The sequence below is a fragment of the Apodemus sylvaticus genome, chromosome 9, assembly GCF_947179515.1.
Source record: "Apodemus sylvaticus chromosome 9, mApoSyl1.1, whole genome shotgun sequence".
Taxonomy (NCBI): domain Eukaryota; kingdom Metazoa; phylum Chordata; class Mammalia; order Rodentia; family Muridae; genus Apodemus; species Apodemus sylvaticus.
In genome coordinates, this window is record NC_067480.1 from 66,160,406 (window position 1) to 66,304,584 (window position 144,179).

Genomic DNA, 144,179 nt, shown 5'->3' on the forward strand with positions numbered 1-144,179 from the left:
TATTATGCACTATGTGCCCAAGGCAGGAATATGTGCCATCAAGCAGAGTTCCTCTGTGGTCTCTGCTTCCTTTGAAGCCAGGGAAGGAACTATGCATAAACTGTAAGCTAAAGTAAACCCTTTCCTCTCCAAGTTTCTTTTGGTCACAGTCTATCATAGTAATAGAATGCAAGCTAGGTTAGATATGGTATCCTTATGGAATAATGAAAATATTATACATTCAGTAGTGATGTTGAGGGTAGGATTGATTTCTTAATGTACAAAGTGAAAATACATGGTCCATTTTTAGGAAATTAATCAGGGCTATCAAGATAGTTCACTGGGTAAAGGCACTGCCTCTAAGCCTGACAACCTGAGTTTATCCCTGAGACTCACATGGTAGGAGGAAAGAACCAATTCCTACGAGTTGTCCCCTGACCTCTGCATCTAAACCATGGAACTTGAATGGGTATAGATACACACAATAAAATAATAAACACATAAAAGTTTCAGTGGCAGAGAATTAGATCAAATAGGGCCCCTCTAAACGTGAAGGCTGTGAGGCACAGGCCCCTTTCACATGAAGTCAGGAAAAGGGTGATTTGGCCCGAGCTACAATAGAAAAGCTCATCTTTCCAGAAACATACGCTGGATGGGCTAACAGATTCATTCCTTTCCTGAACAAATAGGACACGATGCCTTTTGACTGTGAAGCCAAATGGCGACCACTTGTACCTATTCAAGGACTAAATGCAGGTCAAAAATTCTTTGTGTCTGGTGTCTTCCACTTGTATGGTGTCTGTTGACTTTCTCTGTCCTCTAGCCATAATTATATTTGATCTAGGACAGAAAGATCATTTCTGATCAAGTATCTTATAATATGCCAAAGATTAACTTCTTTATGGTCAGGGTATACTTCAGTGGATGACACACACCCCTTTAATTTCCCGCTCTGAAACTCTTCACAGAATTCCTCATTCATTATTAGTATGCCAACATGTTTTTGTTGATGAAATGCTTACAGCTAGATATCTGTATGAGTCTAGAAGAAACTCAAGTAGCAGGTGTTTTGGTTAGGGTTTTACTGCTGTGATTAGACACTATGACCAAGGCAGCTCTTATAGGACAGCATTCAATTGGGGCTGATTTACAGGTTCAGAGGTTCAGTCCATTATCATCAAGGTGGGAGTATGGAAACGTCCAGGCAGGCATGGTGCAGGAGGAGCTGAAAGTTCAATATCTTGTTTGGAAGACTGTCTTCTAGGCATCTAGGACAAGGGTGTCAAAGCCCAACCCACAAGGACACAGTTCCTCCAACAAGGCCACACCTACTCCAACAAGGCCACCCCTCCAAATAGTGCCACTCCCTGGGCCAAGTATATTCAAATCATCACAATGGACAGTTAAATATGGGTTTTATTTAATAAGCTGCTTTCCAGAGCAGGCATATGCTTTTGCTGATACTTCTAGTTTCTGAACATTCTCTTAATCAGATATTTTATCTGTTAGAGGAAGAGTGAGAGATCTGTCACTTTCCCCAAGATAATTAGCAATGTTTCAAAGCAAATTCAGCTATGTAGAGTACTACACTGAGCTCACCTTGGTATCAAATACATATCATTTGTTTCCATCTCAAAGAACATTTAATGTACTTATTTTTCCTAGACAGGGTCTCACTGTGTAGACCAGGTGACCATTCTGTTTCAGGTTTTCTGAGTGCTGGAATTACAGGAGTGTGACATCAGGTCTGTTTTAAATTTACCTTTTCATTTAAAAATTATTAAAATTGTACAAAACTCCTTCAGATCAATCAATGCCTGCTGGTTAAACTTAAAAACCAAGCATAAATAACCAACTGGGATTTCCCAAGACAGCCTAGTCTAGGGAGCAAACTCCTTTTCTTTTTTTTTTTTTTTTAAGCAAAAAATATTACCTTATTTACTGTTTCTCAGTATTACAAAGAAAAGACAATACAATCGTTTCACATTAAATGTGGGAGTAAAAAATGATATTTAAAGGTTTTACTTTTTTTGAAAAATTTTTATTAGGCATTTTCTTTATTTACATTTCAAATGTTATCCCTTTTCCTGGTTTCCCCTCCAGAAACTCCCTATCCCCTCCCTCCTATCCCCGCTTCTATGACAATTTCCTCACCAACCTACCCTCTCTGGCTTCCCTCTATACTGGGGCATTGAGCCTTCCCAGGACCAAGGGCCTCTCCTGCCATTGATGTCCATCAAGGCCATCCTCTGCTACACATGGGGATGGAGCCATGGGTCCCTCCATGGGTACTCTTTGGTTAGCAGTTTAGTCCCTGGGAGCTGGTGAGGGTGGGGGGCTCTGGTTGGTTGATATTGTTTTTCTTCCTATGGGGTTGCAAACCCCTTCAGCTCCTTCAGTCCTTTCTCTAACTCCTCCATTGGGGACCCTATGCTCAATCCAATGGTTGGATGTGGCAGAGCCTGTCAGGAGACAGCTATATCAGGCTCCTGTCAACAAACACTTCTTGGCATCCACAATCGTGTCTGGGTTTGGTGACTGCATATGGGATGGATCTCCAGGTAGGGCAGTCTCTGGATAGCCTTTCCTTCATTCTCTGCTTTATACTTTGTATCTCCTCCCTGGAAATTTTGTTACCCCTTCTAAAAAGGACCAAGTATCCACATTCTGATCTTCCTTCTCCTTGAGCTTCATGTGGTCTGTGAATTGTATCTTGGGTATTCCTAGCTCCTGGGTTAATATCCACTTATCAGTGAGTGCATCCCATGTGTGTTCTTTTGTGATTGGATCACCTTACTGAGGACATTTTCTAGTTCCATCCATTTGCCTAAGAATTTCATGAAGTCATTGTTTTTAGTAGCTGAGTAGTACTCCATTATATAAATGTACTACATTTTCTGTATACGTTCTGCTGTTGAAGGACATCTGGGTTCTTTCCAGCTTTTGCCTATTATAAATAAGGTTTTCTCCTTTTCTATTTGCTTTGGTTACCCACCTCTCTGCTTTTGCCTTGGCTCCTCCTCTCCCTCCTCCTCTCATCTAGTTATGCCCCTAGCCAGGCCCAGGCCCCTCCTCACCTATACCCGGATCCTAGCCCCGCCCCTGGCCCTGCCCCCTGCGGGTACCCTTTCGGGTTTCTTCTTGCTCCTGTTTTGCCCCGCCCAGAGCATAGCTTAGCGGAAGTGCAGGAGGTTGGCCGCTCTGGCCCTCTGGAGGACTTGTCGTCAGTGACCCCAGCTCTCCTCTGCTCTTGTTGGCTGTGAGCTAGCGAGTGACTACAAGAGCCGGTCCAGCTGCCACGCTCTGCTTCTTCAGCTCTGGGTTTTTAGGCCATGGGGCAGCAGTATGTGTGGCCGCTCCTGTCCGGGTGAGTTGGAGAGCGAGCCAGAGCTAAGGGCTGGCTCTCCGGGGGAGGCTTCGCAGATTTAGTCGCCTTTGTACGGCAGCCCCCTGCTTCGCTGCCCCGTGGTCTCAGCGGCATGCGTCCTGACTTTGCTCTTCTTTTGCAACAGCACCTTCTATTCGGCCTTGACGTCCCACGACTCCCCCCTTCCCCACCGTTTGTCTCCTGTTTATTTTCTTTCTTGGAACCGGGTGTAGTGTGGGGATGTGCCACCGTATTTACTGTGTAGGGTATTTTCTCAAGTCACACAGAAGTGACAGTTTTTGTATCTGGGCTCCGGGTAGCTTTTCAGCCAGCTTTAGTAGCATGACCGGAGCATAAGTGCAAATAGTAACTTTTTAAGAGTGCCTTTCACTGCAATTGTACCTCGGTAGAAAGAAATGTGGTAGCACCCATATTATGAACTTTGGCTTATGTAATTCCTTTCCCCAGTACCATACACAAAACTTCAATTGCCTTCTCCCTCCCCCATGAAATGCTTCACTGAAGTACTTTTTGGGCGATGAAATGTTTACTGTTAAGACATCTGTGTGGTCTAGAAGCCCCTCCGCAGTGGAACGCACCCTTGTTCCATCTGCAAGTTCCTTATGCCTTACAGTCTGTTGTAGAAGGTTCCTGCAAAGGCATAGAATGTTTTTGTTCTAAATGAATAGTTACCGTTGGAGCTAGAGCGATGGCTCCACAGTTTTAAGAACCTATACTGCTCTTAAAGGACTGTCTGAGAGGACAAAGTTCTGCTTCCTGGGTGGCTCATAATTAACTTCGGCTCCAAGGAATCTGATAGTTTCTTCTGGATTCACTGGACACTTATACTTACGTGGGCATACATAGATACGTAATTAAAAATACATCTTAAAAAGAATAGTGCCTTTTCTGCAGAAATCGCCAACATTGTATCCAACGATTTGATTTTCAGGTATTTTTGTTACACATTGAAGTTGCCTTGTTTCTCTTTTTTCTTTTGTGGTAAATTCTAGCATCTGCTCACATATTCATTGTTGTTGCTTTTTAATGATGGCAAATTCTAAATTATAGGCGTGTATATTAACAAAGATAATTTGATCTTGGGAGATTCTGTAATTACTGACCTTTGGCTTGTCCCTATTTCACTCCACATTTCAACATGTAAACTGCCAGGACCAAAGTGGACAGGACTGATCTGAGGTCTCCCGTTTCTAGATCCAGTCCCGGATGGATATTACCATAGTGAAAGGGATCGGAGCCAAGGTCATGCACAAGTGTGGAAAGAGATCTGAGACTGTTTGTGGAAGGAAAGGGGCGGGTGTGCCTTGGTTGATGTGATTGGGCCATGTCCAGTCCCTTTGCTCCTCTAGTGTTGTCCTGTGTTCCTACTACTGCAGTGCCAATTTAGCAGTTGGGTGGTTTTCTCTGTCTCAACATCATTTCTTTAAAAAGAGAGCTTTCAAAGGTATTGTATACTTGATTATTCCGAGTCCTACGCTGAATGTTTCAATTTTGTGCACTTCAAATGTGTGCACTTATGTGTACACTAGATTTCTAAATGATCTCTATCACTCATTTTTGTCTTCTCTTTTGGATAAGCTGACTAAGTTATGAGCTTCATTATGGCAGTTGTGTACCACTGGTTCTGTTGTTGGTTCTAGCCCCACGCTCCTCCCCTGGCTTAGTGTGCTGGTCAGCGCCTCTCCTCCACTCCCGGCTCTTCTGCTTCATGGCACTGTGGTCTGTTACTGTCGTTCCCTCTCTGCCGTCCTGCAGCCTTTCCTTAACTGCTTTTTTCCCTTTTTTTCCTCTTAACCCTTTTCTGCTCTCACGGTCCTGTTTTAGTTTAATGACCTACACTTATGTACATGTAAATGTAAATGTACATGTACATATATATGTATATATACACACATATATATGTGTGTATATATACATACACACACACACACACATAAATCTAGCATCCACAAACATGCTGTATTTGTCTGAGCCTGGAATACATTGCTTAGCATGGTGTGCTGACTAGTTTTTATGTCAACTTGATACTAGCTGGAATCATCTCAGAGGAGGGAATCTCAATTCAGAAAATGCCTCAGTCAGATGGGGATTTAGGTAATCCTGTAGGGCATTTTCTTAACTAGTGGGGGGGCCTGGCTCATTACTGGGTGGTAACATCCCTGGACCAGTGGTTCTGGGTGTTAGAAGAAAGCAGGCTGAATAAGCCATGACAAGCTAGCCCATAAGCGGCACTCCTGCCCCGCCCTTTCATCAGCTCTTGCCCCCAGGTTCCTGTCCAGTTTGAGTTCCTACTCTGTCTTCCTTCAGTAATGAATAGTGATAGGAAAGTGTAAGCTAAATAAACCCTTTGTTCCCCAAGTTGCTTTTGGTCATGATGTTTCATCACAGCAATAGAAACCCTAACTAAGACATAGTAACTGCTAGTTCCTGGTTTCCCACAAATGTCAGAGCTTTCCTGTTATAGGTTTCTGTGTGTCCGTGTGCCACGGTTTCCTCTATCTGAGTTATTGGTGTCTGTCTAGGCTGCTTCCATTTGCTTGCTGGTATGAATGGTGCAGCAGGGAACATGAGTGTCTATGCATCTTTTTGGTAGGGCCTAGGGCCTTCTACTGTTACCTATTTCTCCCACCTCCCAAAACTTATCTCTTCTCATAGACTCAAAGTTATTTATCACCCTCAATTTAGCACTTGTACATTTTGCAGAAACTAGGTGGGCTTACTTTTTCCAGCTTGAGAAAGTCCTATATGTGAATGCTACATAAATCTTACTGAGTTTTACTTCAGTGCCTGCTCTCCTTGGCTTAGAAGCTCTCACAAGTACTTTCCAGGTAATGGAATTAAATACAAGTTTACTAGCCTGGATCTCAAGGATTTGAATCTAAGTTTACTTTATGAGTAAAATAATCTGTTGCTGTTACTGGGAAGCACTGTTCTGGGCACTGGTTATCCTGTAGGCAGTGTGGGTCAGGTATTCGTACCAATCCTTAAGTAAATACTTAAGACAAAGTGATATTGAGGCCTACTATGCATTTTTAAATTTCTGTGCCAGAGACACAAACCCAACCAGACCAAGCAGAAGTGTTTAGTGATGGTCCCTACATGATAGCAGTGGTGGCCAGGAGGGGACTGCTGGGTGAAGGAGAAGGCTCTTTGCCTCAGAGACAGCTTCTCAGCCCTGGCATTGATGCTGTTGGTAAAATATAGACCCACTGATCCTGCAACCATCAGGGTGGCTTTTAAAAAGTTCGTCCCTCCTCCTTTGGAAAATGGCAGCTGAGGCAAAATCTCTTGATTTAAACAAAATGTTGTAAAATAAATGTTGACTACATAGGAACAAAGTAATAACAAAAGACACTCACAAAGCAGGCATAAGTTCTTCTTAGCATTTATTGTGAGCTACAGTGTTTATCTCTTTCAGATAGGTACAGGTTCTGGTGCCTCTGTGGTGGTCTGTGCCTGTCACTTCCTGATGTGTCCTCAAGTCCTCACCTCTCTGTTAAGCTTCGGGTCTTTTCTTCATTTGTTACTTAATGTTTCCGCTTTATGTCACAGCATATGCAACCTAAAAATCAATTCGTATTTATCCTATAAAGTTATTCTTGCTGAAAGTCCTCTTTGTTTCCAGAGTTTTCACTTCACAACCCAGTAAACCAAGTGGCTGTTTTCCATCAGTTCACCTGAGCTGCTTATTTGCCTTTTGACCTAATCACCCTGAGGGCTGCTGGGGCAATCTCTTATCACCTACATTGCTTGCACACTTTCCAATACAGCTGTGTGACTTTGTAAACTTGTATTTGCTTTATTGGATAATTTGTAAGGAAGTTTCTGACATTTTTATTTTTCTAAGATTGTGGTGTTTTGTTTTTGTTATTGTTTGTTTGTTTGTTTGTTTGAGACTCTGTAGACTGGTCTAGCCTTGAACCTGCCTCTGCTTCCCCAGTGCTGGAACTAAAGGCATGCACCTTAGTGTATATTGTATGATTTCCATGTCCTGCCTTCAGTTTCTTCTATAATAGGACTCTGATGAAGCAAATATTCTGCATTTTGAGCCAGGTTCTAGTGTACACATGATTCTTATACAGGCCGCCATTGAAAAACTAATTTCACATCACCTTACATAGTCTTGATGATAACTGAACAAGGACTTCTGAACTCCCTGAGATGTGTGGAGCCTTCCCCTGTTCCCTAAGGGCAGCTTTGGAGGTAGCAGAAAAGGGAGAGATGATAAATTTGGAATTATTTGTAGCTTGAACTCTCAAATATCATACTTCATTTTGGTTGTAATAGGGATTGAGCCAAATGCTGCATCATTGAGCTCAAGCCCCAAGGTCCCAGCCCTAAGATCAGTTTTTAAATAATAAGTTTAGTATGCATAGCACTACATGGAAACAATATGGTTACTATAGACAATGGCGGAGGACGTAGTTCCATTTAACTTTTCTTCCCTTGTGATCCCTCTGGTATCTTTGTGCCTGCAAGTGCCTTGTGCTTTGCACTTGGATGTGGTAGGTGTGGCCTATCTTATTTTGAGGCCAGCAGACCTGATTCTCAAATTAAACTGGGATTTGAAGCTAGGCCCACATTTTTCATGCCCCCGTGTGTCTCAGGTAGTGCTTAAATTGTGACTTGATTTTTCCTGTCTTGCAGCACCCTCCGAGGCTTTGAGCTGGCATTTAGGCACTGGCCTAGTTAAGAACTCCATAATATTTTGGACAACTTGGCTTGTACTTTGTAGTAGTCATTTTGTGACACTTTAAATAAAATCCCATGCCTGTGCCTCACTTCCATAATTTAAACTTAACTGGGGTTGTTATGACCAGAGTTTTGTTTATTTGCTGGAGTCTTCAGCAGATTCTAGTGTACCCACATGGGGGACACTTGAGTCTTTAGCAGATTCTAGTGTACACACACAGGACACTGGGGCTTTCAGTAGTGTACACACATGGGACACTGGGGTTTTCAGTAGTGTACACACACAGGGACACTGGGGTTTTCAGTAGATTCTAGTGCACACACACGGGACACTGGGATCTTTAGCAGATTTTGGTGTACACACACAGGGACACTGGGGTTTTCAGTATTGTACACACATGGGGCACTGGGGTTTTCAGTAGATTCTAGTGTACACACACATGGGACACTGGGATCTTTAGCAGATTCTGGTGTACTCATACAAGGGACACTGTTGTTTTCAGTAGATTCTAGCTGACAGACACATGGGAAACACTGGAGTCTTCAGCAGAGAGTATTGTATTGTATCCTTAACAAATTAGTAGGAAAAATTATAGATTCCATATCTTCACACACAAAATAAATAATTAAAATGCAAATTAAAATTTTACAGACTTTGATTTGTAAAATATATTTAGATTACAGAAAATTAAATGGAAATTTTGTACAAAAAATTTAATAAATATCTAATGGCATGTACAGTGTTGTACAGATTAGTTTGAACAAATCTCCACTATTCATTCCTCTCTCCTCCTAAATCTCTGACAGCTGTTTATCTTTCTGTGAATTTCAGAATTCTGCTATTTTCAAAATATCCTACAGTTGAAATCTCACAGTGTTAGTCTCTTCAGATTAACTTCCTAGGAGTACACATTATTTAATTTTCATTCTATTATTTGTGGGATGTTTATGTCCGTAGCTCATTTATTTTTATGGCTTATATTCTTGTGTGCATTTATTTAAGGACACCTTGGTTATGCCTGTGTTTTGGATTTATACATGAGGCTAATAAAATGCATATGTAAGTTTGGAAGTTTTCTTGTAAGTATCCGGCTCATTTAAATCAAACTCAGAGTAGGACTATTGGATTATATGGTATTATAGAGAGCTATCCTCAATTCATCATCTTTACACACACACACCACACACCACACACACACACACACACACACACACGGTGCATTCCGAGCCTGGGGTTGTTGACTGTTGACAATCTTCTGTAGAGAGTTCGAGAGACCTCCTGCACCTCCTAGCCTTTGTCTATAATTCTGTGCTAATTGCACATGACCTTACAGTCTTGGAAGGTGCTAGAGAGGATAGATCATGGAAGGCTAACAGAAGCAGGGACTTCATCCATGCAACTATGGGAAAGTTGACATTTTTGTTGGGACAAAACATTCTGGTGGTGTGGCTGCTTAAGGTTACCCACACCTAAGCACTCTGTAAATAACCCCTCATATATGTTCTGTAAGTAACCTCTCATACGTGTACTATAGGTAACCCCTCATACATGCTCTGTAAGTAACCCCAACACAAATTTTGTTTCCCCAGGTTGCACTAATGGAATTATTTTGGTTAATCTTTGATGTCCTTTAACTAGGAGGTTGGTATTTGTTTCCATCCCCAAGAAAGTTCCCAAAACACATGGGAGGAGGGTGTTTAGTTTTGAAAGAAACTGCCAAAGTCCTTTCAAACGGATGCATCCGTTCATTGCTGTGCCCGCCAACAGTAAATGAGTTTTAAATCTGTTTTTCAAGTTTTTGTTCCAGTAACCTTTAGAAGAGGCTTTAAGGCTTTATAGAGTTTGTACATTGAGACATAACAACCTGTTATCACGCTCCTCTACATTTGTTCCAGGTTCAGCTCATTCAGAAGAGCCAGTGTTATTCTGCAACATCTGGTAAGTTTGGAGTTTCTTTTGTTGGGATTGATAGTTTATAATGCAGCTTAAGAATGCCACTCTTAGGTAAATATACAGCACTGGGTTGGCAGGTTTCTCTGGTCCCCTAACTACTGTTGACCATCTCCTAATCACTTGTCACCTCCTACACACTCTTAGTGTGATAAGGCTTCTATAATGAATGTGGGTAAATCCTACTGTCCCAGTTTTAAATATTGAGTGTGCAACTTAATCTTGAATAAATTCTTGGTTTCTGATAACTTGCCTTTTGATATATATGATATTGATATATATCATACCTATATCTATCTATATCTATATATCTGCAAATATGATGAGGATAGTATTTATTATGTAGAGTTCCTAAATGTTAATTCTAAAAAATTAGCATGTGGGTTGGAGAAATAGCTTGGCAGTGGTTAAGATACTGGCTGCTCTTACAGAGGACCTAGGTTCATTTCCTAGGATGGATGGGTCACAACAGTATGTAAATTCAGTTCCAGTGTATCTGATGCCCTCTTACGGCCTCTGTAGGTACTGTAAGAATTTGGTACAAAGACATACATGCAGACAAAGCGCCCCAACACATAAAAATCTTAAGCTGTTATAGTGTATAGTGTATAAATGACATCATACTTTAGCAGTTATTATGCCTATTGTACCTTGCAAAGTTAAACATTCATTGTTTATCAGATTATAGGAAGATAATTTTTATTCAGTTTTGTATCTTTTGAAGAACCTGATGAACACACCTTAGTATGAATAAGCCACCTGCTATAGTACTATATGAGGTGCTATGCTAAGTACTTCATATATGTGATAGCTCATTTAATTCTCATCATAGTCCTATGAAAGCCTATAGCTCTCATGTAGTTCTAAAGCCTTCAGTAAAGTATTTTGTTGTTAATTTGTGGTAAGCGCTTTGTGACAAGATCTGATCAGAACATAGATGCAGCTCCTTTTGTCTTTAGTCTGGCACTTGACTGTGCCAAGGGCAGCACCGTCTTAAAAGAAGTTTCACAGTGTTTTCTTCAGCTATGCTATGTAGGAGTTTGTGTCCATGGTATGCATTTACTCACAGATGGGACTCAGTCAGAAAACAGAATGGCTCATATTTGTCGAGTTGATGAAGAAGCCTATTTTCTTCTGTACTAAGTTACAGGGACAATTGTGAACTAGATTTTTCTGGTGGAAAATTCAAATTGAAAGGATGCATGCTTTTCTTTATTCAATAGGCTTTCTTAAAACTCTCCTAAGTGTTTATCATTTTTATCTGGTAATGAATTGTCATAAGAATTATATACACATGATTTCACAAAGGAAAATGTAAATATGTTTAATGCTGTCAAAGTATAGTTCTCTAGGTATTAAGCATATGTGAGCTATATGATTTTAATTGGCATATTCCAGATAAAAATTTAAATTTACTTATTTTTAAATTTTTGCCATCTTGAGGATTGAATTGAGGAATTCACATATGCTAGGCAAGCACTTCACTGAGCTGCAGTTTTAAAATTTAAACTGACTTCCAATTTTAGTTTATGTTTAGGATCCATTTTACTATTTTTAATTATGTCTCTGTGTTGGGTCTCTGTATATGTCTGTGGATGTGAATGCAGATGTTCATAGTGGCAGATTCTTCTGGAGTTGGAGTTATAGGCACTTATGAGGAATTGAACTCAGGTCCTGTGTAAGAACAGTACACATTCTTAACCACTGAGCCATTTCACCATGCCCATGCTCTATGACTTCCAATTTTATATGATACCCTGTTCTTATGTATTGCAACTCTTTTTGGTGGGGTGAACCTGGGAGAGTGGAGCTTAAAAATAGCCAACTGTATTCAGAGCGTCAGACAGTTTATATTCTGAGGGCAATTTTTAAGTGGTATGCAAAGGTCATATGAATAAAGTTTACTTGAGTTTAAGTTGTAAACAAGAAGACAACTGGTTTGGAAATGTCATTCTGAGTAATAAAGGGTGTCTTATTCAGGGTTTCTATTACTGCACAAATATGCAAGTTAGGGAGGAAAGGGTTTACTCAGCTTACGCATTCACATTGCTGTTCATCACCAAAGGATGTCAGGACTGGAACTCAAGCAGATCAGGAAGCAGGAGCTGATGCAGAGGCCATGGAGGGATGTTACTTACTGGCTTGCTTCCCCTGCCTTGCTCAGTTTGCTTTCTTATAGAACACAGGACACCAGCCCACAAGGGGCCATGTCCCCTTGATCACTAATTGAGAAAATGCCTTACAGCAGGAGCTCATGGAGGCATTTCCTCAAATGAAACTCCTTTCTCTGTGATAACTCTAGCTTGTGTCAAGTTCTAGCTTGTGTCAAGTTGACGCACAAAACCAGCCAGTACAAAGGGTAAGATGATGGCTGTCTAAAGTAAAAAGTGGCTGAAGGCCAGCTTTGATTGGTCAGGTTTATTGAGGAGGGGCTTGGAGGAGTCAATCACTCAGCAGACTTTTCTCTAAGGGAGTAAAACTTAATCCTCTGGGGCTGGTGACAAACTCTCTGGGGCCAGTGCAGAGCAAGGGAGCAAAACTTAGTTCTCTGGGGCTGGTGAAAGGGGGGAAACATACACACACACACACACACACACGCACACGCACACGCACACGCACACACACACACACACGCGCGCGCGCGCACACACACGCACGCACACACGCACACACACACACACGCACACGCACACGCACACACACACACACACACGCGCGCGCGCGCACACACACGCACGCACACACGCACACACGCACACACGCACACACACAGTGGATGAGGCAATGCTTCAACAAGCTCCAACAACTTTATTTTTTCTCCTACAACTTAAATATACTAGCAAAATCTTTCAAGCAATATAAAAAATACAATGTGTTACATTCTATTTTTCTTTTATGTGAATGATTACAATGATTATATGTATGTATGTATGTATACACACACACTTATCACATTCCCCATTTCCCTTACATGATTAAACATTTTCCATATTACAAGTAAAAAACTAATATTTCCAAGAACTTACATACATTCATTTCTAAGCGACTTGTTACAGATTCACAAAGTGTAAGCAAGCAACATTATTTTTCTCAGCCAGCTTCTTCTACTGGCAGGCAGCAATTTGTGGTTACAAAGAAAGGGTGATTCATCTTATTTATCTTAAAAAGTAATCTTATAAGTAATTCTTTAAAGATCATAAATCTAAACTTTTCTATTAAAAAACCGAGTCATTTCCATTTTAAATCCCCAGATTGCACACATACAACATTTTTGAAAAAAACATATCAGGAAGCTAAGGGCAAAAATTGGTACAAGAAATGATCCCTTCATCATCAGCCATCTGCTAGTACTGTTCGGGTGTCCATTGTCCTTATCCCCTGTCCTCAGAAGTCCTTCACTCAGTTATCAAAAGTGTGCCTTTTAAATTGTTCCCCAAGGTTTTCTATATCAAAACCATTAAAGAAAACCTATTGACCTAACTTTACTAGCAATCTACATCTCTAAATTCTTTTCAAAGGGTAGTGGTTGAATCATTAATCTGCTCCAGCAGCAGTACTTGGAAAATATCAATCACTATTATTGTAAGTGCCAAGAATACTACCCAGTGAGGAGATGGAAACCCTTTAGAGTTTTCATACAGCTCATAGATTGTGAAGGATCTGATGACCAGGAAGGCAACAAGCAGAGAAAAACTCCACAAGGGCAAGAAGTCCTTAGGACATAAAGCACTTAGGGCTCTGCCTCTCCAAGGCACACACATCATGATTGTGCTAACCAGTGGGCAGCATTCCATGAGTTCTAATGCTGTTTTGCTGTTCCTCTTGCACAGCATTCAATAAAACCCACTTTTATTATTATATGAAGTAGGCACAAAAGCACATTCTAAGAATAATTCAAGTCATGGAGGAACAGAGATTACAACTCTTGTTTGCTTGGCGTTTTATCACAAGGTCTCAGAAATCTCACAGTTTCATTTGTGGACTGTGAGGTTTAAAATATTGTCTGTAGATAAAAGAAGGTGTTAAGATGGTGGTGCTGTAAGCCCTGGCAGTTGTGTATGTGTGTCTGAATCATACAAAGCTGCTGTGTAGTTAGACTCGTGTTCTTACAGCTACAGTGCTTACTTCACATAGCATAGCTCTTTTGTTTTTAAGATTTATTTATTTATTTATTTATTATATATGTATACTGTAACTGTCTTCAGACACAAGAGAAGAGGGAATCAGATCTTATTATAGATGGTTCTGAGCCACCATGTGGTTGCTGGGAATTGAACTCAGGATCTCTGGAAGAACAGACCATGCTCTCAACCACTGAGCCATCTCTCCAGCCCCTCAGTAACTTTTTTAAGCAGTGATGCTGAAGCTCTTAGAACATTAGTGTACCATTCATACAGATATACATCAGTGTATCTAATCTGCTTCTATATGACAGTGTATAGACTGAAGACTGCTCTGTCAATCCTCTAGTTACATGAATGGTTGTGCCCAGAGACTGAGTTACCATTGTTTCTGAACTAAGTTTGGTTGCATTTTCCTTTACTCGGTGGCTCATCTGGGTTCAAGAGAGAAAGGTATGGTGGCCAAGTGTGAGTTTGCCTGAGGTGCTCCACAAAGGCCATGTGGGATTTGGTGTGGTAGTAACCTGCCACCACTGGGAACCTAGCGAGCTGGGTAGAGATGTTTCGGGAGCTCCAGGCCAGTGGATCTCCACGAGATAAAATCAGGTTGGCCATTGCTCACCAGTGCATGGCTGCCCAGGCTGCAGGGGCAGAGAGTTAGAGGCACAAGCGCAGGAACATGCCGGGTCTACTTTTTTAATACTTCCCGCAATAGTAGTCCTGTGTGAGGCCCTAAGCCAGTGTGTAGACAGCATCTTTCCAATACAGAACATGCACATCTGAAGCTCTGTGACCTGGCCTTGCTGCCTGTCTGTCTGTACTCCCATTGCACATTTTCTTGTCCAGCCTTGGTTGCACTCATGTTTACCATCTTAGTATTTCCAGACACTTATGTTTATGGTTAGTACTTGCCATTGTCCTACCTAGACTTCTCACCTCCCTCTACGTCTGTCACAGCTCAGGCCAGATGCTATTTTATTCAAGTTATCAATAGCTACTATATAGTAAGATTATTTGCTCTCTCCATTTTCTAAGCACTTAATGTAGAATTTGAGATTTGTAACAAGCTACAAGATTTCAGGTTATTTCATAGTTCAGGAAGCTCTAGGAAAGGCTCTATTGCAGATTAGAGGATTCAATCCACTTACAAATAAAATATTAGGAATTTAGGAGGTGTGCATGATTTGCTTGGAGACTCCTCCATCTGTTTAATCTGAGAACCTTTGTTAGGTGTCTCTAGGTAGCCATTCCTCTAGTTATTGCTTGAAAGACATGCACTTGGTGTGTGTTTTGCTGTGGGCGTATGATGAAACTTAATGAAGTTATTCTTTGTTCACTTAGAGAATGTCCGTGCACACCGAAGCTGCAGACGTGCTGCTAGAGAGGAGAGGCTGTGCAGGGGTCATAACGCTCAACAGACCCAGGTTCCTCAACGCCCTGAGTCTGAATATGATCCGGCAGATCTATCCACAGCTAAAGGTCCGTAATAGTCTGAATGTGTCATGTCAAGCCTTCTGAAGTCCTTTGTAGGAGAACATCCCTGGTATTTCACTGTAAGACTCTGCTGCATAAGCACCGATGATATTTCCCTGTGGAACCTGTTCCACTTACTGTCTTGGGAGACACCTCCTTCACAGAGCTCTTACATGGTTCTCTCTGTGTTCTGCCCCTTCTTCATCTCACTGACCCTTTAGACAGTGATGCTGACAGTTCCTAGAGATCAGTGTACTGAATGAAAAGGAGAAAGAAAAAGGAAGGACATGACTGCCCCTAGGAATGGTGGACACAGAGGTTTACTCTAGATAAATGGGATATCAGAGTCAGAGGCAGGATATTAGGGAGAGTTCAGGAGACTAGCAGAGTAAAGGGGAGACAGAAATGGGCAGAGTAACCAAAATGGCTGCATTATATGGGAAAGGGCAGCTGGAGGAAGGGCAGTCCAGGGCCTAGCCTGGAGAAGCTTAGGTTAGGGACAGTCTGCCAGCCACTCCCTGTAACAGGACTGAAGGATGCTGGGAGAACCTGGCAGCCAGGTCCTCATTCATAAGTTAAAATAGGCACCTCAGTTAGCCATTTGTCCTGGGTTTGAGACCTAACATACCAGTCTGATCTGCTTCTTCGGGGCAGCCTTTTGGATTGAAGACAACTTTGTCTTTCTGTTTTTGAGACAGAGACTAGCTAGAAAGCCCAGGCTGAAATCTTGCTGTGTCTCCTCCTTGCTGGGACTGGACTGTGCACCGCCATGCTCCAGAAGTCAGCTGTTTTACATTGCTTGGCCAGCTCCTCCTTCCTCTGCTGCGTCAGATCCCTTATTCCCCCCAGCCTCTTGTTCTTTAAACTTCTTAGCCATCCTTAGATCCTTAGGTAGGTTTTTAATGCTTGGGATATTAGAAAAGTATTAAAAACCTGGATCTCTGAATATTACTCTGTAGGCTGGGCATGGTAATCTCTGTACCCCAACATTCCTCAGTTGGGAGAAAATGAGAATGACGGTCTACCTCTCTGCCACTGATCTGCACCCCACACTCTTACTGTGCTGATTTTATTACTTGATCTCACAAAACTCTCATCATCCTCAAATTTAAAAGAACTTTGTAAGAACTTGCTTGTGTAAAAACTTTTTTTGTTATAACAGAGTCCTGTTTTGCATGGGAGGAAGGTTATTGATGCACAACATACCCACATTCTTTGGGTTGATTTGTTCTGTAGACTCATAAATGTATATGACACAGTGCCATTAGGCACTTATTTGTTTATCTTATCTTACAACTCTGGTGGACATTTCTGGGATGTGTACCAGACTGTACTTAGAAAATGAAATGAAATGAAATTGGTGGGACCTATTCCTCTGCATGTAATTTATGAAGGCTACTTATGTGCACACAGATGTATATGAATGTATCTTAAGTGATCTTGTAGTTACTATGCTCTCAAAAGCCGTTATCATCTTTCATGTTTGGGTAGAAGTGGGAGCAAGACCCTGACACGTTCCTGATCATCATAAAGGGAGTCGGAGGAAAGGCCTTCTGTGCTGGAGGGGACATCAAAGGTAGAATGCCTGCCCGCACTTTCGGGGAGTGGGGGACTAGAAAAGGGGAAATCATTTGAAATGTAAATAAAAAATATATCGAATAAAAAAAAAAGAAAAAAGAATGCCTGCCCGCTATAAACTGTTACCTTTCTGCAACTAATAACTATGGAAATGCTTGAGATAATTTTTGTGTGGTTTGCTTTTTAGAATTGTTTGGTGTATGTTAACAGGTTTTTGCAAGTTAAAGTTTAAAATATGGAGAATTTGTTACCATTCGAATGGAGATTTTATTTTACTACAAATATCTAGTGCTGAAGTTTAGATCTTTTGTTCTTCTCTTGTGGCATGTGTCCCGCTCCTAATATCACCAATGTCACCGCCATGTAAAAGACTTACTGTTTTCCAAACCTGCTAGGTGCTGACTCAATTACTTTCCTACCTTGTGTGAACAGAGTTAGGGTTAGAATCTATTGTGTAATACTGCTATGTGCTTAAACACACATACATGAAAATTTGCTTTTTTTTAAATATTGCTCAAATCAGTTTACATATTTAACTAAGATAATAAATATTTGTTCTGTGATGAGAGTTATAAGCTCATCGCTGTCACTGCTGGTTGTCCCCGCTAAAAGGCATTTTTACAGTATGTCGCTTCTTATGGAGTTATGGCTTAGGGATTTTCCCTTGTGTTTGTTCTAATTTTACATAATTTTAAAATCATTTATGAATCAGTTTAATTATTAAAAGATGAATTTCACAAAATTTGCAAGTTTATGTAAACCATTGCATTATGAGTAGGAAGGAAAACCACATAGCTTCAGGATCAGATTCACATGCTCTCTCCGTTTAAAGGAACTGAAAGTTAAAATGGCTTCATAATGGAAAACTGAACTGCTTAAAGGGATGTGTTAACTGAATTGTGGTTTTGCCTACAACATGAATTCTCTGGGTGTGTATGCATGATGCATCTGTGCCTGTGTGTGCATGTGTGTATCTGTATGTATGTGTGAATGTCTATGTGCTTATGAATGTGTATATGAATGCTGGAATACCTGTGACTGCATAAACATGTGATATAAAATGTGTGTGTGTGTGTGTGTGTGTGTGCACCTGTATGTCTATAACTGTATGTGTGTGAGTCTGTGTGTATGCATGTTCCTATGTACCTGTATGTGTGTGTACGAGATACTGTGTGTGTGAGACTTTGTGTGAACGTGTGACTATGTACTTGTATGTGTGGCACATGTGTGTCTGTGTGCCTGTGACTGTGAGTATATTCCTGTATGCCATTTGTGTGTACCAAATACTTGTACCTGTGTGTGTTATACTTGTGTGTAGTGTGTTCATGGTATGTGTGTGTATGTGTATACACGTGTACAACTGTATGCACACTAAGAGTCAAACCTGGGTCTCATACATGCCTGTGCTCTACCTCTTAATGGGTGTACCATGAATATTGTAAAATCATTGTTCATTTCCCCCAGGGGGCCTTTTCTTTAGAGGGGGGCTACGATCTTGTCAGTCTCCACATTGGAACACCTAATGAGGTTAGCTGCTTTAACCTCATTTTTTGTAGTTGTTTTGTTTTTTCCATTTTTAATTGAATATGTTCATTTACATTCCAAATGTTATACCCTTTCCCAGAAAACCCCCAACCCATCCTCCCACCCCCTACCTCCAAGAAGATGCTCCTCCGCCCAACCCACTCCCACTTACCCTCCCCACCCCCCTTGATTTCCCTACGCTGGAGTAGCTGGGGCATCTATGGAGCCTTCATAGAACCAAGGACTGCTCCCCCCACCTATGCCCGAAAAGATGCCATATGTCATAATTTTGGCTGGAACCCCTTGGTTGATGGCTTAGTCCCGGGGGGGGGGGGGAGTGTCTGGGTGGCTGACATTGTTGTTCTTTCCATGGGACTGCAAACCCCTTCAGCTCCTCCAGTCCTCCCTCCAACTCCTCCATTGGGGACCCTGTGCTCAGTCCAATGGTTGGCTGCTAGCATCTGCCTCTGGATCTGTAAGGCTTTAACTAGCAGAGCCCTTCAGGAGACAGTTATAACAGGCTCCTTTTGGTAAGCACTTCTTGTCATCCATAATAGTGTCGGGGTGACTATTTATAGGATGAATCCCCAGGTAGGACAGTCTCTGGGTGGCCTTTCTGAAAATAAGTTGTTCTAGTTTGAGTCACTGTTCTGTGATGAAACCCTGTTACCAAAACAATTTACAAGAGGAAGGGTTTATTTTAGCCTAGGGTTCCAGGAGAAAGTCTGAGATAGGGGAGGAATGCAGGGTACTGAGAGAGCTGGGGTTATCTTCATCTTTAAGTGGAGTGAGCCTAGGAACCCTCAACACTTGCCCCAGTGACATAGTGTGTGTGTGTGTGTGTGTGTGTGTGTGTGTGTGTGTACCCGTACTTACAATAAGTAAAAGAATTTTTCTTTGAAAATTTGACATTGGGTCATGGGTTTCTGCCAAAGGATTATGTGCCACCAACATGGGTAACTTAAAACATTAAAGCCATCCGAAAGTTCCCTACTTTCAGCACTCAATGATTACAAGGTTTTCAACATCTGAGACTGTATTGACTAGAAGCCATCTTTATGATTTATAATTGCTCTTGCCTTCATTTTCTTCTCTTTCCTTCCTTCCTTAGCAATCTCAGAAGCTAAAAAAGCGGGGCAGAATTTGAGTAAAGATTTTTTCAGAGAAGAATACATCCTGAACAATGCTATTGGTATGTACGTGATCTGCTCTGAGCTCTGAAATGGAATCCAGAGATGGGACGGCACTGTAGTCTGTTAAAATGCAATCAATAGGCCATCCTCTACACCTCTCTCTCTCTCTCTCTCTCTCTCTCTCTCTCTCTCTCTCTCTCTCTCTCCCTCTCTCTCTCTCTCTCTGCCTTTCTCTGTCTCTTCTCCTTCAACGACCCTATCCATGCCCTGGATTAAAAAAAAAAAAGCAACCAAAGGACACTCTTTATGGAAACATTCATACTGATCATACTGATAAAATTACTTTCTTTGTTATAGAATAATTATATTCTATTTGTCTAAAATCAATGTGAAAATAGGGATTCTTGATCCTTTAGTTAGCTTTTTCAGAAGACAAGAAAACCTGGATCCCAGGTTTCTAAACAAAAATAAAGTACCATTTTCTATTTCTTTGGGAACTCTGGAGTGGAAATTTCTAGAGTCAGAGTTCTAGGTTTCTATGTAAGTGAAATGACATTTACTTTAGCCAAACATGTTTTTAAAAGTTAAATTAATATAATATTTGTATCCATAAGTCTAGACATAGTAGCAATATTCTGATTTTGCATAATGTTACAAGAACAATACATTTCTAAAGTTCAGCCCCCTTTGTGGTTTTCCAGCTTAGGATCACAGTTCACTGTTGAGGACTGGTGTTGATTCCTGTACTTCTGTACTGTCCATTATTGTCAGCATTCCCACGCTATCTAGTCTACATTTATGCATAAGAGGCACTTTCTAGTTTTTACTGATAGAGATGTTTGAGCCCTTGTATTTTGTATGTTAGTGACCAATTGTTGGTTTATTTAGAAATAAATATTGCATGGATATGTTATATAACTTTTTTCCAAAATTTTCCAGAAGACTCTTTTTTTATGCACATCTTTTGTTGTGACTATCCTTGGATTTTCTCTTTTAACTTAAGAATTGTTTTGCCTAGTTATATAAAATTTTCTACAGAAACCTGGAAATATGTAATCCAGATGTCTCAAGTTCAATCCCTAGGCTTGAGATGACAGGCAGGTAGGCAGGCAGGCAGGCAGACAGACAGACAGACAGGTGTCCAGAAGAGGACTGATTATACAAGAATGAGTGACTATGAGAAAGCAAGTGAGCATAGCGGGTTAGCAGCTGCGCGAGCTCAGACTGGAAAGACAGCAGCTTGTTCCACACTGCCAAGGAGAACTGACAGCTTTCATAGGCGTCTTTGCATGAATCTTCGTGGAGTTATAATTTATAGGGTAATACCATAAATGTGCAATAGTTTTTAGAAGATTAACAAGTTGTACAGCTGCATGTGTGCTGTCCACTTCAAGAGCCAGTGAACTTTTGAAGTGTGGCAAATGTATCCAAGAAACTGAATTTTAAATGTGGATAAGTTGTGTGAAGTTTCGGCTCCTCCATTTTATGCTCCTGTCTGGTTGTGCTTCCAGCCACCCGCCCAGCAACTCTTTGGATCCGTGAATGAAACACACACACACACACACACACACACACACACACACACCTCAGTTAATCTTAATATGCCGTGACTGGCTCAAGGCTGGGCAGCTTTAATCCTCTGCCCAGCTACCATAGCTTTCCCTCTGGTATTCATGATTCAACTCATTATAAATCTATGATCTATCTTTGCTGTCTTGATCCTTCTGCATGACCCCTATCTTTGCTGCCTAAGATGCTTCTGAGCAGCCCTTCTGGGCTGCATTTCTTCTTACCTACATTTTGGATGGTTTCCCCTCTACAGCTCTAAATCTGATCTATCTTCCCCAACTCCACACTCAGTCAAGGAGATCTCATCTCCTTCTTTCTGCTGTCCTAGTCCCCACAACTCTAAGGGCCCAGCACCATCTTCCTTTGCCCAGCTATTGGCCACTGGAATCTTTATTGATCAATCAAAAACCAGTTGGGGACAAGAGCCTTCAGCCTTTGTACACCCAGATTCATGATTGAATCAAAGCATTAGAACCAATCTCCAACATTGATAAAATATAGTTTTAATAGAAATGGTTTCATGTGGCCAATAAATACTCATTTTTTTCATGAAATAAAAAGAAAATAGAAAACATTTAGGTAATATGAAGATAGTATTTGGTAAAATATTAAAAGTATATATATAGGAAAGGTATATATAGAGAAAGTTAAAAGGTAAAAATTCCATATATTGTGATATTATAGTCAACAAGGAATTTGTCAGACTGGCTTAGTGTCCTGCATTAGTTATTGTCTAATGGTTTATCTTTAAAATATGCATGTCTGTAGTAGCTGATGTAGGGTGAGTGTCTATATCTCTACCACAATCAATAATTTCTTATGTAGCTTCTAAAGAACTTCACATATAGACCTTGTGAGTGTGAAGTCTGAGCTGTGGCTTGTGAGTGCTTTGCCTGTGAATACTTTGGGAATTTCCAGATGGGTCAGAATTCAGGTTCATCTTGGTCTTCACCAGTAGAAGTTAGGACTGATTCTTCCTCCTAGCCCTATACTCCCAGAAATAAGACTCAGTCTCAAAATATAGTTACAAATACCTTGGCCATATAGCTAGACTCTTCTCTGATTATATCATAAATTTAAAAAGCTCATATTCTACTCTACATTCTGCCCTGCGGCTGGTTGCCAGTGCCCAGGTACCATATGTTCATCTCATGACATAATTCCAGGAAGTCTCCTGTGCTGGGCACTCTCCCAGAATTCTTTCTGCCTCCCAGATGTCCCGCCTCCTATTTCCTGCTTAAGCCATAGGCCATCAGCTTTATTATTACCAGGTGCCATATCCATACAGACACAAGATATTCTCTCTCTATTTATCGGGTGTAGTATTGTTAGTAAACTATGACAAAAACCTTGTCCTTTATGTTTTTTATTATGTCCTGTCACCTCTCTGAGGAGAAACCCTATAAAAGGAAATAGAGACAGTAAATGTTTATGTAATAGAATTTCAAGCAGGGCTATCTGAGGGCATATATTATCTTATAGATGAAGACACATTTATGTATGACATATATGAAACACTTATCTAATATGTGTGTGTCATATATAACATACATGTCTATCACTCAGGGCTTGTTGCCTCTTCATTTAATAGTAAAGTGAATCTGAACCTGGGTCTCATCCCTCCCACTCTGCCTTTGTTCTTCTACTGTGTAATTCTCTGTGTGTCTCCAGATGCTATCATTGTATAGAAAGCAGACATGTTCTTTTAAGGGTCTGTGGCCTATAAGGTAGATGTTAGTTATTTTTCTTAGTTGCCAAATAATACAAAACTTGCATTTGTTTCTGACGCAAGACTGAGTTGTTAAATGATGAGTATTTTTACCATGATTGTATGTGACTTGGTGTTTAAATATCATTTACATTACAAACCATGTACTAGTCTTGATATTTCTTTAAGCATTATCTAAGGAAACTAAAGTACGCATAGTATGACTTTTGGAAAGAGCTATGTTTTAGATATTCTAACCAAATCTCTCTTCCAGCATCTTGTCAGAAGCCATATGTTGCCCTTATTGATGGAATCACAATGGGTGGGGTAAGTGGACCTTTTGTTATTTTCATTGTATGAATGAGTTGTATTAAAATAATGATTATTTCATAAAAATGAGACAGTGAGTGTAATATGATACAGCTCACTGGAACATATGTTCATTTCAGTTTCAGATTTTGGGAGATTTGGGATATAAAATATATTGGAGCACTTTAGACTCTTTTTTTTAATGAAACATGTTATATGAAAATATTCAGTTTTTTTCTTTTTCTTTTTTATTCGATATATTTTTTATTTACATCCCAAATGATTTCCCCTTTTCTACCCCCCCTGAAAGTCCCATAAGCCCCCTTCCCTCCCCCTGTTCTCCCACACACCCCTTCCCACTTCCCTGTTCTGGTTTTGCCCTATACTGCTACACTGAGTCTTTCCAGAACAAGGGGCCACTCCTCTGTTCTTCTTGTACCTCATTTGATGTGTGGATTATGTTTTGGGTATTCCACTTTTCTAGGTTAATATCCACTTATTAGTGAGTGAATACCATGATTGATTTTTTGAGACTGGGTTACCTCACTTAGTATGATGTTCTCCAGCCCCATCCATTTGCCTAAGAATTTCGTGAATTCATTGTTTCTAATGGCTGAATAGTACTCCATTTGGCCAGTTGTGGTGGTGCACGCCGGTAGGATTTGCTGAAGGAGGCAGAGGCAGGAGGATCACGAGTTCGAGGCCAGCCTGGACTGCACTTTAGACTCTTTAACCGAAAAGAATATTTTTTTTTTTGTATTCTTAACAATGCTATCATCTATTTTAATCTTTGTAGTTAGCAAACTTTCTTAAGCAACAGAAACGTATTTGTGTGTGTGTGTGTGTGTGTGTGTGTGTGTGTGTGTGTGTGTGTGTGTATGTGGTGTATGGGGGGGGAACTATAAGAGAGTATATGGGCATGCGTGTACCATGGTGCATGGGCAGAGGTCAGAGGTCAGCCTTGTTTGTCAGCCTTCACCTCTGCCTTCTTTGAGCCAAACTTCTTGTTGTCTTTCTGTTGTGCATGTCAGGCCACTGGGCCTCCAAATTTCAGAGATTCTCCTGGTTTTGCTCCTGTTTCCACTTAGGTTGCTTTCTGTGAGTTTTGGGGATTCTTACATATTGTCGCCATGCCTGCATGTGAAGACTTTGCCCACTGAGCCTTCTCCCCAATTCTGCTTGCACTGTTTTGTTTACCTGTGAAACTTTCCCCTCACTTTCATGGAAGTGCTGGAATGTTATTTTCTTTTGTGAGACAGAGTCTTGCTCTGCACCTTAGGTGTCTAGGTCTCTCAGTTCACTTCCTTTTAACTTCACCAGACCCAGTTTGGTGGTTCCTTAAAAAGGGGGGTGGGGAGTTCCTATCAGTTGACATATGTACAATTTGGTGTTTATGCTTTATAATAATAACTAAGATATGCTTTGAATAACTTGCTGTGAAACTGGACAAAACATGAAATAATCACAGAACAAGTGACTGCTGCTGACTATAACAATTCGAGTCTGCCGAAAGAGGGGTCAGAATGGAGCTGCAGGGCAAAGAAGGGGCTGAGTGGAAAACACAGTGGATTGAACTGACCGTGGAAAGGTATTGTGGGTACGACAAGGCTACCTATTAAAACACCTATTTATGTTTTGGGAGAGGGGTGAGGGTACCATGGTGAGCAGGGGAGGCCAGACGACAGCATATGGGTCGTGTGTGGTTCTCTCCTTCTACCATGTGGACCCTGGCCCTGAGCTCAGGTCCTTAGACTTCCGTAGTCAGGGTCTTTACCCACTGAGGTATCTCTCAGCAACTACTTTTTATGACTGTTTGCATTGACAACCCCACATGGCAGCACATAGGCATCTATAACTCCAGTCCCAGTGGATTTGACCCCTTCTGACTTCCATAGGCATCAGGCACACATGTAGTATACATACATACATGTAGGCAACACACACACACACACACACACAAATCTAAACAAATTTTTTAGAAGACATTATATTAATATCAAAGCATGTTTGGTTGTACTTGTCAAGACAGAATTAACCTGGGAACTTAAAAGCCTTATTAGTGCTGGTGGCACAGGCTTGTAACTCCAGCAACCAGGTGACTGAGGTAGGGGGATTATGAAAAAGAAAGACAGAAAGACAGACTGGACTGGGCTGTGTGGTATGGTCATGTTATAAAAAAAAGAAAGGAAGGGGAGAAAAACACCTGTAACAGTTATCGGAGGTGTCAAGAACTGCCCCGTAATGTAAAGAGAACTGGGAGAAACCAGAGAACAAAAGCAGCAGACATGCTCAAAGCATACAGGACAATGGGGCCTCCCGGAAGGAAACCCATCCGTAGACAGGCAGACAGGCAGGCAGACAGGCAGGCAGACAGGCAGGCAGACAGGCAGGCAGCACAGGCAGGCAGACAGGCAGGCAGACAGGCACGCAGACAGGCAGGCAGACAGGCAGCAGGCTCAGATGAAAGGGTGGGAAGGGCAGAGACCTTTAAGGAAGGATGACTAGTGACTCAATAATAATGCAGTAGAGCTGACTTCCATTCTGAGAGCAATACCAATTGAGTGTGGGGATCAGGAGGTGACTCGCTGGGTAAAGGTGCCTGCTGCACAGGCATGTGTACCCGAGTTCACAACCCACGGAAACTCAACAGGGTAGTTTACATCTGTAGTCCAAGTGCTCTGGGTGGGATGAGAAGCCATAGAAGTTCCAAGGAAGGCCAGGTAACCTGGAATCTGCAGTGGCAGTCAGCAAAGAGACTGCCTCAAACTAGGTAAAAGGTGAGGACCAATGCCTACGCTTGACCTTTGACCTCGACATGTAGGCCATGGTGTGCATCAGTCCACTGCTGTGCACACAAACATGCATACACTGTAAACTTTCAATCTCTTGTTTCAGCCTCCTGAATGTTGTTGGGGTTCCATATATGAGCCAGCACTGGCTAAAAATCTTACATGTATCGGTGTGTTTGTCTGCATGAATACTGTGAATCACATGCATGCCTTGTGCTTATGGAGACCAGAAGAGGGTATCAGATTCCCTCTTAAGCTGCCAGTCTGTGAGTGGCAGAAGAGGCTGAGAGATCTGAAGGCAGCTTCAGCAGCCAGCATTGCTAGGCTGAACAAGGAGCAAAGAAACTGCATCACTCCAGGTTGGTCTTCTCAGCTGAACACACGTGGTGGCTACAGCTCACCTGTTAGTCACAGAAGTATTTTCCTAAGTTAGATTGAGGTTCAGTGCTACCATTGTGTTTTGTTAGTTATATGAGATCTCAGAACACAGCCTAGGCCAGTGGCCTTTTTTTTAAAAAAAAAAATTAGATATTTTCTTAATTTACATTTTAAATGTTATCCCCTTTTCTGATTTCCCCTCCAAAAATACCCTATCCAATCCCTCCTCCCCCTATTCACCAACCCACCTATTCCCTCTTCCCTGCCCTGGTATTCCCCTACACTGGGGCATTCAGGTTCTCAGGACCAAGGCCCTCTCCTCCCTTTGATGAACAACAAGGCCATCCTCTACTTGAGTGTCTTTGGTCTGTGAATTGTATCTTGGGTATACCAAGCTTCTGGGTTAATATCCACTTATCAGTGAGTGCATACCATATGTATTATTTTGTGATTGGGTTACCTCACTTGGGGTGATATTTCCTAGTTCTATCCATTTGCCTAAGAATTTCATTTAGTCATCATTTTTAATAGCTGAGTAGTACTCCATTGTGTAAATGTACCACATTTTCTCAATCCATTCCTCTGTTGAGGGACATCTGGGTTTTTTTCCAGCTACTGGCTATTATAAATAAGGCTGCTATGAACATAGTGGAACATGTGTCTTTATAACATGTTTGAGAATCTTCTGGGTATATGCCCAGGAGTGATATAGCTGGGTACTCCAGTAGTACAGTGTCCAGTTTGCTGAGGAACTGCCAAACTGATTTCCGGAGTGGTTGTACCAGCTTGCAATCCCACCACCAGTGGAGGAGTGTTCCTCTTTCTCCACATCCTTCCAGCACCTGCTATTGCCTGAGTTTTTTTTATCTTAGCCATTCTGACTGGTGTGAGGTGGAATCTCAGGGTTGTTTTGATTTGCATTTCCCTGAAGATTAAGGATGTTGAACATTTCTTTAGGTGCTTCTTAGCCATTCAGTATTCCTCAGTTGAGAATTCTTTGTTTAGCTCTGTATCTCATTTTTTAATACGGCTATTTGGTTCTCTGGAGTTTAACTTCTTGAGTTCTTTGTATATATTGGATATTAACCTTCTGTCAGATGTACTGTTGGTAAAGATCTTTTCCCAATTTGTTGGTTGCCATTTTGTCCTATTGACAGTGTCTTTTGCTTTACAGAACTTTGTAATTTTATGAGGTCCCATTTATCAATTCTTGATCTTATATCATAAGCTATTGGTGTTCTATTCAGGAATTTTCCCCCTTTGTCCATGCACTCGAAGCTCTTCTCCACTTTATTTTATGTTACTTTCAGTGTGTCTGGTTTTATGTGGAGGTCCTTGATCCACTTGGACTTGAGCTTTGTACGAGGAAATGAGAATGGATCGATTTGTATTCTTCTGCATGTTAGCCACCAGTTGAACCAGCACCATTTGTTGAAAAGGCTATCTTTTTTTGACTGGATGGTTTTAGCTTTTTTGTCAAAGATTAAGTGACCAGAGGTGTGTGGGTTCATTTCTGGGTCTTCAATTCTATTCCATTAATCTACCTACCTCTCACTGTACCAATACCATGCAGGGTTTTTTTTTTGTTTGTTTGGTTGGTTGGTTTTTTTTTTTTTTAATCACTATTGCTCTGTAATACAGCTTGACGTCTGGGATGCTGATTTCCTGCAGAAGTTCTTTTATTGTTGAGAATAGTTTTAGCTGTCCTGGGTTTTATGTTATTCCAGATGAATTTGATAATTGTTCTTTCTAACTTTATGAAGAATTGAGTTAGAATTTTGATGGGGAGTACATTGAATCTGTAAATTGCTTTTGGAAAGATGGCCATTTTTACTATATTAATTCTGTATGAGATCTCCCATGAGTATGGGAGATCTTTCTATCTACTGAGGTCTTCTTTGATTTTTTTTCTTCAGAGACTTGAAGTGTTCTTCCATGCCTTTTTTTATGACTTGGTTGAAAGTTGATTTTATCTGATAATTCGATTTTATCTGATAATTTGAATGGCTACTCCAGCTTGTTTCCTGGGACCATTTGCTTGGAAAATTGTTTTCCAGTCCTTTACTCTGAGATAGTGTTTGTCTTTGACACTGAGGTACATTTCCTGAATGCAGCAAAATGCTGGGTCCTGCTTATATATCCAGCCTTTTAGTCCATGTCTTTTTATTTGGGAATTGAGTCAATTGATGTTAAGAGATATTAAGGAATAGTTATTGTTGCTTCCTGTTATTTTTGATGTTATTTTTATGTTTGTGTGGTTATCTTTTGGGTTTGCTGAAAGTTTACTTTCTTGCTTTTTTTTTTTAGGGTATAGTTTCTCTCCTTGTGTTAGAGTTTTCCATCTATTATCCTTTGTAGAGCTGGATTTGTGGAAAGATATTGTGTATATTTGTTTTTGTCATAGAAATGATCTCCATCTATTGTAATCGAGAGTTTTGCTGCATATAGTAGTCTGGACTGGCATTTGTGTTCTCTTAGGGTCTGTAGGAGATCTGCCCAGGATCTTCTAGCTTTCATAGTCTCTGGTGATTAGTCTGGTGTAATTTTGATAGGTTTGCCTTTCAAATGTTTTATATGTTACTTGACCTTTTTCCTTTACTGCTTTTAATATTCTTTCTTTGTTTAATGCATTTGCTATTTTGATTGTTACGTGACAGGAGGAATTTCTTTTCTGGTCCAATCTATTTGGAGTTCTGTAGGCTTCTTGTATATTCATGGGCATCTCTTTCTTTAGGTTAGGGAAGTTTTCTTCTATAATTTTGTTAAAGATATTTACTGGCCCTTTAAGCTGGAAATCTTCATTCTCTTCTACACCTATAATCCTTAGGTGTAGGATTGTCATTGTGTCCTGGATTTCCTGGACTTTTTTTTTTTGTTAGAAGTGTTGTTGCATTTTGCATTTTCTTTGACTGTTGAGTCAATATTTTTGTTTGTTTGTTTGTTTTTGTTTTCTTTTTTGGTTTTTTGTTTGTGTGTTTGTTTGTTTTTTTGAGACAGGGTTTCTCTGTGCAGTCCAGGCTGTCCTGGATCTCACTCTATAGACCAGGCTGGCCTCCAACTCAGAAATTCGCCTGCCTCTGCCTCCCAAGTGCTGGGATTAAAGGCATGTGCCACCACTGCCTGGCTGAGTCAATATTTTCTATGGTATCTTCTGCACCGAGATTCTCTCTTCTATCTCTTGTATTCTGTTGTTGATGCTTGCATCTATGATCTCTGATTTCTTTCCTAGGTTTTCTGTGTCCAAGGTTGTCTCCCTTTGTGATTTCTTTATTGTTTCTAGTTCTATGTTTAGTTCCTGGATGGTTTTGTTCAGTTCTTTCACTTGTTTGTTTGTGTTTTCCTGTAATTATTTATAGTATTTTTGTGTTTCCTCTTTATGGGCTTCTACCTGTTTTACGTGTGTTCTCCTGTATTTCTTTTAAGGGAGTTATTTATGTCCTTCTTGAAGCCCACTATCAGCATCATGAGATGTGATTTTAAATCCAAATCTTGCTTTTCCAGTGTGTTGGGGTATCCAAAACTTGATGTTGTGGGAGAACTGGTTTCGGATGCTACCATGTTGCTGTGGTTTATGTTCTTACATTTGCCTTTCGCCATCTGGTTATCTCTGGTGTTAGCTGGTCTTGCTGTCTCTGACTGTGGCTTGTTCATCCTTCAACCCTGTGTAGCAGTAGTCCTGGAAGACCAGTTCTCTGTGTGTATGCAGGTGTGTAGGCACCGCTGGGAGAACAGCTCCCTTATGGTGATATTTGTGCATGTATCTCTGTGGCCCAGGATCATCTCTGGGCACAGATGGAAATCAGAAGACTCCTGTCCCTGGCTGCCCCTGAGCTCTTGTGTCCTGAGGGTTTCAGGCCTGTTCCTCTGAGTGGCAGGGGTGGTCTTACCTGCACTCTCAGGCTTGTCTGAACTCCTGAAGGGCTAGCTATCTCCCTGAGCCACCTGGGTATGCAGCCCTGTGGCTGAGTCTCCAGCAGCAAACAGACACCTTGCCAGTGGCCTATTTAATTTTACCAATCCAGTTGAAAACTGAGAATGATTTGAGGCAGTTAAGACTTAAGAAGAGTGTATGGTTAATGATTCTTTGTTTTGATTTTGGTCATTAGGATTTTTTGGTGGTGGTGGTTTTTTGTTTTTTTGTTGTTGTTGTTTTGTTTTGTTTTTAATTTAATCTCAGTTTCACAAGACTTGCTGGTTTTCTTTTCTTTTTCTTTCTTTCTCTCTCTCTTTCTTTCTTTCTTTCTTTCTTTCTTTCTTTCTTTCTTTTTTTTTTTTTTTTGGTTTTTTTTGGATTTGGTTTTTTTGAGACAGGGTGTCTCTTTATAGCTGTATAGCCCTGGTTATCCTTGAACTCTGTAGACCAGGCTGGCCTCGAACTCAGAAATCCAGAGTGCTGGTTTTAAAGGTGTGTGCCACCACGCCTGGCTGACTTGCTGTTTTTCAAGACTGAAGACCTAGGCTTGCTTAGTTTTTGGAACACACGTCATGTGGGGAGTTCCTGTCATGTTGTGTCAGCTTTTGTTCTTACTTCTTATACTTGTATATGCAGGATTGTCTGCAGGGGACGAGAGTTTTAAAAAGTAGATTCTATAAGATTAAACTGAAGCCATCCTAACATTTTTTATAAAAAATTCCTTTAAAACACGAAGATATATCTTAGAAGAATTCTATGACTAAGGAATCAGCCTGACATCTCAGCACTTCAGATTGCAAAGTTAACAATAAGTTATGTTACATTTTAGCACATGGTATTCCAACCTGTTGAAATAACCCTGCCGTACCACAGTATCACATGTAGAAAGGAATTTATCTTTCTCTTAGTTTTCATGGCACAAAAATCAACAAAAAAATCTTTGAACATGTGAGTCTTGTGGTGAAGCTCGGTCTGTTTCCATTCATGACTTGTCAGCATCTCCTTCCAGGGCTGGGATTTCTTCCTTTACAACAGCACTGTATCATCTACAATGGGATCATCTTCATCAAAACCTAGAGCAAGCTTGATCATCCTGTAGATCCTGTTAGCAGCTATCTGGGGATCTTCCAGGCTGAAGCCAGAAGGCAGGAGTGCTGCAAGATAACCGGACCCTTGGCAGATGCCATGCTTGACAGCCTCTGCCTCGCGCGTGCCTTAGGGTTTCAGTAATGGAGTGGTCAGGGCTTATCTCCAGGTGTTTCTTTGCTGCCACAGAGCCCGTCCTTGAGTTGCCTCTGAGGGCCCCAGCTTTCTTGATTCTTTCCATGTTTGCAGTCCACTCATGCACTGTGATGATACAACATGGGGATGTCACCAATCAGTTTGACACTTCACTTTTTCGACCATTTTTTCCAAGGAGTCTTTCATAATTTGGTTGAGGTTTTCAAACCTTTTCCTTCTCTCTTCCTGTTCCATTTTCTCCTCCTCATCACTGTAAGTTCCAATCTCTTTTGTAACTGTCACTAAGACTTGCCCTCACAACCCTTCAGCTGTTGCACACAATACTCAACAATGCTCTCAGGCCTACAGATCACTCCTCAGCTGTGCTTTCAGAGACTCGCCATAGCGGCTGAGTTAGTGATCTGCTCCCTGGCCTCAGCTCTGATAGAACAGCAGTGCTTCCAGTTTTCCTTCGTTCTGAGAGAAACCATCACACCCCCAAGGAGATGTGTCGTGTCACAACAGCTCTGAAAGCTGCTTCTGACTGTCAGAGTCTTTATGAATTCTAAGCTTTATATGTTTTTTTGAGAACTGCTTATAGAACTTTTTGTAGTTCTCTTTATTTCTGTCAGTTCGGTGAATACTTCTAAGAATTTCTTTACCAAATTCTTTCTGACAACTTTCAAAGTTTTGCTTTGCTGCAATATCCCACAGGAAATATTTAGAAGAAAATCCTTAGAATCCAGAATGCCTCTAATAACTTCCATTTGTTACAAATTTGAGCAATCCACAGGGTGGTGCCATGAGCATGATCTCTCCTCCCCCTACACAGACAGACAGACAGACACACACACACACACACACACACACACACACTGCTGTAGGAAGTATTTTTTCCCAGTATGGAAAATGACGGTTTCACTCTGATGTTACCTACCATGAAGAGTAACAGCCTTTTGAAGAGGAAATGGCTAAATTCCATTATGTTTCAGATTTCTGAACTTCTGTAATTTCATATTTTAGTATGCAATAAAATAAAAATCAGTATTACTGAGGTTCTTCATACAGTTGACCACATCATATAAAATTACTGTTTTTCTGGTATTCATGAGAAGAAACATTTATGAATAGATTCCTGAAATAAAAGTTCATACTTGCACTGAGAAACAACATTTAAAATCTGATTTGCCCTTTCAGCTTCTGATATCTCATTTTTCCCAAGTAGTATATAACAGGGAAGTGAGTTGCTTAAGAGTTAAAACTCACATAAGTATGCAAAAGGGGACCCATAAGTCTGAGACCCGTCTGTACATGTGGTGCCACTCCTACTCCTGTCAGCTGAGCTGGACTTTGCCATCCCTGCATGTTACAGTAGGAAAATTGTTTCCTGCAAGCCAGCTTAAATTACTTGTGCAGTATGGCATTGCTTTTATATTTCTCGAGGTGTCTTTAAGACAGGTTTACCAGAAGACTTTGTGGTTGTAGGAGACCAGATGTGCTTGCCCATGAGGGCCTCTCTACCATGCAGATTGTTGTTAGAAACAGCAGAAACCTGAACAGTTTCTTCTAAGAAAAGCAAGATGCCTGTTGTATGCCAGGAAGCTAAGGATGAGTCAGTCACCAGAAATTCTAACGAAGGGGAAGGCTCCGATATTTAACCTGTGAAGCAAACTATTGTTGCCATGTTCTGGTCAGCTCCCATGGCTTGCCACCACCACATCTTTTAGTCCAAAAGGCTACATGAGCCACATCTTGGAGATTTCTGACTTTTCCTGGGGTAGCTTCCATATGTACACATTTTTCTCTTGTCTGGCTTTTCATTGTGGTGGTGGTGGTGGTGGTTTTTGTTAGACCTCCAACTTAGAAGGGTTACTATATGATCAAAATGGAAAATTACAAGTTTTTAAGTCTGTCTCAGGAAGGCTCTGTTACTGAGTTTGTGGCAAACTACTGCCTTTGGCCCTCAATCAGCTGCGCTGCCAGCCCCCACCCAGCATACCTTTTGCTCCACCTTCTTTCAGCTCCGGAAGTGACTGCACTACCACTCTCCCAGCTTCCCTGAACCCAAAGAGAAAAGACACACACAGTTTGTTCCTTTATAGTGTACCTTTTTGTTATAATTGCTGGGTACAGGTAACTCCTGCCTGGAAAAGTGTGCCCTTACCAATTTATTATCTCTGTCTCTCCACCTGCCTTAAATTTAGTGGCTAGTCCCACCTAGCCCCTGCCAAACATCCTTGGCTGCCCAGCTTTCTTTACTAACAAATCAAGAACCAATTGGGGAACAAGAAGATAGCATTAGAACCGCCCCCTTCACTTGTGTGTGTGTGAAAGGCAGGTAATGGCATGCTTAAGTGGCCTTAGGGTACAGACCATCCACAGGGAATTATGACTCTGCTCAGTCAAGTGTAAATGAGTTGGTTGCAACTGATGTCAAGTGAGACTTCATCCTGATGTATGAAGAAAACGAACAGTCCTAAAGTCACATTAATGCCTTACAAAGGTCTGTCAGCTGTTGTGATGGTTTGTATGTGCTCAGCCCAGGAAGTGGCACCCTGGGTGCTCTGATGTCGCTCTGATGGAGTAGGTGTGTCACTGTGGGTGTGGGCTTCCTCCTAGGTTTCTGGAAGCCAGTCTTCCACTAGCAGCCTTCAGATGAAGATGAACTCTCAGTTCTGCCTGCACCATGCCTGCCTAGATGCTGCTATACTCCCACCTTGATGATAATGGACTGAACCTCTGACCCTGTAAGCCAGCACCAATTAAATGTTGTTCTTTCTAAGACTTGCCTTAGTCAAGGTGTCTGCTCACAGCAATAAAACCCTTACTGAGACAGCTGTAATAGCAGCCTTTTTCAGTTGTAAAAGGTGCTCTGGTTTAGCTACTGTTAATTGTTACTGACAATTGAGAAGATGACATGTTAAGAGCCCCTTTCTTATTATAATAAAGATCCAAAGTTTCTTAACATCAGTTAGTGGGAACTGGAGGCTTAATGGAACTTGAAAAATGAAATAATTGTATTAACTACATTGAACTTTTTTTTTTAGAAGCTTTTGGATCCTGCCTTTGCTACAGTTCTTCCCACTCTCTGAATTTTAAGTTTCCAGTGATCTTTTTCTTTTTCCAATCATTTTAAGACTTTAGGAACAGAATCAAGCCCCTCTTAAGGCTGTAATTTTAGTCTTGTGTGTACTGGCTCACTTTGATGGCCTCTGCCATGTGATGGATGACACAGCAGGAAGGACCAAATGTGGCTCTTCAGTTTTATACATTTCTCTTTCTTCCTTTCTTTCTCTTTCTTTCTTTCTTTCTTTCTTTCTTTCTTTCTTTCTTTCTTTCTTTCTTTCTTTCTTTCTTTCTTTCTTTCTTTCTTTCTTTCTTTTACTTAATTCTTATCTCTGTAGTTCTCAGCTCCAGAGCTTTAGGAGTTTGTGCATTTTCTCTTCCCCTCTATATATTCTTTATTTACCCTTTCCTGGACCCCCGCTCCCTGAAAGTCCCTAAGCCCTCTTCCCTCCCCCTGTTCTCCAATCCACCTCTTCCCATTTCCCTATCCTGGTATTCCCCTACACTGCTGCAATGAGCCTTTCCAGGACCAGGGGCCTCTCCTTCCTTCCTTCTTGGGCATCATTTGATATGTGAATTGTGTCTTGGGTATTCCAAGCTTCTAGGCTAATATCCACTTATCAGTGAGTGCATACCAAGAGTGTTCTTTTGTGATTGGGTTACCTTAGGATGATATTCTCTAGTTCCATCCATTTGTCTAAGAATTTCATGAATTCATTGTTTTTAATGGCTCAATAGTACTCCATTGTGTATATATACCACATTTTCTGTATCCATTCCTCCATTGAGGGAGGGACATCTTAGTTCTTTCCAACTTCTGGCTATTATAAATAGGGCTGTGATGAACATAGTGGAGCATGTATCCTTATTACATGCTGGGGAATCCTCTGGGTATATGCCCAGGAGTGGTATAGTGGGGTCCTCTGGCAGTATCATGCCTAGTTTTCTGAGGAAGCAGCAGACTGATTTCTAGAGTGGTTGTACCAGCTTGCAACCCCACCAGCAGTGGAGGAATGTTCCTCTTTTCCACATCCTTGTCAGTACCTGTTTTCTCCTGAGTTTTTGTTCTTAGCCATTCTGACTGGTGTGAGGTGAAATCGCAGGGTTGTTTTGATTTGCATTTCCCTGATGACTAAGGATGTTGAACATTTCTTTAGGTGTTTCTCAGCCATTCGATATTCCTCAGGTGAAAATTCTTTGTTTAGCTCTGTATCTCATTTTTTAATGCGGTTATTTGGCTCTCTGGAGTCTAACTTCTTAAGTTCTTTGTATATCTTGGATATAAGCCCTCTGTCGGATGTAGGGTTGGTGAAGATCTTTTCCCAATTTGTTGGTTTCTATTTTGTCCTTTTGACAATGTCCTTTGCCTTACGGAAACTCAGTAATTTTATGAGGTCCCATTTGTCAATAGTTTTGTACATTTTAATCTTTGAGACATGAGGTTTTTTCCTTTGTACAGGGTAACTTCTTCTTTGTATATATGTGGAAATATACATACATATATGTTCATATTTATATATGTGTAACTGGTATAATAGCAGGAGCAGGGAAACTCTTGGATTTCTAAGAAAATAATATGTGCGCAGGGCAAGAGAGGGAGGATGCTGCAGGAAACTGCAGTGTGTCCATTTGGCATGGGAAGCAGGTAGGGGTTAGGTTCTGAAGTCATAGCTTCCTCTTGCAGAAAGACAAGCTGAATAATTTATCCTGCTGTCAGTCTGGAAAGCCATTTAAGTACTCAGCAGGGGCTTGACTAGAGCATCTTTGCATTTTAGAAAGAGCTCTCTTGTGAAAAGAACAGATTGGAGGGGAGTAGGGTTGAAAGAAAAGAGATTATTTAGGGTTCTGGTGAACCCCTAAGATGGGCACACTGAGGCACCTCCTCCCCCCATATCTTTCCAACATCTCTTTATCTTTTTATGTTCACAACACTTATCACTAGTGTCTACATTAAAAAAAAAAAAAAGATTGGATATTGTCTAGTAGCAACTTAACAGCATACCTGAAAGCACTAGAACAAAAATAAGCAATCACATTCAAAAAGGTGTAAACACTAAAATAATCAAACTCAGGGCTAAAGTCAATAATATAGAAACAAACAAACAAACAAAAACAATACAAAGAATCAATGAAATGAAAGACTTAGTTCTTTGAGGACATTAGTAAGGACAAACCTTTATCCAAATTAACTAAAGGTGGGGAGATAATATCCAAATTAACAAAATTTAAGGGCTAGAGAGATGGCTGAGCGGTTAAAAGCACTGACTGCTCTTCCAAAGGTCCTAAGTTCAATTCCCAGCAACCACATGGTGGCTCATAACCATCTGTAATGATATCTGATGCCCTCTTCTGGTGTGTCTGAAAGACAGCTACAGTGTACTCATATAAATAAAATAAATCTTTTTAAAAGAAACAATAAAATTTAAGATGAAAAGGACATAACAACAGATACTAAGGGAATCCAGCAAATTGGAAAATCTAAACAAAATGGATACATACCACTTACCAAACTTAAGCCAAGATCAGATAAATTTAAATTGACCTATAACCCCTAGTGAAGTAGAAACAGTAGTTAAAAGTCTCCCAAACAAAAAAAGTACAGGGTTAGATAGTTTTAGTGCAGAATTTTACCAGATGTTCAAAGAAAAGTCAATGCTAATACTCAAATTATTTCACAAAATAGAAACAGAAGGGACATTGCCCAATTTGTTTCACAAACTTTTGGTTACTCTGACATTCAGATGATATAAAGGCCCAACAAAGAAAAAGAATTATAGACTAATTAATCTTATGATCATAGATATAAAAATACTTGCATAAGATTCAAGAACCCATCAAAAAAACTCATCTACCCTGAATAAAGTAGAGATTATTCCAGAGATGCAGGGGTGGTTTAACATATGTAAGTTGATAAAAGTAATTTACTTTGGTGGTTTGACTGGGAACTGCTCCCATAGTCTCAGATATTTCAATGCTTAGACATTAGGAAGTGACATTATTTGGCAACGATTGGGAGCTATGATCTTGTTGGAGTGTGTAGGGTTTTGTAGGAAGAGGTGTCACTGAGGATGGGCTTTGAGGTTTCAGTGGCTCAAGCCGGGCCCAGTGGCTTTCTTTCTTCCTGCTGCCTGTGGATCCAGATGTGGCGCTCTCAGCTCCTCACCAGCACACGTCTGCCTGTATGTTGCTATGCTTCCCACTGTGCTGAGAATGAACTAAGCATCTGAATCTATAAGCAAGCCCCAATTAAATGTTTTCCTTTAAAAGAGTTTGCAGTGTATCTTGACAGCTTAGGTTAAGACAGTGGATCTAAATCTTCCTAATGCTTGAACTGTTAGTGCATTTCTTCATGTTATAGTTTCCCAAACCAGAAAATTATTTTTATTGCAACTTTGTAACTGTAGTTTTGCTACTGTTATCAATCATAGTGTAAGTATCTGATATGCAGGATATCTGATATGTGACCTCTATGAAAGGGTTGTTTGACCCCCAAAGATGGGTTGAGATCATAGTTTGAGAAATGCTGGACCAAGACATCTACCATACAAACACACTGAAAGACAAAAACTACATGATCATCTCATTAGATGCATCATTTGCAAAATCCAACACCTCTTAGAGCATCTCTTATTCAACAATAAGTGCAACCTCATGACACTGAGAAGCTTTTACATGGCAAAGGACACTGTCATTTTGGACAAAGAGGCAGCCTGCAGAATGGGAAAAGATATTTTTACCAGCTACATGTCTGGTAGAATACTAATATACAAAATATGCAAAGAACTCAGGAAACTAGATAGATACCAGTAAAACAGATTGCCCATTTAAAAATGGGGTACAGTTCTAAATAGAATTCTCAACAGAGGAAACTCAAATGGCTAAGAAACCCTTACATGTTCAGTTCAGGGTAATGCAAATCAAAATTACTTTGAGATCCCATCAGAATGACTAAGATCAAAACCCAAGTGGTAGCTCATACTGGTAAAGAGATGGAGCCAGGGGAACACTTCATTGCTGGCGAGAATGCAAACTTATATGGACATTATGAAATCAGAGTGATTCCTCAGGAAAATGAGAAGTGGTCTACCTCAAGTTCTGTGTATGCCATCCCTGGGTGTATACTCAAAGGATGCCATCCCTGGGCGTATACTCAAAGGATGCCATCCCTGGGCGTATACTCAAAGGATGCCATCCCTGGGCGTATACTCAAAGGATGCTCCATCATACCCCAGAGGCACTTGCTCAACTTCGTTCACTGCTGCTCTCGTCATAACAGCTAGAAATTGGAAGCAACCTGGATGTCTCTCAACAGGAGAATGGATAAAGAAAATGTGGTACATTTATACAATAGAGTCTTATTCAGTCATCAAAAAATGTCATCACAAAATTTGCAGGCAAATTGATAGAGTTAGGGGAGGAATCCTGAGGGAGGTATCTGAGATGCAGATAGATATGTATTTATTTATGTGATAGATATGTATTTATTTATGTGTGGATATTAGTTGTGAAGTCATTGATAACCACACTAGCATCTAGAGAGTGTAGGTATAGAGAAAGGGACTGGGCAAGAAGAAATAGATCTCATTAGGAAAGGGAAATAGAATAGACAGGCATGGATGTGGGTGCTTGAGAGGGTCAATCAAGTGGAGATGGAGAAGCGAGAAGGGGATATGGAAGAGAATACAAGGACAGCTAGCACTAAGGGGCATTTAAATGGTAGTATGGTAACCTAATACAATAGAAACTTCTTAAAATATATGCATATATGATGTTGATCTAAAGGAAATAACCAAATAATGGGAGAGAGTCACAACTGACTCTCTCTCTTCTCTCTCTCTCTCTCTCTCTCTCTCTCTCTCTCTCTCTCTCTCTCTCTCTCTCTCTCTCATATTACATCTCAAATGACATCCCACTTCCCAGTTACCCCTCCCCATCCCCCATCCCACAACTGCTCTTTCCATCCCCTTTGCCTGTATGAGGGTACTGCTCCACCCACCCACATTCTCTTGTCCCACCACTCAAGCATCCCCCTACGCTGGGGCATCAAGCCTCCCTGGGACCCAGGGACTTCCCTCCCATTGCTGTCAGGCAAGGCCATTCATTCATCCTCTGATACATGTGTACACTCCTTGGTTGGTGGTCTAGACTCTGGGAGCACTGGTCAGGCCAGACTATGTTGTTCTTCCAATGGGGTTACATTTCCCCTCTACTCCTCCAGTCCTTCCTCCAGCTCCCCTACCAGGTTCCTTGAGCTCAGTCTGATGATTAGCTCCAAGCATCCACATCTGTGTTGGTCAGTTGCTGGCGGGACCTCCCAGGGAACTGTCAAAATAGGTTCCTGTCAGCAAGTGCTTCTTGACCACAGAAACAGTGTTGGTTTGGTGTCTGCAGACATGATGGATCCCCAGGTGGGGCAGTCCCTGGAGGGCCCTTCCTTCAGTCTCTGTTCTATTTTTTTGTCCCTGTTCTTCCTTTGGAAAAGGAACATTCCTGGGCTAAAAACTTTGAGATGGGTGGGTGGCCCCATCCCTTGACCAGGGGCTGTGCCTGTCTACTGGAGGTGGTCTCTATAGGTTCTAGCTCCTCCTTCTCTGTTCAGTTAAACTAAAGTCATCCCCAGTGAGTCCTAGGTTTCCCTGATTTCTGTGACCCTCCAGTGGCAATCCCCAGTTCCTCATCCCCCTGCTACATACTTTTGTTCTATTTCCTGACTCTCTGTGCCCCTCTCACATCTCCTCCAGTTCCATCTGGGGACCTAGAGTAAAACCAAATAATACTTCTGGTCTAATGTAGAAATAAAATGACTCCTAACGATATTCTGGTATACAGTCTCACAGCAAACCCTCTGATCCTCTGACTCCTGCCTGCATTTGCCCCTTCCACTTTTCACGACCTGATTCTTTCCAAGTGTTTGCTTTGTTCTCTGAAACATACTGCTTGGCCTTCTCAGATTATGGCCTCTAACTCTAATATCAACCCTTTCTTAGCTGCAATGTGATCTTCAACTCAAACTTCAGATGACCTTTAAACTTACTTGCCTGTCATCATTGCCCAGCTGATTGTGGTTTAGTTTAAATATCTCAATAGTAACTTTATTTAAGCCCTCACAGCCTTTGCTCCCTAGGTCAGTCACAGCTGGTTGCTCTAGGGTCCATTGTCTAGCCACTGCTGGGAAAGATGAGCTTCTCTGGTTAGGGCATATTCAGTATAGAAAAGACAGAATCCTTTTCTTCTAGCACTTCCTCATTTGAGAATTACATGTTTACTGAATTTGTGTGTGTGGTACTCACATTTATGTACATATGTATATGTGTGTATACATAGATACATGCACATACTTTTTTTAATGAGTGACATAAAAGCAGAAGAGGGATTAGGGAAAAAAGGGTCCAACAAGTGGGGGGGCGGGGCGTGGATAGAGGTTTCTCTTGCTGCAACAAAACACTATGACCAAAAAAGCAAAGGGAAATGATTTGGCTTACACTTTCACGTTGCTGTTCATCGTCAGAGGGAGTTAGGACAGGAACCCAAACATGGAGGGACCCGGAGGCAGGAGCTTATGCAGAAGCCTTGGAGTGGTGCTGCTTGCTGGCTCGCTTCCATGGCTAACTCAGCCTGCTTCCATGGCTAACTCAGCCTGCTTGCATGGCTAACTCAGCCTGCTTTCTCAAGTGCCCAGGACCATTAGCCCAGGGACGGCCCCACCCACAATGAGCTGGCCCCGCCTCATGGATCACTTATTCAGAAAATACACAATGGAGCTTTCTCAGCTGAAGTTTCCTCTTTTCTTGTTGCTGTGTCAGGTTGACATAAAATTATCCAGAGGTGGAATGAAGTAAATATGACTGATAGAATGATCTTTGTATCAAATGTCATCATACAAGCCATTACTTAGTAATGCAAAGTAATTTTTTAATTAGACCATCAGTTGAAGGTATAAAAGGTTAAACTTTAGAGGAATGGCCTGAAGCAGTGGCTGATGGGGTGAGCACAGGAAGAAGGTGAAGTCCCCTGGGTAGGCTAGGCTGGAGTGCCTGGCCCTGTGCAGGCCATGGAATGGAGTTTTAAAAATATATGCCGAATACGTTGTTAGAACATATAAAATATATGCCATATAGGTGTGTGTGTGTGTGTGTGTGTGTGTGTGTGTCATGATACACAGGGAAACTTGAAGAGTTTTGATAATCACTGTGTATCTTTTGGCAGAAAATGATAGGGCTTAGACTGAAAAGTATAGTCAGATTTTAGCTTGATATGTAAATAATAAAAGTTATAATTATATACTGCTTGTGGAATTATGCTAGCTAGTTGAAAGACTAAGGGCAATAATTAGAGGAGAACTGATGCAGGGTCTGTGAGTTGAGAACTGAAGTCATCTATGTCCAGGGCTCAACAGAAGCCTGACTTAAAGCTACAAATTCTACCTGATATTTTCTTTTTGAATTCATAGCAATATGTTCCAGAATAATTCTGAGTTCTTGGATATAATATGACAAACTAGAAGTACAGAATAAGGGAAAGACTCTTAAAACAACAGAGGAAATCATCTGTATAACATGTTTTATTCTCATCAGAATTGTAGAGTTCATGGCTGTCTTGAAGTGTATGGTTGGTCTGATTTGGGCAATGGTGTCAGCTGACCGTGTCCTAATGCAGTGGTGAGAACAAACACATGTGCCTACATAGAGTGAATGTAGTGTAACTTGCAAGTGTTGACCACAAAGGACATAGGTACAGACTAAAGGATGTCCTTGATTGGCATATTTATGGCCATGATTATGAGATTTTAGACTTTATGTAGAGTACAAAACTTTATAAGAAATTATATAGGTGTTTAAGTGTTTTCTTTTTTCTTTTTTTTTCCCCAAAGATTTATTTATTATTACATGTAACTATACTGTAGCTGTCTTCAGACATACCAGAAGAGGGCGTCAGACCTCATTACAGATGATTGTGAGCCACTATGTGGTTGTTAAACTCAGGACCTTCAGAAGAGTCTTCTCTCCAGCCCTCTTAAGTGTTTTCTTAATGAGAGGCTTAAAGGTTTTAATAATGTACAAGTGACTGAACTAAGTGGCCAACCATGGAGAAATTTAGGAAATTTTAATGAAAATGAAAAGATTCAAATATTGAACCCTACTTAGCTAACATATAGCACAGAGAGCCTGCCATTGTAAATGCTTTGCATATGTCACTGGTTAAGATGAGAATGGGAATGGGAGGTTGGGAACAGCATGGACAGAGCAGAGCAAGGGGAAGGACAGTGACAACAGTCAGCACACACAGTGACAACAGTCGGCACACACAGTGACAACAGTCGGCACACACAGTGACAACAGTCAGCACACACAGTGACAACAGTCGGCACACACAGTGACAACAGTTGGCACACACAGTGACAACAGTCAGCATACACAGTGACAACAGTCAGCAACACAGTGACAACAGTCAGCACACACAGTAACAGCATTCAGCACACACAGTGACAACAGTCAGCATACACAGTGACAACAGTCAGCACACACAGTGACAACAGTCAGCATTCACAGTGACAACAGTTAGCATACACAGGGACAGCAGGCAGCTTGCACAGGCAGCTTGCACAGAGACAGTTGGTCTTCATGTATACTAGCATTTGCTGTATGCAGTGTCTGCCCTTTTCAGTGTCACTCGTCAAGTCTGAGGTAGACTTTCAACCAAATCTCATAGTAGCCAATTTGGAGGAGTTTTAAAACTGGTCTCATTAAATGCCACATGTGAAAATAATGGTATTGCCTATTTTATTTGATGAAGTAGGTAAGTAAAGAAATATGTTAGATATTCTTTTCAAAATTACTAAATTCTCTGTAATAACTTGATCATGCTCTCTTGGTTATTAGTGCCAGTAGTAAGTAGTACTCAGCTTCCCTGGAGAGTCAGTGTCTTGTAATGCCGGGAAGGACCAGAGCACAGTACAAATTGCTGACAGAAACTACCCACTTAGAGCAGGCCAGCCTCACATGTCAGAGATGCAAATTCTTCTGAAATTGTGAGACTTGGGGCTCCGTGCAGCCCACATGCTGAAACAAATTGCTGTAGAATATAAAAATTATGTAAAAGCTACTTGCTTTGTAATATTTGTTGTTAATGCTTTTAATTTTTTTTTAACCACATTTTAAAGCATTTTTTTTCTTATTTCCCTAGGGAGTTGGTCTTTCAGTCCATGGTCAATTCCGAGTGGCTACAGAAAGATCTCTCTTTGCTATGCCAGAAACGGGAATAGGTAAAAATACCAGAAAGTTTTTGTAATTACTTTCGAATTACATTCCTTTACTACATTTCAGATATTTTATACATATACACATGAAGCCAAAGGACTCCATGTGAGATACCAGAACTTAAAAACAGAAAACAAGACACTTCATGTTAGCTTGGGATGTATGTCAAATGTAAGAATGTGCACCATGTAGTTAATCTTAGATAAAGGAAAATTTCTTCACATTTCCATCTGTGACACATTGAGAGTTTTATTGATCAACATTTCTATTTTGTGTTAAAAAGAATTATTCCAGCAGGATTTGTTGAAAGAACTCTTGTTTGCTCGCCGAATCGCCTTTTTCTCTGTCAGGTATCTATGTTGCCTGTGTTGATATTCTGTCAGCATCCTGCCATCTTGATTGCTATTGCCTTACAGTAACTCTTGAAATCAGGTAGTGATAACCTTCCAACTTTATCCCTTCTGCCCAAGTTGTTTCAGTTATATAGCTCATTGGTGTTTCTGTATAAAAATTAGTTTGTAAGTTTCAACAAAAAAAAATTCCTTCTGTTATGTATTTGTGAAGCTTATAATCTATCAATTCAGGTAGAATTGACTTCTTTGGTGTGTGTGCCCTATCTGTATGTGTTTGTGCGAGTGAGGTCTATGTGCACATGCATACTGTGTGCCTGTGCTTGTGGAGAAGAGGTCCGACTTAGGTGTCTTTCTCTGTGGCTCTCTGCCTTAATTTGTGAGACAGGGTCTTCCATTGATTCTGAAGCTGGTCCATGTGACTAGACTGTCTGACAAACAAGCCTCATGGGTTCTCTTGTATCCAGCCTCCGAGAGTTAAGATTTTAGGCATGTGCCACACCATACCTAACTCTGTACATGGGTGCTACATACCTAAACTCTGGTACTCACACTTACATGACAAATACTTATGGAGTGAATCAGCCTCTCAGCCCAAGAATTCATAACTTAATAAGATGGTGTCTTTAGACCCATGAGTAAGTAAATTTTTAAGTTTTAAATATAGTTTTCAGTGTGTAGGTCTCACACATATTTTACAAGAATTGTGTCTATCTCCTATTCTTTATATTGTATATAATGTTTTCATTTTTAATTGAAAATCGTTTTTCATACATTACATTTTGATCATGTTTTTCACTCTCCCAACTCCTTCTAGATCCTAGAATACTTACCACCTAACTTTGTGTTCTCTCTTTCTTTCATGCAAAATGAAAAAAATAAAAAATAAAAAATTTAAACAAAACATGACAAATAATCTCTCCACCCAAGAACACAAAGCCAATAATCAAAACACACAAGTAAAATACCAATAAGGGGAGAAACAAAGAGTAAAACAAAAGAAAATGAAACAAAAGTCTACAAAAACAACACTGAGTTCATTGTGTGATGACCAACTTCTAAGCCCAGGGCCTACTGTGGAGTGTAGTTGATATATCCAGTGAAACGCCATTGTAGCAAGCTGACATTCCCTTACCCAGGAGGTTTCAGTTGCAGTTAGCTTTTGGTTAGGGTTGGGTCCACTTGCCCCTCTCAGCGCTGAAACCCCCATATAGCTTGAACCTGCATGGTGCATGAATTCATATGTGCATTAGTCCTATAGTGCTTTCTTGGAGTCATCTGCCTCTTCTGCTCTTAAAGTCTTTCTGCCTTCTCTTTCTTACAGATCTCTGAGCCTTGAGGGAGAGGGGTTCCAAAATTTCTCTCACTTTGCACATTATCTTCTTCCTTGGGAAATCCTCTCCTCCTCTCTTGTCGTTTATTAGGTACCCAGCCTCTGTAGTTGTTCAGATTATAGTCCAGACATTGAATGCTTAAAAGCTAACATACACATATAAGAGAAAACATAGAATTTGTCTTTTTGGCTCTGGGTTGCCTCATTGAAGAAGATTATTTTCCAGCTTCATTGTGTAAATGTACCACATTTTTATTATGTATTCATCCATTGATGGATATATAGGTTTTTCCAGTTTCTTGCTCTCATGAACAGCAGAAAGGAACATGTTGAGCTAGTGTCCTTGTGGGAGGATGAAGCAGTCTTTGGGTCTATGCTCAAGAGTAGCATACCTAGATCTTGAGGTAGATTGAGTCCAGTCTTCCTCAGGAACTGCCATACAGATTTACACAGTGGCTGTTCCAAGTTTGCACTTTGACCAGCAAGGAGTAAGTGTTCTCTCTTCCCTATATCCTTGCCAGAATGAACTGTCATTTGTTTTATTGTTCTTGGTCATTCTGACAGGTGTAAGATGAAAACTCAAAGTAGTTTTAATTTGAATTTCCGAATGACAGAGGATGTTGAACATTTCTTAAGAGATTCTCAGCCATTTGGGTTTCACCTTTTAAGGGCTCTATACTTAGTTTTGTACCATACTTTTTTTTTCTTTTTTTTTTTATTCGATATAATTTATTTACATTTCAAATGATTTCCCCTTTTCTAGTCCCCCCACTCCCCGATAGTCCCGTAAGCCCCCTTCTCTTCCCCTGTCCTCCCTCCTACCCCTTCCCACTTCCCCGTTCTGGTTTTGCCAAATACTGTTTCACTGAGTCTTTCCAGAACCAGGGGCCACTCCTCCTTTCTTCTTGTATCTCATTTGATGTGTGGATTATGTTTTGGGTATTCCAGTTTTCTAGGTTAATAACCACTTATTAGTGAGTGCATACCATGATTCACCTTTTGAGTCTGGGTTACCTCACTTAGTATGATGTTCTCTAGCTCCATCCATTTGCCTAAGAATTTCATGAATTCATTGTTTCTAATGGCTGAATAGTACTCCATTGTGTAGATATATCACATTTTTTGCATCCACTCTTCTGTTGAGGGATACCTGGGTTCTTTCCAGCATCTGGCAATTATAAATAGGGCTGCTATGTACCATACTTTTTACATTGGATTATTAGTTTTGTTGGTGTTAAGATCTTTTGTGTGTTCATTTGCTTTTTGTAGTTCTTTATACATTCTAGATACTAACTCTGTGTTAGATATTTAATTGATAATGGTTTCTTTCCATTTTGTTGGCTGATACCTTGCCTGAATAATGGTGTCCTTTGCATTACAAAAGATTTTCAGTTTCACAAGGTCTCATTTATGAATTTCTCATCTTAGTGTCTATGCTATCCGTGTCCTGTTTAGAAAGTCCTTTCTGGTGTAAGTGAGTTAAAGGCTCCTTCCCACTTCCTGTTGTAACAATCGGAGTATCTGGCTTTATGCTGATATCCTTGATATATTTGGATTTGAGTCTTGTGCAGAGTGATGCAGATCTATCAGTTGGTGAGAGTGAGGTGTTGAAGTATCCCACTATTAATGTGTGGGGTTCAATGTGTGATTTAAGCTTTAGCAATGTTTCTTTTACAAATGTGGGTGCCCTTGTGTTGGAGGCATAGATGTTCAGAATTGAGATATCATTGTAGATTTTTTTCTTTGATGAGTATAAAGTCTCTTGATTAATTTTGGTTGAAGGCTATTTTATTAGATATTAGATGGCTATTCCAACTTTCTTCTTGGGACCATTTTCTTGGAAAACTTTTTTTTCAGCCCTTTACTCCAAGGTAATATCTATCTTTATTGCTGAGGTATGTTTCTTGTATGCAGCAGAATAATGGATACCGCTTTTGCATCCATTCTGTTAGCCTGTGTCTTTTTATTGGGGAATTGAGTCCATTGATATTGACAGATATTAATGACCAGTGATTGCTATTTCCTGTTATTTTGATGTTGATGTTGATGTTGATGGTGTGTGTGTGTGTGTGTGTGTGTGTGTGTGTGTCCTTCCCTTGTTTTTGCTCATATGGAGTTATTTCCTGTGTTTTCTTGGACATAGTTGTCTTCCTTGGGTTGGAGCTTTCCTTCTAATATTTTCTGCAGGGCTGAATTTATGTATAGATGTTGTTTAAATTTGGATTTGTTTGAGATTTCTTGTTTTCTCTATCTATGATGATTGAGATTTTTTTCTGGGTATGGTAATCTAGGTTGGCATTTGTAGTTTTCTAGAAGTTGCAAGGTATCTGTCCAGGCCCTTCTAGCTTTTGGAGTGTCTTTTGAGGAGTTAGGTGTAATTCTGATAGGTCTGCCTTTGTATGTTACCTTGCCTTTTCCCCTTGCTGCTTTTAATGTTCTTTCTTTGTTCTGTATATTTAGTGACTTGATTATTATATGGTGGGAGGATTTTCTTTTCTTGTCTAGTCTGATTGGTGTTCTCTAAGCTTCTTGTATGTTTATAGGCATCTCTTTCTTTAGGTTGGGAAAGTTTTCTTCTATGACTTTGTTGAGAATATTATCTGGGCCTGGGAGCTGGGAATCTTCACCTTCTATTATTCTTAGGTTATGTCTTTTCTGGGTATCCCAGATTTTCTGAATGTTTTGTGTCAGAAATTTTTTATGTTTAACAGTCTTTTGACTGTTTAACAGTTCTTCTATTGTATCTTCTATGTCTGACATTCTCTCTTCCATTCTGTATTCTGTCAGTGATGCTTGTATCTGTTGTTCCTGTTCTCTTCCCTAGGTTTTCCATCTCCAGGATTCCCCCAATTTGTGTTGTCTTCATTGCTTCTATTTCCATTTTCAGGTCTTGAACAGTTTTATTTCTTTCACCTGTTTAATTGTATTTCCCTGTATTTCTTTAAGGGATTTATTAATTTTCTCTTTAAAGGCCTCTATCATCTTTATCAGATTGGATTTAAGGTCATTTTCTTGTGCTTCAGTTATTTGAGGATATCCAGGGTTTGCTGTATGTAATAGGGCAGCTGTGCTCTAAAGGTGTCATATTGCCAGGTTTTGTTGATTGTGTCCCCCACTCCACCCCGGGGCCTGTATGAAGGTATTTAGAGGGGGGATGAACCTTGATGGTGCTAGTGTGGCAGGCTCTGATGTGTATCCTCTGGCTATATGGTTCAGCATCTATAGGTCTCTATGGTTCAGGAGTCTCCGGTCTGATGAAGGTGGGCAGAGAGGTTGCAGGAGAATGGAGGGCCTCCAGTGATAGCAGACTGTTCAGAGTCACTGGGCATGCCCCAGAGGGCTGCAAGCCAGGAAGATGGGTGGGGGAAGGGAAGCTAACCTGTATGGTTCAGGCTCCACAGATCTGATAAAGGTGAGCAGAGAGGCGGCAGGGGAATCTGTTTGGAGATTTTAACTTATTGCTTCTATTTTGCTTGGGTTATAGGTCTTTTTAAATTGTTTATTTTGTCTTGACTTAATTTTGGTAGTTTGTTTATATCCAGAAATTAATCCACTAATTTTAGATTTTCCAGCTGGATAAAATACAGATATTTTTAAATTGTCTTTATGATTGTTTGATTTCCTTGGTGTCTTGTTATATTCTCCTTTTCATATCGAGTTTTATTCCATTAGATCTTCCTTCTTTGTCTTTTAGTTGCTTTGGTATGGGCTTGGCCTTCTTGTTGATTTTTCACAAAGAACAAATCGTTTAATTGATTCTTTGTATAATTATGTTCTTATTTGTTTCTGTTTTATTGATTTCAACCCTGAGTTTATTTCTTTCCATCTACTGTTTTGGATGTATTATTTATTCTTTTTCCAGAGCTTTCCGATGTGTTGTAAGGTTACTAATATGAGAACTCTCTACTCTTATGTAAGTGTGAAAAACATTCTTTCTATGCAGCTGAGAATAGACTTTGGATTTTGTCAGATATTTTTTATCTATCTATTGTGATGAATATTGACTTTTAAAAAATTTGTTAGTGGTAAACTACTTGGCTTTTAAGTCTAGATTTACCCTATGTTACATCTTCATCTCATATAGTAATCCTTTTAATATGTTGTGGAATTTGATATGCTGACACTTTATTTGTAATTTTTGCAGCTATGATTATGAGGGTTTGCAGTCTAATTTATAATGACCTTTCTTTGCATGTGTATTGGTAACACTGTTTCCCGTTTATGGAATAGCTTGTGTATAATTATTATCATTTTCTCTGTGTTCTCAATGTTTTGTAGAATGTATCAGTAAAGCCAGGGAGACTGGTAGTTCTCTTTTTGAAAACATTTATAATCATAGATTTGAAACCTCTGGAACATACTTAGCCAGCCAAGTGATCCTGAACAAACATTGACAGGTTGAGTCTCTGAAGGAATTTGTACAATACGTTAGTATAAAGCTGCCTGGGGTAGTCTTTTTTTTTTCTTTTTTTCTTTTTTTCTTTTTTTCTTTTTTTCTTCTTTTCTTTTTTTCTTTTTTTCGGTTTTTTCGAGACAGGGTTTCTCTGTATAGCCCTGGCTGACCTGGAACTCACTCTGTAGACCAGGCTGCCTCGAACTCAGAAATCCGCCTGCCTCTGCCTCCCACTGCTGGGATTAAAGGCGTGCGCCACCACTGCCCCGACTCTGGGGTAGTCTTATATGTGTTGAGTTCATAGTGTTTTTTATCTCTCTCATCCTTGATTAATTATTAGTCTATTTCTCTCTCCGCCCCAGATCATTCTAATTTGAAGCTTGTCATCTGTATTGATCTTCAATATTAGAGTTTGGTATTGTGTGATGTTTATTACTTTTTTCATCTACCTTAGCTTTCGTTTGCAGCTCTTTGTTCCTTGTCAGGTAAGAGCAGGCTAATTGGCATTTTTAAAAATTGCTTTTTATCTACACATTTGTTAGAAACTGTACTCCAAATTTTAAATTCTGCTTTACTCCCTGGTGAGTACTACGAGGTGAGACATGCCTGTGCCTCTGGGCTGCAGCTCCTGGTCGGCCACATGGTCAGAAGGAGGCACAGGCGTGGTGCAGAGTGCTATGCGGCTAAGTGATGGTGCCCAGTGGGTTATAAGTTTGTTAAGTGCATTTCAACTTAGTTATTTTGTTCTTGAGTAAAATGTTCCCCATTACATGGTAGAGCTGATTTGAATGTGTTCTATCAGACTTGGTAGGTAGCTATGATTCAAGCCAATGAACTCCTGCACTTTGAAGAAGTTATGATACCACCTTGTAGTTTACATTGTTTCCTATGGAAACATTCATTTTTATCCCTATTTTTTGTTTCTATGTTAATATATGTCTGCACGTCTCAGGATGTTCTTAAGACTTTCTCCTAACCAATGGCTTTAGGCTATTTGATAACAAGTTTTCTTGGTGTGGGTCTCTTCATCTTTCATGTGTATGTATTTATTTGGCTATTTGGATTCATTCTCTCAAAACTGGAATTTTTGTTTCAATTATCTCTTCAAATATTTTTCTCTCCTTCCCTTTTCAAATACATCTTTTACACCTAACGTTAGATGCACTCTTCCTGTGTGTGTGCACATGCATGTCCATCTATTTGTGTGTGTGTGTGTGTGTGTGTTGCAACAGATTGAACTCAAGGCCTCACAGTCCTAGGCAAGTGCTCTACCACTGAGCAATAGGCCCCCACCTTTTATTTCTTTATATAAATGTTGAGACGGTATTGTAAGTGACTCAGGCCAGCCTGGTGCCCATTCTGTCGCTTTTGAGCCTGTGGCCACTCTATGCCTGCCCAACAGCTGGAACTATAGACCTAGGCACCAAGTCCTGCTCTATGTTCATTTTAAATTATTTTTGTCTAGTTTGTATTTCTACATTTTAAACTTTTTCCTCTCTGAAAAGTCTAATCTGTTAGTATTTCTAGTGTTTTTCAGTATAAGCTTTTATCTCAGTTTCATCTATGGAAATAGGATTTGAGTTGCTAAAAATATAACTTCTCTGTCTCTCTATTTTTTTAACATATGAGTGAATTCTTACATTTATGTCAGTTTTAATTGATTAAGCCTCACTGTGCATTGTGTTTTCCTGCCGCGTTAGATATCTAGGTTTTGTTTTGTTTTGTATCTTTGAGATAGGGTCTATGTGGACTACAGAGGCATTGAACTCAGAAATCTACCTATCTCTGCCTCCTAAGTGCTGGGACTAAAGATTTGCACTACTAGATGGCTAGTGTGTTAGGTAGTTTTATGTCAACATGATACAAGCTAAAGTCATCTGAGAAGAAGGAGCCTCAATTGAGAAAATACTTCTTATAGATGGGACTGTAGCAGGCCTATAGGGTATTTTCTTATTTAGTGATTGATATGGAAGGGTCCGGCCTATTGTGGGTGGTACCATCCCTGGGCTGGTGGTCCTGGGTTCTAAAAGCAGGCAAAGTAAGCTATGAAGAGCAACCCAGTAAGCAGCACCCTTCATGGCCTCTTTATCAGCTCCTGCCTTCAAGTTCCTGACATGTTTGAGTTCCTGTTCTGACTTCCTTCAGTGATGAACAGTGCTGTGGAAGTATAAGCCAAATAAACCCTTTCCTCCACGACTTGATTTTGGTCAAGGTGTTTCATCCTAGTAGAGAACCTAACAAAGACAGCTAGTAAATTTTTATTAGGTCTTAAGTGCAACTCTTCTTTTGTAGCATGTTGTATACTTTTGAAGAGTTTCTGTAGTTCTATTTTGTTTTTCTTTTTCCTTCCTCTCTAGCTTGTTCTGCATCTACACCACCCTTTGTTTCTGTTGATAGTATGTATCCCTGACTGGTTCTGGCTGGCCTTAAATTTAGAGACCTGCCTGCCTGCCTGTACTTGGTGGCTAGGATTAAAAGTATGCACTGTCACACCTGGTTTTTGAGTTTTTCAGTTCTTACAAATGTTCCTGCACTTCCTTCTAGGATGAATGTAAGTTACTTGGAACCTCTTTGATCTAGTTAGATGTTTTGGGTTTGGTTGGTTTTGTTTCCATGCAGGATGAGGACAATGAGTAAAGCTACTGTTGAATATTTCTGAGTACAGAGACAAGACCTTCCTCTGTGTCCGCTGGGGCCCAGACCCTTGCCCTTCATCTAGTTGGTGGATCTGGTGTTGTCAGGCCTCTCTGCTTCCCACTTAGCTCTTTTATCCCTTCTCTAGGCTTAGATCCTCTCTTCATACAGTACAAGGAGTTCTAAAGTGAGTCCCAGATGGGGAGACATAGTATAACTAGGGAAAGCACCAAGCTTTCCAGTGTGTGCTGTGTGATAGAGGCTGATCAGGGAAGAAACATACTTGAAGGGATTCAAGTCCAGAGCCTTAAAGGACAAGGAAATGTTTCAGGATGTTTCTGAATACAGGAGGGTTTTCCTGTATTCCGAATGCTATTGACACACTGGTGAGGAGGTGTGTGTTCGATAGGTGAAGACACAGAATGGCTGTTGTTTAGAGGGCGAGCATGAGAGATGAGACTAAAAAGTGTGTGGACATTTAAAACTTGGTTAAGGTGGATTTTTTTTTGTTTGTTTGTTTTTGTTTTTTGTTTTTTTGTTGTTGTTGTTTTTTGTTGTTGTTGTTGGTTTTTTGGTTTTTTTTTGGGTTTTTTTTTGGATTTGGTTTTTTCGAGACAGGGTTTCTCTGTGTAGCCCTGGCTATCCTGGAACTCACTCTGTAGACCAGGCTGGCCTCGAATTCAGAAATCCGCCTGCCTCTGCCTCCCAGAGTGCTGGGATTACAGGTGTGTGCCCCACCACCCAGCTAAGGTGGATGTTTTAGTCTAGGAGAAAATGCAGCCACTGCAAAGATTTTAAGAAATGTAATATAAAACTCTATTTGTGTTTAAAAATGTCACATTTCCCGGGCATGGTAACCTATACTTGTCATTCTAGTACTGGGGAGGCTACAGGCTGAGAAAAGAGATCACAAGTTCAAGGTCACTCTGGGTTATGTCATAAGGGCTCTCAGATTAACAACATGCTGTGCATTTGTTCTGTAAATACTCATTGGGAAGTGAAAATCGTGTCAGTCGCATTGGGTGCTGTTCTTTAGGGACTATCCATGTTCTTTAGGGACTCTCCACCTTTTGTCTTGAGACAGGTCTTTTCCCTGGCGTGGAGCTCATCTTCAAGCTAGTCCAGCTGGCCATGGTACCTATCTGGTGTTTCCTTGTCCAGCTCTGGGGTTGCAGTCAGATGCTGTCACATCTGGATTTTTCAATATGAATTCTAGGGATCAAACTCAAAGTCCTCAGTGAGCATCCTGTCCCTCAATGCCAGTTTTGCATACTCCTAACGTACAAGACATTCTGAGGTCACGTACTTTACCAACTTCTAGATCAATAAGATACAAGGATTTTGAAAGTTTCCAAACCAAGTTAATAATTCATAACTTTTTTGTGATTTGGGCTCGTTGTGTAACACATAACTTAATATTCATTGTACAGATTCACAGTCTGCACATAAATGGCTGAGTATATCCACTATCTCCACTTTCTGCTTGAATTATTCTTTTTACTATTCTTAATTACAGGACTATTTCCTGATGTGGGTGGAGGTTATTTCTTGCCAAGACTTCAAGGAAAACTGGGCTACTTCCTTGCACTGACAGGATTCAGACTAAAAGGAAGAGATGTGCATAGAGCGGGAATTGCCACACACTTTGTAGATTCAGAAAAGGTAATTGTTTAGATGTTTGCTGGGAATGGTTGAGATGATCACAGGTTTTTGGTTTAAGTATGGGTGTGAATGCTAAATTTATTGCTTTAGCTTGTGTGACCTTGGAGAAAGTACTTAACCCCCACCCCCACCCAACCCACACTTCCCACCTTCCCTTTCCTCAGCCACAGTCCAAGCTGAATGGAAGCTCAAGATCTCCCTGCCCTCACCTTTCCAGGGCTGAGAACATTAGTGTATGTTCCTGTCACCATGCTGGGCAAGGTGCCTGCGTATTCTGTCTGTCTCTCAGCTCCCACAAACAGAACTAATGGGACCTGAGCTGGTACGGTCAGTGGATATTTCTAAACATTACATGGTTAGGTTAACGATTGACATGTCTTGTTTTCTTTCCATGTAGTTGCATGTGTTGGAGGAGGAGTTGTTAGCCTTAAAGTCACCTTCTGCTAAGGATGTTGCAGGTGTCCTGGACAGCTATCATGCCAAGGTAAGAAGGTTTCAAATCACTGGGAATGTCAAGTGTTTAACCAGTGAGCAGTGTAAGTACTGGTTGTGGATATAGAAGGCATATTGAGGGTGATTTAGTTTATGGCTGGGTGAGAGTGCCAGAGGTCAGTGTCGAGACAGCCGTGTGATACTGGCCCTCCGCCTCAGAAGCTTCTCTGTTGAACTTCAGCACTTGGCCTTGGAAGGAGCTTTTGCAAAGGCTTTTGCAGTGCTCTGTGGCATTTCTGTCACAGGTTCAATGTTCAAATTATGTGTGGAGCTGCTAAAATAAAACGCTAATTATAAAATCTGCTGCAATGCTTAATTTCTTACTTATGCTTCCTAAGTTTTCTTATAAAGGTCAAAGTAGGGCCTGGGGAGGTGGTAACTGAGTCAGTGAAGTGCTTGCTGGACAAGCATACCAGGACCTTGATGTGATCCCCAGTACCCACTCAGGGCTCCTTTTTATAAAGCTAGATTTGGCACACTTGTAACCTCAACACACACACACAGAAAGAGAGAGAGAGAGAGAGAGACAGAGACAGAGAGACAGAGAGACAGAGAGACAGAGAGAGGCAGAGAAGTGCCAAGAATCCTTAAAAAAATCACAATCAAATGCACAGTTCATCTTAAAATTTCACAGAAATTGTAGTAAAGGAAGAAAAAAGGTATTGATCATGAAGTGACATAAAATGAAAGGAAAGAAAGGTCCAAGTGCGATATCAATATAATGGCAGCTTCAAAGAAGGCTCTTCACTGTAAGACTGTAGCATCATCATCCTTCAGTGTGAGAAGCCAGCTGGAGCAGGAACCCTGAATCTCTGAAGGCCTTCACAGTGGGCAGGGCATAGCACTGGGGTTTAGTGCTTGTTCAGCACTACAAGAATACGGGAAATAATAGGAAAAAGGAAGAACCAAGAAAAGGAAGAGGTGATGGAGGGGCAAACAGGCAGGACAGAGACAGGGACACTGGTGTGGAGCAGGGGAAAAAAACAGAAATTTCTTACAAGTTCTAATAAGTGCAGTTAAACCTCCAAAGGTCTATAAAGGCTAGCCAAGGTGCAGGGATGGGTGGGGCGCTATTTAGAAGACAGACTGCATGCTAGGTAGAAGACCTGTAGGCCTGTGAGCTGCAGGCCTACAGAACATGTCTGCTATCCTCTTCCCAGGCACTGGCACCCAGGGAACCCTCCCCACACATGGAGGCCTTGCCTGACCATTCAGTTGACAGCTGTGGTAGACATGTCATATAACTTACTAAAAGATAAACAGAACCATTTGGAGCGCTAGATTCTTAAGTATAGGAAGGGGGGAAACACGTAGGGAATATGCAGGCTTTAAAGCAATAGGTTGACTGGATTTCAGTGTTAAAAAGCTATATAATAGGACTGCTTTGTATGATACTGTCAGTAAAAACACTGCACCCAAACTCAGACCCAGTTGCCCATTGCCGTGATCCAGCCTCATCTGCCAGCAACATATGTGTTCTGTCCTGTAAGAATGACTTTGGTAAACTGGCATTTCTTTATAAGAAGGTACCTGAGTGAGGCCATGTAAGACATGGGTTACGATAATAGAGAGATTAACTAGAAATATAAACAGGAGAGAGCTCAGGTTGAGAGGTGGGACAGCCGCAAAGGCTGAACACTGAATCCTGTAATCCTCTGGCACTCGGGGATGATGACTCCCTGAGGTGCTTTGCTCTCTCTGAGGGTAGAGCTGCAGGGATGGATGCCTGCGGCACAGTGGGGATCTCTAGCTGGAGTAAAGATTTGACGAATATTCTCAGGTCTCAGGTCCTAGACCCATATTCTTAGATTCACAGAGAGAGTTGGGTGATAAAAAATAAAGAAAAGAATTTATGTCTTCAGCACTTTTAAGAGCCGGTCTGTAGTTGTGCATAGTTTCTGAATTTTGAACATATGGTGGCAGTTACTGAAGAGAGTGTTAAACATCACTTGACTGAAAGTGATAAACTGTCACAAAGTATATCATTAAACGTGAAGAACTTTTAAAGGATTTTTAATTCTTTTGAGTCACTTTAGATTACTTCTTTTCAAACAGTCCAAGATGGATCAAGACAAATCTATCATATTTGAGGAACACATGGACAAAATAAACAGGTACTTAACAAAAGGTCCTGGCTGTGCTGCCCTTCAGGAAGGCTTTATTAACTCCATTTGTTCCCGTTATGATTATACAGTGTTTGGCAGTGCTCCTCAGTTTGAGATGGGTGGTAATCATTTTCATTTTCATTTACCTTTGAAAGTAACATCTGCCCACTCTTCCAGGAGGAAATAAACATTGCATGCTTACTCATTCGAATGCAAAACGCCTCCTTTAAAGTCAGGAAGAAAGGCCAGAGGATAATAATTGAGTACTTCCTTTTATCCTCACTCATCTTCCCAGAAGGCCTTACTAAGACAGTTAGCAAAAGGCCTTGTGCTGTGATCTGGGAACCTACCTACTGGCCTAAGGGAAGAACTGGAGGAAATGGAAATGAATGACTGGAAGACAATGCTGTCCTCTGTTTTGGTAGTGTAGACTTGTATTTAAATATAAGTATTAGCCATGCATGAAAGCAAGCCAGAAGCCAGGAATACATTTTATTTTGCACTAGTAGTGATAGATGACAAATGCCCTCACCCAGGAAGTGGTGTACATTTCCTCCCTTGCAAAGCACATTGAAAAGTCTACTTATGGACGTGGGACTTGAGGAAAGACAGTGCTTAGGCTCACTGGTGACTTGGAAATAGGAAATCACTTGTCAGTGGTAAAATTGTATTTCTTTATAGTTGTTTTTCAGCCAATACTGTGGAACAGATTATTGAAAACTTACGGCAGGATGGTTCACCTTTTGCCATAGAACAGATGAAGGTAATGTATGGATTTTTTCTGTTCCAGCTGACTAGGGACACCTTGGGATAGGAAAGCATGTCTGAGGGTTGTCAATAGTCCTTTGAGAGCATTTCTCTTAAACCTTGATTATATACCCTGTAGTAATAAATATTAAAATTCCAGTCCATTTTTTAAGATGCTTCTCCGCCATCCGAAGTTCTTCAGGTGAAAATTCTTTGTTTAACTCTGTACTCCATTTTTTAATAGGGTTATTTGGTTTTCTGGAGTCTAACTTCTTGAGTTCTTTATATATATTGGATATTAGCCCTCTATCTGATGTAGTGTTGGTGAAGATCTTTTCCCAATTTGTTGGTTGCCGATTTGCCCTTTTGATGGTGTCCTTTGCCTTACAGAAACTTTGTAATTTTATGAGGTCCCATTTGTCAATTCTTGATCTTAGAGCATAAGCTATTGGTGTTCTGTTCAGGAACTTTCCCCCTATACCAATGTCCTCCAGGGTCTTCCCCAGTTTCTTTTCTATTAGCTTCAGAGTGTCTGGCTTTATGTGGAGGTTCTTGATCCATTTGGAGTTGAGCTTAGTACAAGGAGGGCTAACCTAGAAAACTAGGAATCTAGATAATTGGAATACCCAAAACATAATCCACACATCAAATGAGGTACAAGAAGAATGGAGGAATGGCCCCTTGTTCTGGAAAGACTCAGTGAAGCAGTATAGGGCAAAACCAGAACAGGGAAGTGGGAAGGGCTGGGTGGGAAAACAGGGGGAGGGATGGGGGCTGATGGGACTTTCGGGGAGTGGAGGTAAATGTAAATAAAAAATATATCGAATTAAAAAAAAAAAAAGAAAAAAAATAAAATTCCAGCCTAGGGTTTCTACCATGCCTTTGGTTATTGAGATCCTGAATAAAGAACATGCAGCCTTTATATTTTTAGTATGCCTTAAGCAGTACAGCAGCGTCCTACCCTCCATGCCGTTAGACTCTACTTCCCGGTCTGGTCTATAACTATGTTCTGTCTGGGCTGCTCTTAACTCCCATTGGGCAGCCCTCAGGCCACGCCTTCATGGCTCAGCTGACCCATGGAGGCTGGTCTTTTCTCCTCTCCTGCAAGGTCTTCCTTCATTCCATGCCAGCTTCTTCCTTCTCTTTCCCTTCTTGTGGTCCGCTCTCTCCAAGCCTGGGAAACCTCAACCCCACCTATGCCTCTTCTGCCCAGCTATTGGCTTTTGGCATCTTTATTTACCAATTACAATTAACTGTGGGCAGGATCACTTTGTCTTCTCTGTGTCTCTTCTGTTTGGGACAACCAGTCTTGGGGGCGCTAAATTGGCATTAGAATACAAGCAACATTAGACCAACCCACTATAATACCCAAATATCATGTCTGCCTGCTAGATTTTGAGGACCACTCAAAGCCTAGTTTTATGTTTTTGAATGTAACAGAGAAGGACATTAGTAGCAGTATTGCATTTCCAAAAGCCTCTTTGTATTATGGAAGAAGTAAGTAGAAGCACTTAGAAGGGTTAGACCACTGAAAACTAGTCACCGAGTGATGATCTATCACAGTGGTAATCTAACCTATACATAATGTTTAATATGTAAGATGGGTTTTTTTTTTTAACCAGATGGTTTAATAAAGAAGAGATCCTGTTTAAGCTAGCAAGTCTCTATTTTCTGTCACTGCTGAATTTAAGTAGTGTTTCTCAGAGTTAGCAACACTTTGGATTTTCTACACATAACCGATAATGTTGGAAAGAAAACCATTTTGGGATAAGGGTTACATGCGCCGGGGCTTAATATCCTTGGACCTATTATAGGATTGATTATGAAATGAAATGTTTCAGAATTCAAGAAAGAGGAAAAAGCAAGGTATGTTTCCTTAGACTCAAAGGTATTTTAGCTTGTCTTCATCTATAGATTAATCCACATTGTGCTGCACAGCAGTCAGTCAGATGTTTTGACACAGTAAGACATCTCATTATATGATATGTCATACTGACTTAAACCTTCTGTTTACATCTGGGGTTATTTGCAGGTTTTTACTGTAAGAAAGCGTGGCCATGAAAATTTCTATATATTCTTTATGATGACACAGATTTCATATTATTTGTTGAGTGTATAACCATAAGTAGCATTACAAAAACCAACTACCTTGTGTATATACATATTTATTATTCTAAACAGTCTTCTAGTATAGTTGTTTCTGATTACATTTGAGTACTGGTTGGCTCCACATTCTTAATAATATATGATACCATTTCTTGTTCATTTTGGTCATTTGGGAGTACATAAAATAATATTACATTGTGATTTTGATTTGCATTTCCACTATAATTAATGAAGTCAAATGGCATTTCATATGTTTATTGACCATTTATTTTTTCATGTGAAATGCCTGCTAATGTTTATCATATTATTGACCATATTATTGATGTTTAAACAGATTGAGTAAAAGCCCTTCAGAGGGCATATGCATTGCATACATCTTTCTCTTTTATCATTTTCTGTGTCTTTTTCTTTCTGATGCCACATGAGTTTAATAGTAATCCAGGTTGTCTTTGTCTTCCTTTGTTTGTTCTTTTAGTCCCTTTTAAATTATTGAATGTACTTGAAAACTTTCAGATAATAAAATATGTTATATATACCAAGGCATCAAGACCCTTGATACCTTCCAAAGAGAAAAGTCAATATTCTGTTAGAACTCCTGTCAGTTGGTGAGCAGTAGCAGGAGTCACAGACTCAAACAGTGAAAACAAACAAAAGAGAGGCCTGTGGGGTGAGGGCTGGAGCCACTCATATCGTTCTCTTCCCTCAGCACACGTCAGTGAAACACAACACAGACTCAGGACAGCACGGTCACTGTGGGCTAGGCTAGGTCATGCTGCACCTGGCACATGCCACCATTCCAGTGTCCTTATAGGAAAGTTTGTGTGCAATCTTCTGTACATACAATGTGCTCTTTCATTCATTTAGGTCTACATTCATTTTAGTGATATTGCAATTTTCTTTATAGAGAATTGCATTTGTATATTTTTCATTGGATTTATCACCAGATAGTGATGGTTTTGATGCCTTTGAAATGGTATCATTTAAAAGTTAATCTTTTGTTTGTTGAGATAAGAAGTAAACACCGAATCCAAAATTTATATATAGACTTTGTACCTTGTATCTAGAACTTGTTTAAACTCATTAAGGAAGTATTTATATTTTGCAGATTACTTTGAATTTTTGTGTACTTAATTTCATCTTCCCTGCCATTCTTTCTATTTCCCTACACACACACACACACACACACATACACACACACACACACACACACACACACACACACACACACACCTTCCTATATTGGCTTATTCCTCCAGCACTACTGGGTTGAATAGTGGGAGCTATTCATGGCATCGTGTCCCTATCCTGAGGAAAGCTTTGAAGAACCCCAAAGTTGCTATTGCCACAGGTATCTTGTGGACATTCTTTATCAATATTTCCATGTTACCTACAAGGAATTTTTATCATTCTGATGATTATTTATAATTTTTCTGCAGCTGTTGAGAAGATCATATGATTTTAGCCTTTTCTCTGTTAGTATGGTGGACTATAAGAGTTCTGTTGGGTTAAATTCAAAACTGTGTGGTATACTAGGCAAGAGTTCTTATATCAGAGAGCTCTAACCCAAAGGCTGTAGTAACTTTTTCCCCCTGTGTCCCAAGGAATGAATGTCTGCTTACTCCCAAGATGCAAAAGTATTTATCTGTTCTGTCTTCTGAAAGCATTTTCATTATTGCCTGTGTCGGGTTGAATGAGAATGGATCCTGTAGGCTCATATTTTTGAATACTTGGTCCTCAGTAGGTGAACCTGTTTGAGAAGGATTGGGAGGTGTGTCCATGTTAGAGAAAGTGTGTCACTTCGTGTAGCCTTTGAAGTTTCAAAAGTTCTTTGAAGTTTCAAAAGTTCCCAGCATTCCCAGCTAACTCTCTGCCTCATACTTGTGGATCAAGTATAAGGCATAGCCATAGCCCCAGGACAATGCCTGCCTGCTTGCTGGTTCTGATGTAATGCACTACTGAGTCTGATTTGCTGGTATTTGTTTAGAGTTTTTACATTGTCTGTGAGATTGATCCATAATTTATCTTGAAATTCCTATGTACTCTTTCTTGCAGATATTTTAAAAGCATTGACTTTTCAAATTAAAGTATTTCTGCATTATCTTATGATCAAATGACTTATCATTCCCCTCCAAACTATAGAATGTAAAATTTATAAGGGTCATTACTATCTTTCTTATTTATACTTTTTCCTGGATAGTATATTTTATCAGTTCAAAGAAATTATTTAAAAATAGTGACATCAGTTTTCTTGGGAGATTAGAAAGTTTACCTTATATAGGTAGATTTGAAATATATCATGAACTTTCATCAGTGAAGAGCAGAATTATCCAGGGACATTTATCCTGTACCATTCCTATGGTGGCCTGGCCTGCATTTATAGGCCTGTAATCAAACCTATTCAGGAAAGTGATGCATGAGATGTTCAAGGCAGACTACTCAGTAAGTGCCTGCCTCAAAATGTGAAAAGCAGGACTAAATAATTTCCATCAAGACAAGGACAATTTGTTTCTTTAAATTAGGTTCTTAATCTCTCATTTCCTGATCATTGTGGATATTATATGTACATCATATTTTTGTGCATATAAAGTGAAAACTGTTTAACTATGCATATGCTCTAAACAATTAAAACTCTGTATGAACTGATGTTTTCAAGGAAGCAGAACATTTAATAGATGTGTATGAATAATGTAACTAGTTCCTAGAAAGAGACTTATTGCAAGGCACTGGGTCCAATGCAGTTGGAAGCTACTATCTCTCAGGTATATAAGCTGGGAACTGAAAGAAACTTTCAGTTTGGAGACCTGAAAGATGGAGAGTCAGTAGATTCGAAAACGAGTTTGAAAGGCTAAGGGATATTGGTGTCTGAGCTCAAGGACTAAGGCAAAGAGGCCCAATTGAGTCGTCCACTATTTCTCTTATTCATGTCCTTGATGGAATGGCTACTTCCCCCACAGTGAGAAGTTATTGCTTTACTCAAACTATAGATTCAGTGCATTCTAATCCAGTGACTTTATTATCAGGCAAGGAGAAAGATAGTCAGGAGATTAACTTAAGAAATGCTTGGAAGAAACTTAAAAGTCTTCCCCTTGACTCTTTTTTAAAAATATTTTTTATTAATTATTTTTATACACTCCATATTTTATTCCTCACCCCGCCAACCCCTGTCCACCCTTAGACTGTTCCACACTCCATACTTACTCCCCTCCCCCTGTCTCCATGTAGATGTCCCTCCCCCTTCCCCCCTCCCACCTGACCTCTAAACTCCCTGGGACCTCCATTCACTTGAGGGTTAGGTGCATCATCTCTGAATGAACATAGACCTGGCAGTCCTCTATGTGTGCTAGGGGCCTCATATCAGTTGGTGTATGCTGCCTGTTTGGTGATCCAGTGTTTGAGAAATCCCGGGGGTGCAGATTAATCGAGACTGCTGTTCCTCCTACAGGGTGGCCCTCAGCTTCTTCCAGCTTCCCTAATTCAATAGCAGGGGTCAGCTGCTTCTGTCCATTGGATGGGTACAAATGTCTGCATCTGACTCTCAGCTTCTTGTTGGGTCTTCTGGAGTACTGTCATGCTAGGTCCCTTTTTGTGAGTGCTCCATAGCCCTAGTAAAGTCATAGTCTTCTTATATTTTATGGTTGTGAACCTAGCCTTTAACAGCTGAGCCCTTTCTCCAGCCCAAGTCATAGTCTTCTTAAGAAGCTACAATTCTTTATGTTCCTCTTTACCAGTGAAATTACAGACAAGTTTTAGTTACATGAATTTAATACCAAGTGTGATGCCCTCCTGTCATTTTCTTTGGACTTTTCTATGGTATCACTGCTATTCCTTCGTACAGAAGAAGGAAGTGGGTTTTGGAGCTGGAAACCATGAGTTTGGATTTCAGCTTTCACTTGGACCAGTTTTCACCAGGGCTCAGCTTCCTTATCCAAGAAATGATCTTACCTCCCCTCTCAGGAAGTGGGATTAAACATGTTAAAGCACTTCCCCAATCTGAGGGAACTGTTCTTAATAAATTCCCCATTGACAGGCTGGGGATATGGCTCAGCAATTAAGAGCATTTGTTGCTCTTCCAGAGGACCTGGTTCAATATCCAACACACATACTCCAAGTGTGGTCTGTTGTATGTGAGCACCATTCAGGAGATACAGGTCATCAAACATCAGGTTAGCAAGCTTCTTAAATGAGGCTCTTTTCCATTATTCCAGGAATGTTACAAGTATGAATAAACAGGGCTTTAAGTGGCCTTTTTTTTTTTAATTACCTGGTAGCCAACAGAAGACACCCAAAAAGAGAAAGTTCTTTGTTTTTCATTTTATGAAATTGAAAATGGACCATGTGAGCAGCAAACTGTAATGGGGCGCTAAGGGATGGGTGCTGGCTTGCACAGCTCGGGCTGCCTGAAAGGTGACTTTAGCATAATGTCTACCTGAGATAATGTGGTTATGTTCCCATTAAAGAAAAGATGGAGTATGTCAGCAAAATGGCCCTTTTGTATGCCCACCAAGAGTGGCACATGGTACAGAGTGCTGTGATGGTATCATCCGCCTCATTGCTTGCAATCATCAAGGAAGAACCTGGAACAGAACTCCAGTCAGGACCAGAACATGAGATAATATCCTGAAGGCCTAGGTCAGAAGAATGCATCCCTCAAAGATGCATCTTCATAACAGCCTTTATCCTTGTCCTTTCTTCACCAGCACAGTGGCTGTAGCACTGTTTTCTTCCAAACTTTGTCCTACACAGTACTCAAGCTTACATGGACAGACGTAAGGATGTTACAGAGAACACAGAACTTTGTACCTGAAAAAATTTATAGGAGACTAAGCTCATCACCATTCTGTCATGGGTTGGGGAGGAGCTCCTGAGGCCCCACCCACTCCTTGGAGGGCTATTGGTAGTTTATATTTGCTAGAGAAAGGGGAGTGCTATAGCCACAGGGAACATGCCTTGCCCAAGTAATACCTGCCCCACCCCAACAATGACCTGCATTTAGGCAGCTCTAAGTGCAGTGGACCACACACATAAAAGACATGAATGTAACAAGGACAAGAGACTTAAGGAGTTGGGGGTGGGAGTGGGGTTAAAGTGTCAACCAGCCAGGTCCCCGGAGCTCCTGTGGACTGGACCACCAACCAGAGAGTACACATGGAGGACCCATGGCTCTGGCCACATATGTGGTAGAGGATGGCCTTGTTGAACATCAGTGGGAGGAGAGGCCCTTGGGCCTGAGGGGGGTTGATGCCCCATTGTAGGGGAATGCCACGCTGGGAAGTTGGGAGTGGGTGGATAGGTGGGGGAGCACCCTTATAGAGGCATGGGGAGGGAGAGGGGATAGGGAGTTTCAGAAAGGGAGACCTGGAAAAGGGAAAACACTGGAAATGTAAATAAATAAAGTATCCAATAAAAAAAGAAAGAAAAGAGAAAAAAGAAGTGTTATTGTGCGGGTTTTAAGATGGCTTACATAGAAACTTAAGATAGCTTGTTATGTACAGCAAAGAAGCAGTTGGGTAACAAGGAGTGTTTTTTCTCCAAAGGTAATTAATAAAATGTCTCCAACATCACTAAAGATCGCACTAAGGCAGCTCATGGAGGGCTCGTCAAAGACCTTGCAAGAGGTCCTGACCATGGAATATCGGTTAAGTCAAGCATGTATGGTAAGAATTTTATATAGAATATTGTTATTTTCTAGCTAGGAAATTTACTGTAGTACTTGTAAAATTCAGAATAGAATAATAAGCAAATGGAAGACAGATTATCAAGGCCTGAAGAAAAGGTAGAACTGGGTCACTTACACATAGAAAATAATTGGTCTTTTAAAAAAATCATAAACATGCAGGACCTATGGGCCAAATTTATAAATTAACTATAGGCATCAGAAACGAAGAAAGCAGATCAAAGGTATAGGAAGTATGTTCAATAAATCTCAAAAATTTCCAAGTCTAGGAAGATGCCATCTAGGCGAGAGAGGCATACAGACCACAAATTTGACCAGAAAAGAAATTTCCCACATCATATACCAGTCAAAGCACTAAAGGAACGAAACAGTAGAAAGGATAGTGAGAGCTATGAGAGAGAGAGGAGAGAGAGAGAGAGAGAGAGAGAGAAGGACCAAGTCACAGGGAAGGGTGGGTTATCATAATAACTAACAGCTCAATTTGCAGTGTAGACTTTAAAAATCAGACACACTTGCACTAATGATAGGCCACAGGTGTCAACCCAGATTGTTTTACCCAGCAAAAAAATCTTGCATCATTGAGGACCGAAAAAAAAGCTATACAATAAAAGCATATGAAAGTAATTCATGAGCACCAAGTCAGCCCTTGAGAGGAAACTGAAGAACTGCATGAGGCTGAAGAGAGAGGTAAGCATAGCCAGCAGGTTACAGGGAAAACGTTAACGTTAGATCAGTGGCTGTTCAAAGGCGGATGAAGAAAACAAACACCACAACGTCAGCGCTGTGAGAGGAGTCAGAACACACATGGTAGCAAGAGCCAGTCAAGACACAGCAGACGCTACTTAAACCAGGACCCAGCATTTAGCTGCTTCCAAAACCATACATCACCAGTAGAGTAGATATGGTAGAGTAAAAGAATGCTTGCAAGCCGTCATTCCACACAAACAGGAAACAACAGACTTTTAATTAAAACTAATCAGAAGCTACAAAGAAGGTCACGTCATACTGATAAGGGAACAATCCTTTCAGGAGACATTATAGCTCTAAACACACAGCAAGCTTGCTGCACCTAATTTCACAAATGCTACTAGACTTAAAGCCAACTACCCTAACGCATTAGTGTTAGGTAATTAACTTTATTACCCCACTTTCTCCAGAGGACATTGTGTCTAAACAACATCAAATGGGCCTGCTCTCTGCAGAATATTAAACCCACATACTAGAGAGAACACATTTTTTTCAGTAGCCTATGGAATTTTTCTCCAAGTAGTCCATATTTTGTGATCTAATACAAGTCTCAACAAATAAAATTGAGGTAATTCCTTATGCTTTTTCTAACCACAGTGGAATAAAACTAATAATCAACTATGATAGAAAATATACTGGGTCTTAGAAACTTAACTGTACCCTACTGCGTGATGATTGGATCACAAAGGAAATAAATTAAAAATTGTATGAAAATGAACATATAGCATGCCCGTCTGTGAGAACCAAGGTAACACTAAGAGGACAGTTTATAATCAATTAGTGAGTTTGGGTAAGCCCTTCCAGAGTGGTAGAGGCGGCCACTAGAGCGATACATTGGAGGTAAGATGAAGTAGATGGACTGTGAAGAAATGATGGTATTACATGTAGACAGCTTTTATTTTCAGAACAGAACCAGAGACTGTGAGGTTCATTTGTAAGATGGGAGCTGTTAGACCAGGGTCATGAAGGATGGAATTATCCGAAGAGAAACAAGATTGTAGGTGAACTAGCAACAGCATTCACTGAGCCCTTAGTGTACCACTGCACCCTTCAGAAACAGTTTAAAATTGTGCCATTAGGAACTGATGTGGCCACTTCTTCAAAGGAAATACATGCCAAAGTAAGATGGTCACTGTGCAGTGAGTATCCCAGGCATTCCGACTGCATGCACTCAGCCACTTAGACCTGCAGCTTCCAGAGAGAGAGAGCTGTGGAACCCCTTCTCAGGCAAGGCTCTTGGGAGGGCAAAGGAGGAGTGGACTGGGATGTAGGCAGGACTGGACCTCAACAGGAAGGTGTCCCTCCCTCTGGTCTTGAAAAGGAGAAGAGAATAAAGTCTGTGCCAGCCAGCTGCAGGGCTCTTGGTGCAAAAACAGCATGGCAGAAAGGTTCTCCATTGCTCCTGGAGGCCAAGTCCTTCCCTGAATGTAATGGAAGCAGAGAGTGAGTGAGAAGAGAAGTTGAGAAAGGGGAAATAGTTAAATCATTACCTTGAGAACGGGATTACATCGTGGACCATGGGTAGGTTTCTGTGCCCGTTTGACACATTATAAATCATGACTTTTAAATGAAAATATTCACACTCCTAGATTTTCCAATAGGAAACCAAGGATGCAAGCAGGGTAGGGAATTTTCTGGAACAGTATAAAGCTTTGAAGGTTGAGGACATTTTCCAGAGCAAGTGGCCATCTCAGTGGCTTCAAGGGTATGGCTGGAAAAAGAACATGAAGGCCACATGGGTGGGGAGACTCACAGGTGCACCAACCCGAGGAGCAGCAAAGAGGTGCTTGGTGGGCTTGCCAGAGCCAGTGAAGTTGGAGGTCGCCTGATGTGAGCTATCTGGAGGGGTCCAGACTCTAGTGTTGTGGTCAGCATTGTCATGGGGGTGAAAGGCCAAGGCGGGCAGAGGAGAGAGCACAGGAGCAAGGGGCCTACACCCACTCCCTCCACTCTTTCTTTCAGGAAGGTCATGACTTTCATGAAGGTGTTAGAGCTGGTAAGTAACAGTTATCTGTACTTTTTGACTGTTGGCAGGCAGTGTGTGTGTGTGTGTGTGTGTGTGTGTGTGTGTGTGTGTGTGTGCAACATGGAAGGTGTCTCTAAAACTGTTTCACGATCATGTCTCAGCACTCTGATGTGTGTGTCACACCCTGTACTCTGCACAGCTGCTGCTCTCTGATGTATGCGTCCCTTCTGCTCATGGGATCTTGTAACTTGTAAACATGCCCTGCTGTTTTTAAAAGGTGTGTCAATTCTGAACCAGAAAGCTCCCAGCTGTTCCTCCTGCCTCCTTCCTTTGTACTATTCTGGGATGACTGGGCAGTGTCTGAACCCACCGCCCACCTCCTTGATGTGCAGGCAGTTAGCCTGCCTGGCTGAGTCCAGGGGACATTATACTTGACATGTTCGCTCACCTCAAGGCAGCAATAGAGAAAAAGCATGTGTTGGTTTTCTCTAGAAAGTTTGTAACCATTCCTTTTATGAATAGTTCTTATGTTTATAAAGAGCAATTGTTCCTTATATAAAAATGAGTTATTTTCTTCTGCATAAATTTTTCATGTCTCTTCCTGCCTGTCTCCCAGCCTGACCAGTTTTCTTGTTTTTATTAATCATTTTGGTAGAGTACAGTGCATGTGTTTAGGCTACTTCTCTACCACTGACCTGTAAGTTCTCTAACCCAGAAATTTTTCTCTGAGTAAAGGATTATGGTGTTTACACCCCTGAGATTTGGTAAATTCCTATTTTTTATTGTAGAATTCTCATCATTTGTAGCATGATATAGCAGTGAGCATAGGGTGCAGTCATTTTGGAAGACTCATGGGGTCAAGTCCAAGCAGGTGGCTTGAGGAAACACTATGCATCTTTTCTACTAATTTTCTATTCTGCGTGCATCAATGCACGCAGGTCAAAATTGTAGTCCCAGCTCTCAGGTGCCGTGTACTGCTTAAGAGTTGTCACTGAAGTATTTGTTAACTGTGTGATGATCCTTTTGCAAATACAAAATATTTTTAGATATTTTAGATAATACTTTCAGTTACTTAAGGAAAAAGGAGTTGAAGTCAGTCAACCTTAGAATGTTGAATTGAAACGCAAGTACCTGTGAGGTGTGGTGGTGCACAACTTTAATCCCAGCACCCAGGAGGCAGAGCCAGGCTAGCCAGAACCACATAATGACAATACCCTGTCTCCAAAATAAAAATAAAAGGCACCAGCAATACCACCACCAACAAAACCCCAAAGGAATTGCTTATCAGGCTACTTTTGTTTCTAAAATTGAAAAACAACTTTTATCATAAGCAAGGTTTTACTGAATAAGCCTGGCCAGCCAGCTTTTGAGTGCTGGGATCACTTCCGTGCACCACCAGGCCCGGCTCAAACTACGGGTTGTTTTTTTTTTTCTTTTTTTTAGTGAGACAAAAAAATGTTGCCTCCTGTTTCAGTATAGACTCATATTCAGAAAACAGCATCTGTTCTGGGTAGAACTGTTTAGTATTCTTGCTGCAATTTGCTAACTATAAAAATATGTCGGCAAATTAGATAAAATAATTTAGCAAATTAGGGAGATGGCTGTTAAACATTCTTACTTTTAACATGTAGGGTGAGCTCCTCTCTAGCTACAGAAGATAGAAATGAACTCTGTTAGCAGAGCCAAGGGTTTGTAGCTCCGCCCTGCTGCGTTGAGCTCCTGCAAGGGCAGCACTTCCTGTTGAGCTCCTACACGGGTAGCACTTCCCGTCTTGTAGGAACACAGGTCAGATTTGCTTGGTACTCTCCCCTGTGTTTTTTGTCTACCTCAAGGAGGTAGACTGTGTCAGCCAGACACTTGAAGGGAAAGAGATTCTGTGGAAAGATGTCCCAGGACTAGTCTTTCGCTGACACTGGCTAAGAAATACAAGCTTTAGGTTGGAAGGTTGGAAATTGGCCATTTCCGATTTGCTTCAGAAACCCACAGTGGACAATGTACAGCCTCCCATAGAAAGCTGGCTGCATAGCTGTAGGTCCCTAGCTGTCTCACCACAAAACTAAACAAAACACTTCTCCGATATCCACATTTAACTCTGCATAAAGCTTTCTCTAGCCAACCACACATCTTTCTTGGTTCCCTGATTTTTGCTCCGCATGCTTAATGCTCCAGATTTAATTTAGGTTTTTCTAAGTGTCTATAGAATGTGCATATTTAAGGATAGGAATATAGCCTAGTGACAGAATGCTTGCCCAGGGTACATGCATGAGGCCCAAGGTTTAATTTCTATATTGCCAGCACCAAACAATAAAACAAACTCCTTCTCCCCTCTCTCTCTCCCTCCCCTCCCCTCCCCTCCCTCAGTCCCTCTGTCCTTCTCCCTCTCCCTCTCCCTCTCCCCCTCCCTCACTCTCTCATCCTTCATTAAAGTTATATATGTTAGGCATGGCTGAGATGTGCTACCGTAACAATGCTTTTCTAACTGTTTTCAAGTATGGATTCACATGTACTTGTGAGGAACAGTTTGGAACTCCCGCATACCCTTTATGCAGGCTCTCGAATAGCATGTGTATAACTGTAGTGCACTTACACCAGAAAATTGGCATTCTCTTTATTTTATAAGTGCCAGGTTTACTCAATCTGGGGATAGATTGTCGCTATCCTGAGTGATGTCTATACTGAAATAGGAGTAGAAGATTTGGTGATTACCTGATGTGTTTTGGTGGTAGTTGTTGTTGTTTCAATTCAGAGCTATCTATACTAGAGGATTTGGTAGAAGGGGAATATCTACATTTAATTATGTGTAAAATCTCCTTTCTTCTACCTCAAGTAATTAATTTTCCTCTCAAAAACTGTTTAAAAGTCTGGCCCTTGCCTCCCCTCTCGCCTGCACCAATACTGTGTTTATCTGTCTATAACATTGATATTTCGTTTACAGTTTTGTCTGAGGATAGAAGAGGAATGTTTGAGCTACCAGATCAGTTCACTCTGTTTTATTAAAAGCATAAACTTTACAGAAAAAAAATGTGCTATAGAAAAAAAAAGCCTAACACATAATTGTTAGTTCAGTAATTAAATCTGGTAATAGCAGAAAAAGATATGCTAATGTCTCTACCTTCTTTTGACAGTTCTCATTGACAAAGACCAGACTCCAAAATGGAAACCAGCTGATCTAAAAGATGTTACTGATGAAGATTTGAATAGTTATTTTAAATCTCTAGGAAGCAGTGATTTGAAATTCTGAAGTTTATTTTGGAGCAAGGGTCAGCACACCGTAGTACAGAGGCCAGACCTGGCGCCACGCCCCTTTTCACACAGCCTGCAAGCTGGAAATGGTTTTCTCATTTTTAAATGATTCAGAAGGAAATGAAAAAAAGGCTAATGCTTCCTAATACAGTGGTTGCCCAAAGTTTAAGCGCCAATGTTTATAACTTTCCATGATATTACAGCTGAAGTTCACACGCCAGCATTTTATGGGACCTTCTTTCAGCACAGCGTAGCTCGTTCTCCGTGGCTGCTTGCCGTGGCCGTGGCCATGGCAGACTTTATGGCCCACAGCACCTCAAGTGTCTTAAGTTTCTACTCCGGTCTTCATCAGAAATGGTTTGCTGGCCCCTGGTTTATAAGAAATTCCCAAGAGCTCCAGAGAATCTCAAGTTTATTTCTCATTAAAATGGTAACTTTGACTTCTCGTTTATATATTAATTAACCAAATTATGTACAGATTATCAAAAATAAAGACCCTGAAATTTGGATGGGGTATGTTGATATCTTATAAATTTTCCTCTGTAAACATGTATTTTAAAACAATATTGTAGTGAAAGAAATTCTTTGTAAACATGAAAAATCTCATGCAAAAAAGAAAAAGGTTATATAAAGTTCTGTCTCCATAATGCTAAATAGCTAATTCTCAGCCTTTCCCAGTCATGAGAACCCACTCCCCAGTAGAAATGAAAATACTATTATTATTTGTAGTATTTGCTAACTTGGGAAAAAATGAGGAATTAAGAAACTCCAGTCACTAAGACAGACATACTCTGCTTTTTATAAATTTTATCAAACATTTATGTGATAGGTAAAGCAGTTTAAAATATAAATATCTTTAGTAATTGGAAGTTGACAGAATTTTTCAAATATTTTTATGTACATGCATATTTTGCCTGCATGTGCACTCTCTGCCTGCAGAGCCATAAGACAACACTGGATCCCCTGAATTTGGATTAAAGACCATTATGAGTTGCCTTGTGTGTGCAGAGAACTGAACTCAGGTCCTCTGGAAGAACAGCCAGAGCTCTAAACTACTGAGCCATCTCTCCAGCTCCTGACAGAACATTTGTTAAGGTACGAAAGAAACATCAGAGAATTCCAGACTGAAGACTTACATCTCTAAGTCAGAATAATTTCTATATTAGAGTCAGCTAATCATTTATTTATTTTTAATAGCATTTCTTAAAAAAAAAAGATTTAGTTATTATTATATGTAAGTACACTGTAGTTGTCTTCAGACACACCAGAAGAGGGCATCAGATCTCTTTACGGATGGTTGTAAGCCACCATGTGGGTGCTGGGATTTGAACTCAGGACCTTTGGAAGAACAGTCAGTATAATTTATTTTTTAACTTGTTAGAATTTCCCCTTTATCCCAGGCTCCTAAAAACTAAGAGAGGTAAGAACAACTGAAAGGAGCAGTGGGCTTGTGTCTGTACCCCTAAGTCTGCACTTCCTGAGGCTGCTCCATCCCAGAGGGCATTGCTTTACATGTTCTAGTTCCTAGTCTACTTGTCATAAAGGATGTTTCCCAAACACGAATACCATGCCTGAAATAATACCATGGTATTGACCATGTTTTACATTTAGTTCTTAACACTCCTAGATTAGACCTTAATAACCCAAGAGCTTGTCTGTACAGATACACGTTCCTTCACTTTGTACATGTTAGCAATACAGAAGAGAATCTTTATGTGCAATATCAGTGGACCACACCGAAAAGTATTTGCTTCAATTAAATGAGGACTGAAAGATAATTGCAGTTAGACTTTTATTATAGCTACAAAAAAGCCAAAACAAACGAAAAACAACAAAACCATTTTCACAAAAATATTTGGGGAAAAAAATACCACTTCAGAGTTAGCTCATACAGTGAAGGGAGTTTGCCAACAAAACTTGAGTTTTGGGACTAAAGTGCTAACTAATTCTTTAGAGCTAGTGTTTATGACTCCAAGGAAAAAACACTTGGCTTGCTGGGTCATTTCACATAGATGCTCTGTGTAATATCTATTTGTATAGATATTACAGGTACATTACTGTTTTTTGACATCATTTATCATGTCTAACTTCTGGTTTCCAAAATAATATAATTCAGAAGTGTACTCAGTCCCATCTCAACCAAATGCCAGAGGTGATTAATTAGAATGTGCATATCATGCGATTTCCATACACTTACTTTCAGTGCTTGAGACAGCTTGATAGAAATTCCTTTGGGCTTAAGACAATCATGTATTTCTCCTTCAAAATTGTGCTTTAAGTGATAATGACCATAGGTAGATTGTAAAGAACTGGTAAGGCAGCTAAGATGGGAGGATTCTAGCATCCAAAGCCTGTAATCTAAAGGCAACAGTACTGAAGAAACAGCAGGGAGGGGCGGTGAAACACACTGGCATTTTGAGAGTCTCAGTAAGTAAGGAACTGGACGTTTTCCTCTGCTGATCTACTTCTGCAGTGGCCACTGGGAGGTCATGAGCCTTTAGATTGATGCTCCACATGTCCCTGTCCAGGGCTAATGAGTTGTTCAGTGTTCTGTTTATAGGTCCCTCCTCTTCACTCCTCTCTCCTCCTTACTGAAAGACCTCAAATGAGGCTCAGTTTTTTGAATATAAAGGCATGAAAAAGGGCTGATTTCTCATGAAAGATTCCTAATTTTCATCAAGGCCAAACTATATCCTGATACTATCCAGTGTAGTATAAAGTTTGTTCAATTGTTTTATCACACACAGTTTACCCCCTGCTTACTGTGTAAGCCTCGTTGTTCCTTGTTAATGGACTGATACACAGTTCTTACATATTTTAAAGTAGGTCTCTTAGAAGATTATATATATATATACATACATACATACATACATACATACATACATACATACACATATATATATCCTGACTCAGAGTGAGGGGACAGTGCTTGCTTTTGTGATGAAACTGTTGATCATAGTTGCTTAAACTATAGCTGTGAAACAGGGAGCAGATATCTAGCTAGATGTGGACTGGGCAGGCTCCACTCTTGGACAAAGAAGAAACCTGAAGTTGAAATACTCAACCCATACTCATTTGCCAATATCTCTGTGTAGACTATATTTTCATGTTCTGACCAACATATATATTATTTTATATACCTAATTATATTTGTTAAATAACAAGAAACTTTGCAACAGACATGTTCATATGAGAAACCAATTGAATGACCTAAGGGCTTTTGCCTGAATCATCAGTATAGACATAGTTTGGAAACTAAACTGCTCCATGAACTAAATGGAGAAGGCATAGGAATAGGAGTGGTTGCTTGCAGTTCTGTAAGCTGTCTAATCACCAGTGTATGAGGCACTGTGTGTGGTGGAGCACTGTGACTCCCAGGGTTTAGTGAAACTAACAGAATGAATGGAGTTCTGAAAGGAAACTGAACGATGGATGTCACTAATTTTAATAACCTCTCTGCTCCTAAGACTTAGAGAATTCACACTGTTTGAGTTATGTTTCAATGTCTTACTATAAAACTAGAGGCAGCATTTCCCACTATGGATAAAGTCAAGTGCCTGTTAACTCACAATGATACCAAAAGCCTTTCTTCAATGGCTTTGGATTTCAAGAATGCTGATAAACCGTATCCTTGAAGGACTGGTATAGATGGGCCCCATTTCCTCTTACTCCGTGTTTAGCACAACTTGGTGATAATTCTAGACACTTAGTCCTCTTCTATTGACTTTGTTCTAAGTCTTCTGTTACTGTTTAAATCTTAAACAGTTAAGATTTAAAAGATAAAGCATATGATAGTTTTTTTTAAAACACTTCTACAATATGGATAAAAGTATTCTGTGGACATGTATAACTGCTACAACCCACACAAGCTCTCCATTCAGGAGGAGAGTATGTAGCTAAGAGTGTTCTGAGGGCACAAGTGACTGCTAAATCCCACACAGGTGCTCCCTTTGAGAGGAGTGTAAGAGAATTGCAAGTCCTCGTGTACAGCTACACATCTACCTCTGTACCAGCACTGCAGTCAGTTCTTTATACATTGTTAGCCATAAAAAACAGGCTTAAATTTTTACCTTGCAGACTAAATTTCTGTCATTTTTAAGATTTACTGAATAAAAGGTACCAAAGAGATTACTTCTATAAATTATCTTTTAAAGAAGGCTATAACATGCAAAGTTTAAATCACCCAGTAACAGCTGTGGCATGACCCTGAGTCTGCTACCCTTTCCATCTACAAAAATAGACTTCCTACTGAGAACCACAATCAAAGCAGTCCTCTCCACTGGGAGTTTTCTAATGGCAGGTTATAGGTGTCAGGAAGTGGGCAGTCCTTGACACAAATGGTTTCGACAGCACACATGTTGTGAATTACTATGGCTGGAGTTCTGTTGCTTGCTTTTTTTTTGCATTTTAAAGAAATTCCCTTTTCATGTTCTGGGCTTTTTTTTTTCTTTTTTTGGTATAAATTAACAAAAATAGTCATTTTAAAGTCAACCCCTTAAAATAACCATTTGGAACTTGGGCACTTTTTATTTAACATTTTCTTTGGTGATGTCATTCCTGCCCTAGGAAGAGCATGGTATGACAGACAGCTAATGGCTGGGTGGCATAATACCTTGTTCCAGGTCTTCTGTGACCAAAATTTGATATCAAGCAGATATACATTGATGCTAAAATAATAGAACTGCTTAAAATTATATTTCATCATAAACATCCCTACATTAATATCATAGATATTATATCATAATAAACTATCATTAATATCATAGTTTAACATCCAGTTGGAATTTGCAAACTTATCTCATGTATTTAACTAGCACCGACTACATCCAGAGCACAGTTGAGTATCATCAGTCAATGGTGACGTCAGAGCCCTCACTCTCGATGTACGGGATGTTGTAGTACTGGATGTTTTCACATGCCCACTGCTGTAAGGCATCCTCCACAATTTCATTGGCCAGACGGTCTGCGAACTCAAGGATCACGGCACCAATGAGAGCACTGGGCTCTGAGACTTTCTTCACTTCCTGGACGTGCTGTTGTTCATCTGGAGAAGGTGTCCTGTATTGACAGCTGGCATCTGGCATAAAGGCCTCTTCGCTCTCATGTAGCTTGTCGATGTCTAATGTGGTAGGAAATGGGAACGTTTCCTTGGACTTCATGCAGCCCATGATGACGAGCTTTGGCAGGTGAAGGCAAGCTGTGTTAATGAGGACTACTACTTCAAGAGCATCTTTGGAAAACAGTGCAGGGCTGTCCACACGGTGTTGACCTGGCCTTCCTCTCAGGTCCCTTTGGCAAGCACTAGTTAGTCCCTTTCACTACTCTTCACGTCTTGCGTTTACCTGTTAAGAAAAGGGAGTTTTCACTGTAAGGTTCTGTGTGATGTAGAAGCTCTGAGTCCCTTGAAAGAAAAGTGAAGTTCTCATCAAACAACCTTACCAACCAAAGCTGGAGAAATCACTCAGGAATGTCAGGACATTCAAACACGTTTATTTCAAGCTCTTAAAAATTATATAAAACTAAATGGAATAAAATTTTATATTACCAAGGGGGTCATTCTTGGACTGAATTCCCACAACTGGTTATTTTTTTTCCTTTTTAATCCTTTTACAGTTTATACATATATAAGATACTTTGATCATATTTTCCCTATTACTCTCTTACTCTCTTATCCCATCAAACCACCAAATCCCTCCTGACAAGTCCCTGCCTTTCAGACTTTCTGTTGCTGTTTCTCTTGCTCCCCTCCCCTCTGCTGTTCCCTTCTTGTGCGGGTAGGAGTGCCACTGCATTTAATTAGGCTATTTTAAAGTCAATTCTTTAAAATAGTGGTTCTCAGCTTTTATAATTTAATACAGTTCCTCATGTGGTGACATAAAATTATTTTTGCTGTTACTTCATAACTATAATTTTGCTAGTGTTATTAGTCATAATGTAAATATCTGATATGTGACCCCTGTGAAAGGTAGTTTGACAATCCCCCAAAAGGGTTACAATCTCCAGGTTTGCAACCAGTGCTTCAAAAGAACCATTTGGAGCCAGGCAATGGTGACCCACACCTTTAATCCCAGCACTTGGGAGGCAGAGGCAGGTGGATTTCTGAGTTCGAGGCCAGCCTGGTCTACAGAGTGAGTTCCAGGACAGCCAGGGCTACACAGAGAAACCCTGTCTCGAAAAAACAAAAAAAACAAAAACAAAAACAAAAACAAAAAAAAACCCAAAAACTATTTGGGCCTTTTTATTCCCCATTTTCTTTAGTAATGCCATCTGTAATTCACTGTGATTCACTGCGGACAGTGAATACAGCGCAGTCTCAATGAGCATTCATTCTGTCAGGAGCATTGCTGTCAAGGAACCCAGTGCTTCAGACTCATGGCAATGGCAAGGCCTTCCCTCGCTTGGAATAGGGATGTTGGCCATATGTATAAAAGGTCCCTCACTTGACCCAACTTTTCTGTATGTGTGTCTATCATTTCTTTATTCCCTACTGCCAAATGCCCAAAGCTGTGTAGGCTGTGGCAACCACTAATGCCTCAGAAAAGTTAAAACAAACAAACAAACAAAACACGTTTCTATAAAGAAAGTTGACCAAAACACAACTCCTGAGTTGTGTGTGTCTGAATGTTGCTAACAATGGTGAGCCTACGTAGTTAGGACAGCTTGCACCTGCAAAGTCTAAAGTGCTTACTTGTTGGTCCTTGGCAGGAAGTGTTTGTCAATTCCCCATCCTTTCTATTAAGGTTTCTTTTACCAGATTATCTTCATCTTATTCTTATTTGGTGTTTAAACAGAAAGTAGGCTGTACTCTGGTGTGCCTTGTTTGCATCCTAAGTGGGGTTTGTTATTGAATGTTCTTAAGAGTAGACTTTAGGGTTTATATAAGTGACTAGTTTAAGGAGCTGCAGCCATATGCACTCTCACAGGTAAAGTCCCTGAAGGAAGTCAACTGTTCCTGTGCACAGACCTCAGAAGGAACCCTAAAACTCTTAAATGAACATTATTTTTTATAGTACCACTGACCCATGAAAAGTAAAAACTACTGTATGCCTACTCACTTTAACAGTTTGTAAACAAAGAAGTCTAAAAAAATGTTAACCTTTCCTGGACTTAACATCTATACATTTATTTTCTATAAATGCAAAGTTTTTCAGTTTTTCTCTTAATTCTACTCCCAATACCTACCACCAAGTAAGGATGATAAGGGGACAAAAAGGAATTCCAGGCTTCTTTCTTTATGTTTCTTATCTTAAGTTTTGTACACCCTGCTTCATGTTCCAGATTTCAGAGACATATTTCAAAAGAAATATAGAATGTGTTGAGTGTCTGTCTTGTTCTGAGCTCCTTGAAAACTGGGTCTACCTCGGTTACACATCTCTAACACAGAGCATGTAATTACGTACCATAGACTCTATTTTGGACTGAGAAGTGATGCAGGCATTGGTCATAATGAACATGAAAATGATTAGAGAACTCTGTCATAAAAACGGACGTATATTTATTCAGTGGCCCCACACTCTAGCCACCTTTTATTTCCAACTGTGCCAAAACACTCTGCACCCTAACCTTGCCTGGTGTGTCTTCTCTCTTACCTCCAGGCCTCTTGCACTCAACACCAATCCTCAGATGGAGTCCTGGTCCCATATCCAGTAATTTGGCCCTTTCTAGGGAGCCCTGTCCATACTCTCCCAAGATCCAAGTTTGGGCCAGGATATACATCAGATGCACCTTCCCAGCAACCTCTATCTAACAGATCTTACCCATTCAGCCCATTCTAAAGCTATCTTCCAGGTCTAGCCTGGGTGAGTTCACAAACCTCCTGAATTCACCTCAGTCCTCAGATGGAGTCCAGTTCCACATGCAGTGCTCCAGTCCAGTCTAAGGAACCCTTCCCACAGCCTTCCAACTTCCAGGCCTGGGGCAGAACATACATCCTGTGTGCATCCCAGTCTGTTGTATCCATAACAAACACAAAAGCAATAAGAATGAAGTCCATCTGCACAGGAATCATTGGAAAAAGATATGAAAAGACAAAACAGTTTGTCACCTCCAAAATCTACCAATCACCTAAAAATTTTCTCTAATAAGAATCACCTCAATGAACCCCAGGACACAGATCTTAACAGAACAAACATAGACTCTGTTGATGAATCCAAGGAGTTTAAAGAATACAAAAACAGCTTATTGAACTTAGAATGAACATAAAGAAAAAAAATGTTGAGTATTGCTCAAGAAAACAAAAATAAGGCTGAATGAAATAAAGGCAATCTAGGATTTGAAAACAAAATTCATTTAACAGAAGCATTGAAGACTACATTGAAGACAGAATTGGAAAACTCGGATCCCAATTAGAAAAGTCAGAGGAAGGCCTTACAAATAGAATAATTTCGATAGAAGATAAAATATCAGTTCTTGAAGACAAAGGAGACTACACAAGCAAAGATCATGAAGAAAATTAAACATAGAACATTCAGGAACTGTAGGATATTACAATAAGACCACATTAATTAAAGAGATAGGTGAAAAGGAATCCCAAGTCAATGGCATAGAGCATATATTAAGAATATAAAAGTAAACTTCCTCTAAGGAAGGACACATCCTTACAGATATAAGAAGCATACAGAACACCAAAGAGATAAGACCAGAAAAGAAACTACTCATGAGCTATCAAGTTTAAAACTCTAAATATACAAATGAGTGTCAAAAGCTTCAAGAGAAAAAAAAAGTCACATAGAAAGGAAAACCCACCAGAATAACAGATGACCAGGATGGCCATCCTCATCTACCGTACCAAGTAAAGCCATATAACATGATGGTTACAAAAGGAGGAAAAACTCTTCATGATACAAACAGCCAAAACACTTAATGTCTACCAAAACAATCCTAAAAAATACTGGAAGCAGTACTTAAGACAGAACAGAGGATTACATATGACAAAGAGACTAAAAAGAAAACAAATGAAGCTATAATTAATTAAATACAAAGCATAACTAAGAAACAGAAAAAGCCAACAAAATCGCTGCTGTATACACACATTTCAATAATAACTTGAAAAAATAATGGGATGAATTCTACAATCAAAGTACATAGGCTAACAGAGTAGATTAAGAAACAAAATCCATGCTTCTGTTATGAAAAACTCAGTTTTAGGAAACACATTGAGTTGAAAGGATGGGGAAAGTATTGAGACCAAAAGGAAGCAGGAGTTGCCATCTAAATATCTGACAAAATGAGACTTCAAACTAAAGCTAATTAGAAGATAAAAAGAAGGGTATTTCATTCCTAATCCAGGCAGCAATTAACCAAGAAAACATTAACTAAACATGCATGTTCCAAACTCTGGTGCACCAAATTTCATAAAAAGCATACTGAAATTAAGTACAGATTAATACCAACCCAATAGCAATAGGTAACTTCAATAACTCATTTTCTCCAATAGATAAGCATCTGAACAAAACAAAAAAAAATAGAGAAACCAGACTTTTTTTTTTACATCAAATGGACCTAACATGTGTTTAGGTTATTACACCTAAACACTAGAGAATATGTATTCTATCCAGCAGCCTATGGAAGCTTCTCTAAAATATACTACATCCTAGAATACAAAACATATCTTAAATTAAGAAAAAAATTAAATAATTTCCATGTGTCCTATTTGACCACTAAACAATAAAACTTAAAACTGAGAGCAAACACATTTCTAGTAAATACAAAACTCATGGAACTTAAACAATTCAGTAGATTGATAAGCAGGCCAAAAAAGAAATCAAGACAATTTTTTAAATTGATGGAATTAAATGAAAAAACAACAAAATCTTTGGGATACATTAAAAACAGTTCTTCAAGGAACATTTTAACTATATGTGCCTACATTAAAAAAAAAATAATAATAATAAGCTTCCAGTTTCCATCTGCTCCCAGAGCTGACTCTGCTACAGTTCTCCATACCCAAATCCCGCCGAGAGAGGTGATCTCCCAATAGTGCTGACACACCTGAGAGCACAGGTAAGACCACCATTTCTGCTCAAATTCCTGGCCCAGGAGGTACCTACCCAGAGCAATCAAAACACAGGAACCAAGGAACAGCCAGGGACAGGATCCTTCCAGTTTCCATCTGTGCCCTTGAGCTGACCCTGTGTCATACCTCTCCATACCCAAAATCTGCTCAGAGAGAGCTGGACTCCCATGAGGACTGACACACAGGCTTGCAGGAGGGACAAGCCACAGTCAGAGACAGCAAGACCAGCTAAAACCACAGATAACCAGGTGGTGAGAGGCAAGGGCAAGAACATAAGCAACAGAAACCAGGGCTACTTGGCGTCATCAGAAGGCAGTTCTCCTACCACAGCAAGCCCTGGATACACAACACACTGGAAAAGCAAAGCTCTGGTGTAAAAATCACATCTCATGATGATGACAGAGAACTTTAAGACAGACAAATAACTCCCTTAAAGAAATACAGGAGAACATCAGCAAACAGGTAGAAGCCCTTAAAGAGAAAACACAAAAATCCCTTAAAGAATTACAGAACAACACAACCAAAGAGATGAAGGAATTGAACAAAACCATTCAGGATCTAAAAATGCAAATAGAAACAATAAAGAAATAGCAAAGGTAGACAACCTTGGAGATAGAAAACCTAGGAAAGAGATCAGGAGTCATAGATACAAGCATCACCAACAGAATACAAGAGATCAAAGAGAGAATCTCAGGTGCAAAAGATACCTTAGAAAACATTGACACAACAGTCAAAGAAAATGCAAAATGCAAAAAGCTCCTGACCCAAAACATCCAGGAAATCCAGGACACAATGAGAAGACCAAACCTAAGGATAATAGGTTCCAGCTTAAAGGGCCAGTAAATATCTTCAAAAAAAATTATAGAAGAAAACTTCCCTAAAGAAAGAGATGCCCATAAACACACAAGCAGCCTAAAGAACTCTAAATAGTTTGGACCAGAAAAGACATTCCTCCTGTCATGAAATAGTCAAAACACAAAATGCACAAAACACCAAACTCAGACTTTATTGCTGATGCTGAGAATTGTTTGCTGACAGGATCCTGATACAGCCGGCTCTTGAGAGGCTGAGAGGCTTTAGCAGATCCTAATACAGATGTGGATATTTGCAGCCAGCCATTGGATTGAGCACAGGAACCCCAGTGGAGAAGTTGGGGGAAGGACTGAAGAAGCTGAAGGGGTCTTACCTGGCATCAATGGGAGGGGAGGCCCTTGGTCCTATGAAGGCTTGATGTGCCAGTATAGAGGAATGCTAGGACGGTGAGGCGGGAGTGGGTGAGTGAGGAGCACCCTCATAGAAGCAGAATAAGGGGGGATTGGATAAGGGGTTTGCAGAGGGGGAAGCGGGAAAGAGGATGATAACTTTTGAAATGTAAACAAATAAAATATCCAAGTAAAAATATGATTTAAAAAATCCACAAATAAATTAACAACTCAACTTAAGAATTTAGAAAAACAAAAGACAAGCCAAATTCAGTAGACATCAAGATAGAGTAAAAAATTAAAGCAGAAATTAATGAAATAAAAACAATATAAACAATTAATGAACCTAAAAACTGGTTCTTTGAAATGATAAACAAGATTGACATACACTTGGCCCAACTTATAAAAAAAAAAAAAGAGGCTCAGAAATGAATAATGAAACCTTTACAACAGACTCTAAAAAAAAAAAAAAATTCAGAATCTTATAAGGGAATATTTTTAAAATCTGAACTTCATCAAGTTGGAAAAATCTAAAAGAAACAAATTTTAAATACATCAAAACATCAAAGTTAAACCACAAAGAGATCAACAACCCAAAACAACAAATGAATAAACTGAAACAGTTGTAATAAGCCTTCTGACCAAAGAAGAAAACAAAGGAAAACAAAGAAAGGAAAAGAAAAAAAGAAAAAAGCACCCAGGCCAATTGAACTAAAAGTAGAATTCTATCTGTCTGATTTTCAAAAATCTACAATACTTAAAAGGAGGATGAGGACGAGAAGGAGAAGAAACAACAGATGGAACATTTCCAGATTTCTTCTATGGATATGGAGTCATGGAGTCAATTACCCTAATACCCAACCAGGTAACCCCCCCCCCGCCCCCTCCCACAAACACACCAAAACCACAGATCAGTTTCTCTGACAAACACAACAAAATAATTGTGACTAGAATACAGACCCATATCAAAAAGATTATAAACCAAGTAGGAACAAGTTGACTTTATCCTTGAAATGCCAGAATGATTCAACATACCTAAGTCAGTAAATATAAAAAAGATATAAGTTGGCTTAAAATCATATAATCTCAATAGATACTGGGGCAAAAATGAGAAAAGGTCAACATACTTTTGTGATAAATCCTAAAGAGACTAGGACTGGAAGAAACATACCTCAACACAATAAAAATGACCAAATTACCAAAAGCCATCTGTAGATTCATTGGAATCCCAATCAAAATACATAAAACAGTATTCAAAAGGGGTGGGGGAAGGATTAAAAATGTCTTATAGAACTAGAGAAGACTCCAGATAGCCAAAGCAATCCTAATCAAAGCTATCAGTGTTGGGGGGGGGGTTGTGCTTCTACATTTCAAAATATTATAGAACATTAGCAATAAAGCTCCCTAGTACCAGCACAAAACCATGCATATAGACCAATGTATAAAACAGAAGATCCAAACATGGTTTTTTTGGCCTCTTTGTCATACATTAGCTATCTGATAGTTGACAAAAACAGAGGCCAAAAACAAACACTGAAGAAAAGGCGGCAGCAGCAGTAAGTTATGCTGAGAAAACTGATATCCACATACAGAGGAATGAAGTCAGACTAGTATCAATCATGCCACATAAAAATTAGCTTCAACTGAATCAAAGACCTGAATTTAAAACCTGAATGCTAAAACTGTTAGATGAAAACATAGGCATTGCTACTACATAAGATATAAGGGTAGGAAAGGACCTCTGAATAGGCCTCCATTTGCTCAAGAATTAAGGCCAACAATTGTCAAGTGGGACCTCATAAAACTAAAGAATGTCTGAAAAGCTAAAGAAACAGTTGATTGAAGAAGGAAGCCCATGGAGTAGGGACATCTAGATACACATCAGACAGAGGGTTAATAATCATAACAAAAAAAGAAGCCAAAAATATCAAAGAATGTTAGAAAAATGACCCATTCAAAAATGGGTCTGGGACTTGAACAGACAGTTCTCAAAAGAATGAATACCAAGAACAAGGTTTGTCAAAGGTCTTAAAGAACTAGTCTATACATGAGTTAGATTTCTGAGCCATGACTTTGGGGAGTGCCTATGTCCCTTTCCCCAGATGTCATATTGACATATAATCCCTCACATTACAGTATTTAAAGTGGGGATTCTGGGAAATAATATTGGGGTAATCCTGCCCTTGTAGAGAACATTCTAACTCCTGGCCCTTCACTGTCATGAGAGGATGAAGCAGAGCGGTGCCGTCTATGAGGCAAGACCGTCTGACTGCACACTCTGACCTGCTGGTACCTGGGCTACAATGGTCTTTCCAGCATACAACTGTGATAACTGTGTTCCTGTTGTGTAACCAGTCTATGGTATTTGTTAAAGCAGTCTGAATAGACTGAGGCACACATCCAGCATATGTCTCAAGTGCTCATGTCTGTAATTATAGCACAGAAGCATCCACAGACAACACATAAATAAGTGAGAAAGTCACATTCCAGTAACACTTCAGTTATAAAAAAGAGGCAGCCAGGCATCAGTGTGGGCAAAGGAGAGGCAGGCTCACATTAAGAATAAAATTGCCATCTACACAACGGTAACATAATCCATAATATGTTGAATGGAGTTTCAACATATTCACAGATGCAACATCCAGGAAAAAAATTACAAGTCATGCAGAGAAGTAAGAAAACGGCCTATGGTCAAGGGGAAAAGGTAGCAGTTTGTCCTAGTTAGAGTTATGGTTGTTATGATGAAACCTTATGATCTAAAGCAAGTTGGGGAGTAAAATGTTTATTTGACTTACACTTCCACATTGTAGTCCTTCACTGAAGTCAGGATAGTAACTCAAAGGGGGAGGAAATCTGAAGGCTGCTGCAGAGGAGTACTATTGCAGAGGGGTGCTACTGCAGAGGGGTGCTACTGCAGAGGGGTGCTACTTACTGGTTTGCTCTCCTCATGGCTTGTTCAGTCCTTGTTCTTATAAAAGCCAGGACCATCACCCCCAAACAGCACCACCTACAATGGCCTGAATCTCCCCCATCTATTACTAATTAAGAAAATTACTACAGGCTTGCCTACAGCCCAAGGTTATGGAGGCGTTTTTAAAATTGAGGACCACTCCCCTCAGATGACTTTAGTTTGTATAAAGTTGATATAAAACTAGCCAGCACACTGCCAGACCCCCAAATACTACAGCACTTGATAATTAACAGAATTTAACAGAATTTATCCAAACTTTGAAATAGCTAATTAAATATATTCAAGGACATAAAGGGAAAAGTGATCACAAAAGATTAAACAGAATCTCACCAGCAAAATTAACATTATACAATTAAAGCAAAAGAGAAATGCAGGAACAAAGAGATATAGCATCAGAGATGAGTAATCCAAGGACTTACTAAAATCTGAGAAATGAGACGGAACCACTAAGAAGATAATATGATCTAATATCATCCAGTATCCAAGCTGATGCCTTAGACCCAGAAGATGGGAAGGGAGAGCATAGGAGAGGGAGGGGGAGGAGAGGGGAGGGGAGGGGAAGGGAGGGGAGGAAGGGGAGGGAACAAGAGAAGAGGGGAGGGGAGGGGAGGGAGGGGAGGAAAGGGGAAGAGAGGAGAGGGGAGAAAAGGAGAGAGATTGATTACTGTAAATGAAAGTGAGCCTGGCCTGGTGATAATTGTATTCTCAGTTAGGAGGCAGACAAAAAGAAGCTGAGTTTGCAGCCTGCTTAGGAAACTTACACCATGTCTTATAAAGGTTGTATAAAAAGAAAGGGCCGGAGGAACAGCTTCATGTTGGAGTCTCCACTATTGTATGAGAAGTTCAGCCTCAAGCACCAGAAATTCAAAAGGACAACTAAAGCAGAGATAGCTGGCCACATGCCTCATAAAAAAAATCACTCAGAAGGAAACAGACTAAAATTCCTAGCTTCAAACAAATTATCATTAGTCAAAAACTAAAATGCCAAGAAACAAGGCGTTCTAGAAGCAGCACGACTGACGAGTGCACGTGTGAACTCACAGAGACTGTAACATGCACATGGCCTGCGGCAGCTCTGCCAGTCAGGGCGCCAATGCTGAGGGAAGTAGACACTAGACCCCATGCTAGCCTAGAAGCTATCTCCAATGGGTGAAAAAAAATCAGTTTTCTCCAGATAGATAAAAATAAGTAGATAAATAAAATAGAATACAAGTTGAGCAAAAAATAGCTAACTGATTTGGGTCCAAGGCAGGAAAACGGAGAAAGCAGTCTTCAACAAATGATCTAAGACACAGATGTACATATGCAAAGAACAAAATAAAATGCACTCAAAATTTTCTGTAGACTTCAAACCTAAAGTGCGTATCACAGCATTAAAAAAAATAACCTACATATAGATAGCTTGAGGTTTGGTGGTGATCTTCTAAGGTCTAACGTGAAAGGCATAACCCATGAAAGATAGTTTGACCTTACTGGAATTAAAAGCTCTGTTCTTTAAAGACACTTTAATAAAATGAGAAGACCAGTCATAAAGTCCATAAAAGCTCTGATTAAGAACTGCATTCCAAATATGCAAAGAACTCTTAAAACTCAATAAAAAAAAAACTGAACAATCTGATCAAAATTTGCAAAATATCACCATAAGAAGTAAGACGCACATAAGAGAGGTAAGCATGTAAGAATATCATCATCACACACCATTAGGGAACTGCAAGTTAGAAGAGCACTGAGATGTGGCATAACCAGCAGAACAGTGAACAGTCCAATCAGCACCAGAAGGGAGCAGAGGTGTGGAACAGAATCCTGTGCGGCGCAATGGAACTATGAAACAATGCCATCACTTTGGACAACAGTTTAGCACTTTCTCACGTAGTAAACACACTCCTACTACAGGATCCAGTAATTTCACTGCTTGGCATTCATCCAAATAAGCTGAAAATGTAAGTCCATACAAAATTCTTTGGAGAATAAAGTTCCCCTATGTCTTTTTCATGACTGCTTAGAAACAATCAGGACACCCTTCAGTTGATTAATGGACACACTGTGGTCCATCTAGGCCACGGTATAGCATTCAGCATTAAAAGAAAACCAAAAACAAAAAAACGTGTTATCAAGCTAGCCTGAGAGGACCATGTATTATATGACTCCAACTATATGGAATTTTTAGAAAAAAGGCAGAGTTACGGTCTAGTAAAAAGACAGAGTTACGGGCATTATGAAGGAAGGTAGGATGGACAGGTTGAACACAGATGACATTGGAGACAGTCAGTGTATTCTGTATGTTGCTATAATGCCGGGTACAAATGATTATACAGGTGTCAAAAACCATGAGTTATATAAAATCAAGAGTGAACTTTGGGTGGTCACGATGTGGCAACCCAGCTGCATCCTGTGAATCACATGGGTTACTGCATGGGGTGCTGACAGCCCAGGAATCTGGGGAAACGGTTGTAGTCAGGGATGTGTGAAGACTTCTTATCTCCTGCTGGATTATTCTGTGAACCTGAAACTCATCTTGAAATGTCTTTTCTGTTTATAAGAGGTACATAAAAATGTATGTGATGGATACCTGGAAAGTTCATGAAGCAGCATGACTTGGCAGAACTGGAAGGAAAAATAAGTCACAGGCATAGTTTGGAGATTTATGTTGCTTAAGCAGAAATGGGTGGAATACCCAGGGACAACATGAAGAATCTACACTTTAAACATCATGTCCAGCCTGGGTCAACTGCCACCGGTGGAGCAGAGTAGCTACAAGGAAGACATCCCTGCAGCCTGCTTAAGGGTCATTCATGGGGAGCGGACCCAATATGGGAGGCTCTAACAGCTTCCAAGGTTTGAAATTCTACAGAATATAGTTCCCACTTGCCCTAGTATTAAAGTTTTAAAAATAATAAAGTATCCAGAAAAGTCCTAAATATTTGGGAACTAGTCATTTTAAGTAGCCCATGAGGTGAAGATGAGATTGTAAAGGAAATTAAATATATTTTCTGCTTAATAAAAGCTACAATATATTAAAATTCTGAAATGAACCTTTAAATGTAAAATTTATTATATAGATTTGAATCCTTATTTAAAAAAAAAACAACAAAGTTTAAATTAGTTACATTACTTTTACCTTAAGCTAAAACAGAAAAAGTAAATCCCAAGTAAGAAGGGCATAAAAGATACAGAAAGGGCAGAGGTCAATAAACCAAAGCTACTAGTACTGTTTGCTTTAAATGACCTAATAAAAGTGGTCATGGTAACAGATTCCTGAAATCCCACAGCTCAGGAGACAAAGCAATGGGAACCAGAGTTTGAAGCTATCGTGGACTACACACAAGGACACATTATCTAAAAAAATAATAATTACGAAAACACAGCTAAAATCTGTCAGGTAGGTGAACAGGCAGAAGGGCTCCAAAGGCCCAATGTTAACTCCAGGTTGGCTTATTGTTGTTCCATTTTATATTCTTCTCTAAACCTTTCACAGGTTTCTATGAGGCTATCTACTTCAAGTTACAGCTTTAAACTGGGCGCTACCTTGAATTAATGCAAATCTACACACACACACACACACACACACTCACTCACTCACATCCTGTACATATAGATTTATACAGTATCAGTTTCAATGTAAATATAGTTAATTAAATGCTAATTCATTAAAAAAAAAACCGTACTTGAAGGACCTATGGAGCCGGCTGAGTGAGTGAAAGTTCTTGCCACCCAACTGAGGACTGGAGGACTGGGGTTGAAAGCCCCTACCTCATACATAACAAAGGAGGGCGTAACAAAGAAGCACCTGGTCTCCTGGCGCTGGGGAGGCAGAACCTGGAGTCCTGGGCCTTGCTGGCCAGCCAGTCTGGTTAAACCTCTGAGCTCCAGGCTCAGTGAGAAACTGTCTCAAAAAATAAGGCAAGAAGTGACTGAAGAAGAGACCCAGTGTCTTGTTTAAAAGCTATATCACTGAGTTTGTAACATGTTTGTCATTATTTGTCCTATAATACTATGTGCAAAATTTTTGTTTTCTTTTTTCATAAGATCCATGTAATTTCAGTATCAAATGGAGTCTTTGTTTTGGGACTATTGAGAATCACTCACTTGAACTACAAATTTACAACAGGATTATATGACAAAGTTAAACCAACAGACTCCACCAAAAAGTCTTGATCTATCTGAAAGGAACCAACAGAACACCATGAAGTTTTCTCATAAACAGCCTAGGGCTGCTCACCACCAGAGCACTCGGTGAGGCAGCTCCCATGCACTCAGTTTCTCAGTGTAAGAGAGAGAAAATGGCAGTGCTAAGTGCCAGGACAAGTTTTAGATTCTTGCAAGCCTGCTCCTTGGAAACTAGGTAGTTTGGTTTTATGTGTAAACAAATGAGGCTGAACCTCAGACACAATGAACAGCAAGAGAGGCTCTCTCTCTCTCTCTCTCTGTGCCAAGGATCTAGACCTGCTTTGGAGCACAGCTGTTCCAAATCACTCTCCTCCTCTTCTCTTCCGGAATGTCCCCTAAACCTGGGAACATCAAATTATTCAGTATTTTAAGTGATGGATATCTTAAGATTATAATTATGAAAAGACATGTGATCCAGGATTGTCAGCAGCAATTCTGGAGCTGCAAGTTAGAATTGGGATGTGTCCTTTATCAGCTCTAAACCTCTCCCGCTTGTCACGTCATCTGAGCAGGCACTGCTGCCCTTAGCTTTAGGCTTTACTCGGGGTGACAAGGAACTTACCTGGCCACCCACTCTGAGTCTGTGATAGGAATAAAATATGTCCGTGTACTGCCTGGTTTTGTGTCAACTTGACAGAAGCTAGAGTCATCAGAGAGGAAGGAGCCTCTATTGAGGAAATGCCTCCATGAGATCCAGATGTAAGGCATTTTCTCAATTACTGACTGATGGGGGAGAGCCCAGACCATGTGGGTGGTTCTACAAGAAAGAAGGCTGCGGCAAGCCATGGGAAGCAAGCACTCCTTCATTTCCTCTGCATCAGCTCCTACCTCCAGGTTTCTTCCCTGCTTGAGACCCTGACTTTATATTGGTAATGAACAGCAATGTTGTGTAAGCTGAATAAGCCTTCCATCCCCAACTTGCTTTTTGGTCACTGTCTTAGTCAGGGTTTCTATTCCTGTACAAACATTATGACTAAGAAGCAATTTGGGGAGGAAAGGGTTTATTCAGCTTATACTTCCACATTGCTGTTAATCACCAAAGGAAGTCAGAACTGGAACTCAAGCAGGTCAGGAAGCAGGAGCTGATGCAGAGGCCATGGATGGATGTTACTTACTGGCTTGCTTCCCCTGGCTTGCTTAGCTTGCTTTCTTATAGAACCCAAGACTACCAGCCCAGGGATGGCACCACCCACAATGGGCCCTCCCACCCTTGATCACTAATTGAGAAAATGCCTTATAGATGGATCTCATGGAGGCATTTCTTCAACTGAAACTCCTTTCTTTGTGATAACTCCAGCTTGTGTCAAGTTGACATACAAAACCAGCCAGTACAGTCATGGTGTTCAGTTACAGCAAAGGAAACCCTCCCTAACTAAGACAGCCCTGGAACAAACTGAGATATAGCTTCTCACTAATTAAGAAAGAATGATCTATAATCTCAGACCCAATCCTAAAGGACCCTCATGCCACATATGTTGCATATACATGTGATAAGACCATTTTATATCACAATGCCTTTTAGCCATGGGATTCTCAAGCTCTGTTCACTCACAAGACAGCAAAGTACTTCATTTTTTTTCCTTTCTAAATTCAATTTTAGGCATTATGTTACAAAGTGAAAGCAATTCAGATACTTTAGAACAAGTAGGAGGTATAAATAATAAGAGGGAATTAAGTGTTGCGCATTAACTTCCAGGCAGCAGTCTACCTAATTCTGAACACTGAAAAGCCAACATCACTCTTACTGGGAGAATTCAGGATTGAGATGCACTAGGACTCCAGGTCAGAGACCAAGAACTCAGAAAAAAATTTCTATTTAAGGTTTAAGAATTCTTTCATAACGCATACTTGATACTTCTAAGGAGTTAGCACATCTGCCGCTGCCTGTGGCAGATCAGGTACAGCATTTCAGGGGAGAGAAGGTTCAGCTCCTCCTTGGAGCTGCCCTGTTCCAGCATCCATGCCCACCTGCATCTTCTAATCCTTCTCGTCCTTAACTTGAAATACCCCATCTGCTTATCAGTACCTAGCACCCTCTCCCGACCTTCCTAATGACACCACAGGCTATTTTCAAGGATGCAGGATATTCCATCTCCTTCCTACAGACTTTCCAGAATTCCCTGACCCTTTTCCAGAAGCCCCACACAGTGGCATCTGGACTATTGAAGTATTGTTTACCCAGTGAGAACATTCCTTATTCCATTTCCCTTTTCTTGACACGGAACATTTCCCTACATCAAAGCACTTGAGTGTTTATTAAAATGTGGTCCCTAACTACATACCGTGTGTCTGTAGTCTGTTAGATGCTGGGAATAAGCAGTGGATTTCACTCTGTTCTCTTTTGTTCAGGGTATTCTTATCAAAGGCCAGAGAGTAGAAGTGTTTGGACACAGATTTAAATGCTTACGAATGTTATGATGAAAATACCTCTGTAGCAGATTTTTCCCTGTCCAATCACTTTAAATATTAATACAACAAGAAGCCTGTGATTGGACAGGGAAAGGGAGGCAGAGTGAAGAGTTTCAGAGATAGGACAGAGGAGAAGGAGAGAGACAAAGAAGGAAAATGGAGGAGGAACAGGACAATCCAGATTCCATGTAGCTTTACATAGTCACGGGTAGTTATGATTATCTTTTAAGGGATGGATAGTTATTGGACAAATTGTCTTATCTAGGTGGACAATTTATATCATTATCAATTGGCTCTGAAATTATTGTTTGGGCATCTTGTGAACTGAGAATTTATTGATATATAAATCTGACTGATTAATTATAAGCTTCTAGAGTTTTGATTTACTGGGTTAAGGGGAATTGTGTCCGCTGACCACAGCTGGTGAATGGCTGAGAAGGTATGGGCGTCTCTGAGGCAGGCGAACCAGAGAAAGGAGGACTGCCGACTGGGGCTAGAGGTGGAGGTGGCGAGACCACCGGGCTGCGGGTAGCTGGGTAAAGCAGGGAATTTGCCGTTCTTATTTAATATTTCACTTCCTGTAGCTCCAGAGAGGACATACACTTTACTTCACAAAAGTCTGGCAATATCCCCGTGTCTTGCTTCATGGGTCTGTTACCTTCAACCTCTTGTGAAAAATATGTGATTTTGTCACTCTTCATTTAAAGAAATGAATTAATTTTTAAAATATAGTGTGTCCAGCCGGGCAGTGGTGCCGCACACCTTTAATCCCAGCACTTGGAAGGCAGATGCAGACTGATTTATGAGTTCGAGGCCAGCCTGGTCTACATGTCTAGAGTTATATACTATTAACAATGCTTTGAACTTACCAACATCATGATACCCCAATTTAGTGCACAGTCTTGGCTGTGCACATGCTGTGGAGCATGGGCACTAGTTCACAGGGTCCTAGAACCCAAAGGCAGATGATGTGCTAGAGAAGCAAGCAGCTGTCTTCCTGCCTCGTGAGCTTCAGCTGCACAGGATGGGAGAGGAGAGAGCGCTGAGGAACTAGCTGAAGACAGACTGCCCGTGCCTTGCCTTTCCAGTCACTCAAACTCCAACATCCAAGAGGACCTGGGGTTGTGAGCCCAGGAATGTCCAGAGACTCTCCAAAAATCCTATGAGAAGAAGAACTGCAGTTTCAAGAAGCTGCAGTTGCTCACAGAACTTTGCCCAATACTAAATACAGGAGAAAATTAATCAGAATTCCTAAACTTTATAGACCAGTTCAGTTTGACATCAATCTCTGGTAAAATTAAAGACCTGAGCAGGCAACACTTGGGCAGGGGCAGTGGTCAGTATTTCTAGGAGCTGGAAGTGATTGGTTACTCTGATAAACCACGGGTAAAACTTAAGAGTCTGTTTGGTTTTAGCAAGGCACTTGATTAAACTTTCCTGTCATGAAACCTTTACAAGAACACCAGTCTATGAACTAGGACAATTTAAGGCAGAATTCATCTGGTTCACTAATTTGAGCAATATTTACTAGAGACCAACTAGATTTCCAACCACTCTTGTGCTTGGCTTTTTCAGTACTTTGAATTTCAGCAATCATCCTGAAGGCAGATGGCATTAACCTCATTTCTAGAAAAGGAATAATAAGTATCAGACTTCAAAATCCTGGCGCCATCTCTGCTGTGCCACTGGCTTCTAACTGTGCAGCCTTCAACATGAAAGCCTGTCTTGTGCATTGCATTGACTTGAACTTCAAATACATTCCTCAGATGTGTAGAGCTGACACAATGAATGTCAGAATCAAAGCTGAGCTACATCTACGAAAGTGGAAATTAGAGGTTTAAAGTAATATAAACCAAGAGAGAAAGTGTTCTACCCAGAACCACCAAGCTGCACAGATTAAAGACGAAGAAAGTCAGCTTGGCAACAGCAAAGAGTTTTCAGTCAAGCTCAGACCCTTTGCTTGATGGCCCTGTGCTGATGGTTCAGGATAAGCTGATGTGTTTAACTCAGTTTTGATTTCACATTAAAGAAAAGTAACATCTTCTGTCTTCTGAGCACCGGTATGCACTGTGTGGATTAACAATTTCAGCCTTACAGCAGTCAGCTGAAACAGACAAAAACTAACTCTGTATCACTAAAAACCTTTCCTTTCTTTCTTTTCTTTTCTTTTCTTTTCTTTTCTTTTTATTTTTTTTTTGGGGGGGGGGGAAGTGAGGAGGATGAACTCCAGATTTAAAGTTTTAGATTTTCTTTTCAAAAAGTCTAAAATCTTTTTGAAAATTTAGACTAGTCTAGTCTAGAAATCCTGAATGTAATCTTGGACGTTGGAAGGCTGATGGGGAGGGCAGAACTAAGGAGACACAGCTAGAAGTCAGCTCAGTGTAAACACTGCCTTCCTGACAGAAATAGGATATTAACTGCAAACAGTGAGTTCTTCACACTGAAGTGGCCAATCAAAGCCTGGCTTCTGCCAGAAGTGGCGCATGGACAGCTTATTGAAATTGCCTGGAGGTGGCAGACCACAAGTTTAAAGTACCCTTGTTATCTCATAATGCTGAAGTTTAGTTGTTGTTGTTGTTTTTTCGAAGCAGGGTTTCTCGGTGTAGCCCTGGCTATCCTGGAACTCACTCTGTAGACCAGGCTGGCCTCAAACTCAGAAATCCACCTGCCTCTACCTCCCAAGTGCTGGGGCTAAAGGCGTGTGCCACCCCTGACCGGCTAAAGTTATTTTTCTTACACAACAAAAGGAAAAAAGAAATAAAGAGTAAATCTTAAGTTACTATTTTTTCCAGAACATTTCTGCTGTTCTTAAATAGCACCATGTCCCATCTACTCATACAAGACAGCTATATCAGGAACTAAACCCCATTCAAAGGAAAACCGGATCTTTCACCTGCTAATCTTGGTATAATAAAAGTAGATTCTTTATCCCCCTGGAATTTTACCAAAAATATCCATCTCGTATATATGGGCAGTGACGGATCTTTAAAAAGAAGTGGACTGTTTATTCACTAGTTTATGATGTTATGTTACCTTCAGTAAAAGATGGGAGAGGGGTCAGAGCAGAGATAGAAGAGAAACGCCTGCTTCTGGAGCTTTCTCTCACAGCTGGGCTCCCAGTCGTCTATTCTTTCATTTCTCTTTCATGTGCATCATTTCCCCTCAAGATTCAGCCTCCCACAGCTTCCAAGAGTACAGACACTCTGCTAATCATGTGCCACTCAGCACAAGCCTGACAGCTTGACTTGCGCATGTAGTGTCCTTACCTGAAAACCTTCATTCATTCTTCCGGTGGGGAGGAGGATGAACCTGAATCTTAAAATGAAATACTTTAATTTGTGGGTTTGGGACAAAATGGGGAGGTGGGGCTAAAGGCTCAATTAAGGGACCTAGGATGTGAGGATGTGTTCAGGACAGCCGGTTGTAAAATGTTAGATAAAAAAACTGCTGCAACTCCGGCATTCCTGGGTTGGAAAGTCAAAAGGACACAGCTTCTGAGCAGGACACCCACCTTCCAGATGTTCACTTACCCTACACTGCGGCGGGCAAGCCGCACCGCCATCGCAAGTGTGCGCGGCCTCGGCCGAGGAGGCGCGGGCGCTTGGTTGTTCTCATGCCCCTGGCCGCAGCCCGGGCTCCCAGAGTGGGTGCTGCTCCCCAGGGCGCTGGTGTCTGGGCGGGAGCCGAAGCCGGAAAAGGTGCGGCGTGGCCGGGCAGCGGGGACAGCGCCTCCCCCGGAGGAGGGCGGACGTCCTTCGGCCGTGGTCCCGTCTCCTCCCCCTGCAGCCCCCCTACCTCTCCCAAGCCCCTGGCCCAACACTGCTCACGAGTTCGCGGCCGGTGCGCTGCAAGTGGAGCCAAGGGATCCGCGCCTAAGGAGCACAACCCTCAGTGCTGGCACCGCCAAGGGCTACCTCCGCCCAACAGCGTTCGGTCCAATGCACAAGCAAAGAGACCCGAAGGGCTGGGCCACTGCTCGCACTCCCACCCGGCGCCACCTCCCCAGCAAGATCCAGACCACCGAGTATGAAAGCTAAGTGAGCTAGCCGCCTCCCTCTCCTGCCCCACCTCCCCAGGGCCACCTGGGCTGAGACATCACCTGATCTCCGTCCGCGTGGGAGCAGGCACGGCTCGCCCGCCGGGTGCTGCCCCGTGGTGATCTCCTGTCGCCTGGCCCTGGCGCTCCCCTGAAGGCTCTGCTGCTCCAGGGCCAGTTTAGTAGTCAAACCTGTTTTGATCCCAAAGCCGCCATGCCTCACCTCGCAGACACCACCAAACCGAAGTACTTTGCCCTATGTGTACTAAGAACAAAAGTGCACCCAGCACTTCTAAATTTAAAAATGCGTCCAGTATTGCACTTTTTTTTATCCCTAAGTACCCATCAATAGAAATGCTTGTTTCTGAAAACAAAACATTAAGAAAGACCCTTTAAGGAAGCAAGAGGCTCAAAACATGACCATTATTCAGTTCCATGTGATGCCTGCATCTGTGATTCCCAGCGATAGTAACAGCCCCAAGAGAATGACAAAAGAACCATTATTCCATCCTGTTCTACAATGGATTGTCAATGCAAAATTCATGCCCCAAGGGACCTCAGTGATAACTCTCTCTGCTCCTTGGCTTACAGATGCAGATGCTGAGGCTGAGCCCTGCTTTAGGATTGTGGGGAGGATGCAGAGATGAGTGGGTTCCTGGGAACCCACAAACCAAAGGGGCAACCTTCAGGTTCCATGAGAGACCCTAAGGAAATTAGGGCCAGAGCAGTTGAAGACCCTCCCCAAAGGCCTCTTCTGACCTTGCCTCACCCTCCTCCCAAATAACAGCCTGAATCCTATAGGCTAACTGGGCTTTGTGGAGGTTCACTTCAGTAAAAAGTTAGCTCAGAAAAAAAAAATTAACTCAGAGAGCTAAGGTTCTAAGAAGTCCCTCCAAAGCTACCCCAGCTTTAAGTGAATCCAGCACTTTAGTTTTGTTCTGTGTAAATCAGATAAGGTAATTTTTGACCCGAAAAAATTGTATTGTGACTCAAACATATCAGTTTTGTCATTTAGTGTGACTAATTGCATCAGACAAACAGAATGTGAATCTTAAATTGATTTGTGTGATAAGCAACTATTGTAATATATAAAATTGTATCTAAATGGAGCATGCATTCACATACATTTCAAGCACACTGTGCTAAATAATTATTCCCCTTTAGGCTTAATTGCTGTGTTCTATGCTTGCTTTTGTCTTTCTCAGCTTTAAGGCCCAGTCAACCTATGTTGCTATCATTTTAAATGATCTCTAGCCCAACTCTTGAGGAGTGGTAAGCCTTGATGGGCTCTGGGAGAGAAGAGAGAAAGGTGTGGCTATCTATCCTAGTTAGCAGGGCAGAGAAGAAAATGTTAGCCTCTGACTTCCATTATAATGGAACTCCAGACACAAGCATATTACTTTCTTGGTGTGGATGTGTGTTAGAGTATGTGTATGTGCACCTGTGTGTGGGTGTGTGCCCATGACTGCATGTGGAGGCCAAAGGCCCATGCCAGGTGGTTTAGTCTATTTCTCTCCTCTTCCTCTAACAAAGGGTCATTCACTGACCTGGCCTGGTGGATGTGGCTGGGTTGGCTTAGCAGCAAGGCTGGGGCTTCTGTCTTCTGCTCCCCAGCCCTGAAGTCACAGGCACGCTGCCACAGGTGGGGTGTTACCTAGGTGTTCAGGACCCCAATTCCAGTCTCCTGTTTGCACAGTAAGCTCTTTACCCACTGGACTATCTCCCTAGCCTCAAGTGTAAGCTAACCCTGCTCTATTCAAGGTCACATTGGACCATCTTCACGAAGACTCATCCACTCTTAACCTCTGGTCTAAGAAAGAGGCTAACACCAGAGGAGGGGGGTCTGGCACCATACTGTGACTGTCAGACCCAGGCCTTCCTTACCACTCCTCTCCTCTCCATGGACGATCAAGTGTTTGTCTTAGAGGGTGCACCAGGGTGGGGCTACCAAGATTGATGCACAGTGGTTTGAGGATTGGAGATAGTCCTCAGGCTCCCCAGCTTTTCACACAGCCAGTCTTCTTGGCACACTCCTCCCTCCTCCTCCCTCACATCCAGAAGCTGGATTCCAAGTCCATGGTGACTGAAGGAGCCTACTTTCTCTGGAGACTAGAGGTTAGTTTTGATCAATATCAATGAGGAGTTGGATAGAAGGCCACTGTAGAGAATCTGGCGCCCTCTGCCGATGGGACTTGAGGATATTCGGAGGCTAAAATGGTCTCTTTAGTCATGGACTTTTATATGTGCCAGGATTTTATTCAGATTCAGCAGAGAGACCCAGAAATCTGTCTGTGAGTAGGTGAAAGACACTTTATTCAGATCCAGACCATAGTTTTGAAATGCAAAGATTTAAAACACAGGAGATTGTAATACATGTTGGTCCTTTAAACATATTTGTTGTATGTGTATAGATAGATGTCTTGCCTGCATGTATTTCTGTGCATCACAAGTAAGTCTGGTACCTAGAAGAGAATGTCAGATCCCCTGAGACTAGAGTTACAGACAGTTGTGAGCTTCCATAGAGCCGGAGGAGTCTCTGTGAGAACAGCCTGTGCTGTTAGCTGCTGAGCCTTCTCTCCAGCCACACACTTCGATTCTTGAAACTTTTCTGTAGTACAAGCAAGACACCTAAGAATGCGTCTTTGTGAAGAGCTCTTTGAATATGAAAGACTTTCCTCCTGCAAACTTACACAGTCTTCCCACTCCTCCCAGTTGACCCTGTGCCTAAGAAGGCTTTGAAGCTCATTGTCAACCTAAATCACACTGCTCTGAGAAAGTTCTTTTCTAACAGTTCACCAAATCAAAGACCAAAACAATACCTCACAAGCGCCCAGGTGTGTGTGTGTGTGTGTGTGTGTGTGTGTGTATGTGTGTGTGTTTGCACATGTGCGTGAATGTGCACACACACTCTCCCACACACCTGAGTATTCATGAAATGTATATATGAGACAGTGGTAAATCCTGAAATGATCATTGTCGCCACATTTATTATGCAGATGTCATAATACATTACATGTCTTGTGTTTTTCTTGGGGCATGTGTGCTTTTCAGTGTGACTCAATTTCCATAACCTTACTACCTACAGTGTTTAAAACAGTTTGTCTGATATTATCAAAATACTTGAGTCTCTCCTTGGAATTCTGTTCTCCAGTCTGTGTACCATGCAAGGACCGGTGAGTTTCACTGTGGCCATTAGCTGCGAAATCGGTTTCATTTTATTAAAGATTCTCCTCAGAAATCAAACCAACTGCCAAAGATTTGATAAGTTGGTACTTGAAGAATTTCAGGTAGTTCAGCATAAGAAACTGCCTACCTAGAAATATTTTATAGCTTAGGATTTGTCACTTAGCTTTTAACCTCTGATGGAAAACAAGGTACTGTAACTCATAGTCATTGATAAATTCTAGTCATTGAGCAGCTGTGAGTTGAGACCCCACATAGTCTTCTACATGCTGTCTCATACAACCCTTACAATAAATCGTCCATGCGGCGATGGTTTGTTTTATATGGAAGGCAATGGGAAATAAAGGGCAACTACTGATGTGTTGAACCCAGGGCCCAAGTCCAAAGCCAATGAGCTTCATATTGCTTTCCAAAGCCTCACTGGACTATTAAATCTGGCCTTGGTTCTAAGTAACAATCTTTCCCATCTAGATCGTAGTTCCTCAGCCCATGTGGGCAATGTCCCCTGCTGGGCTGAGTTACCAGGACTTGAAAAGAAGATGGGCTGCTACTAAAGCTTTTGAATCTCCAGTGGCAGACCACATGGTTTGAACAATTCAATAAAGCCTTCTAAGCCAGGTGCAGTAACACAGGCCTACAAACCCAGGACTTGGGAGGGAGGATTCGGGAGGGACGATTCGGGAGGGAGGACTCAGGAGTAGGATTAGGAGTGAGTCCAACCTTGGCTACGTAATGAAGCCCTATGCAACAAAACAAAGTAGAGCAGAACAGAAAGTATCCAGTAGGTTTTTCTGAGGCTTCTGTATTTCTGAGCAAGGTTCTAGCTCATGGCCTTCTATGTGAATTCCATCAGCAGCACTGACGTGTAGTCTCTGACACTTGTGAGATGGCTAACAAATAGCTATAAGGAAACTCATCAAATGTCTAAGGCATAAAACACAATCATATATGGTTAGTGAAAGCAGAAAAGCTTTGACCAGACCATGAAACAGATATCTCAGCTGTTGAAAAGGGGAATGAGTGTATATAGCCTATGCTGGAAGCAGGGCATGGCCATGAGGATGGGCGCTTAAGTGGAAAGAAAATGAGTTTAAGTGACAAAGCCTGGGGCCCATGAGCACTAGGCGAGGTGATTTGTTAAGATTGATGATAGAGTCCCAGAAAGATCTTAAATTACAAAAACAATGTAATAAAATGTTCTTGGATGGATGGATTTGCAATTATTAGGGCAGTGCTGTGCGTGAGTGTGGAGTTAGTGGTACAAACTAGTCACACTGTAGAGATCCCAACCAAAGCACAGTGGTCTGGGAGCAAGTGCGTGTGCACACTTTGCTTGTTCTCACAGGTTCATTCCCTCTATAATTTCCTAGTCTGGGGTTGTTTCTGTCTCCATCTTCTAAGATTCTTAGACTTAATGGGACTACTCCCTGATGGATTTGAGTTTTCATACTTCAAGAAAAAAAAAACAAGAAACATGCACACATACACACACACACACACACACACTAATTATAAACATATGTAATAGATGATGATCCCAGAAGATGAAGGAATCCTCAATGTCTGTCCCTTGAGTAAAACAAGGTAACTAAGGCAAAAGGAAGTGAAAATTTAATAGAAAGCTGTACATTTTCAGAATTTTAAAACCTTTTTTTTTACACTAGGGCTGGGGTCAGGGATTTATTAGGAAAGTACTCACTGTATGGATGTGAGGATCTGAATTTGGATTCTAAGTACCCATCTAAAAAGCCTAAGGTGATCACTCATACCTGTAATCCCAGACCCAGAGCCCTGGGATCTCTGGGGGCTTCCTGGCCAGCTAGGCGTGCAAGAATATAAGCTCCAAATTCAGTGAGAGGCTCTGTCTCAAAAAATAAGGTGCAGAATGCCAAAGAAAGACACCCAATGGTGAACTGTAACCGCCCATGTGCACAGTGCACACATATACATATACCACACACTGATCAGAATTTTTTAAAGCTTGTTACAATAAACATTAATTATACTTAAACAGAATGAGATAAAGATATTTTTCTTTGCAAAACAACTAAACAGGCAAGTTTTGAGGGCCCCTGAGAGCCCAGAGTCATGTTAAGAAGGGACCCAACGGTCCTTCTTAAGAGGCAGGTAGCTAGCTACTCAATGCTGCTGCACTTACCTTGTGGTCTCATTATCAGGGTTTCCTGACATTCTGTAAAATCTTTTAGGTAGTATAAATCCTACTGTTTTTATCCTTTTACATTTTATTTGAAGTTTTGCAGCATTCTCATTGGAACAGTAGCTGTATTAGGTGACACATGTGTGACTTGTGTGCTAAACAAGGGAACACAGTGCTTCTCTCCTCCTCTTGGCTGGCTCCCTGAAAGCTCCCTTGAGACCTTGAAATTCTAAGAACCTTCTAGAACCCTTTTCAGGCTTGAAATAAATCACCTCAATCTAGGGACTAGCCTCCAAATTAAGGACAGTTACTGATAAAGATGGATATTTTGATTAAAATTCTGTCTCTAGGGAATGGCTGACTCAATTCTAAAGAGAAAATCTAGTTATGGGCAAATTTCACCTCCAACTGATATGGGGTCACTCAGTTTTTGTGAACAAGAAATTCAGTTTAGTTGCTTATCAACCTATTAGATTCCCAACCATCCTGATCTCTGAATTGAGATTGGCTACACGAAGGCTAATGTAAGTAAAGCAACCAGAAAACCATGACTCTAACGATAAGATTCACTGGACATCTCCATCCCACCTGCATCACCCGATTGCCACACAGCACAGAGGAACCAGCTTTCTCTCTCATAAACTACACATGCATCTGTTCTACAGTCAACACTGTTTTTTCATTAAGAGAAAAATTAAGGGAAGCTGTCTTCACAATTATACAATCTAGCTGATAAGCAGACAGGGAAGGGGGAGTGAAGGAACAGAAATGGTAGTGGAAATATCACTGGTATCAAACAAACAAACAAAACCCTGGAAAATAGGTCATTTGTGTGGGGATAAAGGTGAAGAAAAGGTTAGGGGGGGATAAGTATGTCTTTGTCCAGTTCCAAAGATCTTGGCAGTGCATATTTGGTCGAGAAAAAGTAATTAAATATGATCCTAATAAATAGCTAGGATTCAGCTTTGTAGGACTGAATGGTCAAAAACAGTTGTACCCACCCTACAAGCGCTTATGTTGAAATTAGCCTAAACTGTAGGACACATGGAGATGAGGACTTTGTAGGATAAATTAGGTCACAAAAATAAACCCTCCATAACAGAATTAATAGTTATGATGGTTAGGATTGTTGTTTTTTGTTTTTTTGTTTTTTTGGTTTTTGTTTTGTTTTGTTTTGTTTTGTTTTGGAATTTGGTTATTTTGAGACATGGTTTCTCTGTGTAGCCCTGGCTGTCCTGGAACTCACTCTGTAGACCAAGCTGGCCTCGAACTCAGAAATCCACCTGCCTCTGCCTCCCAGAGTGCTAGGATTACAGGCGTGTGCCACCACCGCCTGGCATGGCTAGGATTGTTAACAGAGCTATGGGAATATTTATGAGAGGTTGTCTAGATTAAGCTTAGTCTCAGAATGTCTATAAAGGATTCTCTTTATTATCTTGAGGTGGGAAGACCTGTCTTCCATGGATGGACCATTCCTTAGGCATGGGATTCTGGATTGTAAGAGTAGAAGCTGAGCACACATGCATGCGTTCGGTTCTCTTTCCCGACTGCATATGTAATGTGACCAGGTACTTCAAGCTCCTGCCACACATGACTTACATGCTATGGTGGAATATAACCTCCAATCATGAGCTAAATAAACCCTTTCTCTCATAAGTTGGTTATGATTGGGTCTTTTATCCAAGAAACAGGAAAAAAGGCTGAGACAGAGAGAAGCTGGTAGCGAGAAGTGGGTTTGCTATTGTGACAAAGGTGACCCATGACTTTTAGGCCTTTGCAACTGTTTTGTGAGAGTAACGTTTAAGAATTTTTGAACTTTGGGATAGAAAAACCACTCAGTATTGTAAACAGGGCTTAACAGGGTGTTCTAGTGGCATCTTGGAAGACAACAGTGTATAGAGGGATGGAGTGAAGAACAGCAAAGGTCTGGCTCATGAGGCTTCAAAGAGAACCAAGGACTCTGCCGTGAACTTGGCTGGGGCCATTTGTGTGACATTTTGTTAAGGAACCTATCTTTGTTCTGATCTTGTTCTAAGAACTTAAGTGAAGTTGCATTTGAAGATGATGAGCTAATTTGTTTGGTGAAGGAAAGGTGTGTGGGAAAGGTAAAATTGCAGAGAGGGAAGGTGCAGAAACAAAAATCTGCAAACTTCTATAACTGTTAAGGAGATTTTAGAGAAACCTAGTACTTGACACTGGGACAACAGGAAAGTGTGTTCTTGGCAAGAACACAGTAGCTTATCCAGCTGCTGGCTAAGGCGCTGGCCTGATTTGAAACTGGAAGCAGAAATTGGCAATGTTGTCACAAGGTGCTGGTTTTGAAGGCATGGAAGATGCAAAATTGAAGAGACCATGGAGTTCAGCTGAGGACAGGCACTGCGTGTCAGACTTGCAAACCCTGAAGAGAGGCCCTGAGATGCTATTGTGTGAAGATGACACCTACGTGGCAGTGGAGATCCCAGAAAGTCAGCGATGCCAGGTCCATGGCAGGTCTGCCAAGAAGAGCTGCAAGGATGGTGAGTGGCCCAAGAGAGAAGCTGTGTGTGCTGTAAGCAGCAAGGTGGGACGAACAGGGCTTCCAAATCCTTCTGGAATCACACTGATGACATCGCAAGCTCCAGATGTTGTGCAAAGAGCTATAGGCTTTCACATTAATAACATCACAAGCTCCAGATGTTGTACAAAGAGCTATAGGCTTTTATGCCTGCCCTGCTGGAATTTAGTTCTGCTTTGGTATTTTTATTCATTTTATGCTCTTAGTCTTCCCTTTTAGAATAAGAATGTTTATTCTGTGCTGTTATATATTGGAAGCATGTAACTTGTTTTTGTTTGATTGCTTTGTTATTTTTTTTTATAGGAGTTCACAGTTAAGAGACTTTGGACTGCTGGGCAGTGGTTGCACGTGCCTGTAATCCCAGCACTCTGGGAGGCAGAGGCCAGTGGATTTCTGAGTTTGAGGCCAGCCTGGTCTACAGAGTGAGTTCCAGGACAGCCAGGGCTACACAGAGAAACCCTGTCTTGAAAAACAAAAAACAAAAACAAAAAAAAACCAAAAAAAAAAAAAAAAAACCAAAAAACAAATCCAAAAAACCAAGAGAGAGAGAGAGACAGAGACAGAGAGACAGACAGAGACAGAGACAGAGACTTTGGACTTTTAAAGTTTTGGAACTCTTAATGACTATGAGAATAAAGTTGTGTATCTTAGTTTGAGTTTTATTGCTGTGAAGAGACACCATAACCAAGCAGCTTTTGTAAAGGAAAACATTTAATTGGAGCTGGCTTATAGCTTCAGAGGTTCAGCCCATTATCATCATGCAGGCAGATTTAGTGCTGCAGAAGGAACTGAGAGTCCTCCAGGAGGACACTCTCATTCCACACTGGACAGAACTTGAGCACAGAAGGCCTCAGAGCCCATCTACATAGTGAAGTACTCCAACATGGCCACACTGCCTAATTGTCACACTGCATATGGCCAAGGATTGAAATACTTGAAGCTGTTCAAACCACCACACTGGGATATGGGAACTTTTAGATTGTAATGAATATATTTTTATAGTATAAAATGGTCATAAGCCTATGGGGACGGTCGACTCCTCTATCTCCTGTGTGAGATATGTGTCAGCCCGGACTCCGACAATAAACTGACTCGTGTCCTTGCATCCAAAAAAAAAAAAAAAGGCTATGGGGACAAGAGGTAGAAGGTTGTGGGTTAAAAGTAATGTGTTTGCTCACTGATAAGTGGATATTAGCCCAAAAGTTCCAAGTACCCAAGATACAATTCACAGACTACAATAAGAAGGAAGACCAAAGTGTGGATACTTCAGTGCTTCTTAGAAGGGGGAACAAAGTACTCACAGGAGGATATATGGAGACAAAGTGTAGAGCAAAGACTGAAGGAAATCTGTCATCCAGAGACTGCCCCACCTGGGAATCCATCCCATATACAGCCACCAAACCAGGAAGCTATTGTGGATGCCTGGAAGTGCTTGCTGACAGGAGCCAGGCATGGTTGTCTCCTGAAAGGCTCTGCCAGAGCCTGACAAATACAGAGGCAGATACTCACAGTCAATCATTGAAGTGAGCATGGGGTCCCCAGTGGAGGAGTTAGAGAAAAGACTGAAGGAGCTGAAGTGGTTTGCAACCCCATAGGACTAACAACATCAACCAACCAGACACCCCCTCTCCCCGAGAGCTCCCAGGGACTAAACCACCAACCAAAGAGTTCATATGGAGGGACCTATGGTTCCAGACCCACGTGTAGCAGAGGATGGCCTTATCTGGCATCAATGAGAGTAGAGGCCCTTGGTCTTGATGTGGCTCAATGCCCCTGTGTAGGGGAATACTGGGATAGGAAGGTGGAAGTGAGTGGGTAGGTGGTGGAGAGGCAGGGGAAGGCAGGGTGGGATGTGGGGTTTCCGGAAGGGAGACCTGGAAAGGGGATAATATCTGAAATGTTAATAAAGAAAATATCCAATAAAAAAAGTGATGTGTTTATCTGGGCAGTGGTGTCACATCCCTTTAATCTCAGCATTTGGGAGGCAGAGGCATATGGATCTCTGGGTCAAGGTCAGCCTGGTCTGCAAAATCTGTTTCAGTATAGCCAGTAGTACACAGAGAAACCCTGTCTTGAGAAACAAAGGTGCTGTGTTTGAAGTGATAGGGCTAGATTGCGATTGTGGGTATTGTTAACTAGATATGTAAGAGGCAGGACCTATGAGGGATTATTTAGATTAGGGCTGTCTTAACTACATTAATTGAGGCGAGAAGACCTGTCCACTGTGGGCAGGATCATTCCTTATAGATCCTGGACTGCATTAAAGGGGGAAACAAGCTGGTATATGTGCATGCATTCACTGCTGTTCTTCCAACTGTAGATGGAATGTGGCCAGCTGCTACAATCTCTGCCACCATGGTATGCTTTCCAAACTGGAAAGGACTGTAACCTGGGCCTGCGAGCTAAACAAACCCTTTCACCATTGAGTTTTGTCATGGTTATTTTATCGTTGCATAGGAAATAGAGCTAAGACAGTATCCTTATAATAGATACTAGAAAGTTAGTTCACCCCTTTCTTTCCCCACTTTTGCAGGATACAAAAGAAAATAGCAATCTATGAATCTAAAAGTGTCCCCACTAGAGCCCAATCATGCTACCTCCCGTATCAGACTCCCCCAGAGCAGAGAGAAATCTTTTTATCATAACATTAGTCTGTGCTATCTTGTTTTGCTATTACGGTAACCTTAACTAAGACAAAGACTTGCTTTTGTGACTACCTGTCTTCTTGTATTCTCATCTTCAAAGACAAGATGTATCATGAAAGCCTTGTTCATTTCAAAATGAACTACAAAAATTTAACATTATTAATATTTTTCCATAGAGCCTTGTGTGATAAGAGCCCTACAACCAAAGAAGAAAAAATTGTCTTCTTCTGAGGGCAATAAGCTGGGTCTCACTAGTGTTGCCAGGTAGGGTCATGCAGCCCCTAGAGGCAATGGGTATTACCTCACAGAGGAGGTAGCCAACCACAGTCTGCATGCCTGCACACTCTCAGTGGGGAAGGGCAGCAAGGAAAGTTATCCTACTTAGCTTTTCTACTAACTTCTCATCAGAAGCTAACTTTCTGTCACTCCAGTGCTCAAACCCCATACTTTCCCCTCAGCTATAGATCATGGCAAGCATTTATTAGTTTCTCTGTCCCCAGTGGGAGTGAGCCGGTCAGGCCCTGATCTTCCGCACCATGACTAGAACATTTCTGGTTCTTCGATAGTCCCTCACATTCAGTCTACCTCAGCTACTCTGTAAGGGCTTATGATATTGTACAGTTTATCTATGACATGGTATCTGTTGTCTTCTTGGTGGCTGAAACGGAACAAAAGTAGCACTAGGGACATTCTCCTTCCTGATTTTAAAGGAATTGTTTCTGTTTTAGTATAGTATTCTTTTTTCCGTTTTTTTTTTTTTCCTTTTTTTTGAAGCAGAGTCTCATATATCCCAGGCTGGACTTAGATTCTCTGTGTAACTGAGGCTGGCCTTGAACTTTGGATCCTTGCTCTTCCACCTCCAAAGTGCTTGGACAATAGACAGTCACTACTTTGGACACTACACTATGCACACCAGGGAATGGAGCCCAGGGCCTTGCGCATTATCAGTAAGCACCAGCTGAGCCATACCCCAGACTATAGTCTTCTCTCTCCTTTGTGCTCACATGTGTGTGTGTGTGTGTGTGTGTGTGTGTGTTGTGCAAGTGCACAGATGTGTGTATAGGACAGAGGGACATCAGGACTTCTGCTCTGTCGCACTCTTCCTCAGCCCACTGAAACAAGGTCAGTCAGGAAACCTGAAGCTAGGTTGGAGGTCGGGGGCTTCAGCAGCCTGTCTCCGCTCCCCACAGCACTGGGCTTTCAGGCATTCATGCAACCATGCTGGGCCATCTGAGGATTTGAACCCAGGTCCTCACAATTGCACTCCTATTCACTGAACCATCTCTCCAGCCCCATTTTAAAAATTGAATTAAATTAAGGAAGCTTCTTATTTGTCATTTTCAGGGAATATATACATATATACATACATAAACATATACCCATGTATATATACATACATACATGAGTAACTCATCTTTACAATGCTTTCCTCTATCAAGATAGTCAAATTGTTTCATCACTTTGGTCTGTTTTGTGATTTTTCCAACATTAAATCACTTCATGTTCATTTTTAAAATAAACAAAACTTGGTAACAATTGGTTGGTTTATACATATATTTTCATGGTACTTTTGAATTACGCTTATGAGTAGTATCTAATTTTAAATCTTCTGTAGTTGATTAATTCCCAGGTAAGTTTTACAGAATAAATTAGAGTAGACTTTATGTGGTCCTATGTTTTATTTAAGACAATATGATTAACATTTTCACTCTGACAAGATGAAGTGAACGCTCCCCTGTATCTCTTTGACATGGATGGAGCAATGAAGCATGGGCAGACAGCAAACAGATCTTTGAGGACATTGGAGAGATGTCTCAGCGGATAAGAACACTGCTTTATCAGAGGTCTGGAGTTCAGTTCCCAGCAACCACAAGGTAGCTCACAACCATCTGTAATGGGATCTGGTGCCCTCTTCTGGTGTGTCTGAAGACAGAAACAGTGTACTCATATATAAAAGAAATGAGAGAGAGAGAGAGAGAGAGAGAGAGAGAGAGAGAGAGAGAGAGAGAGAGAGAGGAAAGAAAGATGACTCAAATGTTACAACCAAACTGGCAGTTGAATTTCCATATTCTCCTCTCATCTGGGCTCAGCCTAAGTCCCCAAAGCATAAATGGAGAGTAGACAAGAGAACTCAAGTTTGTTCTTTATGAGGTCACTGTAAAATTATTCACAATTATCTTCCTTAGTTATTTAGTACTGACGTGTGTATTAGCTCATGCCATATTTTGCAGAGTCTATGGGTCCCCATAGATTTTTTTGGCACTCTTTTGGTTTCTAAGCCCCCTGTGCTAGCTTGCTTGTCCTTCTTGATGTCACCCATGTTTTCAGCAGCAGCACATGCAGCTGCTGCTGCTTGGACTGTGACTCCTTAGGCTACACTTTATTCTATGCCTTTTCTTCAGGTGCTTTCCACCCTTAGCTCCTGTGAACACGGAGGCTTCTGGCCTGCTTCTTGTGCCCTGACATCCCTACTCTTTGTGAGAATCCCACCAGGGACTGAGAGCATGTCTTTTTTAAATAATTTTTCAGATTACCAGGTGAGATTAACTGTTTATATTGGTTCCAGGTCATCTTTATGACAATGCAAAATTGGGCTTTTTTTTTTTTCTTTTTTGAGGAAAAGTTCTCATTATGACTGGCCTTGAGTCCCAGGCTCACCTTAGCCCCCTAAGTATTTGGGACAGGCAAATCCCACCACACACACTGAAAACTAGAGCTCCTGGTGGTCACTTCCAGACAGACCCCTGTTTCTAATTCTCCAAATTATAATTCAAATGGTTCAAATGGTAACTGGTGGGTGCAAATGTCTGCATCTGGCTCAGCTGCTTGTTGGTTTTTCAGGAGTGCTGTCATTTTTCACAAAAAGGAGTGTCCCGTTTTGTGGGTTCTCTATAGCCTCAGTAACAGTGTCAGGCCTTAGGACCTTCCCTTGCGCTGGATCCCACTTTGAGCCTGTGGCTGGACCTTCTTTTCCTCAGGCTCCTCTCCATTTCCATCCCTGTAATCCTTCCTTCCTTCCTTCCTTCCTTCCTTCCTTCCTTCCTTCCTTCCTTCCTTCCTTCCTTCCTTCCTTCCCTCTCTCTCTCTCTCTCTCTCTTTCTTTCTTTTGTTTTTTATTCAATATATTCCTTATTTACATTTCAAATGATTTCCCCTTTCCTTTCTAACAGGAACAATTATGGGTCAGAGTTATGACTATGGTATGGCCCTCCTCTCCCTCATTTGATGCCCTGTCTTCCTCTGGAGGCGGGCTCCATAAGTTCCCTCTCCTCACTATTAGGCATTTCACCTAAGGTCCCTCCCTTTTAGTTCTGTGAGCCTCTCATCTCCCGGGTCTCTGGTGCATTCTGGAGGCCCCCCCCCCCAACTTCCTTTCTCCCCAGGTTGCCTGCTCCCATTCTTTCTGCTAGACTTCAGTCCTTCCCCACCCCACCACCCCCAATGTCAGATCAGGTTCCCCTCTCCTCTCTCTTTCCCACCGGATCCACTCTCCCTCCCAGGCCCCTCCCTCCTCCCCACTTGTGATTGCTTTCATCTTCCTGCTAGGTGGGCCTGAGGAATCCTCACTTGGGCCCTTCAGTTTGTTGATCTTTTTGAGTTCTGTGGACTGTATCTCCAGATGACCCCTGCTGTTGAATTAGGGAAGGCTGAATGAAGCTGAGGGCGACCCTGTATGAGGACCAGCAGTCTCAGTTTGGACCCCCAGGATCTCTCAAACACTGGACCTCCAAACAGGCAGCATACACCAGCTGATATGAGGCCCCCAACACACATACAGTAGAGGACTGCCGGGTCTGTGTTCACTCAGAGATGATGCACCTAACCCTCCAGAGACTGGAGGTCCCAGGGAGTTTAGAGGTTAAGTGGGGTGGGGGTAAGGACATCCACGTGGAGACGGGGAGGAGGTATGGGATGTGGACAGTCATAGGGTGTACGGGGGTTGCCAGGGTGGGGAATAAAATACGGAGTGTATAAAAACAATTAATAAAAAAAATTCTCGCAAAAAATGATAACTGGTGGTAAAAGTCAGAAAGCTGACTTGCTTTTGCTTTTCAATTTTCATATTATGTGAGTGCTTCCCGTTGCGAGCTCAATAATTTTCACCAGGGCTGTGTTTCCAGTTTCATTATACACAACTAACTCGTCCCACTGACTCTACCCCAAAGCCTTCCACCTTGACCCCCTAACTGATTCCTACTCTTGCACTTAGCTGTCCCCTTCATACCTTTCATGTCTTGGCTCAACTATCACCTTGGAAAAGGCTTTTCTGATTATACAAAATTTTAATACTTTACAAGAGTATATATAAATGTCCAGTAAACAAGAGAAATGTGTTCAACTTAGTCCCACTACAAGTGCAAATTAAGATCAACACCAAATCGCACTATATGATCACCAGGTTTGAATGCCAAGGGTCAGCGTGGAGACAAGCTGCCCTCTCACCTCGTGCAAATGGGAAGAGAACCAGGAAAATACCAAGGTTGCACTTGGAAAATGTTTGATATTAAACTGAACAGTGATAAACATAATTATATGGTGTGACTGCCCATCCTTCGTGTTAGCATTCTGTCTAAACTCCACCCCACAGTTACCTGGCAACAGTCAGGTATGTTCCACCTCACAGTTAACTGGCAACGACCAGGTAGGCCTGAGCCACTCACTATAAAAGGGGCTGCTTGCCCCCTCCCCCCTCTCTCTCCTCTCTCTCTTCTCTCTCTCCTTGCTCTTCCCTTTCCCCCCTTCCATCCTATTCCCTTTCCACCACTCTCCACATGCTCATGGCCAACCTCTACTTCTCTGTCTCTCTGTCTCTCTGTCTCTCTGTCTCTCTGTCTCTCTGTCTCTCCCTCTCTCTCTCTCTTTCTCTCTCTCCCTTCCTCCCTCCGTCCCTCCCTCCCTCCCTCCCCTTTCTCTCTCTTCTTTTCTCTGCCTCTACTGTCCTCTTAACTCCCCTCCCCATGCCCTGAATAAACCCTATTCTATATTATACCGTCATGTGACTGGTCCCTCAGGGGAAGGAGACATCTCTGCAGGCCCATGCTGAGACATCGCCTTTCCCCATACCTCACCACGCACACACCCATAGAACATACCCTCCCTTTTCTCCTTCTCTTTTTATAAGCACATCGCCTAGGGGTACAGATTGGTTGAAATGCGTGGGAACACAGGTGACTCAATATCTTTTTCTTTTTTTTTCTCCTTTTAATTTTTAGGTCTGTTTTAGATACATGATGAGATCAACATCTGAGCAGGAAGTTAATGTATGTCTCATGTATGCCTACAGCCTGTAAGGAACTTTATACAATATTCCCCAAATTTCAACCATGATTTGTCATTTAAAGTCAGATATGGAATTTTCAACATAGTATCATGTCAAAAAGTTTTGTAATGAGGTCATTTTGGATTTTAGGTTTTTCAATTATGTCTGTTCAGCATGCACAAGCAAAATTTTATGCTCATTCTTACAAAGGGACAAGAGTATTCATAGCATCAGTTTGTATGAGAGTTTCAAACCTGAAAATGCTCATTCATAGGTGTTAGGCAGAGTTTGCAAATAGTATACCTTCAATGAAGGTAAGAGAATATATATATATATATATATATACACATATATACATATATATATGTATGTATACATATAAAATCAATATATATATGTATATAAATACAGAAACATATTTTCATGTTTTTTAATTTGCCCAGCATGAACCAATAACATCTTAGAGATAAGTAATTAAGTGTATTTAAAAATAACTATGCTAGGTATAATAACGCATGCTTGTAATTCTAGTCCTTAAGATGCTAAGATGGGAGGGTTGAAATGTCAGGAGCATCATGACTCTCCTGTCAACTCAAGGTATATAATAAGTCCCAGGGGAGTTAAAGTAACTAATAATAATGACTATTACTTCAACCAGTGTTAAAAATTCATACAGAGTTTATGACTAAAAATATTGTACTTAACTATCAATATTCTAAAATTAGACATAAATTAGACTTTTTAGTTTAAATATGTGCATGCTTATTTTCTTATTGAATTGTAAAACTAAATTCCTGAAATAGATATGTATTTAAAATAGATAATTTAAAAGCCAATCCCCTGTAAGTCAGCAAATAACGTGTTTATTCTACACATTAAAGCTGAGACAACAGCTTGGAGCAGCCTCATTGTCAGTCTCACTGATGTACAGCAAAATGTATGGTTTGTGCGAGATGACAATACTATTCTGCTTTCTTCTAAATGAGGCTCACAGAGCCCTGACACCACAACTGGACACAGTGCAGAGATCAACAGATCGTAGGGAGTCCAGCCTCAGTGGATACATCTGCAACATATCTCCTGCATCAAAGCTCATCACAGAGAAGATTGGAAGAGCCAGAGGACCAGGAAGTCTTCTGTGAGGTTGTATCTTCTAGAAATAGCTGCTTAAGCAAGACCTGAACAATGATAATATCAATAGTTACACTAATGGGAGATGGGAAAAAAATCTCCTGGTGGCAACTAATGACCACTGAATCCATGAAAATTAGCCTCTTCTAGGGGTGAGACCCTTAACAGGTTATCTAATGCATAGTGATCAACCCTAAGACCATATACACACAAACAACAAAGCTGGACTCTGAAGGTTACAGATGCAAGAAAAAGAGGTCAATAGCTTAAGAAGGTTTGAGTGGGGAATAGGGGAGTCTGGGGGTAAGAAAAAGAATGAAGAAATAGTATAACTATATTTTAATTAAAATATATTAAAACGTTTGGCAAGAGACTTAATAGCTTCAATGCTAATCCTATAAAACAAAAATATAAAGTTTTATAGTTATAAAATGTAAGAATATGTGGAATGTAACTCTATCAGTGAATTTATGTAAATTGTTATGTTAATCATGAAAATTCTTTCTGGAAAAACATGCAGAAATTAATCATTCAGTTGTTGCCCAAAGATTTGCTGCTCTAAATGATTCATCCATCGCTCTTCTTTTACATTTCATAAATATGCCCATAATGAATACTGAAGTAATGAATATTTTATATTTATTTGTCCTCAGTCACGTAGAAAGATGACATCCTTAGCATTCTCAATTCCTAGATAATTGCATGATACTCAATGGGAACTCAAGATACTTGAGTTAGTAGAGCAATCAAGGGTCTGAGCAGGCAGCTCAGTGGGCAGAGCACCTGCCTTGTGAGCTTGAGGAGCTAGATCCGCAGCACTCACATATAAATGCTGGTGTGGTGTGCACACCCGCACCTCAGCTCCAGGGGAGGCAAAACTAAGTGAAATGTTGGGGCTAATTGTTGGCCAGTCAACCCGCCCACTTGATGCATTTCAGGTCAGGGAGAGGCACGGTACCAAAGGTGGTGCATACCATTCCTGAAGATGACACCCAAGGCTGGTGCTCCCACTTCTACATTCATGGACATGTGCACACACACACACACACACACACACACACACGCACGCACGCACACACACACACACGCAATAGGTTATATCTGAATATCTGAAAGGAGTTTTTAGGACAAAAGGGAGAACAGTGAATTCCATACTTATATGTAAACCATGGAACAAAACACAAGTCTATAGAACATGATATATAATGGTGGGCCAATAAATGTCAACTTTCTAACATGATAAAGCCCACGGCATATCCTGTGAATGACTCAGTGATCTGACCAGGCTCATCATCATGTGCCCATATTCATTATCAACTCTCTTGTTTGATTTTTAATAGCGTTTGACTTTTAATTTTTAATTGTTTTATGTTTTTTATGTATATATGTGCTGCCTTTATGTATGTCTGGATACTACTTCTATGCCTAGTGCCTGTTAAGATCAGAAGAAGGTATCGGATCCCCTGGGACTGGAGTTTCCGATGGTCGTGAGCTGCATCTGGGTGCTGGGAAATGAAGCTGGGTCCTCTCAGCTCCTGATCCATCTCCCTAGCCTCAGCTTTTACTTTTATAAGGATTTTTATCCCTTTACTTTAAGTGGGATATAAAAAATAAATTCCAACTATCTAGACAAATATATATTTATTGTTATAAATGGACTTTCTTTTCCGATGAAACACATTGTTTGTTAAAATGTCTCTAGAAATATTATTCCCATGTGCCCAGCATCTTTACCAAGAAAATCTCCAAAAAGATCTTCCAAGAAACCCTTGGGACTCAGTTTGACTTGTGTTCAGTTCTGGTGAACCTTAAGTACAGCCCCTAAGTGGGAAGCAGGATACTGCTCTGGTCCTTTGTTAAGGAAAGATGAGAATAGCATCATCCCAGGTTCAGTCACGGGGAAAGCAAAAATTCTAAAGCCTCGTTGCTTTACCTCTCAGTGGTTATAAATGTAGTGGAGATCATTGCAAGTTTGCTTCCTTTTAGTGGCTGTCTGATACATGATAGATGTGTGCCCTCACACACTGAGGGGGCACTGCTCCGAGAGACTCACCAGTCTCTCCTAGTACAGATGCTGCTGCAATAAACAGCAGTGTGTGCATTCCTGACTAGTCGGTACTTTATTTCCATGGGATGGACTCCGAGGAGAGGGGAAGACAAATGCGTTTATTCCAATGGAAAGGACAAGCTTGCATTTTGCCTTGTGTTGGTTACTGAGGCAGAGTCTCACTTTGTAGCTCATGCTGGTTCCAAACTCTACAACCTGTTAACTTCAGCCTAGATTACAGTTTTTAAAAGGCTGGAACATTTCTGCATGCTTGGAAGACCCTTCTCCCCAAGTCTCTTGGGCAGAGCACTTCCTTCTTAGCTCTTCCTAATGGAAAGGAAGTGGAAAGGTTGCTACTGGATTCTTGCCTTTCTTCCTTTCTAGAAAAGTTGAGTGCACACTCACAGTTATCAGTCATCAGGATATGCTTTTCCTTCAAACCCTACCTGCCTTTTCTTTGTGTTTGGTTATGTCTGCTTCATTCACTGTAAGAGCTTTTGTGTATTTGGGCAGTTCTCTATCCTGTGTTCCAGACAGTTTCCTTGTCTATAATTTAAAGTCAAGTTTTTTTTTTTAACACATTCATTTCCTTTTGATTTCATACTTTGCCCTTGGCAATAGGGCTTAAAATTATTTCTGTATTCTTTCCCCTTAATAGTTTCCATGTGCTATCTTGCTTATTCAAGTTGAAGAATATTTGTGTATACTTAGACTTTGTTTTCCTTTTCTTTAATCAGTCTGGAATTATTGTAATACACATTCTCTCCAGATTATTAAACTGCTAGATCAGTAACATGTTAAAAGTAACCTACAATGTTCTTTTTACTAAAATACCACTTTTGTTATATATCAAATACCCACATGCGCTGGAATCTAGTTCTTCATTCTTTGATTTTTTTTTTTTTTTTTTTTTTTTTTTTGCTAAGCCCAAATCAAAGTCAATAAGGAGGTCACTGCTTCAGCTTCAGTGTGATGAAGTGGCACTGTGCTTCTGCCTCCTCTTATGGGAACTGTTCTCCATAAACTTTAAAAAACCTTTATCAAGTCCCTCTCAACTGCATTCAGATTAAAACTACAATCATTTTATATTTACTTACTTTAGAAATAATTCATATTTTATTTGATTTCCTTTATCTTAGAACCTACTGCTTGATTTCCTTTTGTAACATTTTAGTATTTTTTCTGATAATCCTTAATTTTCTCCTATTGGACTTTGGTCCAATCTTTCCTTGCTGTGCTCTAGTCCTCCACTTTGGAATGTGCATGCATTTTCTGTGTCACTTTATGTCACTTGTGTTTACTTAGTTTTAATGGTCATACAGGCATGCAGAGGCCTTGAATCTCAAAAGAGATTTTGGGCTTTTAAACATTGCAAGTATTGAATACAGTGAAGTGTTTTGAAGTTGGATCGGATATATTTTGCATCATGAGCCTATGAAACGAGGAGGAAGCTAGGTTTACAAGGGGTGGACTTGTGATAGCTAATTGTCAATTTTGATAGGATCTAAAAATCAACTACACTGTAGATTCTTACAGAAGTCTTATAGATTCTACAAGACAATCCTCTAGGTCAATGATTCTTAACTTTTAATACAGTGCCTCATGTTTTAGTGAACCCTCAACCATAAAATTATGTTTTACCCCTTTATGGTTATGAATCATAATGTAAATTGTTTTAGAGTTAGAGGTTTTCTAAAAGGGGTCATGATCCACAGGTTGAGCTCCACTGTTGTAGGCTTATCTATGAGGAAATTTTTTGACTGAGTAACACAAGTGGGAAGATTCACCTGAAATGTGGACATCACTATCCTGTTGACCAGGGTCCTGGACTGACTAGAGAGAGGACAGTGAGCTAAGCACCAGAGGTCAGAGTTCAGAGCTCATAGCTCTCTCCTTCTTAAGTGCAGATGGCTCGTGCTCCGGCACCATGCCCTTCCTGCCACAAAGGACTGTACAGTCAAACTGTAAACCAAGTTAAACCCTTCTGTAAGTTGTGTTTGTCATATATCTTGTCCCAGCACCAGAAAATTAACTACCTTCCCACCCCGAATCAGCTTTCTAGGATCCAGGCTATACATCATCTTTTCCACATTTGTTCTAAATAACCTTCCCCTGTGGTGTCTAGGTTCTACTGACATCCCCAAACCTTTCTATTATATCTCAGAAGGTCATGTTTTATTCTGGTCTGTTGATATTCTGTGTCCCCTTCCCTACTGTTTTTCCAACCTCTATTTTCTTCCATATTGCTTTGTTAAATCTTTGTGTTGTAAAGATTTAAAAGCCATTCAGGAATTTCAACTACCAGAAGTCCATCGTCCCTTAATTTCTCTCCATTCTTCCTTAAGAATAACTCCATAGCTCAGAGTGAGAAAGAACTGCAAGAGTGCTTTCTAGAAATTTCCTGCATCTCTCTCTAGTTCTTCTCTGTTGGAAACAAATCACAAGAAATTGGGATAGAAAAATGCTCGCTTTCTTTATTAGGGAAGGCTATATCCCTTTGTGTTAGCTAACTCTCTTAGAGTTAAAATTGAGAGGCTATACATGCTGTAAGAAGTATACATCTCAAGAAAAATTTCTCTTTTACCTCATTTGTGGATCTTAAGTGAGCCTTGGAAGTGGCAAGAAAGTCTCCCTCTTATATGTTTCTCTGCAGAGGAGGATCTACCTGCAAATACCTGCTTTATCTCTTACACAGGCAGGGAACCTCATGTCTAGAGTAGATTCTAAGTCCTACCCAATGGACAGAGTAGTTTGAAATATCTCCCTGAGAAATATGCATACCATCTCTTTTATCTGGACTCTGCCATATAACTCAGTGTTGTCCAGTAGAACACAGGAAGATGTGGTTTTCGGATTTATGCACTTGACACAGTTTATGCTCCTATCATAAAACAAACCTAATTGTTTGCTGTGTACAAGCGAAGACAATACAGTTTAGTAAAGATTTTTAAAAAGTATGAACAGAAAGAAAATCTAGGAGCCAGTCAAGAGGACCTATAAAGAGTGGACTCTGAAATTGTGGATATCACAAGAGAAGTTTGAAGTAGGAGTGGTGGCAGACATAACTGAAAGGTCATAGCTAGAGTTTGGAGTAGAAGACTTATGTGTCATATATTCAAATGTAGGAGAGCAAGGTTACATGAATTGTAGCTTAATATACTAAGTAAATGAGTGTGGTTCAAGATCTGCATAAAATGGAGCCAGTCAAAACTCCAGAATGAGTGGAAGTCACCATGCTCTACCCCTACCTGAGTCGCTCTTGCTGGTTAATGACAGCCGGGAAGGCAGGTTCTATTCTTCAGCTATGTGGTCCCTGGTAGTAGGTAGTCCATGTTCCATTACATGCTCCCATACCCATGTGCATCCAGGCTTACATGCTCCCATACCCATGTGCATCCAGGCACGCTGGAACTATTCAAAGTGGGTTGGAGAGAGGGAGGGATGGAGGGAGGGAGAGAGAGAGAGAGAGAGAGAGAGAGAGAGAGAGAGAGAGAGAGAGAGAGAGAGAGAGAGAGAGAATATGAAGGTTTGGAAGAAGATGAGATAAGGTGGGGGAGATTCTAAGAAGAGTTGGAAGGGGAAGGGGTGTTGATATGATAAAAACACATTGAAGAGATATATGAAATTCCCAAAGAATAAAACATATTTTTAAAGTACTAGAGATGCTGACTGCTCAAGATCACCAAGAACTCAACCAGTTGGAAGCTGCAGTATTGACTACATTCTTCGCCATTTTTAAAGTACTCTACTCCCTAAAGAAAAGTTAACATGTTCCTTACATGATCCTCTACTTTCTCTGGAAACTCCTGTATCACTGCTGTCACTTAGCTCTGTTCTGAAGCAAGGATGAAGAGTAAATGCAGATCACCACCAGGAGAGGAAGTGGGTTCTTTGGGAGGTGTCTAAAAATTTCCTATGACATGTTTAGCATCACACCCTATGCTTACAGAAGTATGTGGGAATGGGAGTAGAGTTCTGGACCACTTAAAGAAGTGAGAGTTTAAGTTGAAAAGGAATTACTATGGTTTTTGAAAATATTACAACCTCATCTAATAATGAAATGTAATTCATTATACATCAAAATCTATATTTATACAGAGATAGATAGAATGTAGTAAAAAGGTGTTACACATAGGTTAAAGGTGTCAATAACAAACAAAATATTTAGAATTAATTGTTGCTGAGAACTGTACCTTAACACTGGAGTTCCAGCTATCCAAAACCAGATATCCTGTCAGTGTGTGAAAACAGGCTGCTGCTCCTGAAAGGCAGCGGCAACTGGGTCCCAGCCCCCTTTGCCTGGAGACCGTTGCTAGGCAGTTCCAGATTTGCTCACAAATGCACTTTTCACCCAATGAGCAGTATTATGAGAGCACACAGGCCATTTCCCAATCATTCTTTCTGTGCCATTTTATTAAAAGGCACAAGTTTATTAACTTGGCAAGAATGACTGTGCCCCGGAAGCTGGATTGTGTTAGGCTGTTTCCTAGACAAAAAGATGACAATCTTGGCCATCTCGGTCCTGGAGTACTTTATGAAAATCTGAAAGCTCTGTGTTACCCTGTTCTCGGAATGAACATAAATGTTGCCCAGGGATGAGAATGGAATAATTGAATGGAGACAAATTCTCTTTTATGATGTCTTTTGATTTACAGAAGAAAACAAACTGCACTTCGTTCGCATGAACTTTGAGCAACACTAGTAGTCAGTCTGAATTTTGCGATATATAAGATATACAAGGTAAAGAGAGTTTCCTTTTGATGGAAATGTTTATGGTCATCCTCTCCCTTCTTGGAACAACCACAGGTTTGACATGCTCTATTTTAATTGTCATTTATCCCAAGATACCTGTTCATTTCCCTTTTGAGTCTCTGCCTCACTGATTGTTCAGGAATGAGTAACTTCCAAAAACGTGCTTATTTACGTGTCTTGAGTTCCTTCTCCCTCCCTGCCCCCTTTCTTCTGTTCCTCATTTCTCTTTCTTCCTGTAAGGGATTAAATATCAGGTATTTCTTTTGCTAGGCAAGTGCCTTACCGTTGACATATTTCCAGTGCCCTACAACTGATTTCTAATCTAATAGTTCTGTGATTAGGAAAAACAGTAGATATATTTTCAACCTTTAGTTTGTGTAGACATTTTGGGCTATAACATATGGTACAGCCTAGGGAATGTTTCATACCTTATTTAACTTCTAGAATGAAGTTTATGATGGATTAAGCATTCCCAACGAGGCAAATTATACATAGTCTACAGCCAAAAAGGACATCTTGGTGAGCAAAGTACTAGGAAGAATCATTAGCAATTGAAACTGGGCTCAGATGAAGGGTGAAAACAGATGCTGTCTCGGGCAAAGCAAAAGCTTTCAAGAGATTTCCGGGAAAATGACCATAGCAGCAGTAAAATCAAGGATGCTTTATGATCAACCACCTGTAATAACAGTGTTCATCTCCAGATGTGCTTGGCACTAGAAGAGATGAGATTTGATATAGTTACCTGGCCATGTTCTGGATGAACAGAAACTAGCCAAATTGTGATGTGAAGTTGAGAGGCATATTTTATCTCTTCTGTCACATGAAAACTTAGAACTCTCTCCCACCTGTGGGTTGGGACACACGGGCAATGGTGAATGTAGTGGGAACCGACAGTTACCAAGATGAAGTCACCTTAGGAATGATTACAGAGACATCTGCCTTGTAATGAGCATCACAGAGGCAGAAGAAAATACACGTTGACACTGGCAAAAAAGACCTCATTTCAGGCTACATTATTCTAGAGCAATAATAGAGGATACTAAATTTATATAAAAACTGAAATAACCTGTGAATTCAAGGTCTAAAACTAACTGGGGTAGAAAGAAAAGAAATGAAACTCAATATGCAGGCAGAAGAGCTAAGATATTATAAAAGAACAGAAGTGAACCTTTAGCTCAGGAAGTCTGCTAAAACACAAAAGCAAGGAGAAAATGTATAGAAGATAGTGTAAAATATTAATGCAGAATATTGAAGGTCTATATAGTAGAAATTCTTGAAGAACAATAAAATATGAGCATTACTGATTGCCCTGGGCAACTTCAGCCATTTGAAAGACAGGATCTGGAAGATGGCTATCCTGGAGGGAAATCTAGATTATTCTACCAAGTAGATTTGATTAAAGTTCACACTTTTATTTTCAGAAATAACTGTATATCAAATTCCAAACTTCTTTTCCTCTGGGGGTAAAGCTACATTGTTATCTGAGTAAGAACATACTTTTATGAAAATAGGATTTAAAAAAGTTCACGTTTTAAATAAAAGACCAAGAGCAATGGTTTCTGTTTTTTCTCACTTACAGCTTTTCAATTATACTAACCTGATACAAATCACTAAGAGAAAACCATGCCTAAGAAAATTATCAGATGAATAATTCATATTAAAAGCTTAAGGCTTTAAAGAACAGAAATAAAAATTTCTTCTCTTAATTTTACTAAAATCATAACATTTAAAAAACATGCATTTAGATGGTTTAGCTATATGTATGGTTAAGATAATATGAACAATGATAATTTTTTAACACCTAGGGGAAACTCTAGATACTGGAAGCTTCAAAGTTCCTACAAACTTGAAAATAGTTTGTTGTTGACTAAGCTCCCCCTGTCTTTCTTCAGCTGTGTCTCTACATAAACAAAACCACATTCTTGCTTTCCTTCTTACCACCTAGAATCTGGAGTTGTTACCACACGGTTTCCGTCCCACCAACACCCTTGCATTTACCCACATACTTTGAGCAAATATTGGGTGGCAACGTGGGCACACATGTGATCATAGAGTAGAGAAAAGACTGGGCCTCACAGTACCTTTAAGGGTAGGTGCTATCTGACCTAAGGACCTCCCACCAGGCTCCATGTCCTTATGGTCCACTACCATCTAATAGTGCCACCTTAGGGACTAAGCTTTTATTACATGAACCTTTGTTGGGGGTCACAATTAGACCCCAACTAAACCAACAAAGAGAAACAGAATCAGAGCTGAAGGTGCAGAGCATACAACAGTCCTGTTTTTACTGACATCATCTCTTCAATACAAGCAATGGTTTAAAGAATGTTTTGGAGGTCAGATGGTAAGTAGAATTAGTATATTTAAAGCCACCAAAACCTTCAGGAAATACTGGGACTGCATCAAGCATTTCTGTGGTAATAGCTTTCTCTGGAAATCTTTTAAAATCCGAAACTGAACTTTTGCCTAATCTCAAAACAAGTTAATCATATGCCTTGCAATCATTTAAAACTCTGGACTTTGTCTGTTTCCCTACCGTGTATTCAGCTTATTTAAATTTAAGCTGTTTTTAAGAAAACTGTAACCAGCCTGACAATGCTTTGGACTCACCAGGGAATCAGTTTTTATAAGCATAGTTTTAATACCAAATTATGTTCTTTGTCCATGCCTCTGACCTAGAATAATGTAACAGGGTATGGGGAGAGTGATAACTCAGTCTAACATATTTCACTGAAAGCAGCCAGTGAATGGAAAGCAGCCTTGAAATAAATATCCACTATAAATGGAAGCAATGTGTTGGAAGCAATGTGTAGACATAGATTAATAATATGCATTTGCAGTTTTGAGTACAATTCTAGGTGGGTAACGTTCAATAATAGTAACTTCTTCCCTTGTAAATTCTGATGAAGATTTCTGTATGAAAAGACCCTTCATTCCTTTTCTGTACCATCATGTTTTAATGCTGTTCAACAACAAACACATCCTTCATTATCTAGTAGACCTCAGGCACAGAGACAAGTAGCGCTGAGACCCAGCTCACTCTTGGCTTTCTCCAAAAAGATAGATTCTTTTTTTGTTGTTGTTGTTTAAAATTTTTTTTATTCGATATATTTTTTATTTACATTTCAAATGATTTCCCCTTTTCTGGCCCCCCACTCCCCGAAAGTCCCGTAAGCCCCCTTCTCTTCCCCTGTCCTCCCACCCACCCCTTCCCACTTCCCCGTTCTGGTTTTGCCGAATACTGCTTCACTGAGTCTTTCCAGAACCAGGGGCCACTCCTCCTTTCTTCTTGTACCTCATTTGATGTGTGGATTATGTTTTGGGTATTCCAGTTTTCTAGGTTAATATCCACTTATTAGTGAGTGCATACCATGATTCACCTTTTGAGTCTGGGTTACCTCACTTAGTATGATATTCTCTAGCTCCATCCATTTGCCTAAGAATTTCATGAATTCATTGTTTCTAATGGCTGAATAGTACTCCATTGTGTAGATATACCACATTTTTTGCATCCACTCTTCTGTTGAGGGATACCTGGGTTCTTTCCAGCATCTGGCAATTATAAATAGGGCTGCTATGAACATAGTAGAGCATGTATCTTTATTACATTGTGGGGAATCCTCTGGGTATATGTCCAGGAGCGGTATAGCAGGATAAAAAGATAGATTCTTCTCTTTAATGCAGTGCTGCTACATATCTGGGTCTTATCTCTGTAAGCTGTTGAGTCAAATTTCAAGCCAATTGTCCAGTGGGCTCCCATCCTAGGGTTTCTAGGAGGCTGTGATATGTTATATTAGATAAATCAGAATTCATGAACACTTTCTCACACCCAGCCTTTGCATACTCTGATTAAGCCACAGTACCAAATACTCCACCTAATGGCTTGCTGTTAGAGGTCCATTTGAAGTCCACATGGGCTACTGTATACTAAGAGTGTCAACCATGATTCAAAGATATTCAACAAAGGTGTATGGGGGGGAGGAAACCCCCCACTTGTCTCTCATCTCTTCATCATGTCCCCAACAACCATAAGGTAAAATCCTAGGAACAAATTAGAATCTTTGATACAACAACTATTATTTGAGAATGACTGTCCTGAAAAACCCAAGGATCAAGTGGTCTTCATTCCTAATGTTCTAGTCGCCAGCATCTAAACTATTACAATACTGGAAAAATTCAAGGAAAGCCTTTTCCCTACTTGAAATTGGAGCCCCTAATGAGATACACAGAATTCTGATACCAGCCTGAGAATCAGTCAATAAGTAACCCTAGATGTCAATCATTTTGCTGTGTCATTGGGAAATTAAGAAGCGATTAAAGGGACTGGTGGGAAACAAAATAAGATCCTACAAGCTGCACAATGGTTTGTAAAATCTTTGTGTCTTGGGTTAAGTCACTTAACTTCGCTTGGTTTTAGATGGTCTAAAATATTGGTCTAAGAAACTTCATGCTTAACTCCCAATAACCCAAGGCCCACAAACCCAGCCAGGTTTTTGTTGTTGTTGTTGTTGTTTTTGTTTTGGTTTTTGGTTTTTGTTTTTGTGGGGTGGCAACTTTTTTTTTATTTGATGTATTCTTTATTTACATTTCAAATGATTTTCCCCTTTCTGGGTCCCCACTCCCTGCAAGTCCCATAAGCCCTCTTCCCTCCCCCTGTTCCTCCATCTACCCCTTCCCACTTCCCTGTTCTGGTATTCCTCTATACTGCTGCATTGAGTCTTTCCAGAACCAGGGGCCACTCCTCCGTTCTTTTTGGACATCATTTAGTATGTGGATTATTTCTTGGGTATTCCAAGTTTCTAGGTTAATATCCACTTATCAGTGATTGCATACCATGATTGATCTTTTGAGACTGGGTTACCTCACTTAGTATGATGTTCTCCAACTCCATCCATTTGTCTAAGAATTTCATGAATTCATTGTTTCTAATGGCTGAATAGTACTCCATTGTGTAAATATACCACATTTTTTGTATCCATTCCTCCGTTGAGGGACACCTGGGCTGTTTCCAGCTTCTGGCTACTACAAATAGTGGAGCATGTGTCCTTATTACATGCTGGGGAATCCTCTGGGTATATGCCCAGGAGTGGTATAGCAGGGTCCTCTGGAAGTGCCATGCCCAGTTTTCTGAGGAACCTCCAGACTGATTTCCAAAGTGGTTGCACCATCTTACAATCCCACCAGCAGTGGAGGAGTGTTCCTCTTTCTCCACATCCTCGCCAGCACCTGCTGTCTCCTGAGATTTTTACCTTAGCCATTCTGACTGGTGTGAGGTGAAATCTCAGGGTTGTTTTGATTTGCATTTCCCTAATGATTAATGATGTTGAACATTTCTTAAGGTGTTTTTCAGCCCTCCGAAGTTCTTCATGTGAAAATTCTTTGTTTAGCTCGGTACCCCCACTTTTTAATGGGGTTATTTGGTTCTCTGGGTTCTACCTTCTTGAGTTCTCTGAATATATTAGATATTAGCCCTCTGTCAGATTTAGGGTTGGTGAAGATCCTTTCCCAATCTGTTGATTGATGTTTTATCCTTTTAACAGTGTCCTTTGCCTTACAGAAACTTTGTAGTTTTATGAGGTCCCATTTGTCAATTCTTGATCTTAGAGCATAGGCTATTGGTGTTCTATTCAGGAACTTTTCCCCTGTGCCCATGTCCTCAAGGGTCTTCCCCAGTTTCTTTTCTATTAGTTTCAGTGTGTCAGGTTTTATGTGGAGGTCCTTGATCCATTTGGAATTGAGCTTAGTACAAGGAGATAAGAATGGATCGATTCGCATTCTTCTGCATGCTGACCTCCAATTGAACCAGCACCATTTGTTGAAAAGACTATCTTTTTTCCACTGGATACTTTCAGCTCCTTTGTCAAAGATCAAGTGACCATAGGTGTGTGGGTTCATTTCTGGGTCTTCGATCCTATTCCATTGATCCACTTGCCTGACATTGTACCAATACCATGCAGTTTTTATCATTATTGCTCTGTAGTAAAGTTTGAGGTCTGGGATACTGAATCCCCCTGAAGTTCTTTTACTGTTGAGAATAGTTTTAGCTAAGGATGAGTATGAAAGAGAAAGTAGAAGAGGGCCCCAGGAAGAACATTAACAGCCAGAGAGAACATCTCTGAAGCTAGAAGGGAAGCCATACTGCCACCAGGCAGGGCCATGAGGAAGAGGAGGCCCAGAGAGCAAGTGTCCACAGCTCCAGGGTCTCCCTCCCTGCCTCCAGGGGTGAGTCTGTCCTACCAGACTATTTGTGGATGTGCCCTCAGGACCTAGTTAGCTGCCAGGCTCTTTTGAATATGGGTGATTGCACAACACACGTCTCCCTGCCTCCTCATTTGCTAGTCAGCTTCAGTTTCTTGCTGACAGGGTGTCTCTGTTCTCTTTTCTAACAGATGCTGCACCCTACCAAGTACTAAAATTAGAATATCCTATGTATATGTGAATCACCTCTCCTCACATCACCTTAGAGCAGCCTTTTGTCTTTCATATTGAAAACCAGTTTTGACTGATTGTTTTAAAGAAAAAGGTCTTAAAAACATGAAATGGACTTTTATATTTAAAAGGTACAATGTAATTGCTGGCATATAGCAAGTATTTGCTGGCTTTTAAAACCATGTGTTGATGGTTGGACATGAGTGTGTCAGTCAAACAGGTCATAAAAATACTCAAAATAATTTCTATTTTGTATATCAGTTTATATAGATATTTTAATAATCATTTATATTGTCTATATATTTAATTACAAAAATAATTTATGGATTCAATTTCCAATGAAAATATTTCATCATAAAAGAAGGAAACTATAGCTTTTCACTGTACAATCACACACTCAAGCAAAAAGTTAGCTGTTAATCTGTAAGAGACTAATTAAATTACAAGATATGTAAAACAGTGCTCGATAGCTCTGACAGAATGAGACAGATGCACATACTGATTTATACCAAAGCAAAACCCATGCCAATTAAGATAGACACAGATTGACTACACAGAAGCAAGTAGCACATGCCAACTGAAGAACATTACGTGAAACTTGATTGCTACTGTGATGACCGATGCTGATATCCTTGTGTCCCTAGGTTAAAAGATGAATGCCCATGTTCAGAAACAGAACTGCATATATCATATATGCCAGCTCTTTTCCGCACAACTCTAGGCCATGTCATGCATAGATACCAACATCCATCGAGCAACATCCCAAGAAGATGGGGATGGAAATATTGAAAAGATACAGCTAATCTTAGGATGGGCTTGCCATGCCTCCGTGGTTATGTTATTAGAATGCTTGCTTTTCTGTGTGAGTTTATACTGAGGGTTTGGCTTGTTTGGATTGTTTTGCAGCACATGCACACACACACACATATATATATTCTTAGCAAATATGTAAAAAAAAAGCTAGGTATCTGTGTTGAGAAATGTGTGTGTTAGGGACTGCAGTACATCTGAGGCACCCTTTAAAGCCATGCTGTGATCATAACCATGCATTATCTGTACAGTTGAAATATCCTAGCTCCCACAGGTTTCTTGGTCACGTGACCAATCCCAGCAGAGGCAGCATGGAGGAATTCCAGGGCCATCTCATGACACCCTCCACATTTTAGCTCCTTAGTTCCTCTCTTAGATAAGGACAACATATTACAGACAGATTCTATAGTTTCAATTATAGATTTATAATCAGTTCATCTGTAAATAACTAACCGCTTTGACTATTACCATGCTCGATTTCACTGTAAAATATTTTCTGTAAATTTTAAACACCTTATGCTTATTAGACCAGTTGCCTATTGGAGGGGGAGGCAATTTCAGTGGATTTGGTTCCTTTTTTGGCATCTTGGTGGATCATACTCCTGCCAAGGCCAGTCAATCATGGTCTAAAACTTCCAGCGCTCGACTCTAAGTAAATTCCCTTTCATTATAAATTGATGATCCCAGGGTATTTGTTTCAGTGACTGAAGTTCCTGTGGGGGAATGTCCTCTTCAGAAGAGAAGTAGAATCCCAATTGCATGGGAGTCTTAGTGGACATTATTTGAGATTTCTGCAATCCTTTTTAAGTAAAGCTTGGGAAAATGCAAGCCTGGGAAAATGCCAGGGTCTCCCCACCCTCCTCAAAGGCTCCCAGTGGCCTAAAGACACCTTACTGGGCATGTCTGTTAAAGATCCTCCCTGAAAACTGAGTCCTTATTACACAGTTGAGATCTAAACCAAGCACGATGAAACTGCTTGCCCACACCAAGAAGCAGGATTTCCTTCTTCAAAAGAGAAAACAGTATTCTGCACTTCAGACTGAACACTGCCTCCTCATTTTCCCACTGTGAATGTTACTTGAACTATTCTTTAATGTTTTATTAAATTTCTTGCTGTTTTATATAAATACATGTATATAAACTCTATATCTGTTATCTGACTTAGGTATTTGTTTTTTAAAATTTCACACAAAGTAATTAGCTGTTAAATAAAGACTTCATGGTATCACATGCAACAATCTCCCTCACTCTCAGCAGTGTGCATACCTGTGGCCTTCCAGGCCTGTAGGAGAAGAGGCCAGAGAAGGGAAAGTTAAAACAAGACTGGGAGTTGGGGCTTTAATCACAGCACTCAGGAAGCAGACTGATTTCTGTAAGTTCAAGGCCAGCCTGGTCTACAGAACTAGTTCTAGGACAGCCAGGGCTCCACAGAGAAACCCCATTTCAGAAAGAAAGAAAAAGGTTAACAAAAGTGTTTCCGGTACACACTTAGGAAAATACAACTGAACTTATAAGCAACTTCCACAGCAACTCCCCTGAATTCAGATTGGGTTTACACATATGTTCTAATACTTGAATGTGATTTCTTCTTACATATCTCCAGTGGCTGAAGTGACATGGTATCATTTCATATGTACTTGTAGTGTGAGAGCTCAGTCTGCAGAGTGCTAGGGTATTTAACCTAAGAACCATGGAGTCTCAGATGCCTTAAAGCCCACACCAATAAGGGAACTGGTTGTGAACAATCCTATCTATCTACAATCTAAAAAAGGACAAATTAAGCTTTTCCAGTCTGGAAAGACTTAGTGCAGCTACTCCAAGCAGCTGCACAGTTCTGCCTCAAGTCTCTGATTGCCATAGATGCTGCCTGAAATGTGGCCCACTGGCTCCCACTAACCTGCGTGGTGTTTCTAGTCAATGGAAGATGTGCATACCCCCCCCTCTCTCCTCTCTTCTCCCTGTCTCTCTCCCTCCCTCTCTCTCCCTCTCTGTCTCTCTGTCTCTCTGTCTCTGTCTATGTGTGGTGTGTGTGTATGTGTGTGTCCTTTCTAACCATCAGTAACTTATTTAAACCTATAAAAATGATAATAATAAAGAATGTGGCAATCCCTTTGATGTGTTCTAGTCTATTTACCTGTCAGCAACTAAAACTGTCTGCACTGAAGCCAAACTTTTCTAGCGCCTTTGTCTCCCTCAGTCTGTGATTGGGCCCAGATCAATGTGCTCTGTTTTCCATTGTGGTTCTTTAACTCAAACCAATGTGTTAAAAGATTTACACATGCAGGAGCACTGACTATAGTGACTTTGCCAACTGAAGTTTCCATTGTCAGGGGACATAAAGTAGTATTCCTTGTGCTCATTTTACACATGTATTTGCAATACTAACTAAAATACTGTTTGAGAGCTGTGAAATAAAATCTCTGGGTTTTCTCACATGTAAGAATTACAGAATTACTAAGACATTAATCTCTTTTTTGAAAGGTCATTTTAAAACATTTTGGATTATTATTTTATACTTAAAATTTTTCTGTGAATAAAAATTTTAAATATATACAATACATTGCATTAAACCCTTATCACTTGTAGAGTAATTAATAAATATATTTATTAAGGGCATTACTTTTCTAAAAAGATTTTGGGTAATCAAAAGTATCATGTATTTTTAGGTAGGTTGTCTGTTGAAATTTTATATCTCTGAGACTTGTCATGTAATTTTATTAACTTGTTTCTTTCAAAATCTAAGTAGGAATGTGAGTATGATGGGAAGAAATATACTTAAGTTTTTACAGCATTTCACCCATGGACATATAAGAAAGAATTTCCTGTTAACTTTTATTTTTATTTAATAAAAACTACTTGTATTAGTTTCATTCATGCAACCTTTCTGAGACAAGTTAGAGGAGGACTTGTTTATTTTGGCTCACAGTCTCAGAGGGTTTAGGCTGTGGTGGCCTGGTCCCATGTAGAACATCATAGCACAAGCACATGTGCAAAAGAATGTCCTCTATTTACTGTGCACCAGAAGAAGAGAGAGAGACAGGAAGTGATCCTAGACAGGGTACCCCAAGACCTGCCCTTGTGATCTACTTCTTCCATCAGGCCCCATTTCTTAAAATTTTCCAGAACCTCTGAAAATAGAATATCCATCTGGAGACCTGGGCACTGACACATGAACCTGTGGGGGATGGGTTTTTCCATAGTCTGTCCATGCTACACCAGATGTCTTGTTTCATAGGTTTCTTAACAACTGTCCCAAACTAGTTCATCTTGGAATGGCAAGGAAAGAGTAAAACTCTTCTGATATTTACTATTGTAAAGTTATTTCTGCAGTGACTATGGAATGGTTGTATTCCTGGTTCACACCACACAGAATGAGAACAATGTTTATTCCCTCTTGAAAACTGTTCTTGAAAACTCACAATGTGTATTAGAGTACCACTGGGGACAATCAGCTGAAGTAAGTGGGTGGCATTACTTCCCTGACAAGCACGGGAGCACTCCTGCAGTCATATTCTGCTGCCTCATAGCATCATGGTTACCTGCATTTCACACTACAGATTCAAGTACTCTAAAATCCAAAAGGATGTAATTTAGAAATAAGGTGTGATTTGAGAATGCATTTAAATTAAATATGGAAGGGCTTAAGCAAGAAGAACAACTGGTGTCTCTTAAAGAAAACATCAGTGTTGATTAAACCGTACACAAAGGAAAAGAAGCTCACAGCTAAATCCCCTTCTCTAACAGGGATGCAGATCTGAGAGGAGCAGGAAAGCTATGTATGGCTGCATAGGTAAGCTAAAACTACGAAGGGAAATTATACAAGCCAAGCAAGACCAGCAGTGTTAGTTGCAGGGCTGCTTAAACTTTGCGTATTAGTGACCCTTGACATGGGAGGAACCTTTATACAACTCAGGAGCCATAGGTGTATAACAGGTCTACCAATCAAATACTAGACTGCAAACCTTTCCAAGTCATAAAAGGTTAAAACAATTCTTTGATTATATATACACACAAGTTTATTATTCATTAAAGTTAAAAGCACGTTTATGTGCTCCTAAGATGGGTGTGCTTAGTCATTCTTACACAAGGACTTGAATCTTGGCTGAATATATAGCGCAGTAGGATGCAGTGTTCAATGTTTTTCAGAGTGTATCTTGATTTTTGAAACCACCTATGATCATGTTGCCTTGCACAAATACAGAGCACAAGGTCTCAAGCCAAAATCCATTAAACTTTTTTTGGGGGGGGGGCAGGGGAGAGTTCTTTATTTTCTTTTAAAAAATTATTTATTTATTTACTTTACATTGTGATTGCTACCCCTTCTAAGTACCCCACCTCACACAGATCCTTACCCAATTACCCCCCCCACCCACTTCTCCTCTGAGAGGGTGGTGGACCCCCCTTGGTATCCCTCTACCCAGGCACATAAAGTCTCTGTGTATCCTCTCCTATTGAGGCCAGACACAGCAACCCAGCTAGAAGAACATAGCTTTAGGGACAGCCTCTGCTCCAGCTGTTGGCGGATCCACATAAAGACCAAGCTGCACATCTGCTGCATATGTGAGGAGGCCTAGGTCCAGCCATGTATGTTCTTCGGTTGGTGGTTCAGTCTCTTAGAGCCCCCGAAGGTCCAGGTTAGTTGACTCTGGTGGTCTTCCTCTGGAGTTCCTATCCTCTCCAGGGCCCTCAATTCTTCTCCCAACTCTTCCGTAGGAGTCTCCAAGCTCCATCCAATGTTTGAGTGTCGGTGTCTGCATCTGTCTGAGTCAGTTGCTGGGTGGAGCCTTTTAGATTTTTTTAATGAAACTCAGTCAGCAGCTCAAACAGACATTATTAAGCTCTAACATTCTATACCATGCAACAAGAACACTAATTTGATGCTTACCAAGAGGAATGGTAGTAATGGTAAAAAGATTTAGAAAGTGTGTGTGTGTGTGTGTGTGTGTGTGTGTGTGTGTGTGTGTGTGTGTGTGTGTATTTGTAAATCTTTGTTCTCTGGTCTGGTGAGGTGGAGTAGCAGGCAAAGCCTGAGAACCTGGGTTTTATCCTAGGATCCACATGGTGGAAGGAGAACTCCAGCCCCCTGTAGAGCATTCATAAACATGCACACACACACACATACACACACACACTAATCAATAAAAATATTACAAATCTTTTATTTTCATAATTTAATTATATTTCTTTCAGAGCAGCAGTTACTATGACCAGTGAAAACACTGTAGTTCATAACATAGTCTTGAGTCTGAGCCAGCGTGGTTTGGGCAGTGTGTGTTGATGTTGTAGAGTAGCAAGGTGTGATCAGAACCAAGACTCAGTGAGGTTGTGAATGCAACACAGATGAATATTGCTACCAACACCTCAGACTTATCACGTGTTTGATCCTGAATTAATTTTTGGTCATTGCCCATTTAGAAGTCTTTTACTGTTGTTGATTTTATGTGTGTGTGTGATTCTTATATTTGCTTACACAACCCATGTAGAATTACAACCCACAGTTTATTCTGAAAACAAGGATGATTTGCCAACCAAAATTAATAAGCACATCTTTTTCTCATTTGTAAGTTTGTGCCTATCTTAGGGTTTCATTGCTGTGAAGAGACATTGCTGTGACCATGGCAATACCTATAAAGGCAAACATTTAATTGGAGCTAGTTTACAGTTTCAGAGGTTTAGTCCATTATCATCATGGCAGAAGGCATGGAGGCACATATGCAGACATGGTGCTGGGGAAGGAGCTGGGAGTTCTGCATCCTGATCCATAGACAGCAGAAGGACATTAGGCCTGGCTTGAGCATAGGAGACCTCAAAGCCTACTTCCACAGTGACACACTTCCTCCAACAAGGCCATACTTCCTAATAGAGTCACTCCCTATGGGCCAAGCTTTACATGAGTCTATGAGGGCCATTTCTATTCAAACCACCATGGTGCCCAAAACAATTAATAGAAAATTTGGGTAAATTTCAAGTAGATTTTAAGAACAAGAGTAAGATGACAGAATAAGGGATTTAAAATGTTATGCAGACAGGTGTTTGAGACAGGGTCCTAGTGGGTACCCAAGCTGGCCTCCAAACAACACTCCTACTTCTCCTTCCCAAATATAGGGATTATACTTTGTGTACCACCTTGTGAATATCATAGGTGTTTCCTAAATATTCTGAATTGTCTGATAAAGATGATTATAAAATTAAAGGTCAAGGATCGCCATGTGAATAAAAGTTGTCTTGTGGATACAATATAAAATGAAACAAACAACAGAGCCATTGCTATAAAGTCGGAAAGAATCCAGGCTGCCTCAAATGCTAGAAAGCTGAATACTCTTGTTGAGCCAATCACTAGGAAAAAGTGACATGGTTTAGTGAAGAATGTGACCTGAATTACTTCAGTAATAAAAATAAAGGCAAATAAAAGTCAACCACAAAGTGGCATGGGTTCCATACAGTTAGCAACACCATGAGAAAAGCAACTCCAGTGCCTTCCTCAAGGTGGTTATGCTGAGAGCCAAGTGGTGAGACGTGGGCAGAAGTCTTTGATAACACTGGAAGACATACATAAAAGTAGGCGCTCCAAGCACCCAGTGACAGCCATCCGCTCACATGGGGACACATCTTCTCTGTCCCATGTTATCAGTGGCCTAGAAGGAACACAGCCACTTTTCTCCAGTTACACATTCACCACTAGGTTGCAGTTTTAGCTCAAGTGCTTTAGAACATCTACTGGAAAGCACTCTACGACTGTAGTGTCCTTAAGACAAACTGACACAGGCGCGCTTGCTCTGAGTCGGTCTGACACCCTGCCTATTTCCTCAGTGTTTTTGACAGTTGCTCCTCAGAGATGCTTTCGTCCTTGCCCTGGACAAGGGCCATGATCACAAGCTGAGGACAAGGCTTACATCTAGATTTTAATTTTTTAGTTCCAGTGAAGCCAACTGGTGGTAAGGACACAACTGACTGTTTTCTTGGGCTCTCAGACCTGCCTGCGGGTAAGAATCAACCTTGCAGTTCCGAATTTTTGAAAAGTTCACTTTCAAGAATAATTTCCTAAATGAGCTTGTAGAATTCTTTATTTAAAGGCATATTTTATTTATTAATAAAGGAATATATTTAATTAATTAACTTATTGTTTTTACACTCCATATTTTATTCTATCCTACCCACGACAGTTCCACGTCCCATACCTCCTCCCCACCCCCTGTCTCCATGTCTCAATCCCACCCCACGTGAACTCTAAACTCCCTGGGGCCTCCAGTCTCTTGAGGGTTAGGTACATTATCTCTGAATGAACACAGACCTGGCAGTCCTCTACTGTATATGTGTTGGGGGCCTCATATCAGCTGCCTATTTGGTGGTCCAGTATTTGAGAGATCTGGGGGGTCCAGATTAACTGAGACTGCTTGTCCTCCTACAGGGTCACCCTTTCCTCAGCTTCTTTCAGCCTTCTCTAATTCAACAGCAGGCATCAGCTGCTTCTGCCCACTGGTTGGGTACAAATAGCTGCATCTGACTCTTTCAGCTGCTTGATGGGTCTTCTGGAGTGCAGTCCCTTTTTGTGAGCATCCCATAGCCTCAGTAATAAGGTCAGGCCTTGGGACCTTCCCTTGAGCTGGATTCCACTTTGGGCCTGTCTCTGGACCTTCTTTTCTTCAGGCCCCTCCTCTCCATTTCCATCCTTGTAATTCTTTCAGACAGGAACAAGTATGGGTCAGAGTTGTAACTGTGGAATAGCTCCCCCTCACCCTCATTTGATGCCCTGTCTTCCTGCTGGAGGTGGGCTCTCTAAGTTTCCTCTCCCTACTGTCAGGCATTTCATCTAAGGTCCCTCCCTTTGAGTCCTGAGAGTCTCTCACCTCCCAGGTCTCTGGTGCATTCTGGAGGCTCCCTCCAACCTCCTATCTCCCGAGGTTGCCTGTTTCCATTCTTTCTGCTGGCCCTTGGGCTTCAGTCCTTTTCCCTCACCCAATACCAGATCAGGTTCCCCTCTCCCCTCCCCTCCCCTCCCCTCCCCACCCTGTCCACTTTTCCGACCAGGTTCTCCCTCCCAGTCCACTTGTGATTGCTTTCTTCTCCCTCCCAAGTAGGAGCGAGGCATCCTAACTTGGGCACTTCAGCTTGTTGACCTTTTTGAGTTCTGTGGACTGTATCTTGGATATTCTGCAATTTTTTTTCTTGCTAACGCCCACTTATTAGTGAGTACATACCATGCATGCCATTTTACATCTGAGTTACCTCACTCAGGATGATATTTTCTAGTTCTATCCATTGGCCTGCAAAACTCAGGATGTCCTCGTTCTTAATAGCTGAGTAGTATTCTATTGTATAAATGAACATTTTTCTGTATCTATTCATCTATCATGGGACATCTGGGTTGTTTCCAGCCTCTAGCTATCACAAATAAGGCCACTTTGAACATAGTGAAACATTTACCCCTGTGACATGGTGGGGCATCTTTTGGGCATAGTCCCAAGAGTGGTATAGCTGGGTCTTCAGGTGATCTATTTCCAATTTTCTCAGGAACCTCCAGATTGATTTCCAGAGTGGTTGTTCCAGTTTGTAATCCCACCAGCAATGGAGGAGTATTCCTCTTTTTCCACATCCTCTCCAACAAGTGTTGTCACCTGAGGTTTTGATCTTAGCTATTGTGATGGGTGTAAGGTGGAATCTCAGGGTTGTGTTGATTTGCATTTCCCTGATCACTAAGGACTTTGAACATTTCTTTAGGTGTTTCTCAGCCCTTCAAGATTCCTCAGTTTAGTGAAATTACTCAGTTTAGTTCTATTCCACATTTTTTATTGGGTTGTTCGGTTGTTTGGTGATTAATTTTTTGGGTTCTTTATATATTTTGGATATTAGCCCTCTATTGGATGTGGGGTTAGTGAAGTTTTTTCCCAATATGTAGGTTGCTGATTTGTCTTATTGACCATGTCCTTTGCCTTACAGAAGCTTTCCAGTTTCATGAGGTCTCATTTATCAATTCTTGATCTTAAAGCCTGAGCCATTGGAACTCCCCCTGTGGCAATGAGTTCAAGGCTCTTTCCCATTAAGAAAGAATTGTTTCTCTTCTATTAGATTCAGAGTTTCTGGCTTTATGTTGAGGTCCTTGATCCACTTGGACTTGAGTTTTGTGCAAGGTGACAAATATGGGTCTATTTTCATTTTTCTACATACAGATAGCCAGCTAGATCAGCACCATTTATTGAAGATACTTAAAATACTTAGATGTTTAATTTGGCATAAAAGTTTTAAAATAATTCCTAGTAAATATTACATTGTTTTATGATCACTTTTCCATTAATTAATTAGGTATCCAATTGTAATGGTATTGGAACAAGTCTAATTTGCTCAATGATAGCTTAATCCATGGAAACGCACATGGTCTGTATTGACAGGCAGCCTCCCATTTAATCTTCTCACAAGCCTGTAAGGTTTATTCCTTTCCTAGACAGGCGGCCTTTTGCATAGTGTGGTTCCTGAAGCCTCCTGTGTAAGATAAAACAGAGCAAAGGTCTCTTGAAGTAATAACTCCATGTTCCAAAGGAACATTTGCTCTAGAGGTTTGCTGAGATTTCATACCTCACCAGTGATATCAGGGAACACAGTATTTACAAATCAATTTCTTTTAACAATGTGAGTTTTTGTAGAAAGGAAATAGGTGGTCTGCTAGTGTATAGATCGGGATATACATCTATTGTAACCAGAAACTAGTTGCAGTAACCCAGACAGTCTAGACAGTATCGATTGAAGACAGCCAGACCTCATGGTGCCTCATGTATAAAGTTAAAATATAACTTTCTGGTTTTATTTGCATTGTTTTGTTCCCATTATCTTGAACAGCCTTTCCATTAAAAACCACTCACAGAGCCCTAGGGCTTGAATGATAGTCTGTCACATTTCCTGTCAATAGCTTCTCAAATAATATCACTTTCCTTGCATTAGTACCTGGAATTATTACTAAATTGGTTGTCACGCAAGCAGAACAACTTGCAGCTAGCAGAACTGCTTGCAACCAGCAGAACAATTTGCAACCAGTAACAACTTTGGAAACACAATGGGAAATGACAATTGTTCCATGATGAAAACAAATAAGCAAACAAGGTTTTTTTTTTTTTTAAAAAAAAAAACTTAAATTCTTTCTGATGATAGAGGAATTTGTTAGAATTCCTCTATCATCATTTTATACATATTAATGTATAAAATAATTATATGTTGATATATAAATTTTATACAATTTTATACATGTTAATGTATAAAATAAGTTACTCTACTAGGATATAAAGCAACACAGAGAACCATTTTAATGTTTTTTAGTCTTGGTAGATGAATTAGCCGGTAAAATACTTGCTATGCAAGCATTAAGACCTGAGTTAGGATCCCTAGAACCCATGTGAAAGCCATGCACAGCTGTACAAGTTGAAACCCCAAGAGGAGACCCTGGAGGTTTGCTGACTGATGTCAATCTAGCTAAAATGGTGAACTTCGGGTTCAGCCGGATAAAAGACATACCAGTATCATCTTGTGCTTTCCACTTAAACCTGTAGGAGCAAGTACATCAGTACACACACACACACTGGTGTGTGACAGTGGTGATAGAGGGGGTGGTGATGGTGATGGTGGTGATAGTGGTGGTTGATGTGGTGAGATAGATAGAAAAATGTAAAAAATTTTTTAAGTAATGCCCATTATAAAATAAAAATCAGGCATTAGAGTTTTCGATAGCAATACTAATTAGGGTTAAACAATGGAGTCAGATTTTGAAAGTTTGGAAGAAAATGCATTTATATTCAGGATATTTTTTTATAGCTAAACTGATTTTTTTAAAAGTGAGGAGAAATCTATTTCAGAAATTTTCTCATGTATTTTTTGAGACTATTTATATGCCATGAAAATTCTATATGCTTTTGGCACAAGGGAGCTGACTTTGGAAGCATGAAGTAAGCTAAGATAAATGAGTACAGAATTGAGGACTTCATTAGTGTCTAAGTGGGAATTTAGTGCAGATAGTCCCAGGCCTCCTTCAGGAACCCGGAACGAAGGTGCCAAGGGTGCAGTTCAACGTGTGGCAGCTGACCAGGGTTACAGGGTTATTGGGGAAGCTGCTGCAATACTGATGAACATAAGACATTTCCGTTGGGTTGGTAGCCTAGGGTACCCATCCATAAAACAGGGTAGTATATCGTTCATCTCCACTGTCAATTTGAGTAAAAACGCTTCCATCCCGAAGAGGGGTCTTTAGGCAAGATGTTTGTTTGATTATCTATCGTCTGGTTATGATTTTAGGGAATTGTAAGAGGAGGAAGACTGGTCCCGAGTATGAGAGGCGCTTGCCTATAAGCTGGGGTCCTGGACTGAATAAAACGGGGAAAGGAGAGAGTAAGAAGAATGTTACCATTACTCTATTCCCACTTCCTGGCCCACCAAGATGTCAGGCTCTCAACTACCTGAGCCGGCCACCATGAATTCTGGCATTCCTTGCCCCATTGTGTGGAAACTGTTTCTCAACTCCAAACAAGTCTTCTCCTGGTAATTTTGTCGAAGCAGGAAGAAAAGAGTTCCAGAGAAATTTAATATGAAGAAGCGAGGGCGCTGCGGCGATTACATGGGACACATACAATGGGTTTGTAAGCTGTTGAACTGTCTTGAAGAGGGAATGTGGACATGTTTGGATCCGTGGGCTAGAGAAACTCTAGAATGCTGTATGCATTTAGAGACCAACTGGCCATTCTTGTGGAAGTATGGAAGACCACACGGCTGACAGGAAGGTAGACAGTGAGGCTGAAGCAGTGGGAATGAGGCCAGGAGTGGGGCGGAGGCCAGTTGTGTTACGGTTTAGTAAAGAGTCTTGCTGTGTTTTCCATGTGTCCTGAAAATCGGGCAGAGGCCGAATTAAAGAGCAATGCTTTAAGGTGCTGGCACCGGAGATTTTAAGGCAGCCTGGCATCCTATTGTGGCAGCTCCTGCTTGGCCCTCTTAAGTGTTACAGTGAGAGAATGCAGAAAAACATGCAAACGGAGCAGTTTGTCAAGGACAGGAAAGAAGGAAAGTCAAATAAGTTGCAGACAAGGTATGTCTAAGGGAAGCTGTGATGGTAAAGACACTAGAGTGTGAAAAAAGGAACCCCAGCCGGAACTTTCACTGGGGGTTACAAGAAAGGAGCTCTGAGGACGATACCCCACCCTTTGAGGGCTCCAACTAGCAAATTAATTTGAAAGGCAAGAGTTTGACTGACAGCACTACAAGTACTTCCTTGCTTGAAAGTAGTCATCCAGAGAAGCAGCTTGCCAGACTCAGGGGTCCAGGGACCACGAGGACTGGTGCAGCAGGTGGAGGTCAAAGTAACCCTCAAGGCCCTGACAGGTGTGTAAGATGCAAGGCTTATGGGATCAGAGAGGCCAGTGTGTTAGCATTCTGTCTAAGCTCCACCCCACCATTACCTGGCAATAGCCAGGTAGGCCTGGCCTACTATAAAAAGGGCTGCACAGCCCCTCCTTGGCCTTTTAGCTCTTTCTCTTACTCCTCTTGCCTCTCTCTTGCCCCTCTTGGGCTCTCCTCCCCTCCCGCCTCTCTCCAAGTGGTCATGGCCGGCCTCCACTTCTCTTCTCTCTCCCTCTCTCTGCCTTTCTCTGCCTCCACTACCCCATTAACTCCCATCCTCTGCCCTAAATAAACTCTACTCTATACTATGCCGGTGTGTCTGGTCCCTCAGGGGGAAGGGATGCCTCGGCATGGGCCCGCTGGGGCACCCCCTTCCCCCTCACCACTGTACACCATATTCTCTAAACCTCTTTCTCTTTTTATGATCACAACACAGTGAGCTTTAAATGTGTGTCAAAGTTGGGTTCCCATGAGAAGCCACTGTGGAGTTGTGAGGTGAAGCTTTAGTTGCGACGGAGACTCCAGGATGCTGGAGATGCCAAGTCTAGCTCCTAGCGTGGAGCTAGAGAGAGGATACCCATGTGGCAGGTGGCAGAATTGGAGGAGCGGGGCTTCCCAAGCCATTAGAGCCAGTCATGCAGTGAAGAGTCCTACGTATCAGACATGGAACACAGGACTGAGCGTTTGCCCTGCTGCATTTATATCTTGCTTTGATACATTTTATTGCTATGCTTCCAATTCCCTTTTTTGTTTTTGTTTTTGAGATGGAAATATTTTATTCTGTTAATTCCTTTTTTATATATAGGAAGTATATCATTTAAGTATATTATTCTAGAGGCTTATAAGAGATTATCTGAAGTCCTAGAATCAACTTTGAACTTGGGCTTTTGATTTTAGATTTCTTAAAACGTAGGAAACTACTGTTAAAGTAAATAAAAGCATTTTGCATTTTGAGGTAGCCACGAACCTTTGAGGATCGAAGGTAGAAGGTTATCATTTAAAAGTGATGGATTTAGGTACCAAGGTGCCAAGGTGTAGATTTGTGGTTATGTGGTTAATGTTCACTGTTCACCCAAGGTAGTAGAGAAGGACAGAAAGAAAGCCAGCTAAGGAAAGTGCAATTTCTCATGCTGTTCCCTTCAAAAACCAAAGCCTGGAACAAGCTCCTTCAAGCAGGGAGTTGGTTTCTGGGAAAAAAATCCCAAGGATCAGGAGGAAGAGACTGTGAAGGAAGGTAAGCACCCTAAGGTGAATGGTCAGTGCTGGGAATGGCTGAGACCTGGTCTACCATGGGCCATTAAGGAATTGTGTAGAATATACTTCATAGGAGACAGAATGCTTATCACCCCATATCTTGTGCTTCGTGATTGCCCTGGCTAGTTTTATATCAATTTGATGCAAGCTAGAGTCATCTGAGAGGTGGCACCTTAATTAATAAAAATGTGTTCATAAGATCAGGCTGTAGGCAAGTCTGAAGGGCATTTTCTTAATTAGTGATTGATTTGGGAGGGCCCAGATCACTGTGGGTAGTACTACTCCTCGTCAGGCGGTCCTGGGTTCTAAAAGAAAACAGGCTGAACCTACCATGGTGAGCAAATCAGTAAGTATTACTCCCCATAGCTCCTGTCACTAGGTTCTTGTACTGTTTGAGTTTCTACTTTCCCTCAATGAACTGTGACTCAGGATATGTAAGCCAAATAAACCCTTTCCTCCTCAACTTGCTTTGGTCATGATATTTCATCACAGCAATAGCAACCCTAAAAAGGACATGGGTTTCCCATGAGTCTGATTTCTCATCACCTCTTGGTTTGTTTGCCTGTATGTCATTATGGTGAGAGGTCTTGCATATATGCCAAGTAGTGATTATAGAGGTCTTGCAACAGAAAGCAAAATATGCACAGTGTCATTAGGACTGTTGTTAGATTATGCACTCATGTAGGTGGGTAGTTTAAACAATGAGAGGAGTGAATAGATGACCAAAAAGATGACAGCAATAATATTAACGATAATCAGTATAAATAGCTCAACACATGAGTTAAAAAAATGAAAAGTTCTGTTATTTAAACCTCAAACATATCATACACAAGGCACACATGCCCATGTATGCATGTGCTTGTGTGTGTAGGGACTTAAGACTTTTAAGACTTTCCTAATCTATCAGTTTATCTCTCTGTGACAAATACAAACAAAATAATTATAACCTCACCAGGGTGAGTGCAAATAAAACTTTTAGAGCACAATGAGTTGGTCAAACAAGATAAGAAGAGAGAGAGAGAGAGAGAGAGAGAGAGAGAGAGAGAGAGAGAGAGAGAGAGAGAGAGAGAGAGAGAACAGTCAGAGACAGAGAGACAGAGAGAGGATAACTATTTTTTTATTATAAAATATTACCATGAACTGCTTCTAGTTATCACATTACACAGTTTTATGCAGGACACATTTACAAAAACATGGAAATCTGAAGTTGTTAAAAATGAGTGAAAACTTGAACAGAGACCTTAACTGGTTATTTTCAAAAAGAAATGTGGGTGAGGAAGATAGGCGAGGAGTAGACCCTTGCCTAGCAGGAGAAGGCCCAAGACAGGAAAAACAACAACAGACACAACAACAACAACAACTTACCCAGCAAAACAGTCTTTAAGAATGAGATACAGTTACTATTGATACCAATCTATTAAGTCCTGGCCAATAACATACATTTCGAGCTCAATAAAGAAAGCAATGAGAAGCAATTGTGAGAGCAATGCAGAGGTCTACAGTATTTCTTTTTTGTGACAAGTAGAAGCTAAGATGCTCCCACTACTAATGGTTATGGTTGAATACAATTGTGTCCCTGAGGGTTCAGTGGATGGAAGTCTGGTGGCCAGTATGGTGTTACTGAGAGATGTTGTAGAGGCTTTAAGGAGGAGCATCTACTGGGAAGTTCTTGAATCATTGGGTGTGCTGGCTTGGGAAAGAATTAATGTAACTTTATTGGACCTTGGTTAGTTCTCAAGAGAGGATTGTTTTAAAGATCAAAATTGGCTCCCACCTAGTCTGTCTGGCTTCCTTTTTAAAGTGTGGTCTCTCCTCCTTGCACATGCTTGTGGTACGATGTAGCCAAAATGGCCTTCATCAGAGCCGAGGAGATGCTAGGGCCACGCTCTTGTACCAGCCACTGTGAACTAGATAAAGCACTTTCCCTTATACTCAGCTCTGGGAACTCTGCAAAGGACATAGAAAAATGGACTTACATGATAGCAGATATCAATGACCTACATACATGAGTATATAAGAGAAATGTAAAATTCTACTAAAATTTTTAAATAAGGACTGGAGGGACACGCCATGTTCTATTATGCAGAAATGGAAAGGAAATACATTATATAAATGTAACTACAAGAAGAAGTTTTAAAACACACTGATTTAACAGAAATAAATTTATGTAAAACTTGCATAACACAAAAATAATAGTGCTTTTATTATCTGAGTATCTGAGTATCTGTGTGGGTATCTGAGTATTTGTGTGCACATAGGAATGCTGCTTCTTTATTACCTATTTATCTATTTCATTTTAAAATACAACATTAAATACCTAGGGAGGCTTAATACTAACTTCACAAGTGCCTTAAATGCTAACTTAGACTAGTCTTGAAAGGCTTAATGTGTAAATACATATCTTAGTTTACCTAGGGTTAGAAGAGATGATGTTGGCACGGTGTCTAGGTTACAATGATAATACAACTCCTTCAGATGCATTTGCAGTGTAATATCATACCTCCACTCGAGTTTATTAATGCAGTATCACTTGAGGGCTAATGGACACTGGGCTCGCCAAGGCTCAGTCTTGTGTTTGAGATGATGTACTACTCAGTAATTTGATTACGGGTGTTGGGACTCAGCCATGACAAGGAATCTGATGTCATTTCTGAGGTGGATGGTAGTAAAGCAATAGACAAACTCAAATGCAAGTTTTGTTTTGAAAGTTGGCATTTCAGTGAGATGTGGGGGTCACAGTGCAGCAAATATTTGTCTCTTTATCAACTCCTTGATAGCCATTTGGGGACTCCATATGGAATCAAATCTTCCTTTGTCCCCTAGATAGATCTTTGCTTTCCTGGAGGCTTATATGGTGTTTTACATACAAATGTTACACTGTTTCTATAGAAACACACACACACACACACACACACACAGCACCTGCATACAAACACACACATATAAGTAAGTAAACGGAAAAAAAATTATAAAAATATAAAAATAAAGACATGTCAATCATGAAGAAATTGTCTGAGCTTGCACCTGCCTCTGAACTTTAAAGACCATAAGAATTAGTGTCTGGGATACAGCAACAACTCCTTGCCTTCTGATTCCTTGCCTTCTGGAGTAAGACGTGCACTCTTATGGTAGACTTACCTGTCAGGAATGATATGTCTTGTAGCAGAAAGGGCATGGGCAGGAGCCTTCCTGCTCCAAATGTCATCTTCCTAGGGACCATGGTTTACAACTTCACAATTTTGGGGAACATATTTTTGATGATGGTGATGCAATTTACACACCATAA

At 40.7% G+C, this 144,179-nt stretch overlaps 2 protein-coding genes across 3 annotated transcripts; one reads left to right on the forward strand and one right to left on the reverse strand.

Moving 5' to 3' along the window:
• The first annotated feature begins 3,171 nt into the window (after positions 1 to 3,171).
• On the forward strand, positions 3,172 to 72,008 carry Hibch (3-hydroxyisobutyryl-CoA hydrolase). 2 transcript variants are annotated; one of them, XM_052192840.1, is made up of 15 exons: positions 3,172 to 3,346; positions 9,650 to 9,701; positions 9,956 to 9,998; positions 15,473 to 15,610; positions 17,096 to 17,180; positions 19,818 to 19,898; positions 23,391 to 23,443; positions 43,976 to 44,054; positions 54,276 to 54,421; positions 54,819 to 54,905; positions 56,969 to 57,027; positions 57,700 to 57,781; positions 65,406 to 65,525; positions 68,255 to 68,288; positions 71,384 to 72,008. In XM_052192840.1, the coding sequence occupies exons 4-15, from the start codon at positions 15,476 to 15,478 to the stop codon at positions 71,497 to 71,499; spliced, it is 1,077 nt and encodes a 358-aa protein (XP_052048800.1). In that variant the 5' UTR covers positions 3,172 to 3,346; positions 9,650 to 9,701; positions 9,956 to 9,998; positions 15,473 to 15,475; the 3' UTR covers positions 71,500 to 72,008. The 2 variants fall into 2 exon arrangements, with proteins under 2 accessions (XP_052048800.1, XP_052048799.1); XM_052192839.1 differs by lacking the exon at positions 9,650 to 9,701.
• A 2,398-nt stretch (positions 72,009 to 74,406) lies between these two features.
• C9H2orf88 (chromosome 9 C2orf88 homolog) lies at positions 74,407 to 95,971 on the reverse strand. The gene is made up of 2 exons (XM_052192841.1): positions 95,796 to 95,971; positions 74,407 to 76,843 (listed from the first exon to the last, which is right to left on the reverse strand). Exon 2 carries the CDS (start codon positions 76,667 to 76,669, stop codon positions 76,349 to 76,351), a length of 321 nt encoding a protein of 106 aa, XP_052048801.1. The 5' UTR covers positions 76,670 to 76,843; positions 95,796 to 95,971; the 3' UTR covers positions 74,407 to 76,348.
• Between the last annotated feature and the right edge of the window lie 48,208 nt (positions 95,972 to 144,179).

What these genes read in the sequence shown, in the direction of transcription:
- Hibch (XM_052192839.1), top strand. Translation starts at nt 3,312, where the DNA reads ATGGGGCAGCAGTATGTGTGGCCGCTCCTGTCCGG. An exon ending in ACTTTGTAGATTCAGAAAAG is followed by an intron (nt 54,422 to 54,818) that starts GTAATTGTTTAG and finishes CTTTCCATGTAG; the next exon opens with TTGCATGTGTTGGAGGAGGA. An exon ending in CACATGGACAAAATAAACAG is followed by an intron (nt 57,028 to 57,699) that starts GTACTTAACAAA and finishes ATTTCTTTATAG; the next exon opens with TTGTTTTTCAGCCAATACTG.
- C9H2orf88 (XM_052192841.1), bottom strand. Translation starts at nt 76,669, where the DNA reads ATGGGCTGCATGAAGTCCAAGGAAACGTTCCCATTTCCTACCACATTA.